The sequence below is a fragment of the Sinohyriopsis cumingii genome, chromosome 14 (assembly GCF_028554795.1).
Source record: "Sinohyriopsis cumingii isolate HCF-2022 chromosome 14, ASM2855479v2, whole genome shotgun sequence".
In the NCBI taxonomy this organism is placed as follows: Eukaryota; Metazoa; Mollusca; class Bivalvia; order Unionida; family Unionidae; genus Sinohyriopsis; species Sinohyriopsis cumingii.
Window position 1 is genome coordinate 31,260,915 of NC_142974.1, and position 143,758 is coordinate 31,404,672.

Sequence of the window (143,758 nt, forward strand, 5' to 3'; positions counted from 1 at the left end):
ATTCTTGGTCTCATCATCCATAAATAAGTTACACTTGTATTTAATCAAAGTCAATACAATCTGACATTCCACTTTTTTCGGATCAATGTGCCTTGTAAGATTGAGAATTGAGCCGAAAGCAGTACTTTAAATGTGTAAATGTTCATCCAGTTAATCCATATAATGTCATTTTTGTACTGCCAGAAGGTGAGGCAATCGAAAATAATATTAACTCCGTAACTGTATATCATGTCAGTATCTTTTCACAGCTGGTAATATCATCCGTTTGATGAAGCTGTTTATGATATTAATAGTGCCATGATAAAAAATATATTTAAATGAAACTCGTCCCATTTTTGATTAGACGGTTTATAACTCGAATTTCCAGTGAACAAATGCTTACATTATTTTCACTGATAATTCATATAATTATTGCCTGAAGACAATGCCAACTGACACAGAGAGCTTTATTAGCTTGATTTATTGTGCAATATTAAGCAATGTAGATATGCAAAGGAGTATTAATTGGCCAACATATTGTACCTACGGCATGTCTTATGAAGGTAATGATCTCTGTACAAATCACGTGGAAAATAAAACTTATACGAAAATTACAAAAGCTATATATACAAAAATCTAACTTGAAGATCTTCAGCCTCAATAAAATAGATTACAATGCTAAAATCCCAGCTGTCCCTCCAATATATTAACCATGTAAGTTCCTTAAACTACAAACTGTCAGCGAACACCTTTTAAGACCCTTAGTTCGCTAAACCTCTTTTATTTTAAAAACTATTTACCTTCTCTGCCAAATTTCCGAGAATACAGTTCTCTTCTATCTGAGAGACCACATGTGTCATACACCATTGTTCTTATTCTTCATTTCAATGTACATTTACTGTCTCAACAGCAATTTGGGTATCTCGAACACTAAATATCCACAATAAATTAGTTTTAATAATCAAATTGGTTTGTTTATAACCAAATCATCATCGCTATTGCGGTTTAATAAGTGATTTATAGCGCTGACATTTCAAGTATATATTTCCTTATTTTCCTAATTTAAATAATTTACATTACCTTAAATTTTCTGCAAGTTATGAAACTGATTCGTTCATTAGTTTTAATAAGACTTTCACAGACTCAGTTGTTGCTATTTTGTCTCCAATTTTTGCTTTGTTTTATGCATGATTATACTGTCATGGAATAAGGCAAGAAAGTAATTTGGTATGCCTTAAGAACATGTCTCATCGTAGGAAGTGTGCACGAGTATTTTACCCCTGGTCCTGTGCAGTTTCTTCTCTATTTAGAAGAGGCTTATTGTTCTATGCGACACAGTGATCGCTTGGATCTTGTCAGGGAGTATCAACATTCTTAGTTCCAAGTAGAGCCAAAGGGGTAAGTGATAAATTTTATATTGGCATCTGTCCATCTACGGGAGATGATGGTGTAGCTCCAGAGTAAGCTTTTGTTTATCTTTTTTTCTAGCTCTTTTCAGCTTGTTTTATTTTTCTGTCTTCCTCTGCATTTTGAACTCCCTGCCTGACAGCTAGACGTCAGCTGGAACGGTTGTATGCACAGTACTCCCAGTCGTTGACATTGATGTTTGCCGTCTTCATATCCTTCTTGCAAACATCTTTGTAGCGCAGATGTGGTCGTCCAGTCGGTCATGCACCTTCTGCTAACTCCCCATGTAACAGGTCTTTGGGAATGCGGCCTGGGTCCATTCTCTTGACATGGCCGTGCCAGCGAAGACGCCTCTTGCTAAGAATGGAGAACATGCTGTTCATGTTGGTGCATTCTAGAATCTCTGTGTTGGGTACTTTGTCCTGCCACTGGATGTGCAGAATGCACCGCAGACATCTCAGGTGGAAGCTGTTGAGTTTCCTCTCGTGTCTTGCATGGGTGGTCCATGTTTCGCTGCTGTAGAGGAGTTAGCTGAGCACATAGGCTTGGTAGACACGCAGCTTGGTCTTCTAGGTGAGGTTGGGGTTGCTCCAGACCCTCTGGTTAAGTCTTTGCCGTCATTGCTGCTGCCTTGGCAATCGTGCCGTTCACCTCAGAATCAATGGAGAGTGCGCTGGAGATGTTGTACCTGAGGTATGTGAAGTTCTCGACAATTCCAAGTTGTACCCATCGATGGTGACAGAGGGAGGTGAGTCTGCGTCCTGCGCCTTGACGTTCGTTTTCTTCAAACTGATGGTCAGTCCAAATTCCTTACAATCGTGGGAGAGACGGCATACCAGCTGCTGCAGTACATCTTCCGTGTGTGATGTCAAGGCTGACGAAGAGCAATTCACGGATGAGTACCTCTGTGACTGTAGTCTTAGCACGGAGAAGGGCGATGTTGAACAGTTTGCCGTCAGCCCTGGTATGGATGTACACTCCCTCGCTGCAGTCCTTGAAGGAGTACTGGAAAAGCATGGAGAAGAAGATGGTAAAGAGCGTCGACGCAAGGACACAGCCTTGTTTGACTCCGCTGATGACAGGGAAGGCTTCCGATGTTGCGCCATTGAAGCACACTGTGCTGTGCATGTTCTCGTGGAACGACATGAGGACAGCAAGCAGACGTGGGGGGCAGCCGATCTTCTGCAGGAGTCTGAAGAGTCCACTCTGACTAACCAGGTCAAATACCTTCGTCAGGTCTATGAAGGCAATGTAGAGGGGCATCTGCTGATTGCAACACTTCTCCTGCAGCTGACTTAGTGAGAAGATCATGTCTACAGTTGACCTGCCGGCTCGAAATCCACACTGGGACTCTGGGTAGACGCGAGAGGCTAGGATCTGCAAGCGCGCCAAGGCAACACGGGCGAAAGCCTTTCCGACGATCCTGATGAGTGAGATGCCCCGGTAGTTGTTGCAGTCGCTACGGTCTCCTTTGTTTTTGTACAAAGTGAGGATGTTGACTTCACGCATGTCCTGTTGGATGTATCCCTGTTCCCAGCAGAGGCAGAGGAGTATGTGTAGGGGCTGGAGCAGTGCTGGTTTTCCGCTCTTGAGGACTTCAGACGGAATGCCATCGCTTCCAGGAGCCTTCCCACAGTCAAGGTAATCGATGGCTTTTCCGAGCTCTTCCAGGGTGGGCTGTGTGTCTAGCTCCTCCATGACAGGTAGGTCTGGAATTGCGTCCAGGGCAGTGTCAGTGACGTTGTTTTGGGTTGCATATGGCTTGAGATAGTGCTCAACCCATTGCTGCAGTTGTTTCCCCTGGTCTGTGATGACTTCGCCCGTCTTGGACTTGAGGGGGGCGGTCTCGTAGCTGGGGGGGGGGGCTGTCGCCTTCTTGATGCCCTCATACATTCCTCTTGCATCCCTGGTGTCGGCAGCTGTTTGTATACTTTTGCAAAGGTTCAGCCAGTAGGTGTTGACACAGCGGCGGGCGGTCTTCTGGGCGTTGTTTCTTGCAATCCTGAGGACTTGCAGTGTTCTGGGGCTAGGTGCACCCCTGCATGCCAGGAGGGCTTTCTCTTTGCCTCAGTCACGGGCTCCATCTCCTCCCAGTTTGCCTCATACCAGTCGACATTCTTTCGCTTAAGCTGTGATGGCTGAATTGTACACAGAGTCACGGAAATGGGACCACTTGGAGTCAATGGTGTCATCAAGTGTCACTTTGGTGAGGGTTTCCTGCAGTTTGCTGATGAACTGCTGTGTTTCTCTGGGTTGCTTGCACAGCAGGTGTTGATGCGTGGGTGACCCTTCTTCTTGGCGTGGTGAAGCTTCTTGGGTAATATTCGCACCTTGCTGGCCACGAGGGAATGGTCCGTGTCGCAGTCGGCACTGTGGTAGCTGCGGGTGAGGAGGACACTGGCCAGTTCCGCACGCCTGGTGATGACGAGGTCTAGCTGGTGCCAGTGGCGTGAACGTGGGTGTCTCCATGACACCTGGTGGATCTCCTTGCATTTGAAGAAAGTGTTGGTCACACACAGGCTGTGCGATCAGCACATTTCCAGCAGTCGCTGACTATTCTCGTTGATCTTGCCCCTTCCGTAAAAGCCGAGACAGGTGCACCAGGCCTCACGATCAGCTCCCACTTTAGCACTGAAGTCTTCTAGTACGTAAAGGCCTTCATTATTGGGGATACTGGGTATTGCCTGATCCAGAGCCCCATAAAACTTGTCTTTCTCCTCGTGGGTGGAGCTCAGGGTTGGGGTGTACACGCTGAAGATGTTGACCGGGCCTAAGGATGATGACAGCCGGAGGGCAATGATTCTCTCAGTACCTGATGACAGAGGTTCAATGAAGGCGATTAGCGTGTTCTTTACGGCAAAGCCTACACCGTGCTGCCTAGGTTCATCCGAGGGCTTCCCCTGCCAAAAGAAGTTGTAATTGGTTTCCCTGATCGATGGTGCCACTGTCAGTCAGTCGGGTCTCCTGGAGGCAGGCAATGTCGATGTTCAGTCGGGAGAGTTCTCTGTAAATGACGGCAGTCTTCCATGCATAGTCGATCTGCTATAGTTAGCGGTCAATCCAGGATACATGGTCATGATGTTCCAGGTTGCAAAACGAAGAGTTGGAGTCTTCTTATATATTCTTTTAGTCTTTCCTGGTGCGGAGTTTTGTGGCCCACTTGTCGAGATGGTTCTCTAAGCTCCACGCACACAGTGAAGCAGGGAGGTCATGGCGGGAAGCACCTTACTGACTGGTGGCTGCCCAGCTTGAGGCGGGCGGTAGCTGTCCAGTGAGACCTGGTGATAACTCCCACCGTCAGAAGTAACCCATGGCGCCATACTCTACGCCAATCGAGCTTTGACTTAGTACCGGTAAACTGCTACTTCTCGTGTTGTGCCAACGCCGTACGACGACGCTGGAGTGTCCTCTCCAGTGGAGCTACGAAGCCTGGGCAGGGTGGTATGGAGAATCAGCTGTTGTCCATGCAGCAGATCCCCTTTCTCCACGCAGCTGGTGGGCCCAGTGGAACGACGAATGCCGATAAAGCTTGGCCCCAACGGCGTCGCATGTGTTGCCAGAATGATGTTGAAGTCAATGTCAGACCGCCTTAGGGACTCCGTCTCCAGATTTTCTGTCGGGGTTTATTCCCTTAGCCTTTCCCATGAGTGGGTATATGCGCAAGGCAGCACAGATTTGAAATCGGAGTTTTTCTTCTAGATGAGCTACCATCCAAGGTTTACGAGTCCCATCTACCCGAAGCAACTGGTTTTAAGGCGTCAGTGGCCCTCCTTCACCCATTCTCCTGTTAGTGGATAACGTAGTCTGCCGGACTTCAAATCTAAGCCACTCGCGAAGGCCAGGAGCTGGATTTTAGTTGACAGAGGCAATCAGAGACGCAAGCCGTATGGGTCATTTCTGGAGGATTGTGGCGCTTGTCTCCCACTCCCAACCCGGGCAATGTCAACCTTAGACCACATTTTATACAAATCCAATTTGTATGCGTATATTTATAGTTTGAACGTCTTCCTTCAATTTACCGTCTTTATTTTCACTATTCGGGTATAACAAACTAGAAAAGCAATCTGTCTGATAAAATTTATCGCTAAGGGCTTTATATGACATAAAACAATTTAGTAACATGTATATATGGATTTCTCCTCTGTTTTTTGTTTACTCCTTCTTATGACCAGTTAGATTTATTTATAGCTGTACGAATTGATGGATAGGTCGGCTAGAAGCACCAGGATGGTGAGGCTATGCTCTGTAGTGTGGCAGTGAAGCCATTTTATCCGACAGTTTCATGATTTTCATGATGGAAATCGTTGAATAGGGACGTATGATTCCGGAGAAGGGCAAGGAATTATGATGGAAGTTCTCAACTCCTGAATAAGGACCATTACGTTGTGTAATGTATGCAAGAACACATGGTTGTGAACCATATTTAATTTTCATTGTATAGCATCGTTGTGTGAACCATACTTAATTTTACGTTGTGGCATATGTTTGTGTAAGCCATACGTTAGTTTTCACTGTTTCTTGAGATTATTTGAAAGAGAGAAGGTAAGATATTTTCAGTTTTGTTCTAAATCCTCTCATTTGTATTTTTGTGTTTTGAAATGTCTGGACACAACCTACTAGATTCGCAAAATGTTTTCCATGATCAAGGGAAGTAATTCATAAAAATGACAATCAATACACAAATAGATTTATCTGCCTTGATCTTCTGCGCACGGCCACACTCAAAGTAGTACAGTAATAATTATTTTACTATGGTCGAGTAGTTCCTGAATGAATACTACTGGAAGATTTTTATGAAGAATATTGCGTTAGAGATACTTTGGTAAGATATTATTATTAGTATTATTATTATTATTATTATTTAATGAAATGACTCTGTCCCCTTATTACTGGTCATCATCAATTATATCCAACATGCAAAGATTATTTCTAATGATGACGAAGTTTATTGAGTTTGATATCAATACGTATTTTATGCACATTTTCATAACTCATTCAACTTCACGTGTGATTTATGTGTCTGTACCTTAGTGTATTCTCATGCTAGCGTGTCCAGCAGTAGGTATCATTTCAACAACAGCTATATCGACGTACAGGGTAAGACCATTCATCCAATACTTGCTGACAATGAGTGGTATATTTACATGTAATCTGCCCTATTGTTCGGGGACTATGTATCAGTTCATTTGCGATTCAGAACCTAGCAATAATGGAATACATAACGTTCCACAGGTAAATAAACTTCGTATGTATCATTTACTTTTCTAAACGTATTTTCTACGTAATATCTGTGTATGATATGATTTGTGTAAGGAGTAGACGATGTTTATTTACCGGAAGCATGCAGGGGTTCCTGTAACTAGTCAGTTCGGTATCAATATGAATTTTCCATACCTCCAAGATCAACATGGCGGATTATATGTACAGAGACCGCTCTTTAAAGAATGTGTCGAAGCAACAATTTGCTCTTTACGGTGATACAAATGGTGTTTAAATGATTCTTGAGAGAAACGAATTCAGTACGTGTAGTTACATTTGCAATGCTTGCGTGAAAATTTATTGATCTATAGACAAGGATATCATTTGAGCATCTGAGCTGAACAATCTATTGGTTCTCATTATAAGAAAAATAAATAGGATGAAATCCATTATAGTTTGACTTCATTTACCAAGACTCCTTCTAGAAACCAAACACAAAACTATTGCATCAAATAATAAGCCTCTTTCCTCTCAACTACAACACGACTTGTATAGGTTTTTATTTAATTTTTTGAATTATGCCACAGAATATTATTTTACTTTCTTTCCTCAACAATATAAAGCATGCCCGAAATTTAGACACAGTTTGAATCCGACACCACAACATGCACGAAAATCTAGGCTATAAATTATAAACCTTATTTAGATTGGGCATGAAATATATTTTTCCACACTATATTTATGTCGAAATTGAAAATATTGTCGTCATTTCTAAAGGCAAAATACTAAATACATTAAATTACAATTTCAGCAAAACATAATGGACAGTTTAGGCTGATTAGTTGTGAAGTCTGAAGAGAACTTTGTAAGCAAAAGCCACCAGATAGCTTAGACGCATTAGCTGTGCCTGCAACGCGTATTGCTAAGTTCGTTTTTCCTCTTCTTGTTTGATAGCTTTTACAAATTTAGTCTGATTATATCGTATGGGTGTTATTGCCCATGCTGTATCTCATATGATTCATATCTTAAAAGATAAACAAGATTTGCTAGTAAGCAGGAGCTCACAATATAATCTCCATTTCTGCGAGACGAGTGAGTATATGCAAAGGTGACCATCTAGCCATAGAATGTAAATCACAGCAACCCAGTTTTGTTTTGTGACATACGTGATTTTCCATGTTCATCTGACATGCACATTTGGTGGTATTAGATCAAAAAGTGTTGTATTCTGAATACACACATCACACTTTTTAGAAAACAATTTTCGTGCGGTGTTCAAAATCCCTAAAAAGAAGTTATAGTGACCTAATTTAATGTGAAATGTTTTAATTCTAAGACGAATTTTAGTGACATCATTAGGCGAAAAGGTGTCTCAGTTTAAACACGGACAACATGTTTAAGGAGTGTTCAGAATCCTGAAAACAGTGTGAAATATTTTAATCTAATATGGGGGCCACGAGTGGCCGAGTGGTCTAAAGCGCTCTCCATTACGGATCAATGCCATCTCGCCTCTGTCTGCGTGGGTTCGAGTCTTGGATTCGACCAATGTGGGTATGTGAGAAAGCTTGCCAGTAGCTTATCGTGGGTCGGTGGTTTTTTCCGGGGTTTTCCCCGAGTTCTTCCTCCACCATTAATTCTGGCCGCCATGCATAGCCTATCGTGTGCTGAAACATGGCGCTAAACTCCACAACAACAACAACAACAAATTAATTTAATATGTATTATTAGTGTAATGGTTTTATACTAAATAGTAGGTCATAATAACCCGGCACTGCTGTGCTAGTATACGTATCCAGTCTTAAGGTACACAAAAGGGTGCGTTTATTGACAGTAATTGTAGTAGTCTTAAAGATAAAGCTATGACAGGGAGGATGAGCACATTTTTATAACAAGTCATGCAAATAAAATTATGGTAACCCAATTTTGGTCTGAAACATGTCCACCCTATGTTGCATTCTCAGTAGAATTGTGGTTGCCATAGGTCATGTGTTACCATTATATCATGGAATCAAACTTTGCGAAACTGTTAATAAATTCTGCAAAGTTGGGGACAGTGACCCAAGTTTGTGTGCAACATATGTTCTACCCTATATGTATACATAATTCAAGTTTTACCTAAATATTTATTAATACGGTATATAGGAATTACCACTCAGATAGAAGGAATGGACACAATTTTTAAACAGTTTTATTAACTTGGAAATGAGGTCTCAGCAATCTATCTCTGATAAGCGCAACACATTCGTTCTAAGATCCACTTTTGGTCCTGATTTTATGGCAACAGGGACAAAAATGTAATGGACCGAAGGCCCAGACACAATTTACAACTAATTTTGATCTTAATCAATCATGGAAAGTAGGTCAGAGTGACATAATTGTGTTGCACAAAGCAAGATCATTCCATGTTTTCCCACAACGCATATTTGATGCTAGCATGGGGAGCAGTAGACGAGTCATATCATGGATAAGGAAGACAGACAGATTTGCACAAAAAGGTGAACAAAGTAAATCCCATATACCATCTGTATATTAACAGTATAATAAAGAAATATTTTGAAACTGGCTATTATTCAAGGGTTGCCTTCTTCGAAAAGAAGTAAGTGAATTGATCAGGAGTTATGAAACTTACTTTTCATTTACAGACAATGACCCAAATCGGCATTATATGTCTAATTAGACTCACATTCAATTGGAAGTTAAGTATAATATAAATATGCAAGTTTGACTATATTAGAAATACATTTTTATTCTTCCTGCATTTATATTATCACACATTTTCAAAGGCCTTCGATGATACGACAATTGTAGAAAATGTAAACAAGATATTTCTTTCTTAATTGACACAAAATTAAGTTAAATTGTCATAGTTGTTTTTAAAATGTCCAAATATATGTCCCACCTGATTCACATTAGAAGAAAAAAAAGGAATTTTGGCTATGGAGTCTATGCGACAAAACACTGATTCGACCATGACACAACAACTATTTTCCTGAAAGATGAAAACATTAAATGAAGTGGTTTTGGAGACGTAAAAAATTGTTTCCCACCTGGCTTCCATCGAGATCAAGAGACACGTACTGGATACATCATCTCGTGGTAAATATTTCTTCCAATTCTTGAAAGTTTGGTGAGTGTATTTTTGATTGGGAGATGTGAAAAATATATTTTCTACTTAGCTGCTATGGATTTGAATGGTTGCTACAGAAGCCATCAAAAACAAATCTAGTCAAATATATTCATGGAACGTTTGACAAAATATGACTGCTTTTTTAGATTAAAAATATATATTTGATATAAGATTCTTTCGTTTTCCAAGATAATGCAGGACATACTGTCAATGAATAAAGTAAAGTTATCGCATGTGTCATGTCTTACTTTGCTATAAAAGTTTCAAGCAGCCGAAATATTCTTCATAGTCGATGCATATTCCCCCACCCATTTTCATGTGAAGAGTTCTTTGGTAACAACGTTAGTCATATTGAACTTGATGGTTGTTAGTGATTTTATAAGAGAGGCACATATACTCAAATTTAGCAAAGTTTTGATAACGGTATCACATAGGTTGAAGTCCATAATCGTGTATAGGAGTCAATAAGTAAACGCCTGTATAATACTTTTTTTATAAGTCTTTGGTATGACTTGGCCGGGGATCGAACCCGCGACCTCCAACATTTGATGCTGACGCTCTTACCACTAGGCCACCGCTCCGGTCAACTTTGATCTTAAAGGTGGCACCAAAACAGTTCAAAACTTGCCAGCTGGACGATAAGGCGAGGAACTGGTTAACATTTAAACATAATATCTGATAGGATTAAAAGTGACATCCAGTCTGGATAGGGAATTATTCCTTTTTGTTTTGTTTCGCTGTGCTTTGTTTGTTACCTTCACACTGAGGACGGGATGTGACTGATTAAGATATACAGTCTAAAGTATGTATGTATGTATGTATGTATGTATGTATGTCTGTATGTATGTATGTATGTATGTTTCATTGGTTCACATGTTATATATGTGGATGGAGGTCTTAAATATATGTTCCCCTGCATTTAGGGTTAAGACTAGGTATAAATAGTTAGCTGTCAAATAATGAGTAAACGTATGATCCCAGATCAGGCATGCCCCCTCACCAGGGGCGCTAGCAATAGTATTTGTGTGAGTGGGTGGGTGGTCAATAAGTTTTACGGATGTAGGCCAAAACATGTTTAAAGGTAAGGGGAATCATGTTCCACACGCACCACACCCATTTTTTTTTTTTTGTATAAGCAGGTGTCAATTTCCCCCTCCCCCCACCCCCATGTGACCATGCCCAGTAACATAACGGTGATGATCGCGATAGCATTTTCCAACAAGAACGAACTATAAAAATCAGTTTAGCAAATTTCTACAATTATTCTATTAGAGAAAAGAAAATTACAAAGTGGAAATTGTAGATACTGCTAGCTTAAAATTACATCTCAGTTAAAAATAAAATTGCTCTGTCTTTCGCCGCAAACACCGTGTGTACGGATGTTGTTTTGACCCAGTGCGCAGCACAAGTATTAGACATACAAAAATCGAACGTTACCGAAGAAGATTGCATGACGAGAAAGTAATAATGTGCTCGAAACCAGAAAAGAAAAAGCCAATAGCTGAAATCTCACGCAACGACATGCAAGAAGGTAATAATTGGAGATATTAATGCATTGATTAGGTATCGCGATGACAGAAATTATTCAGTAAAGGTATGCATTGATCAAGTTACTAAGCAAGCGAACTGCAACGGGGATGGTATGGACTAAAATATGTAATCGTACCCGTACCAGAATTTCCCGTTCCCAAAGCAGATTATCATCGATAAATCCGGTAATTAAAATCATAAAACAATATTAACAATATTAAACTTTTAGAATTACCAATAAATATATATATATATATATTGTAATAATTAACTCAGCACACCTAAATGTTATTAAAAACTACATTCCTTCTTCCTTTCCTGAACGCATGCCACCCACCCACCATTGTTTAAACCGCCATCTGCATCTCTTGTAAATGTGTACTCTGTGTTTTTATACTAAATGTGAGTATAAAACCTTTATGTGGTCCTCGTAATGTCACGCTGTTGTCATGAGTATTAATGAATTCGTCAAGAAATTCATTTAAAGACATCAACAGTTCTACAAGCCATGGGATATCATCATTAAGTGGAAAGAAGTTCGCATAATAGTAGTCATTGTGCCATATTCATTTTCATGTTGGACCATGTGTGTGGCGTGCTGGAATTTCACATAAATGGTTTAGGAAATGAATTATCTTACCTTCCATGATTTGTGGAATATCAAAGCTAGAAATATAATGCTAGTCCATAAATTAGAGACTTCAATCATCCGGGGGAGTGTAATTGCCGAAACAGCGGAGATGCAGGATAGTGATGGAATCAATGTGCACAGCCAAAGAATCACATTTGTCTGACTTTTGTTGAACAATAAGTTAGAACTAATGTTACTGTTCATTATTGTAAGTTCTTGGTTATGAAGAATTTGTTATTTTACTTTAATGTGCGAAATAGTATGCATTTGATAGGGACTATTTCTAACCATATTACGACTCATTTCATCAGCAGTACGTTGTACTCTCGCTCGATTCGCATCGAAATTCACTTGTCCGTTTCGTTCAATTCTACTTAATCATAGGTATGAATATATAAATAAGATTAAAAGTAAAAACGCACACCACGGACATTGAGAGGACAACTTACTTATGTCTAAATTTTGTGTGCATAGGGATTTGTCCATGCAGTTTGAACAGTTGGCTCGGTTACCGCCATGGCTAAACCCTCAGAAGGACAAACATGGATTGGCTAACTAAGGTCATGTGAGGTAAATAGGAGTATATAAATACGAGAGCTGACAGTGCACTGGCAGATAGCTGTCAGAGTGGCAAAGTATGAACATCTAAGTAGAAAAGAATTTCGGCAAACCATCACTTATATATATATATATATATATATATATATATATATATATATACTTTTACACAACCGATCTTAACGTTGGCACCTTGAAATCCCGGAACTGAATCAAATTGTTATGAGAAGTTTTAATTAGATTTATTGCATGATTGATATTGAATTTAAATGCTTTAGAATTATTTTATAATTCTTTATAAAGCCGCTGCTATCTCCCACCACACTGCTCAAGTACACTAGTACCTAAATTATAGTTTTTATTGAGATCACTCTACCATGTCAGAATGTATCACAGTCAATCCAATATGTATCTGTTAATATACACAGGAATTTAATAATATAATTAATTTTAACATAATATGGTGTATTATTTTCTTTTGGCATTTGGACAATTAAGTCTGATTTATATTATGAAAAACCAAAAGTGTTGTGACGAACACTGTGTTTATGTAAAGTCACTATGCCATATTGAGAAGCATGTTCTTTATCACCTTTATTATTTACCAAAAAGCATTTTTAGTCTTGAACTCTGGTTTTTTCGATATATAACACACGGGGTGGTACAACGTTTTGGTAGCGAGCGGTGGGATGGTAAAAATATAGTTGCCATCCAGGATTCGAACCTAAAGAGACCAGCATAAATTTGGACCGCAAGTGTGGTGGACAGTGATACTTGTAAATAGCTGTATATACGTGTAAAATTTGAAAAATGGCTGATTATCCTGACCCTGAAGTTGTATTTAGGGCTGACATGGGTGAATCTGAGGCTGGTCAGGGCGATGTTATATATGATGAGGGTCCTGGCGACGGAAGGGAAGATTCTCGTGAAGATATATCTATAGAAAGAGAAGGGCACGAGCATGCCATAAACAATATAAAACAAGACATTAATGATGTTGAAAGATTTTATTCTCATTCACGTCAGTCAATGCAGCCGACACCTTATAGCGCTAGCGACGACTGGGATGAGTACATTTCCCACTTTGAAAACTGCGCAGAGCTCGGACGATGGAGTGACCGTGACAAAATTATGGCCCCTAGTGCACGCCTTAGGGGTGCTGCACTAACCTTCTACATCAGTCTCTATATTGAGGAGAAACAGTCATATTCAGCTCTGGTTGGGAAACTTGGGCAAAGATTCCGAAACACCCATCAGCAAAACCGATGGCTTTCAAGATTCGAAGCATGAAAACGTCAACCTGGTGAGTCCATAGTCGTACTTGGGGATAGTCTTCGTCAGATGGCACAAACGGCTTATTCCAATTTGGGCGAAGTTGCACAATAAGCCATTGCAATGAACCAATTATACAATGCAATTTCATTAGAGATGAAATGTAGCTGCATGGATAGGGAATGCAAAACTTGCAGAAGCGGTTGATGTGATTGAAAGATATGAAGCCGTAATTGGAGATAGTAATGCAAGGAAGTCAAGTTTCAGAGGTGTAGCTGGGCTAAATGACCAGTCGGAAGAAACAAGTTCGTACAAGAATGGATGAGCAGACCCTTCTTTAGAAAATACCCTGAAATAAGTTATGGAAAAGCTAGATAAAATTTAAAAGAACATTACATCTAGATGGGAGACTAAGCCTCAAACTCAGCCATTTAAAAACAGATCTATATTTATCTGCAATTCTCCGGATCACTTGTTCCGTAAGTGCCCAATTTACCAAAAGTGTCAAAGTCAGATGGAAGCTATAAATTATACATACAAAGGAGCGATCACTCAGCAGACCCAATATAAACAGCAGGGAAACAGCAAACCATCAGCTCATTAGGCCAGGGGTTCATGGGAGGACAATGGCCTAAAGAAAATGATTTGACCAGAGAGACGAAGGATAAAACTGTAGATAACAAACATTTAGGTCAGGTTGGAGAAGTTATAGGAAAATCGGACAATGGGCTTTATACAGCTGGAAGTATTCTAGGTGTCGAGGCAAAGTTTCTTGTTGACAGTGGCTCCACTTCTACTCTTTTGTCGCACTCTATGTTTCAAAAGATACCTTATGAAAACCGACCTGCTCTTGTGGCTAATCCACAAGAAGTGCGGGGAGTAAATGGTCAACATCAACAAGTTTACGGACAAGTTCTACTGAATATTGTGTTTGGTGCTATTCCATACGCACAGACTGTGATTGTATGTGATATTATGCCCGAAGGTATCCTTGGAGAAGATTTTATGCTTAAGTTTGCAAGTAAAATTGACTATTAAGAACTTGAGAATTCAGACAAATGATGCTGATATACAATGTTGGATTGGGGGAGAAGTTTCAATGTCATGTAGAGTTGTTGTAAAATGTACCATTACTATACCTGCTAAATCTTATATATGGCTACCAGTCATGATGCAAGGAATTAAACACCTTTCGGACATTGGACTTGTTGAATGAAACAGAGAGCTCTTTGAAAAAGAACATTTATATATTGTTCAGGGCATTATTGACACAAGAAAGGAATACAAGGTGTTGCAGGTCGTCAACGAAAATGACTCAGATGTTAGCGTATACCCAAATATGAAGCTGGGCTCTTGTGAATCAGTATACACAGAAGAAACGATAGAACAGAGATGCAATACAGTTCTTACGCACAATGCTGATGATGCTCCAGGAAAGATGCCTGGGCATCTAGAAGAATTGTTGCAAAGAAAATCCAAAAATTTGAGTAATGATGAAAAACAAGCCTTCTTGGAACTACTCATTAAGTATCAGGATGTTTTCTCCAAATCAAAAGATGATCTAGGGCGCACTGACAGAGTGTTACACCGCAATAATACCCTTCACGCCGCCCCTATACACCAGCCGCCAAAAAGACAACCAGTTGGGAAAAGGCAAGTGAAAGAGCAAGAGCTACAGAAAATGCTGGAACAGAAAATTATTGAGCCATCAAATAGCCTCTGGGCTTCCCCTGTAGTTTTGGTTACCAAGAAAGATGGATCAACATGCTTCTGCGTAGACTATAGAAAACTGAATGATGTAACTGTCAAGGATGCTTATCCATTACCAAAAGGTGATGAATGCCTAGACGCCTTAAGTGGATCAAAATGGTTTCATTGTATGGATCTCAACTCAGGATTCAGGCAGATCTGCTTAGACCCAAATGATAAAGAGAAAACAGCTTTTGCAACCGGTCTTGGCCTATACCAATTTACTGTAATGCCATTTGGACTTGCGGAAAATCCTTCAACATTTGAAAGATTTATGGAAGATATATGAAGGGGATTGCAGTGGAAAGAATGCTTGATATACATGGACGACATTCTCGCACAAGCGATTTCCTTTCCTCAGAGTTTGGAACGCTTGGAACACATTTTCAAGAGACTGTTGGAGTCAAATCTGAAGCTGAAACCATCTAAATGTATCTTCTTCCAACGCAGTGCAAAATGTTTAGGCCATATCGTTTCGGAAGATGGCGTGCATACTGACCCAGATAAAATTTCAGCTGTTTAAGACTGACCGCAACCAAAGAATCCTAAGCAAGCTCGCACCTTCTTAGGTTTATGCACTTATTACAGACGGTTTTTGAAGTTCTTTGCTGATACTGCTAGACTTTTTCATAAGTTATGTGAAAAAAGTGTCAAGTTTGCTTGGACGGAGGATAGCCAGGCATCATTTGATGCTTTGAAACTAGCCCTAACAACTACTCCAGTCCTTGCTTATCCACAAGCTGGGCTTCGCTTTATTTTAGACACTGATGCTAGTAAATATGCAGTTGGAGCTGTACATCCCAAGAGCAAGATGGACATGAGAGGGTGATTGCTTACATGAGCAAAGCCTTGAAAAAGCATGAAGTTTCATACTGTGTGACAAGAAAGGAGTTGCTTGCTGTAGTCTCTGCACTTCGGAAATTTCATCATTATCTTTATGGGCAAGAGGTCCTCATACGCACTGATAATTCTGCAGTCAGTTAGATACAAAATCTGAAATGTCCAACAGGGCAAGTTGCAAGATGCCTGCAAGAACTGGGCACTTACAACCTTCATGTCACTCATAGAGCTGGTAAGAAGCACTCTAACGAAGATGCATTAGCCCGAAATCCTTGCGCTGTTTGCCGGCGGCAACAAGAATCTGACGAAATCTCTGATGATGATTTTGAACTCTCAGATTACAAAAATGAGTCACAACCACTGTCTCAGATATCCGATGCACCCTCCGACGTTGCACAGTTCTCTCCGAACAAAAACAGTGGGAAAAAAAGTTTAGATGTGAATTCTTTCCCTGTACAAGAGAACGATTTAGACTTCGTGAGGGTCATAACTCGAGCTCAGAAGGCACATAAGGAGGCTGGTCCAAAAACAACTCACTGTTATGGTGGGATGGTCCAGCGACGAAATACTTTAAGAACAGCTGCAGGATCCTAATACTGCCCTATCATGGTTCAAGCTGAAGAAGGTTCTGGCAGACCTGAATGGTCAAATATCTCAGGCAGTCAAGCAGAGCTGAAGACGTTATGACGCAGTTGGGATAGGCTACACCTGAAGGATGGCATGCTATACCGAAATTGGATAAGTGAAGATGGCCAGACCACCCATTACCAGCTGGTTGTCCCGACCAAAATGAGGGCAGATATACTCAAGTACTTTCATGACGTTCCATCAGCTGGCCATCTGGGTGCATATAAGACACTTGAGAAAATCAAATATAGATTTTACTAGCCAAATATGAGAATGGAGATAGAAAGCTACTTCACAACCTGCGATAGCTGCGTGGCAAGGAAAATGCCGAAGATATCTCGCAGATCACAACTAGGCCAATATTTAGCTGGGGAGCCATTGGAGCGAGTAGCAATGGATATTTTGGATCCATTACCTAAGAGTACAAATGGATACCGATATATCCTGGTCATGTGTGACCTGTTTACAAAATGGACAGAAGATTATCCATTGTCAGATCAGGAAGCTCAAACTATTGCAAAGGCCTTTGTTGACTGCTTTGTTAGTAGATTTGGCACCCCAATTCAAGTACACTCTGATCAGGGTACTAACTACCATTCAAAGATATTTCAAGACATGTGTGCTCTTCTTCACATCAAGAAGACGGGGACCACCAGCATGCATCCTCAAGCAAATGGAACTGTTGAAAGATTCAATCGGACCCTTACAGTTATACTTTCAATGTATTGTGAAACGAAACAACACAGCTGAGATGAGTATCTCCAACAAGTAATGATGGCATATACGTCATCCGTTAATGTCAGTACTGGGTTTACACAAAACATGATGACTTTGGGAAGATAAATTACATTACCAATGAAGGCAGTAATAGGCACTCCGACGGAGTTGAACAACCTGGACAAAACTGATATTGGAAGTGCCGATTATGTCAAAAATCTTCAGTCGAGGTTGAAGGAATCACACAACATCGCTCGTATCCATATTAAAGTCAGTTCCCAATACCAGAAGAAATATTATGATCTAAAGGCAAAGAAGAGATTATTTGAACTTGGACAGGCAGTTTGACTGCACAATCCAATAAGAAGACTAGGAATTTATCATAAGTTCGTTCCAAAATGAAAAGGACCTTATCTGATCACAAAGAAACTTGATGATTTAATTTATTTAGTTAAGAAATCGAAGAAACAGTCAGCAAAAGCTTATCACATTGACCGTCTATTGCATTATAAAGGAAAGAATATACCAGTTTGGATCTACCCACAGAAGTAGACCTATCACAAATTGAATAGCAGAAACCATGTGCGTGTTATAAAAAAATCAGTTTTCTTGACGGGTATAAAGAGACGAGGGTGGCAAATTGAAAAGGCAGCTAAAGAAATTCCAAGAGTAGGAGACGATTACATGATAGTGGACGGCTTCGTGCAGGCAGGGAGATATATAAATAGTTTGACTTTGAGGATTCAATGCTGGAAGGTAGCTAACAATGATTGTTCAGTTTGGGCTACGTCTGGCCAACCTGGGCGCCAAATCACTGGATCCCTGTCCTACCTGAGTGTAAATAAGTACAACGAGAGGAACATGCATGGTGAAGTGTCCAATTACGTGAGTTAATGAGGTCCTACAGATGGAATATGCTGGGCTGCAATACAACTGAGCTGATGCAGAAAAAGAAGATCATAACGTTTCGCATGGAAAACGTACATTGTTCAGCGTTCTGCTATTCAAATTAGAAACTGGGGGGGGGGGGGCAGGAGCGTTTTAATAACAATAATGTTTCGCGGCAGATAGACAAAGGTTCTGTTACCAGAGAAAAACAAACATTTCTTTCTTGCTATCTTACATCTATAGCGGTCTTCTTTCTCCAAATGATGATAGAGATCTGAGAATGAATGCAGAGCACTGAACTGTTATTGTTAGCCTGTTGATGGACCTTGTCAGTTGATAAAATTATTTGAAAATTTCAGAATCTTCTCTAAAGCAGTTGCAAAGTGTTGGGTGTGTCCAGTGGAATTCGCCAGGAGACGCGAATTGAAGAATCATCTCGCTGCTGCGTCCCATTCAAGGCTACGCGTTGTCTGCGGCTGGTGCACAGATGAGGAAATGGTGTTTCGCAGGATGGTGGACTTGAAGCAGGATGTCATGCAGTTATATCCTAAAGTTGCAGATGATGTACCTTCGGACTTCTTTGGAAAAGGGAATGGTTTTTGGATGGCTCATCACCCGAGAGACTACAACCAGATTGTTGATGCTTCCCCCAAGGAGAGCAGAGCACCTGTCCAAGCTAGAATAAGGCTATTAATGTGGTTAGAAAAGTGCCCAAATACCTCCCGCTCCAGGACTGAGTGGCAGAGATGATGGAAAGTTCTCTACAGCACTGGAGCTAGGCGACAACTTGGAACCTCTTCCTTAACTATTTGGAAGGAATACAAACGGAATGCATCCACTGTATCAAGACATAGTTCATCTGAACATGCGTTTGTACCAGATCGAGGGCATGATGGCGCATCCCTACTCACCATCGAGGCCCGAAATTAAAAGGGAACTTAGTATCAATCATATCAAGAAAGATGCATCAAATGCAGTGGTGGAGGTCTTTGATAAAATCAAGAAAGTTTGGTATAATGTTGACATCCAATGCCAGGATGAAAGGGATGCATGTAACCTGATGAGGAAGATGATGGCCGTCACTTCGGACATTTGTCATTCATTCCCAGAGGGAGGCGGAGGTCAGGAAATTTCAGAAGAGATAAAGTATGAAATCATCGCTTTCCTTGGGGTCTCCAAGGGAAATGTAAGTACCATATCAAGATTTTTGCCACCAACGTTTGGACTAGGTGGTAAGAGAAGATAATCATCTGAAATATGTGCAAAGTCATCGAAGAAGGCAAAGGCCCCAAAACCAATTGAAGATCCTTCGTCCGTTAATCCACCAGCTGCTGTCTCTCCGTGTTCCATATCACAGTACCAACTAGTCAGGTCCTGTTACCTGCAATTCCAGCAACACCAGCTCACCAGTCACCTGAACCAAGAAGATGTACACCTCTGCCTGACGAAAACATATTGGATCTGTCTATGAAGAGGGATAAACCAGTCAGGACAGTCAAACCATATACAGCATCACCGCCGCGTCTATCAGCATACAGAACAAGGGCAGCCAACCTACTGGAATGGGTCTGTATGCCCTTATTCCCACCAGCCAGACGCGATTGGCAGGAGGATACAGTCATCCAGATACCAACTGGATCAATTATGTTACCTTGGCCACCCAAGGATTGGAAGAGAATGAATCCATATCAGAAGTTACTCCAGTGGGATGACGCCTCTATGATTTTGAAGAATTCCATTTACAAGCCATTACCACCATCTCTATACAGAGGCGTCTTACTGGAAATGTTTAATATGTTGGCTCTTCCTGGTACGGCGGTCCCAATATTGACAGTAGAACAACCGATTTACAGGAAGGCACGTTATTATAATTACATTCCCATTGGGAATTCATCTATAAAGACTCAACAGTAGGGAAAATGTTGGAAATGTATAAAGCAGCAGCTGACAGGAGGGAAACAACTACTGACCTCCTAATCAAATTAACCCTGAATGCCGGAGTCAGCCAAAGACTTGAGAATTAGCCCACAAACATCAACAGTAAATATAATATGTTTCCCGGAGGTTCACCAGTTTAGGTGGGGAGAGTGTAATACTTAACTCAGCACACCAAAATGTTATTAAAAACTACATTCCTTCTTAAGTTCCTGAACGCATGCCACCCACTCACCATTGTTTAGACCGCCATCTGCATCTCTTGTAAATGTGTCCTCTGTGTTTTATACTAAATGTGAGTATAAGACCTTTATATGGTCCTCGTAATGTCACGCTGTTGTCATGAGTATTAATGAATTCGTCAAGAAATTCATTCAAAGACATCAACAGTTCTACAAGCCTTGGTATCTCAACATTAAGTGGAAAGACGTTCGCACAATAGTAGTCATTGTGCCATATTCATTTTCTTGTTGGACCATGTGGGTGTCATGCTGGAATTTCACATAAATGGTTTAGGAATTGAATTATCTTACCTTCCATGATTTTTGGAATATCAAAGCTAGAAATATAATGCTAGTCCATAAATTAGAGACTTCAACCATCCGGAGGAGTTTCATTGCCGAAACAGCGGAGATGCAGGATAGTGATGGATTCAATGTGCACAGCCAAAGAATCACATTTGTCTGACTTTTGTTGAATAATAAGTTAGAAGTAGTGTTGTTGTTCATTATTGTAAGTTCTTGGTTATGAAGAATTTGTTATTTTACTTTAATGTGCGAAATAGTATGCATTTGATAGGGATTATTTCTAACCGTATTACGACTCATTGCATCAGCAGTAAGTTGTACTCTCGCTCGATTCGCATCGAAATTCACTTGTCCGTTTCGTTCAGTTCTACTTAATCTTAGGTATGAATATATGAATAAGATTAAAAGTAAAGACGCACACCATGGATATGTAGAGGACAACTTACTTATGTCTAAATTGTGTGTGCAGAGGGACTTTTCCGTGCAGTTTGAACAGTTGGCTCGGTTACCGCTATGGCTAACCCTCAGAAGGACAAACATTGATTGGCAAACTAAGGTAATGTGAGGTAAATAGGAGTATATGAATACGAGTGCAGACAGTGCACTGGCAGATAGCTGTCAGAGTGGCAAAGTATGAACACCTAAGTAGGAAAGAATTTCGGCAAACCATCACTTATATATATATTTTTACACAACGGATATTAACGTTGGCACTTTGAAATCCCAGAACTGAATCAAATTGTTATGAGAAGTTTTAAATATATTTATTACATGATTGCCATTGAATGTAAATCCTTTAGAATTATTTTATAATTCTTTATAAAGCCGCTGCTATCTCCTACCACACTGCTCATGTACACTAGTACCTAAATTATAGTTTTTATTGAGATCACGGTGCCATGTCAGAATGTATTACAGTCAATCCAATATTTAGCTGTTAATATACACAGGAATTTAATAATATAATTAATTTTACCATAATATAGTGTATTATTTTATTTCGGCATTTAGACAATTAAGTCTGATTTATATTATCAAAAGCCGATAGTGTTCTGACGAACACTGTGTTTATGTAAAGTCACTATGCCATATTGAGAAGCATGTTCTTTATCACCTTTATTATTTACAAAAAAGTATTTTAAGTCTTTAACTCTGGTTTTTTCGATATAAAACACACGGGGTGTTATAATATATATATATATATTACTCTAGCAAGACAAATTTAGAAGAAATGTCCAGGATTATGAAATTACTTAAGTTTGCTTTATAACAATGTGAAAGAATAACAGTCCATGTTTAGTGGTTACTTTAATTGCTATTGTTATGAATCATGGAGCTGAAATTCTGTCTTTTTCTTATATGTCTTAAGTGTAGTCAAATTTATCATATAGGAGACTGATGAAAATTCACACAGATTGCATGTTTTTATTTCATATAAATAATTTTAGTAACAGTCTCAACAAATGAGTCACATTTTTTTACAAATTAATAGTCACCAGAAATAGTGTTATTTTTAACAGTTCTTGCAGGGGCTGCACAACCTTGTGTATATAGTTGTTACATTTGTCACATTAAACCATATTTTAATGCACATTTGGCAGCCCATGCATGCCTTGGCATTCTATTTCAATGGCCAGTGTTGTGTATTTCTTATCCAGGTCAAGCTTTTGGCCTTTTTATGTACTCTCAGACTTTGGGAATGGAGCCATCTGATGTTTTTCAATACACTTGAAAAGGTGAGGTCTCATGGCAATTTCATCAAACTGTAAATTTATATCGCCAGCCTGTTCATTATAACAAAATTTTATCATGCTGGCTGTGACACCATTTTACCACTATTGCATATGCAGAATTTTCATATATGTTATTCCCACTATTAAGTAACTGGTGCTTAACATGCATTGAGCAAGATTGATATTTTGTCAGCAAAGTTTTTGATCAAATAAAATGTCACTTTTTTATTTTATGCTAAGCAGTGAATTACTTGATTTTCTAATTAAAATAATATTAATATTTCACTGTAGTAAAACAATAATATTTTTTCGCTACAGGAAATACTTTTTTGGTTCAGAACATACTTACCCCCCTTTGATTTTCTACCTAATAAAAAACAGTTATACATTGATGAATTACTTGTGGTTGTTTTCTTATTAATAATCCCTGTCTGTTATCCTTGAAATTTGTAGATTGTTATTCTAGAACTATCAGTTAATATTTATCAATCTGATGTGGAACTAATTTTGTGCGCAGGTACACATAGCACAGCAGAACATGTACGGTAAACAGATGACATTACCGTAAGAAATCTGCTAATTCACTGTGTCACAAATTATAGGTAGCCAACATATGGGAGCATAAAATAATTTTAAACAAATATTTGCTTGAAACGAGTGAATAACGGATACATTTCATCTCGTGGCTTCGCCAATCGTGAAAATATTGAGTTTTTCATCCACTCTATGAAATATATCCGTTATTCACTCGTTTCAAGCAAATATCCTCTATATATTTGAAAAACAGTTTACTTTTTTGGAAACTAGTCCAGGATCTTTTATTTGCTTTTGAATTGGGTGAAGGTTAATTCAGAAAACACGCTAAATGAGAATTTTTGGAAGATATGTGGTGTTGATGCAACAGTACATTTCTGCACTGAAACTGGCAATTTCTGGAAGCAGCCATGAGGAGAATTGGGGTGGTTTCTGAACATTTCACTGAGGTGTAGAAATGTAGCTGGACTGCTTAATTGGTGACACGGGTGTTTGTGGTGCATTTGCAGGATAATTTTTTGGAAGTGGGCTTTTAGACTTGATTGTCTTAATCCTTGAACATGGATCCGATGATTTGCATTGTCTCTTGATAATGGATAGAGATGTCTTGACCATGTTGTTTGAAATTAGCTGTGACATTCAGCATATGAGAGAGGCTTATTTTACTGCAGAAACCAGTGCCGGTATTACAAAAATGTCATTTCTATACCATGGTCATGGTTATCTTTTGTGAGCTTTCTTAATGGGACATTTGCTAGTGTTCTTGTGAAGTTGAGTTAAATTTAAGGCCTGCATATCAGTTAGATTGTTGATGCCAATGCCAGGATGTGGTAACTTGTGCAAAGAGATGCACACAAGCAGATTTATTTTTGATATAATTAAATGGCATATTTGTCAGCTCTGGGACCAGCTTTAGGAACATGTTAAATGTTTGGTTGCTTGCTGCTGCAAATGCAAGAGTACGTTGTGTGGAACAGTGTGTGGATTCTGTGTGTATCATGGATGTATTTGTCATAGTCTCAGTGTCACAGTTGCTGTCTTTGTTGTTGTTTGTCCCCATTTAATATTTCCATTTTAATTTGATCCACAATGTCTTTGGGTTTGCACACATTCTGTGGTATGTGTACTTCCTCTCTATCAATGGATGCTGACTAGTGACATAGTTTTAGCATGTAATTTCCAACATCACAAGATCCAAGTAGAAGTTTGTGAACATAGCAGTATTGTAGGTAGTTAAAAGTCAGAACAACACTGTCTAGGGGTACTTCCTTGCAGCTAGTAAAGTGTTTTATCAATGTGTTCATACGTTTACAAATGTTATTTGTAACATAAGAGTATGGAGTAAACTCCAGCATCTTCTAGTACCCTCCTGCATGTATCTTGTACCTAGAATGGCATTGTTTGTAGCCTGTTCGTCGACTGTGACAGTAACAGGATTGTTTTCTTATAGTTGGGAACTGATCTTGCCATAGTTTTCCAGAACTTGTCATGAAGCATGTCACACTTGAGGTCATGAATCAGGAAACCTGCAGGGATTGTTACACTACATTGGAACAATCAAGTATGGAAACATAAAAGTCACCTATGTTAAACATTGTATCATACAACTACTGTACAGGTTTATTGGATTTCATGAATAAAACTTTGTTTAGTTTGGACAGAATATCTGAATGGACTGTAATACAAATCGTATATGGGTAATTTATAGTGATGTCATCCTTTGCCGCTTCGATGTGGTATACCAGTTGCAAATTCTATCGTGTCAAAGCCGTTGGTTTCGAATTATAAAGATTTCATGTTTTTTAAGCTTGTTTGGAATTTCTTGGGCTCATCACCCATTGGTTCACACCTGGTACATCTCTGCTTGCAATCCGCTTGTAAATGTCACTCATATGTTGAAGAGAAGCCTTTTCTATGATCGTTTGTAAAACTGAAGACAGTGTTCTTATGTATCCAGCTGAGTTTTCATTTTTGTCGTTGCCATGTGGTCCTGGAAGATATAATGATTTTATATAATAACCGATGTCTTTGCTCATGTAATCTCTTTGTTGAAACTTGACGGTACCTTTGGAGTGACCCTCAGATTTGTAGCATGGAGCAAATAATGATGGGTTCTATTTTTGAATACTATTGCCACCTTTATTGAACCACATATATCCATTGCAAGCCCACTCTTTCACTTTAAATTTATCATCGTCAGGGTGTATACGGTACAATTCCTTGCCTTTAGGTCTATTTGGCGGAATGGGTGAGCTGTTATTTTGTTGTGCTGTCTTTAGCACCACCACCAACTTGCTTACGGCATTTAGATACAGACTGCTGGAATTCTGGTATTGGGGTTGATGCTGGCCTGATTTGTGTAACTCGGTTATTGTATGATACTCTGACATTTATGGTATGATACTTGGAAATTGACTGATACAGGCTGATTGGAACTGAGAGGCGGAAAGGACATTGCATCAATGTAGGTATGGTCTTTAGGTACTGATCCAAACAAAATATTGATAAAAATGCAAATAGTAAATTCAATTTTATGTGTAAGTCTAATATTTATCAATTAATGCATGCAAATGAGACTAAGTGCTGATTCATTTAAACATTCCTTGTACTCAGAGTAAGCTGGTTTGTTAAAATATATGCCAGGGTACCTTGATTTCACACAGTTCATATGAAGATGTTAGCAAAATTGTAAATTGTTTCTAAGAGTGAGAAACCTACATTACAGTTGTTTTCCATAGGTCCAACACATGTTTTACAATAACCAAACATAGCTCAGAAAGTGATTGGCACCTGTTAATTTAGTCATTGAAAAGAAAATGTAATCCATGGCCAAAAAAGATCCTTGGGACAACATGTATGAATTCTGGAAAATTATGTTTCTTGGATGTCCTAAACATCAATTCCCTGATCTGTTCAGTGGTTCTGCCAATTATTTTAAATGATGATTGCAAACTGTGACTCATTTCTCAAAGAAGAATGTACACTACTCAGAAGAAAATGACCATTTACCAATGTAAACAAATGGTTGATTATACAGATATAAGGTGCTCCAATAAATCATATTAGTTTCAAAAAGACTTTGAAGAAATGGAGTGATAAGAAACAGCTACAAATATTTGTCATCTGATCAGATTCAGTTAGGTATGCAAATACCTTATTCTTGTATATTAATTGGCAAGCTGTGGTTTGTGATTCAAAGTCATTAGATGCTTGGTTTCAATTAAGTATGCATATACTCTATAATAATGTTGTCAATCATCAGATGTTATTTGCCAGTGGTCAATGCCCCCACCCCAAGATTACACCTCTGGAAGTAGATGTTGAAGATCACCTCTAGAAACAATTTCTGGCAACATCTCTTCTCATACTGACATACGGCCTGACATGGAAGAAAACAGTTGGAGTGTGCACCTGTTCCTTGCAGTCTTGAAGTGGTTTAGAAATGTTAGAAAGTAAAGTAAATTATAATCCCACAGTTTAGAAATGTCTCAAAGTAAAGTCAATTATGAACTCACGGTTTAGAAATATCAGAAAGTTAAGTCAATTATAAATCCACAGTTTAGAAATGTCACAAAGTAAAGTCATTTAAGAACCCTTGGTTTGGAAATGTCACAAAGTACATTCAATTATGAATCCACATTTTTGAAATGTCGTAAAGTATTGATTGCAGTCAAATTGGGTATGATGCTTTATGTAAGGAAGAGCCATGACCAGCTTACCTGTCACCATTTTATGCTAAAGGTAAACAAAGCTATGGACTTAGGGCATACAAGCAAAGACTACTGAAAAATGATCAATACCGAATAATCCAGAGCATTTGTTCGTGTGTTTTATTGGATCCAGGTTTCATATAAGATTAGAGAAATTACTCAGGTACCCAGATTAACTTTACAGATGCTTTAAAATGTGCCGTCGGATCAAACTGTTTATTTTAGATTTGTTTTTAATGGCGTCCAGCAAGTGGTGCATATTGAAGACAAAAGGGGAAATAAGCTTCTTGAAAAGTGTTAATAATCAACACGGAAGAATATAAAGTATTATTCAGATTCTTGTGAATAAAAAGCTGGAATGGACACAATACGTTAGTGGACATCACATGCCAATTTGAGTATCGCTTGTGGCCAGAGTTTTGATTGCCGTCGTCATGTGAAATGGTATAAGCTGTCAGTAGTAACATCAAATATAAAACAATTTCCAGATCTCATTGTGTGATTTGTCACTGAAAACTCATAAACAATTCTTCATGTATTTAAGCTAATTTCTTCATTAGTTTATTATAAGTAGTAAAACATTACTATTGACCACTAAGATTTAATTTAATTGTGTGCAAGACAGTTCTCCACGTTATTCAAACCAAATACGTGTTATGTTTTACTTTGAAAACTGACAAATGCTCATGCTATAAAAATAATGCTTGGTTGCTGACTTCAAAATATGCAGTTTTCATTGTTCGCATAATAGACTGCTTGTCAAACATTGTCATTGGTTAGTTGTAAACCAGCTGTCACTGGAAAGATACTCATATCGACCTGATTATAATCTACACAATGTCAGAGTTCATAACATGGATATGAGGTGGTCTGAATTTTTCACGTCAAATAATTCATTCTTAAGCCGTGATTTTTTTATTTAGCCACATTAAAAACAGGATTTACTTTTATACAGAAAAAATGTAGAATTTTGTTGAGGCATGCCTTTTTTCAACAGTTGTAGTTATATGGTTCAAACGTATTACAGTAAACAAGTACGGTGCTTAAAGATGTTCATATTATTTAGTTTTGTTTTTCTATTTAATATAGAGCCCACATGAAGGCTTGATGCAAATGAACTTTATTTATAAATCTTTTATTTTCATTATCTGTTTCACATTGTGTTACTTGTTCAAAAAATGATAATTTGAAATCATTAAATGCAGTACAGTCATGTTTCTTTCCTCTTTGGTTTTTCTCTGCCACAAATGTGAAAGGTGCATACATTATTCAGTCCCATCATTCAGTCCATTACACACTGCTAAGTGGTGTATTTTAGAACAGTCGGCTTCTTGAGTCATGCCACATTGTACGCCATTGCCATCCAACACAATATATAAGCATAATCTATTTGCATACATTTGGCATCTTCACTCTCAGCTTCAGCAATTACTGTTCTGATGCAAACACCAGCAAACGGTTTTGTTCACTCGACTTTGTTTCCAAGCAATGTTTAATATCCTTTTCATTTTAAGCATCTTACAACTGGAAAAGTAAATGATCAACTACTTTTTATTCTTAATTATACATATTTTACATCAACTATTTTTCACATTGCTTTGAAAATGAAGAGTACAGCACAAAACTCATTCAGACTTGGTTTGGTTGTTCTGCTTAGCAAAACACCAATGATGCATCATAAGTACATACTATCACTGATCCTATTACACAGTAAGCAGAAAGCACAAGTAGGATCATCATGTACATCAAAGCAAATGAGGGCTGACTGCCTTAAAGCAAACATATATTATTTAGTTGTATGCTCTAAATGTGCCAGATGTAAACATAATATAGAAATGTATCAAGAGTACTAATCAAATCTTTGCAAGTTCCTCAAACCACAAAACTGTTACAACCAATTGAATGAAATTTGACACACATATTTACCAAATAAGCCAGTTGGTCCTAAAGGAAAGTGCTCTGACATCCAGTATTGCCACCATAATAGCAATCTTGAAAATCTTATTTCTGTTCATCCTGAACTTAGAGGTTGTCTTGGTTGTTTTCATCAGAAGACTTCCTATGATGTCTTTTTGTTCTTGGTAATGGTTCTGATCTGTTCAATATGGCCACCACATGGAAAATCATTACTTCCATTGATTGCCTGCTCATATTGATCTTATAGGTTCACTAAAATACTTTTTACGATGTGTAGTTAAAACTAAATGAAAATGGTGTCGATCTGACATCCAGTATGGCACCCGTCTTAAAACCTTTATCTTTACTCTGCCAAATTGAAAAGTCATTTCCAAATTGAGTGTATGTCAGACGAATGTCTAGTTGGTCTAAATGAAAATGGTGCACAAGTGATATCTAATACATCTACCACAGCGGGTAATTTGAAAATATTGTTATCACTAAAGAATATTGGTTTCAACCATTGGCAGTCAAGAAAAAAAAAGTCGTGAATTCTTGACAATATTTTGCATCCAATCCCTTCATTGGAATAATGTTTATATGAAGTACAAGGAATGCTCACAGACTCAAGACTTTTGAACCGATTGCTTATGGAAAAAGTTTGATGACCACTTCTGTGGCTGGATATATGTTATGTATTTACAATCTGCTGTAATTGAAAATGGCTTGTCTTTTATCTACACTTTGGAACCAAGTTTTAGAAACTTAATCAACTTCTGCTATGTGGGTTGGTTGTTTTGATGTATACCTTGTACAATTGCCACCCATGATACGAGTGGGATTTATGAATGTATGTAAAGTAACATAGAATGTCAAGATCATTTAAGTATTGCAGCCACTGCTTAAACCAACACAGGATGACATGTCTATCTGTTAGCACATGTTATCGCGATTACTTAAATGCTTGCGATGTAATATCGCGAGGTCCAGTTTGTCATGAAAGAACTTAGTGCTGCTTAAGATTGCATTTCATCTGAGATCCGTTAGGACAAATTTGCTGTTGCTACTACCTCTAAATTCCTTGGAGGATTGCCACGAAACTTTACACATAATGAAAATGGTGCAGTTCAAACATCCAATATAACCACAGTGGCCATTTTAACAATCTTGCTACTGCTAATCCGCCTGAAGAAATGGTCATATCAACACGATTTCATAAATCTAGTTTATCCTAGATGATAAAACTTTCAATATTGCCACTGTGGCGGCCATTTAAAACAAAATCTTATTATTACTGCTCCTCCTGGATGGATGATAATGCCGGGGTGGTGTTTACACCAAGACTTCTAATGATGCCTAGTTGATCAAAAAAAACGGTGCCGAGTCATCAAATTTAGTTGTCATGACAGCCATTTTAAAATAACTCGTTTATGGGTACTGCTGAATTTAAGGTTATATGGACATTACGTTTTCAACAGAATACATCTTATGGCAAGTTGGTTCTAACAGAAAATGGTCCTAACTCGTTGTGTGTCTATGTGCAAAGCACTTTACTTGCAATGTACCATCTAACCGTCGTCATGTTCTCTTCCATAATACACAAAAATCGATCCTCAAAATACCCTTTCGTTGCAGAATAGAACGTGCTTCCAGTTATTTCTGACAATACCTTCTCTGTGTTTGTCTGTGTGTGTGTGTGTGTTTTATAGAACGTTCCAATCAAGTAATCAGCATAACTAAGAAAAACACAATCATGCAATATATACCTAATTGAAATGTAGGTCCTCTGTTTGTATTCTGAATTTTATTCCATGCAACATTAGAATCTAATTAAATAGGCAACCCAAAGAAGGCCTTCACATAGCAAGTGTAACAAACGCGTATGTGTTAAATTAGATTATGATATCTGCGATTTCACGAAGTCTAACAAAATCGTATATCTTGCCGTAAGATGATGATATCAGCGATTTTGCGAAATGACTAGAACTTGTTTTGAATTCGCGTGATCCCTGATTCACTAGGACGCTTAATTTAATCACTAAAGATCGTAGAAATTTGAATACTGACAATAACTTCATTTAATTTTAACACGTTCATATCAAGACTTGTAAATTTACTGCTTCACGGAAGCAAAATATAAGACATGTAGCTACGATGTCTTCATGCAATCTCTAGTAGTGAAATTACTGTTCACTCAATACCATAAAATTATTTACTGTAATGCATTGTTCTTGTAATGCTGGCGACCAGTTGGGAAAAGGTACGACTCGTAATCCATTGGTCGTGGAATCGATACCGACCGAGAACTGCTCGGGTAGGCTACATTGGTGTGTCGTTGTAAAAAGAGATTAGCCAATAATGTGAGAAAATGCCATAAAAACCATCAATAACCAATATGGTTTAAATAAAACCAAAAGAAAAAGAAATACACAAATTGGTAGCATTAACACGTTTTCGTTTTTTTAAATTCATGAATAATTGTACTCAATAAATAGGCAGTACACACAGATACACAAGCCACAAGGAAAAGAACAAAATGTTTGAGAACCATACCGACTGTTATTACTTCTAATTGTATCTGACATTTTTATGATTAATTTAACTAAAAGAAATAATAACTAATACGTGTAAATGCTAAAAATACCAAGAATTGCATCACGTTAAATGCAAATGTTCCTTCCAAAAGAAGATACTACAGATAGCAGGTATATATGTGAGTTGCGGCTGGTGTGTAATGTGACATTCTGGGGAATATATCGTTTGTGGCAAAGCTGGGACAAACAGCTCCTTCATTATGTGCATTAGCTTAATCATACACTGTTATATGCATTTTAATCTTACATGAACGAGGATACTGCGTTTGCTGACATTAGAAACTATTTTGCAAGTACAGAACAGATACACAATTCATTAACTTGAGACTGTTCTATGAAGACGTTGTCCATCTAACATATCTTTAATTCAATACGTAAGGACTGTCCTATTATGACATCTGTTGTCCAAGAAAGATTTCAAAATCAATACGCAGTAAATGTTCTATGAAGACAGATTTTGTCCACAAAACAGGTGAAGTTATTTTGCCAATATGGGACGCTTCTATTACGATAACATTTGTCCAGAAAGGTTTCCCAAATCAATAAGCACCAACTCTTCCATGAAGACGGATGTTATCCACGTAACAGGTGAAGTTAATTTGTGAGAATGAGACTGTTCTATGAAGACATTTGTTGTCCATAAAACAGATCTACAAATCATTATCTCAGGAATGTTCTATTATGACAACTTATGTTAATAAAAACTGATACTTAGCTAATACAGTGACGAAGTTTGTCAATAGAACAGATGCACAATTCACAAAGCCGGTACTGTTCTATGAAGATAAATTTTTGTCTATAAAGCAGATCGACAATTCATGGAGCCAGATTGTTCTATGAAAACAGCTATTCTTCTGGTCACTTGAACAGATGCAGCACTGGAACTTGGTAGAGCATTATTTGTCAGATATGTGACCCCTTCATGTGGAATATTTCAAGCTTGTTTCCTCTCGTTATACCCTTCCTTGGTTAGTACCCTTAACTAGTGTATTTATAAGTTACCAGATTTCAGGTGTTACCTATTATTGACAGGCCCAAGTTTAATTACTTCACACCTGTTAATAAAACCCATTGATGTTCAAAATAAAGGAATGGAGACATTTTGCCAAAGAACAAAATTTGTCAACTTCAGGTTTTAAATTTTAATGAAAATTTAATTTAAAATAAAGTTGCCATATAAAAATATGTATCTTTTTTAAAATATAATTTTCTGGTAATGTTTAACAAACCAATTTAATTTCTAGCAATTGCCATATTTGTGTTATTACTAATGGTAGTGGATTTTTTAAATTCAAACGAAACAAGTAAGTAAAATAAGATTGTTATCTTGCTATTAAAATTGTTTGCAGTCCATAGCTCGCCCGTTGGTGCTGTCTTATTTATATTCGCCATTTGGTGGGTAACATAGATTTATGGGACATAATTTAATATTTCATGCTAAAAGAAGCAATTAAATCCTGAACATCTTTAAAGGTTGCATTAAGACAGAGGTATTAAATATTGCAACATCCATATTAAGTTAGTACTAAAACAACCCTAAGAGGCTGACCACATAAACCTAGGATTTGACTTATCTATTGGGGTCGGTATAAAAATTTGTATATAACAATGTTTTCTAATAATGAGATACAATTTCGAAATTGTTACGGTATTTTGAAAGAGTAAATTGTTAATGGATAGCCAAATCTTTGTGTTTTATACAAAAAAGGAATAAGTTTTGAAAAGTGGGAAGTTTTATGTACCCTGTACATGTCTCAGTCAACGTTTGTAAGGTGTGGCGGCGGGTGTTTGTATGCGCAACAAAGAAACATGTCCGATGAATAGGTGATTGCTTTTATCATTATTTGTTTTTTCTTCTATTAACAAATCTTCTTAGATTGTGATGCATGCAGAGTCCAACAGGACACTTAAATCATCTGCACACTAAATGAGTCTCTATTTCTAATTACTCTACAAATGCCGACATAAGCAATCAATGTTTTCTATCAAACAGAAAGTGGTCAAACTGAAGGTGCAATATGTTTTAGATATATGTTATTGTGACATCAATGATTGTTAGATTGATGCAGGGTAAAGTCCTGTAATATTCTACAACGTGATCGTCAACAAAGGTCGAATGCTGAAGTATATTATTTTCGTCTATGATCTGGCAGTTACACCAAATTGTTGATAGAAAGAATTAAAACAACAAAATTGCGTACGTCATTATGTGACTTTGGCATCCCAGGAGTCTCCTGTGGCAGAGTGGTCTAACCCGCTCGCCTTTACCGATCACCGCCATCTCATCTCTGTCCGCGTGGGCTCGAATCTCAGGCTCTACTGTTGTGGGCATGCAAGAAATCTACATGTAGCTTCCCATGGGTTGGTTATTCTTGCCTGTGTTTTCCATTTTTCTAACTCAACCATTTATAACGGCCGCCAATTACAGCCTATATTGCGCTGAGAAATGGTCTTAAATCTAAAACATCAGGGACGTCCAAGACCGTCTTATCAAATAAAGCATCTGATATCGAAATAAATAAAAATTAAGATGTCTATATAAATACTTTCACTGTTTCAAGGATATGAATTTATCACATGGCTATAGTCATTTAGAATTATATTGGGTTGGTTGATATTTTTTGCGGTACGTGAATGCATGTAGGTTATTTATGCCGTTTCAGCTGGAGTAAAATAAATGCCCGATAACATACTATGGTGGCACAACTGGGGTCTGATTCCTTTGCAGGACTGGTTTTCGCATAACTTTGGTCGCGAATCTGAGATTCTAGCGATTGCGCCACGGCGGATCCTATTTCGATTTATATACCCATATAATATTTTCCAATATTACACACCTTTAATAACACACAACGACATAAATATAGGTGAATAACGTAATCACCCAAACATTCGAATATTATTTAAAGTACATTATTGTGCTACCTTGGAGGATCTTATCGAGTAACAATGGTATTTTCATCATGCGATACATATACCATAATCTTATATTGGAAATTATTCAAAATTAAATTATGAAATAATTTGAGTAGTTGCAACAAAGATCTTGCTTACATATCGGTGCTATCATCATATGAAAAATGTTATTAGTCAGTAATCGAAATTGTTTTCAATCCTATACAGACCGTAAACGAGTTTTGGTCTACAGCCAAAATGCTTCCGAGATAAAGGTAGTCAAATATGACCAATTCTGGGTAACTGAGGACACAAATAATGCTTAAAATTGTTAATTGGCTATAGTTTTAATGATATAATACTTGGTCAGCATTTACGAGTCTTGACTTGGGCATGGCGGAAGATAAGTGAGTTATAAAGGGAAGGGATCTCAATTTAAACCAGATATGACTGCAATACTTCTTTGACTAGATCTATGAATAAATGTATGACTGGGTTTGGACAGTACTTGCTTTGTAGCAAAACAATCAGTGATACAATTCGAAGTTGTTATTGCGTCATACATGATATGAATTGCATCATGTTATTCCCAGAAGTCATGGATGATGCATTCATAAGTAAGCTTACATCACTATACTGAACAAATTGCCTTATATCAACTCAAGAAAACATGCAGTGTCGTGCTCTCTTATTTGTCAGTCTTTTGATTTTGCAAAAGGACTAATTTCGGTTTAGTGAAAGTGATGCCCCGTAATTGTTTGAACAATTGAGATAATACGGCATGGAAAGTCTTCCAGTTAGTGTCAACAAAGTTGCCTGGAAACACCAAGGCAGACAACTACAGGGAGTTGGTCGAAAAACCCCTCAAATCATACAAATGCCTTTGTTGCAACGTGTCAATAAAGGTACATTTTTGCACTCTCATCTAGATCTGTTTCCACCGAACCGCGGAGCACTGAGCGACGAGCACGGCGAGCGATTTTACCAGGACATTGCAACAAGAGCTACACGCTATCAAGGCAAATGTAGCCCATCTATGCTTGTAGACTATTGCTGGACAGTGACAAGAGCTCCATGTAATGAATACAAGCGACAAACCAAGAAGCACCGACTAGACGCTGAATAAGGACTAAACTATGTACTTATATATATATATATATATATATATATATATATATATATATATATATATATATATATATATATATATATATATATATATATATATATAATAGTCATTTACCGTTTGCTTAATAATACATTTATTTATATAACCCTTTTGCTCTTTTATAAAAAAACGTGTAACATCAATGACAGCTGAAATTATGTCATGTAAAGCTTCCATACACGCACGAATAGACCTAGGATTACAATTTATGATTAAAACTCTACATGAACAATATACATAGACGTAAAATGTAAAAACTCAAATATCTTGGAAAAAGTAACCAATCAGTTGCTTTAATTGTCATATTTGAATTCAACTCATCAGAATCCATAATACATATTACATTTTATCTCTGAAGCAGACCATTTATAAAAGCTTGTAGACCAGTGCAATTTGTCAATTAGAGGTAATTTCTGCTTTTTGTTAACACATTGTTGCTGTTAAGATAATTGATCCTATCTTTTGAGTTTATTTTCACACTCAAAATAAAATGTATTTCTGATTAAACCACAGCCTACGTATAAGTGGAATATTAAAATGCATGTCCTTAAAGATCGATTATTGTGCGTAATTACAGTAATTGATCCTAAATATAAATTATATTCTCATGCACATTTCTGAAAAAAAACACAGCTCTATTTAGAGATTGGTTCAAAGAATTAATTATTATCTGTGAAGAAATATGTGCTTATTGCATGTATATACTTTGTAAACATTTTTAATTTAATCCCAAGCTAAGTTATTGTCTCCTTCACACACACACACACACACACACACACACACATATATATATATATATATATATATATATATATATATATATATATATATATATATATATATATATATATATATATATATACGGACCCTTTAAATAGTGAAAAAGAATATATTAATTTGTTAGTCAAACTTTCAAAGGTTTATGCATCTGTTCTCTGGGCAGATTTGCATAGTTATACTGCTGAATTGTTTGTTCATTCGTTTATTTGCAATTAAGTGGGTATGGCGAGTTAACGAGGAAAACAGGATAGATATTAATTTTTTTAATGTTGTATTGTTTTGATGCTAATATCGAGAAATATATAAGTCATTGTTACACTACCCTCATCTTCCAGTTCAACTATATATTTGGCAATTTAGAGTACTCCGTCATGGTGTTTTGCATCGCTGATTAATAGAGTACTGGGTACGCAGAATATTCCGACAATGAAAAACATTGTCGTAATAACAATCACGCAACGCCACCAACAGAGTGTCACTGTTGTATCGTCCATAGAATACTCGTCGTCAGTATACACGTGAGCATACCTGACACTGACGAGTCTCTCACGCTCATCCTCAACGGCATCGTATACGTGAACTGATCGAACTTGAACCGGCACTAAAGCCAACCGCAGGATACAAATCGATCATTTATAAATCGTCCACCAATTGTCTGCATTACACGATAACAGTCCAAGGCGCACAAAGATTGACACCATCACATCAAAAACATGATGATCGCATCGAGTAACCAAACTTCGTTTACTTGGCCGTCTCACGCGTCGAATGTATGTTGCAACTGTCCAGAGTTGTTTTCTCTCGGATCACCATTCCCCTGACAACAGCAAAGTCACTAGTGAAAGTCTCAAGCACATTGATTGTGAAAAACAAATTTAGCATCGTACCAATGCAGCGACCGGGAACGTTAGTGACGTGGCCTTAGAGATCTGGGTGATGCTGCATTGGCTTTTAAGTTCGTGTTAATACTCAAACGTGTGTCAAGTAAGTGCCTCGAGAATTACCTGCAATCCTCACAGAGAAATCCACCCTGGGTTGCTGGCCCCTTCTGTTCCGTTTCAAGATAATACATCGTTGGTGCGTTGCTGAGACTCATCACATGCAAAATCCTGTGCGTGGTCAAAATCCTGTGCGTGGTCAAACTTCAAACGGGATCAGTAGCTCTCTTTGTCCAACCTTCTAATTTTCCACGCGCGCACAAGTATGGCACGATTATGCGCCCCAGTATATGTTTAGGTAGACCAATCACTCGTCTGACAGTGTCGTGGGACGTACAAGTAACGCGCGCACAGGATAGAGGTCACACTTGAGTAACTCATGGGCGGAAAAAGAACAAATAGAGATAAAGACAGCTTGCGTCAAGAATTACCTCAGAGTCAGCATCAACAAAGGAGGGAGATTTTAAAAAGGTATCCAGGGGTAGTTATTAACGGAACAGGTGAGCCTGGGTTGATAGGGTTTCACAGGAAAATCGTTCCAAATTTCACCGCTATAGGAAGTCCTTTGACAAACTCATCTTGAAAGGAGCAACTCAATAAAGGTTTCTGAGCTTTGCTTGAGAAAAGAGTTATTAACGATCTTAAGGAAACATTGATCAGTGTACTAATCCTAAAGTTGATAGAACTGAATCGATTGAAGTAGTTTGCTGCATGAACAAAAGGGCGAACATTTACCCATTGCTGTAGAAAAATGCTGTCTCGGGAGCTAAACTAATCCACGATAGAACACGACTGCTTGGTAATGGTGTGAGGAATAGGGAATTGTATCCCTTTATCTGAAGGGAATTTGTACTTAAACCTGACCACCAGCCTTTCTTATTGTTTAACAAAGCGAAAATCGACAACGCAAGATTTACATATAGTTCCCGAATTGCGAGGGTTCGAGGTTCGGAAAAATGTACGGGAGATTACCTGAAACAAGGGTGTGATTTGCAGAGCTTTCGCCTTATAATTTTAGTATTGTAAACAATAAGTTTCGGTATTAATTGCTTTTGTTCATATTCCATAATTTTCTAAACGTGTTTTCACTTAATTTAGGGGAGAAGGCATTGTCACAGAATAGTGTGTACTTAAAGTAAATGCTTTGTATCACAACGAAAATGTACTCGGGTGTAGTTACTGTGCATAGCGCTACCTGAAGGTACGGTATTTTCGTTTTTAGCAATTTCAAAATACTAAGTTTGATTTACCTATTGCTGTACGAGCAAATTGTCCGCGATGGTAACATTGGCTATGATGACGGTATTCGATTTTCGCAGTGATGGACCAAAGCATCAGGATCAAAGAGTCTGCCGGGGATTGCCAGGCTCTTGAGGAATCACTCGGCAGACTGGGCGAGGCTGGCCATGCTTGGTGACTTTTTGATCATTCAAAGAGGGCTACATAATCGGAAATACATCATAATACTCAACTGGACGCCGGGATGTACACATGCTTAATTTTTAATCAATATTCAATAACACTATTAGTAAAATCAATAATTCAGTACCACTATATAAGCAAACCTCAATAATACATGGACGCTATTTCTTGATTAACAGTTATTTAGATTTTCATACAGATTCTATGTTTTTATACCCTTGATAATTTATGAAATATTGTTTGTATTTGTATTTAAATTCTTAACATTGATCATCCATGGTGATAGATCCATATGTCAATCAGATTTGTTTGTAAGTTACACACGGTGATTCTTGTTTTAGTACTCGTTGAACTTACATGGTCTTATTGGTTCCAGTTATGAATGATATCATACCCTTGTGTTAGTTGTTGAACACAAAGCACAACATTCTTCTGCATCCACTTTTGGACATTGTGCGAAAGACTATGGTGTCACATTCATTCGTCATTCCAATGTATGATAAATAATTCATTCAGGAAATCGCTTTCAGTGTCTTCTTTAAATTCAATCCGAACCCGGATTTATCTTGTAAAAATGGCACTGGAGTCACAGTGAACATTGCAAAACAAATACGAATACAGAAAACTAAAGCTTAAAATAATTGCTAAACCTTTTGATGCTGGTTTCATTGTGTTTTATCTATATAAGTGACTGATCTATGACGGCTTCAATAAGTTGAAAAATTGTTCAAAATGACGAGATTCATATTTACATGAAATGCATTAAATTTGATGGGATTAGTGATTACAATATTTATTGGACTCAAAATTAATCAACAGTACCCACAGTTTTAAAAGATGAACTAAACGACATTTAGGTCAGCAAATTTTGTAGGGTATGTTCCGTGAATTTATGAAGGGATCTTCGAATAAAAATGTTTGTAAAGGATTAAAACAATGCGTGATCAAAGCGAATCTTTATTGTTTTCGTTATGCAAGGATTGCTTATTCATTCAAAGAGAATCTCACTTGAGTTGGTATACATGGATTGCTTATTTATTCAGGAAATAAAATTATCATGAGATCCATTTGCTGATGTCTCATCATCACTTTAATACAATGTGACCTTGAGCCAGGGAGCTATGTCAGCTCAAAGCCATTACATCTGCTTGGCTACCACATAAATATGCCGCCTAAATGCTATTTAAATAAGCAAAATCCAATTGAATATAAATTAAAATACAAATAATCACTAAGTCAGGAAATAAACAGATCTTTTGTCAATAATTGTGTTGGAATAGATGTATTCGGCCTAAAATATAAATTAAGTCACAAAGATATAAAATGTCGCTAAATTTTAACATCTTGTAAGAGTCTGCGAAATCCAGAAAATAAGGAAAGAGTGAAAACTACTGATGTGACAATAAAGCACTCTAATTAGATTACTCAAAAAAGTTAAAAATACAAATTAGGTTGTTTTTAGTTAAAAATAACAATTAGGTTGTTTTTAATAAATTTAACTGATACAACTATAGGTGTTACATACATCCAATAATTATATATTGCTAAAATATTTCAACAATAAGACAAAAACATGTACACAGTTCTATACATATTTCGGTCACTTTATTCTGCAAGGAAAAAAGATAAGAAAAAGGGAGAAAAATAACTAAAGTGAAATCCCTCTTTTTTGTCTCTCTTTCTCTCTATATATATTAAAGATACCATATAGACATATTAATATTTCTATAAAACAAACAAGAGATTATGCGTATATCGGCATATTCATTCGCAAAACATGTACGTACATACATACATACATATATACACATCCCGCCATATATATATATATATATATATATATATATATATATATATATATATATATATATATATATATATATATATAGATTTACACATACGTTTGCAAATACACATATGTTTCCAATAACATAGCTTATGACTGTTAACTTTTTGTACAATATCCATCTTTTGTCGAACTTTTCCCATACACAGTTTCTATCTGAGCTTAATTTTAAAGTTAAAAACAACAAATGTATTGAAAAGGCGACAAACTTGGAATATCTGTACTGAATCTGTATTTATAAATATATTGTTTTGCAATTAGAATTATTAGATTAATTATATCACGAGATTGAGTTTTGTAATTTATTCATACTATTATATTTTTGTAAATTCAAATGTATTAGCATGACTTCCTGTACATTTTATCCACTGTAAAATATCATTTATAAACTTCTTGGTTATGTGACAATCCCAAAATATATGGAAACTTATATATGCATGTAAGATATAAAAAGAGCAGAGCTCGTTTCGGATCATTCTACTTCTTTTGGGAAATGAATTCGGAGGCTAACGGTTATGTCATATCTTCAGCTTTATCCATTAAGTACCTGTACGATGCCATATTTTAAATTGCCCGGTTGAAACGTTTACTTTCTGAACGTAGATACTCCATTGTTTCAAATCAGTTTTTAATATATACCTTTTCCGGTAATGGAATGCATATCAAAGGTGGGGCAGATATGAATCGTAAGTGATACTAAAATTACATTTATATGACTAAATATGTTTTGAAAATTAATGGCATTAATACAAATAGCAAGTCTGTTTTAAAGGTAAGAAAACTCTTGGGACCATTCGCACTAATAAAATTATTCACAAATTTTGATACAAACTTTTCCATCTTTTGCAATATAAGGATTAAACCATGTTTGCTTTTCGAAAACAAATACAGCTGTCATTATTTAATTGATCTAGTTAGTTATATAGATGCTTAAATACGTTTAGCAAATAGGAATAAAGATGCGTTTTCGTCGATTTGATAAAAGTAAGAACATAATATCGTCTATAATTGCTTATAAGACTCATCTTATAAGACTCATCTAATCGCAAACTACAGACTCAGATCTGCTGCGGTAGATCTGGATCTCTGATCTTTTCAGTTTGACTCGACTAATAAGTAAACATATATGTTATCAATATTTGATACTGAAAAGCAGACTTTTCTATTTTAATTCATCAGACAATGTTTCTAAGCCATGGAGTTGTCAGCACATCAATAAACTTATCTATTTAACCCACCAATCTCCAGGATAATTCTACACGGTAATATTATTTTGTTTTGATTTTGTCCATTGGCCTATGCAAAGCGTGTACTTAGTTGGCTAACAGCTTGTTTGAATAGATTTGGTAATGATCACGGAAGATGGTTAACTCTATAGATAGCTAAACTTTTTATCACAGTTATCCTGCCAAATATAGTTAAAAACCTCTTATTCTACTGAATCAGCAGGATCTGAGTTTTACGAATTTTAGGTGGATAATTAAGAGTTGTAATAGTCTCCAAGTAAATTGAAAAATTTATACCTAAGACAGCGTACTCAGTACAACCCTAATAAAGTTTATATTCTGGACAATATTGATGTTGCTGTCTGTTCAACTTTCTATCCAAACTAACTGGTTTTTGTTTATATTTATAAGAAGACCAGATAAAATCAAATATTGTATATAATATATAAAGTAGACATTATAGATTTTTCTGAATCATTCAGAGTAATCATTGTATCGTAAGGGTACATATAATAAAGGTAGATTTTTTACCTATTTAAATTTCACTAATATTGTCATTTTGCATGTTATTATGTAGTGTCAGGTCTCCGCTCCCTTTGATAAATTATATGTGGATGGAGTGGCTCTCACTGCGTATAGCCTCTTTCGATACAACCTTCGGACTTAAACGTTAAGAATTGCAAAAGTTTTGATGTCGTGATAAGAAACTTTTACCTGAAGAAACTTTGATACATTTAGAAGTAAGATGGGTCACCAGTTTGAAATATTCTGCATATGTTTATCAATTTGCTGTATGCATATAATACCCTTTCTTTTTGAGTGGAATATAGTTCACATCCAATGTTACTGGCTCACACGAGAAACTGCCCGATATCTTTCCAGAAACATTTATAAAGCTATATCGTGAATCCACGACACTCATAACGTTTTCATTTGACCTTTCTGTCGAGCATTTGCAGCTTCGGTAAATCGCATGGGATCATTTGCAGCTCGTCTCTGTAAACATTCCAGTATATGGATGCTAAGGCAAATAAGTAGCAAGATCGAAATCTTATGTTTTATATGTAGTTTCTCTGATAGAATATTTTAGTTCTTTCTTCATAAGCGAAATGAATGACTTAACGGATTATAGAAATGCATATTAATTTGCTTTTTAATATTTGAAAATAATTAAATCATTCAGTCACAACATTGTCCAACAGGTAAAATGAGTATTTAAAACAATAGTTAAGACAAAAGAGAAAACAAAGAGACGGCATACAAGCTTGTTTCGCTTCCTGAAGAAATGCAGAGACCAAAAACAGACTACTGTTAAATATAAAGAACATTTGTTTCTATTTATATATGGATCTTTCTATCAAAAATTCACATATATGTTGGTCACTTGGTTCATTCAATTTGAAAGTGCAGGTTGTGTCAAATTTGATGTAAGACATCTGGTGTACTGGAGATTTTGTTTGAAAATATTGGTGTCAAATACGTTTGTAAGGATATAAATAACCCTGAAAAGGCGGTGTTTCTAATGTTTTTGTGAAAGTTTTTAAAATTTCAATAATACCTAAAGTGGTCTGAACACCAATATTATAAACGTGTCCTTCTACTTTGCAACGTATCAGTGGCACATGGAAAATTGTCCAAACATTTTCAAGACGAGTTGCAATAGCTAACCTGGCAAGCACTAATGTTAATTTGTATTTGTTTCCCTGTGTGAAATGTATCAACGATGTCATTTAACTTCGATAAATTTCGTAGTTCCTGATGAGAGCAAGTATACCGATATCAAATGGGAATATTTTGGTGTGCTTGTATGAAAGTATCGCTTCAGACAGCCCAACGCCATTTTTATGATTGATATTAAACGCACTCCTATTATCGCAGTGCTCGTTTAACTGAACGTTTTAACGTAAAAAACTTCACAACATGCATGCAACAAGACCACATGAAAGAAACGCCGGAGCGAAGATTGGAACTATGTCTTACATCTGCATTTGGCCTGAAATAAATAATGTATTGATAAATTTAGGAATAATTATCATAAAAAGTAGAGAGTTAAACACTGAAGATGAGGACACATGAATCAAAAGTACATTCTAAGTTAAGGTATCAAAATATATGCATTGACCTGACGAATCGTCAGAGAGGCAAAGAAAAAGGCGATATAAAAAATATGTGATATAATTGTTTACAGCTGTGATCCAGCACATACAAGTCGTGCTCTGTAATTCTGTTTGAGAATATTATAACAAATATAATCACACTGCATTAACAATTAAACAATTTTTTCCTAAACGGACAAATACATTCGATGTAATTATAGCGACGTACTCGCACAATTTAATATAGGCGATTATTGTATCACTGGTGTTTCGACTCGAAAAGGTTGATGTACAAGTTTTGTATTAATTCAAGCAAAACGTTTTACGTCATAATTAAATAAATCACATCAGGTAGGAAGACGTATTTTATTATCAATTATTTTCCTTTTGCATATAAACCTCGGCATACATGGACAAACACTTACCCGAGCTTGCAACTTTGGCACTGCAGTCTGAAATAAAGCAAACTTTATGTTATGAACTATGTGGAGAACCTTTAACTTCATGTGGAAAACTATTTGTAATAATTATACTTCAAACAGGTTTCTGTACTTTACAAAACGTATTTAACTGTATTTATCACGTGAATAGTATAGTGGGCACAGGTTAATTTCCCAATAGCACCACTTGAAGAAATAAAAACGCTCTGTTCGCACTCTTTAGTGCAGTAGTTTCTCTGGGTCGCTGGTACTTTAAGGGGTTCTCCCGGGTTATTCCTCATCCACTAATACTGGCGCCATGTATAGCCTATCGTGTGCTGACAAATGGTGTTAAACTATACAACAACAACAACATCAAGTTCTATTTAATGTTAGACCTTGGTATCCAACAACAATTTGTACTTCAGTATACCGCAGTATTTCTGAACATAGCGCGATAAGTACCACAGTATATCCAATATTATGAGGGGCCAAACATCTAATTATCTAGGGCAGAGAACTAACAATTGTATTTACCATTTCCGTCTCTCATAATGTCAACAATTCTCTTCCTCCGATTTATAAAAACCTGCTACTAATTCAAAAAGTAAAATAAAAAAATATTATTTTCAGAAAAAAATAAAAAATATCTCGGCTCAAATAAAAACCGACGTCCATATATCGAATAATTATATGGTTTGTAATTTAAAGGGATGAAATTACTTTGCTTATCTTCAGGACGGCTTGCCTTATCTTGATCCAAAAATGGTCAATAATTTGTGAAGATATATCAGATTCAACGGATTAATTATGTGTAGGCAGCAATAAACAAATGTTACCATTTATCCCAGCTATGACTTTTGATAATTAGCATTTCAAGGAGCCTTTAAAACATACGACAGAGATAAGGTTACATTAAGAATGTGATAATAAGATTGGAGTCTTGTAAAAGAAATAAAAATAATCAATGTACATGTACTTACCATTCCTTTGTTCGGTTTCAAGGTATTTGGAATAGCTGACACAGACGGCCTGCATTGAATTATTGACCGGTGCCCAATAGCTCTCCGGGAGAATGGGGGTTCTACTCCACACCCAGGAATTCTGGTATGTACACTGTCCCTGATTATTTTTCTTCTCACAGCCGTATATGAAGGCATAGTTATCATAGTCTGTACTCACCACCCAATAGTCTATAACATCTGAGTCTGGAAAATAGTAATAATAATAAGTAGAAGAAGAATAATTGCTGCAACAGTTTAAAGAGCTTACAGGTGATGAGTGAGAGTTATTTTAAAATCGATAGATATTTTGAACATTGGGTATATACTACATTAACGCAAGCCAGGAGTATGTTTGAAATTAAGATGTCATGTATTTTAGAATTTTTCATTCCAGATAAATAACAATAACCAAATCACGGTGTAAAAAATGATTATTAGCAATAATCGTTAGTTCCTTCATTATGAAATTAATAAAATTTGTCAGAGAAGACTGTACGCACAAATCAGTCATTCACAACTTCTTTGCTGTTAAATATTATTAACATTGTTTATATAGAAAAATAACTCTAGCATCAGTTTCCGTCAAGAACCAAACTGAAACAAAACCAAAAAACGATTCTAAAATTGATTCCAGTGGTTGCATATTTGTCTGTGTGGAGGGTTAGCATTACAACCATTCATTGAATAGAAACTTACATGATTGATGCCAATATATTCTGTATCTTAACTTTCCAGGAACTGTCGTTTGTTCCAGCAGAGCCACATTATGACAACACATATTGATGTTTTCCGGGAATCTGCAAGTTTGTAAAGGGAAGAAAATGGCTAAAACACAAGAAATCTTAATTTGCAACATACATGCATCGCACATTTATTGCGTATCAGTCCACAGCTGTATAATTACGAAAGTGATGAATAAGTGTCGTTGGATTTGTGAAAGACAGTGATATTATTGACTAAAACACTTTACTTGTGTCTTTAGAATGAATACCATTAAGTACTTAACCAAGGGATAATTATGAACAAGAATAATGTCTAACACATTCAGGGCTCAATCATGTTTTCTTATTTTGTAAAGTTATAACACCATTGTGGTATTTCCGTTACCTGGAAGTTGGAAGAGTGTGATTTATTGAAATCAGATGTAATGAAGCAGCGCAATTAAACAAGAAACATGAGAACAGTTGTGTTTTCTTTAATAAATACTTCTTTGTTCAATTCTCCAAAAGAATATTAATTCATTTGTGTTTCAATTGAAAGTTAATTAGGAATTTTCTTTCTTACTTCTGACCTTTTCGTTCCTAAAAGCTGATGATGGATGAAATTTATAAATAATGTATCTATTGTGTAACTACTCATACAAGAATAATGATCATGCACACTGCCAACATGTACCTGATTACTGAGGAAAGAATTTACACATTGCGTCTGAAACTATTTTATTGTGCCCAGTCAAACGTTTGCGAAAGACTACAGTTCGTGGTATATATGGAAGCAGGAGTAAAAAGACATATACATGTATCGATAAATGACAAATTTAAAGAATAGTTGATACCTTCCGCTGGTAAATACAGTGATCGAGCTGTTTGGGTTGAGAACATAGTAGTGAGTATAATATTGAACCAATTCGTCTGGAGGTATATAACTCTCCGCAAACCACTTCTGTTCATACCACTTCCCAACGAACTGCAATTAAAAAAGAATACAATAAATAAGACTAATAACAATTTACCTTCACACAATATTCAAATCAGAACATGCTGGGACTCTCTCATCACTTCGAGAGAGAAACCAATGACTTAACTTCCGTCATTGAGACTATACTGGGAACTACGTTTCCATATATTTGACATTATGGAGGCGGAAGGACACAAAGTCACAATAAAAACACTGATATGCAAAATACAGATTTTAAAATAAACAAATATTGTTTTTCAGACAGTCGTAGAATTTTATTGCTTATCCTGTAACGAAAGCAGTAAGAAATCTCTACGCTTCTGAGGTCCATGGATCAATTTGTATTGTTAGCATTGACAGTGTTAGCGGTAGAATATAGTTATTTTCGTAGTCTCTTACCATGTGGCAGGAAATAACATTCCTTCGCCCGCCAGGACCGCGTTTTGCACCGTCATAAATGCCGTCAAACGTACGTAAGTAAAGCAGTTTTACCTCTTTCATAATAATAATAATAATAAGGATGGGATCATATTTATATCTAACGTTTCTCTTCAACACATATACCCACCTTATTGACGTTGAAATTTGGCTGGACTTGGAATGACTGAACAAAGCAATCTGGAAAGGATTTATATGTATTGCATTACGTGATCAGTTGAAAAGAAGAAAGAACGTGTCAAAGAAACATGGAAATTGTATATCAAACTTGAAACTGATAGATTATAATCTCCGATTCCTTCTCCACTATAATTGGCATTCAAATCCACAAAGTTTCACTATCAGTGTAAAGGCCAAACAGAAGGTTGAATATGAATATAGGAGAAAAACACAGAGCAAACTAAAATCAAATCAATATGACTTATTTAAAGATCTGTTTGTCAGCATCTCTTTAATAATGCTACGATGTTAGGTTACCTATAATGTGACTAAAACAATATTGACTTTGTATGAATCTCATGCGATTGGACAGTCACAAAACATGAAAGCGGTAGGAGGATATATGATTACTCGGAGAATAATGGTAATAAAATGTACAATGCCTCCTCATTTCAAGAATCTAACGATTCAGAATTATAAGAATGGAAAGGTCATGAAGACTACTTACCCACTGTACACTCTGAAAGGAATATATAAAGTGATTGAGATGAGTGTGCAAATAAAATCACATTTAATGTGGTTCGGAAGACTGAAAACAGTAATGTGTCCCATAATTGAATTATTCATTATATCTCAAATTTTCAGTAATGTAGCGTCCTTCTCTTTCCAGGTATATAATATGATGTTGGTACAACCAGAGGTACTATTATTTCTCCTCCTGGTACCGCAATGTCTTAACGTCATATTTGCACTACCAATAATTGTGCCTTTCCTGCACCAACTCTAATCCACGCGAAATGTAAGTTCAAGTATGTCCATTCTATTGTACACATACAAAGCAAACTTTAACAAAATGTCTAAAACAGCGCACGGAACATGAATAAGATAATCTTATTAACCAATGGGCAGAGGAACTATTCAATCAAAACTATTATTCTTCAGAACGCATTGCCCTATAGTGATCCAGATAGAGTCAATGTTTCGTGAAGATATATCAGATGGTACGGATTAATTATGTATAAGCAGCAATAAATAAATGTTACCATTTATCCCAGCTATGATTCTTGATAATTAGCATTTCAAGGAACCTTTAAAGCATACGACAGAGATAACGTCACATTAAAAATGTGATAACAAGATTGGAGTCTTGTAAAAGAAATAAAAATAATCAATGTACATGTACTTACCATTCCTTTGTTCGGTTTCAAGGTATCTGGAATAGCTGACACAGACGGCCTGCATTGAATTATTGACCAGTGCCCAATAGCTCTCAGGGAGTGTAGGGGTTCTACTCCACACCCAGGAATTCTGGTATGTACACTGTCCCTGATTATTTGTCTTCTCACAGCCGTATATGAAGGCATAGTTATCATAGTCTGTACTCACCACCCAATAGTCTATAACATCTGAGTCTGGCAATTAGTAACAATAATAAGTAGAAGAAGAAAAATTACTGCAAACAGTTTAAATAGCTTGCAGGTGATGAGTGAAAGCTATTTTAAATCGATAGAAATTTTAACTATTGGGTATATGCTACATTAACGCAAGCCAGGAGTATATTTGAATTTAAGATGTCATATGGATTAGAATCTTTCATTGCAGGTAATAAGAATAAGCAAAACACTGTGTAAAAAATGATTATTAGCGATAATCGCGATTTCCTTCATTATGAACGTACCAATCGTCAGTGAAGACTGTAGGTACGAATGAGTCATTCGCCACTCCTTTGTTCTAAACTATTATTAATATTGTTTATATAGAACAATAACTTTAGAATCAGTTTCCTTCAAGAACCAAACTGGAACGAAACCATACACGCTCCTAAAGTTGATTTCACTGCCTGCATTTTTGCTGTGTGGAGGGTTAGCATTACAACCATTCATTGAATAGGAACTTACATGATTGGTTCCAATATCTTGTGTATCTTAACTTTCCAGGAACTGTCGTTTGTTCCAGCAGAGCCACATAATGAAAACACATATTGATGTTTTCCGGGGATCTGCAAGATTGTAAAGGGACGAAAATAGATAATTCACAAGAAATCTTAATTTCCAACATACACGCATCTCACATTCATTGCGTATGAGTCAAGAGCTGTAAGATTACGAACGTGATGAATACGTGTCATTGTATTTGTGAAAGACAGTGATATTATTGACTAAAACACTTTACTTGTGTCTTTAGAATGAATACCATTAAGTACTAAACCAAGGGATAATTATGATCAAGAATAATGTCTAACACATTCAGGGCTCAATCATGTTTTCTTATTTTGTAAAGTTATAACACCATTGTGGTATTTCCGTTACCTGGAAGTTGGAAGAGTGTGATTTATTGAAATCAGATGTAATCAAGCAGCGCAATTAAACAAGAAACATGAGAACAGTTGTGTTTTCTTTAATAAATACTTCTTTGTTCAATTCTCCAAAAGAATATTAATTCAATTGTGTTTCAATTGAAAGTTAATAAGGAATTTCCTTCTTTCGTCTGACTTTTTCGTTTGTAAAAGCTGATGATGGATGAAATTTATAAATAATGTATCCATTTTGTAACTACTCATACAAGAATAATGATGATGCACGCTGCCAACATGTGCTTGATTTTTCAGGACAGATTTTACACATTGCATCTGAAACTATTTTATTGTGCCTAGTCAAAGGTTTGCGAAAGAATACCGTTCCTGGTATATATGGAAGCAAGAGTAAAAAGACATATACATGTATCGATAAACGACAAATTTAAAGGATAGTTGATACCTTCCGCTGGCAAATACAGTGATCGAGCTGTTTGGGTTGAGAACATAGTAGTGAGTATAATCCTGAAACAATTCGTCTGGAGGTATATAACTCTCCGCTAGCCACTTTTGTTCATACCACTTCCCAACGAACTGCAATTAGAAAAGAATACAATAAATAAGACTAATAACAATTTACCTTCACACAAGTTTCCAGTGAGAACATGCTTGGTCTCTCTCATCACTTAGAGAGAGAAACTATGGACTTAATTCCCGCCATTGGGAATATATTGGGAACTACGTTTCTATATATTTGACATTATGGAGGCGGAAGGACACAAAGTCACAATAAAAACACTGATATGCAAAATACAGATTTTAAAATAAACGAATATTGTTTTTCAGACAGTCATAGAATTGTATTGCTTATCTTGTAAAGAACGCAGTAAATAATCGCTTTATGCTTCTGAGGTCCATGGATCAATTTGTATTGTTAGCATTGACAGTATTAGCGGTAGAACATAGTCTTTTTCGTAGTCTCTTACCATGTGGCAGGAAAGAGCATTCCTTCCCCCGTCAGGACCGCCTTTTGCACCGTCATTAATACCATCAAAAGTACGTAAGCAAAGCAGTTTTACATCTTTCATAATAAAAAAATAAAAATAATATCAATAATAATAAAAAAAATAATAATGATAATAATAATAATAATAATAAGGATGGGATCATATTTATATCTAACGTTTCTCTTCAACACATATACCCACCTTATTGACGTTGAAATTTGGCTGGACTTGGAATGACTGAACAAAGCAATCTGGAAAGGATTTATATGTATTGCATTACGTGATCAGTTGAAAAGAAGAAAGAACGTGTCAAAGAAACATGGAAATTGTATATCAAGCTTGAAACTGATAGATTAAAATCGTCGATTCCTTCTCCACTATAATTAGTATTCAAATCCACAAAGTTTCACTATCAGTGTAAAGGCAAAACAGAAGGTTGAATATGAATATAGGAGAAAAACACAGAGCAAACTAAAATCAAATCAGTATGACTTATTTAAAGATCTGTTTGTTAGCATCTCTTTAATACTGCTACGATGTTAGGTTACCTATAATGTGAATAAAACAATATTGACTTTGTATGAATCTCATGCGATTGGACAGTCACAAAACATGAAAGCGGTAGGAGGATATATGATTACTCGGAGAGTAATGGTAATAAAATGTACAATGCCTCCTCATTTCAAGAATCTAACGATTCACAATTATAAGAATGGAAAGGTCATGAAGACTACTTACCCACTGTACACTCTGAAAGGAATATATAAAGTGATTGAGATGAGTGTGCAAATAAAATCACATTTAATGTGGTTCGGAAGACTGAAAACAGTAATGTGTCCCATAATTGAATTTTTCATTATATCTCAAATTTTCAGTAATGTAACTTCCTTTTGTTTCCAAGTAGATAATATGATTTTGATTCAACCAGAGGTACTATTATTTCTCCTGCTAGTACTGATATGTCTTAACATCACATTTCCAATACCAATAAGTGTGTCTATTCCTGCCCCAACCCTAATCCATGCGAAATTTAAGTTCAAGTATGTCCATTATATTGTATACATACAAAGCAAGCTTTTAGAAAATGTCTAAAACAGCTCACGGAACATGAATAAGACAATCTTATTAACTAATGGGCAGAGGAACTATTCACTCAAAGCCCATTTTTCTTCAGAACGCATTGCCCTATAGTGATCCAGATAGAGTCAAATGGTACGGATGAATTATGTATAGGCAGCAATAAACAAATGTTACCATTTATCCCAGCTATGACTTTTGATAATTAGCATTTCAAGGAGCCTTTAAAACATACGACAGACATAAGGTTACATTAAGAATATGATAATAAGATTGGAATCTTGTAAAAGAAATACAAATAATCAATGTACATGTACTTACCATTACTTTGATGGGTTTTAAGGTATCTGGAATAGCTAACACAGACGGCCTGCATTGAATTATTGACCAGTGCCGAATAGCTCTCAGAGAGGGTAGGGGTTCTACTCCACACCCAGGAATTCTGGTATGTACACTGTCCCTGATTATTTGTCTTCTCACAGCCGTATATGAAGGCATAGTTATCATAGTCTGTACTCACCACCCAATAGTCAATAACATCTGAGTCTGGAAAATAGTAACAATAATAATTGGAAGAAGAATAATTACTGCAAACAGTTTAAATAGCTTACAGGTGATGAATGAAAGCTATTTTAAATCGATAGAAATTTTAACCATTGGCAAAATACTACATTAACGCAAGCCAGGAGTATATTTGAATTTAAGGTTTCATATAGTTTAGAATCTTTCATTCCAGGTAATAAGAATAAGCAAAACACTGTGTTAAAAAAATGACTATTAGCGATAATCGTGATTTCCTACATTATGAATGTACCAAACGTCAGTGAAAACTGTACGCACGAATGAGTCATTCGAAACGTCTTTGTTCTTAAATATTATTAATATTGTTTTTATAGAAAAATAACTTTAGCATCAGTTTCCATCAAGAACCTAACTGGAACGAAACCAAACACGTTGCTAAAGTTGATTCCACTGCCTGTATGTTTGTCTGTGTGGAGGGTTAGCATTACAACCATTCATTGAATAGGAACTTACATGTTTGATTCCAATATCTTGTGCCTCTGAACTTTCCAGAAACTGTCGTTTGTTCCAGCAGAGCCACATAATGAAAACACATACTGATGTTTTCAGGGGATCTGTAAGTTTGTAAAGGGAAGAAAATGGCTAATTCACAAGAAATCTTAATTTGCAACATACATGCATCTCACATTCATTGCGTATGAGTCCAGAGCTGTAAGATTACGAAAGTGATGAATACGTGTCATTGTATTTGTGAAAGACACTGATATTATTGACTAAAACAGTTTACTTGTGTCTTTAGAACAAATACCATTAAGTAGTTAAACAAGGGATAATTATGATAAAAAAAATGTGGTATTTCCGGTACCTCGAAGTTTGAAGAGTGTGATTAATTGAAATCAGATATAACCAAGCAACGCACGTACACAAGGAACACGAGTACATGTTTGTTTTCTTTAATAAATACCTCTTTGTTCAATTCTCAAAAAGAAATTTAATTAGGAATTTTCTTCTTTCCTTTGACTTTTTCGTTTGTAAAAGCTGATGATGGATGAAATTTATAAATAATGCATCCATTTAATAACTGCTCATACAAGAATAATGATGATGCACGCTGCCAACATGTACCTGATTACTGAGGAAAGATTTTACAGATTGCGTCTGAAACTATTTTATTGTGCCCAGTCAAAAGTTTGCGAAAGACTACCGTTCGTGGCATAAATGGAAGCAAGAGTAATAAAACAAATACATGTATCGATAAATGACAAATTTAAAGGATAGTTGATACCTTCCGCTGGCAAATACAGTGATCGAGCTGTTTGGGTTGAGAACATAGTAGTGAGTATAATCCTGAACCAGTTGGTCTGGAGGTATATAACTCTGCGCAAACCACTTTTGTTCATACCACTTCCCAACGAACTGCAATTAGGAAAGAATACAATAAATGAGACTAATAACAATTTACCTTCACACAAGTTTCCAATGAGAACATGCAATGTCTCTTTCATCACTTCGAGATAGAAACCATGGACTTAATTCCCGCCATTGAGACTATATTGGGAACTACGTTTCTATATATTTGACATTATGGAGGCGGAAGGACACAAAGTCACAATAAAAACACTGATATGCAAAATACAGATTTTAAAATAAACGAATATTGTTTCTCAGACAGTCGTAGAATTGTATTGCTTATCTTGTAAAGAACGCAGTAAGTAATCGCTTTATGCTTCTGAGGTCCATGGATCAATTTGTATTGTTAGCATTGACAGTGTTAGCGGTAGAATATAGTCTTTTTCGTAGTCTCTTACCATGTGGCAGGAAAGAGCATTCCCTCCCTCGTCAGGACCGCTTTTTTCACCGTCATAAATACCGTCAAAAGTACGTAAGTAAAGCAGTTTAACCTCTTTCATAATAATAATAATAATAATAAGGATGGGATCATATTTATATCTAACGTTTCTCTTCAACACATATACCCACCTTATTGACGTTGAAATTTGGCTGGACCTGGAATGACTGAACAAAGCAATCTGGAAAGGATTTATATGTATTGCATTTCGTGATAAATTGAAAAGAACAAAGACAGGGTCAAAGCAACATGGAAATTGTATTTCAAACTTGAAACTGATAGCTTAAAATCTTCGATTCCTACTTCACTATAATTGGTATTCAAATCCAAAAAGTTACACAATCAGCATAAAGGCAAAAGAGAACGTTGAATATGAATATAGGAGAAAAACACAGAGTAAACTAAAATCAAATCAATATGACTTATTTAAAGATCTGTTTGTCAGCATCTCTTTAATACTGCTACGATGTTAGGTTACCTATAATGTGAATAAAACAATATTGACTTTGTATCAATCTCATGCGATTGGACAGCCACAAAACATGAAAGAGGTAGGAGGATATATGATTACTCGGAGAGGAATGGTAATAAAACGTACAATGCCTCCTCATTTCAAGAATTTAATGATTCACAATTATAAGAATGGAAAGGTCATGAAGACTACTTACCCACTGTACACTCTGAAACGAGTATATAAAGTGATTGAGAGGAGTTTGCAAATAAAATCACATTTAATGTGGTTAGGAAGACTGAATACAGCAATGTGTCCCATAATTGAATTTTTCATTATATCCCAAATTTTCAGTAATGTAACGTCCTTCTCTTTCCAGGTAGATAATATGATGTTGCTACAACAAGAGGTACTATTATTTCTCCTGCTAGTACTGATATGTCTTAACATCATATTTCCAATACCAATAAGTGTGTCTATTCCTGCCGCAACCCCAGTCCACGCGAAATTTAAGTCCAGGCATGGCCATTCTATTGTATACATACAAAGCAAGCTTTTAGAAAATGTCTTAAACAGCTCACGGAACATGAATAAGACAAACGTATTAACCAATGGGCAGAGGAACTATTCAATCAAAACCCATTGTTCTTCAGAACGCATTGCCCTATAGTGATCCAGATAGAGTCAATGTTTCGTGAAGATATATCAGATGGTACGGATTAATTATGTATAAGCAGCAATAAATAAATGTTACCATTTATCCCAGCTCTGACTTTTGATAATTAGCATTTCAAGGAACCTTTAAAGCATACGACAGAGATAAGGTTACATTAAGAATGTGATAATAAGATTGGAGTCTTGTAAAAGAAATACAAATAATCAATGTACATGTACTTACCATTACTTTGTTGGGTTTCAAGGTATCTGGAATAGCTGACACAGACGGCCTGCATTGAATTATTGACCAGTGCCCAATAGCTCTCAGGGAGTGTAGGGGTTCTACTAAACACCCAGGAATTCTGGTATGTACACTGTCCCTGATTATTTGTCTTCTCACAGCCGTATATGAAGGCATAGTTATCATAGTCGGTACTCACCACCCAATAGTCTATAACATCTGAGTCTGGAAAATAGTAACAGTAATAAGTAGAAGAAGAAAAATTACTGCAAACAGTTTAAATAGCTTACAGTTGATGAGTGAGAACTATTTTAAATCGATAGAAATTTTCACTATTGGGTATATGCTACATTAACGCAAGCCAGAAGTATATTTGAATTTAAGATTTCATATGGATTAGAATCTTTCATTGCAGGTAATAAGAATAAGCAAAACACTGTGTAAAAAATGATTATTAGCGATAATCGCGATTTCCTTCATTATGAACGTACCAATCGTCAGTGAAGACTGTAGGTACGAATGAGTCATTCGCCACTCCTTTCTTCTAAACTATTATTAATATTGTTTATATAGAGCAATAACTTTAGAATCAGTTTCCCTCAAGAACCAAACTGGAACGAAACCATACACGCTCCTAAAGTTGATTTCACTGCCTTCATATTTGTCTGTGTGGAGGGTTAGCATTACAACCATTCATTGAATAGGAACTTACATGATTGGTTCCAATATCTTGTGTATCTTAACTTTCCAGGAATTGTCGTTTGTTCCAGCAGAGCCACATAATGAAAACACATATTGATGTTTTCCGGGGATCTGCAAGATTGTAAAGGGACGAAAATAGATAATTCACAAAAAATCTTAATTTGCAACATACATGCATCTCACATTCATTGCGTATGAGTCAAGAGCTGTAAGATTACGAAAGTGATGAATACGTGTCATTGTATTTGTGAAAGACAGTGATATTATTGACTAAAACACTTTACTTGTGTCTTTAGAATGAATACCATTAAGTACTAAACCAAGGGATAATTATGATCAAGAATAATGTCTAACACATTCAGGGCTCAATCATGTTTTCTTATTTTGTAAAGTTATAACACCATTGTGGTATTTCCGTTACCTGGAAGTTGGAAGAGTGTGATTTATTGAAATCAGATGTAATCAAGCAGCGCAATTAAACAAGAAACATGAGAACAGTTGTGTTTTCTTTAATAAATACTTCTTTGTTCAATTCTCCAAAAGAATATTAATTCAATTGTGTTTCAATTGAAAGTTAATAAGGAATTTCCTTCTTTCGTCTGACTTTTTCGTTTGTAAAAGCTGATGATGGATGAAATTTATAAATAATGTATCCATTTTGTAACTACTCATACAAGAATAATGATGATGCACGCTGCCAACATGTGCTTGATTTTTCAGGACAGATTTTACACATTGCATCTGAAACTATTGTATTGTGCCTAGTCAAAGGTTTGCGAAAGAATACCGTTCCTGGTATATATGGAAGCAAGAGTAAAAAGACATATACATGTATCGATAAACGACAAATTTAAAGGATAGTTGATACCTTCCGCTGGCAAATACAGTGATCGAGCTGTTTGGGTTGAGAACATAGTAGTGAGTATAATCCTGAAACAATTCGTCTGGAGGTATATAACTCTCCGCTAGCCACTTTTGTTCATACCACTTCCCAACGAACTGCAATTAGAAAAGAATACAATAAATAAGACTAATAACAATTTACCTTCACACAAGTTTCCAGTGAGAACATGCTTGGTCTCTCTCATCACTTAGAGAGAGAAACTATGGACTTAATTCCCGCCATTGGGAATATATTGGGAACTACGTTTCTATATATTTCACATTATGGAGGCGGAAGGACACAAAGTCACAATAAAAACACTGATATGCAAAATACAGATTTTAAAATAAACGAATATTGTTTTTCAGACAGTCATAGAATTGTATTGCTTATCTTGTAAAGAACGCAGTAAATAATCGCTTTATGCTTCTGAGGTCCATGGATCAATTTGTATTGTTAGCATTGACAGTATTAGCGGTAGAACATAGTCTTTTTCGTAGTCTCTTACCATGTGGCAGGAAAGAGCATTCCTTCCCCCGTCAGGACCGCCTTTTGCACCGTCATTAATACCATCAAAAGTACGTAAGCAAAGCAGTTTTACATCTTTCATAATAAAAAAATAAAAATAATATCAATAATAATAAAAAAAATAATAATGATAATAATAATAATAATAATAATAAGGATGGGATCATATTTATATCTAACGTTTCTCTTCAACACATATACCCACCTTATTGACGTTGAAATTTGGCTGGACTTGGAATGACTGAACAAAGCAATCTGGAAAGGATTTATATGTATTGCATTACGTGATCAGTTGAAAAGAAGAAAGAACGTGTCAAAGAAACATGGAAATTGTATATCAAGCTTGAAACTGATAGATTAAAATCGTCGATTCCTTCTCCACTATAATTAGTATTCAAATCCACAAAGTTTCACTATCAGTGTAAAGGCAAAACAGAAGGTTGAATATGAATATAGGAGAAAAACACAGAGCAAACTAAAATCAAATCAGTATGACTTATTTAAAGATCTGTTTGTTAGCATCTCTTTAATACTGCTACGATGTTAGGTTACCTATAATGTGACTAAAACAATATTGACTTTGTATGAATCTCATGCGATTGGACAGTCACAAAACATGAAAGCGGTAGGAGGATATATGATTACTCGGAGAGTAATGGTAATAAAATGTACAATGCCTCCTCATTTCAAGAATCTAACGATTCACAATTATAAGAATGGAAAGGTCATGAAGACTACTTACCCACTGTACACTCTGAAAGGAATATATAAAGTGATTGAGATGAGTGTGCAAATAAAATCACATTTAATGTGGTTCGGAAGACTCAGTACAGGAATGTGTCCCATAATTGAATTTTTCATTATATCTCAAATTTTCAGTAATGTAACCTCCTTTTGTTCGCAAGTAGATAATATGATTTTGATTCAACCAGAGGTACTATTATTTCTCCTGCTAGTACTGATATGTCTTAACATCATATTTCCAATACCAATAAGTGTGTCTATTCCTGCCCCAACCCTAATCCATGCGAAATTTAAGTTCAAGTATGTCCATTATATTGTATACTATACATACAAAGCAAGCTTTTAGAAAATGTCTAAAACAGCTCACGGAACATGAATAAGACAATCTTATTAACTAATGGGCAGAGAAACTATTCAATCAAAGCCCATTGTTCTTCAGAACGCATTGCCCTATAGTGATCCAGATAGAGTCAAATGGTACGGATGAATTATGTATAGGCAGCAATAAACAAATGTTACCATTTATCCCAGCTATGACTTTTGATAATTAGCATTACATGGAGCCTTTAAAACATACGACAGACATAAGGTTACATTAAGAATATGATAATAAGATTGGATTCTTGTAAAAGAAATACAAATAATCAATGTACATGTACTTACCATTACTTTGTTGGGTTTTAAGGTATCTGGAATAGCTAACACAGACGGCCTGCATTGAATTATTGACCAGTGCCGAATAGCTCTCAGAGAGGGTAGGGGTTCTACTCCACACCCAGGAATTCTGGTATGTACACTGTCCCTGATTATTTGTCTTCTCACAGCCGTATATGAAGGCATAGTTATCATAGTCTGTACTCACCACCCAATAGTCAATAACATCTGAGTCTGGAAAATAGTAACAATAATAATTGGAAGAAGAATAATTACTGCAAACAGTTTAAATAGCTTACAGGTGATGAATGAAAGCTATTTTAAATCGATAGAAATTTTAACCATTGGCAAAATACTACATTAACGCAAGCCAGGAGTATATTTGAATTTAAGGTTTCATATAGTTTAGAATCTTTCATTCCAGGTAATAAGAATAAGCAAAACACTGTGTTAAAAAAATGACTATTAGCGATAATCGTGATTTCCTACATTATGAATGTACCAAACGTCAGTGAAAACTGTACGCACGAATGAGTCATTCGAAACGTCTTTGTTCTTAAATATTATTAATATTGTTTTTATAGAAAAATAACTTTAGCATCAGTTTCCATCAAGAACCTAACTGGAACGAAACCAAACACGTTGCTAAAGTTGATTCCACTGCCTGTATGTTTGTCTGTGTGGAGGGTTAGCATTACAACCATTCATTGAATAGGAACTTACATGTTTGATTCCAATATCTTGTGCCTCTGAACTTTCCAGAAACTGTCGTTTGTTCCAGCAGAGCCACATAATGAAAACACATACTGATGTTTTCAGGGGATCTGTAAGTTTGTAAAGGGAAGAAAATGGCTAATTCACAAGAAATCTTAATTTGCAACATACATGCATCTCACATTCATTGCGTATGAGTCAAGAGCTGTAAGATTACGAAAGTGATGAATACGTGTCATTGTATTTGTGAAAGACACTGATATTATTGACTAAAACAGTTTACTTGTGTCTTTAGAACAAATACCATTAAGTAGTTAAACAAGGGATAATTATGATAAAAAAAATGTGGTATTTCCGGTACCTCGAAGTTTGAAGAGTGTGATTAATTGAAATCAGATATAACCAAGCAACGCACGTACACAAGGAACACGAGTACATGTTTGTTTTCTTTAATAAATACCTCTTTGTTCAATTCTCAAAAAGAAATTTAATTAGGAATTTTCTTCTTTCCTTTGACTTTTTCGTTTGTAAAAGCTGATGATGGATGAAATTTATAAATAATGCATCCATTTAATAACTGCTCATACAAGAATAATGATGATGCACGCTGCCAACATGTACCTGATTACTGAGGAAAGATTTTACAGATTGCGTCTGAAACTATTTTATTGTGCCCAGTCAAAAGTTTGCGAAAGACTACCGTTCGTGGCATAAATGGAAGCAAGAGTAATAAAACAAATACATGTATCGATAAATGACAAATTTAAAGGATAGTTGATACCTTCCGCTGGCAAATACAGTGATCGAGCTGTTTGGGTTGAGAACATAGTAGTGAGTATAATCCTGAACCAGTTGGTCTGGAGGTATATAACTCTGCGCAAACCACTTTTGTTCATACCACTTCCCAACGAACTGCAATTAGGAAAGAATACAATAAATGAGACTAATAACAATTTACCTTCACACAAGTTTCCAATGAGAACATGCAATGTCTCTTTCATCACTTCGAGATAGAAACCATGGACTTAATTCCCGCCATTGAGACTATATTGGGAACTACGTTTCTATATATTTGACATTATGGAGGCGGAAGGACACAAAGTCACAATAAAAACACTGATATGCAAAATACAGATTTTAAAATAAACGAATATTGTTTCTCAGACAGTCGTAGAATTGTATTGCTTATCTTGTAAAGAACGCAGTAAGTAATCGCTTTATGCTTCTGAGGTCCATGGATCAATTTGTATTGTTAGCATTGACAGTGTTAGCGGTAGAATATAGTCTTTTTCGTAGTCTCTTACCATGTGGCAGGAAAGAGCATTCCCTCCCCCGTCAGGACCGCTTTTTTCACCGTCATAAATACCGTCAAAAGTACGTAAGTAAAGCAGTTTAACCTCTTTCATAATAATAATAATAATAATAAGGATGGGATCATATTTATATCTAACGTTTCTCTTCAACACATATACCCACCTTATTGACGTTGAAATTTGGCTGGACCTGGAATGACTGAACAAAGCAATCTGGAAAGGATTTATATGTATTGCATTTCGTGATAAATTGAAAAGAACAAAGACAGGGTCAAAGCAACATGGAAATTGTATTTCAAACTTGAAACTGATAGCTTAAAATCTTCGATTCCTACTTCACTATAATTGGTATTCAAATCCAAAAAGTTACACAATCAGCATAAAGGCAAAAGAGAACGTTGAATATGAATATAGGAGAAAAACACAGAGTAAACTAAAATCAAATCAATATGACTTATTTAAAGATCTGTTTGTCAGCATCTCTTTAATACTGCTACGATGTTAGGTTACCTATAATGTGAATAAAACAATATTGACTTTGTATCAATCTCATGCGATTGGACAGCCACAAAACATGAAAGAGGTAGGAGGATATATGATTACTCGGAGAGGAATGGTAATAAAACGTACAATGCCTCCTCATTTCAAGAATTTAATGATTCACAATTATAAGAATGGAAAGGTCATGAAGACTACTTACCCACTGTACACTCTGAAACGAGTATATAAAGTGATTGAGAGGAGTTTGCAAATAAAATCACATTTAATGTGGTTAGGAAGACTGAATACAGCAATGTGTCCCATAATTGAATTTTTCATTATATCCCAAATTTTCAGTAATGTAACGTCCTTCTCTTTCCAGGTAGATAATATGATGTTGCTACAACAGGAGGTACTATTATTTCTTCTGCTAGTACTGATATGTCTTAACATCATATTTCCAATACCAATAAGTGTGTCTATTCCTGCCGCAACCCCAGTCCACGCGAAATTTAAGTCCAGGCATGGCCATTCTATTGTATACATACAAAGCAAGCTTTTAGAAAATGTCTTAAACAGCTCACGGAACATGAATAAGACAAACGTATTAACCAATGGGCAGAGGAACTATTCAATCAAAACCCATTGTTCTTCAGAACGCATTGCCCTATAGTGATCCAGATAGAGTCAATGTTTCGTGAAGATATATCAGATGGTACGGATTAATTATGTATAAGCAGCAATAAATAAATGTTACCATTTATCCCAGCTCTGACTTTTGATAATTAGCATTTCAAGGAACCTTTAAAGCATACGACAGAGATAAGGTTACATTAAGAATGTGATAATAAGATTGGAGTCTTGTAAAAGAAATACAAATAATCAATGTACATGTACTTACCATTACTTTGTTGGGTTTCAAGGTATCTGGAATAGCTGACACAGACGGCCTGCATTGAATTATTGACCAGTGCCCAATAGCTCTCAGGGAGTGTAGGGGTTCTACTAAACACCCAGGAATTCTGGTATGTACACTGTCCCTGATTATTTGTCTTCTCACAGCCGTATATGAAGGCATAGTTATCATAGTCGGTACTCACCACCCAATAGTCTATAACATCTGAGTCTGGAAAATAGTAACAGTAATAAGTAGAAGAAGAAAAATTACTGCAAACAGTTTAAATAGCTTACAGTTGATGAGTGAGAACTATTTTAAATCGATAGAAATTTTCACTATTGGGTATATGCTACATTAACGCAAGCCAGAAGTATATTTGAATTTAAGATTTCATATGGATTAGAATCTTTCATTGCAGGTAATAAGAATAAGCAAAACACTGTGTAAAAAATGATTATTAGCGATAATCGCGATTTCCTTCATTATGAACGTACCAATCGTCAGTGAAGACTGTAGGTACGAATGAGTCATTCGCCACTCCTTTCTTCTAAACTATTATTAATATTGTTTATATAGAGCAATAACTTTAGAATCAGTTTCCCTCAAGAACCAAACTGGAACGAAACCATACACGCTCCTAAAGTTGATTTCACTGCCTTCATATTTGTCTGTGTGGAGGGTTAGCATTACAACCATTCATTGAATAGGAACTTACATGATTGGTTCCAATATCTTGTGTATCTTAACTTTCCAGGAATTGTCGTTTGTTCCAGCAGAGCCACATAATGAAAACACATATTGATGTTTTCCGGGGATCTGCAAGATTGTAAAGGGACGAAAATAGATAATTCACAAAAAATCTTAATTTGCAACATACATGCATCTCACATTCATTGCGTATGAGTCAAGAGCTGTAAGATTACGAAAGTGATGAATACGTGTCATTGTATTTGTGAAAGACAGTGATATTATTGACTAAAACACTTTACTTGTGTCTTTAGAATGAATACCATTAAGTACTAAACCAAGGGATAATTATGATCAAGAATAATGTCTAACACATTCAGGGCTCAATCATGTTTTCTTATTTTGTAAAGTTATAACACCATTGTGGTATTTCCGTTACCTGGAAGTTGGAAGAGTGTGATTTATTGAAATCAGATGTAATCAAGCAGCGCAATTAAACAAGAAACATGAGAACAGTTGTGTTTTCTTTAATAAATACTTCTTTGTTCAATTCTCCAAAAGAATATTAATTCAATTGTGTTTCAATTGAAAGTTAATAAGGAATTTCCTTCTTTCGTCTGACTTTTTCGTTTGTAAAAGCTGATGATGGATGAAATTTATAAATAATGTATCCATTTTGTAACTACTCATACAAGAATAATGATGATGCACGCTGCCAACATGTGCTTGATTTTTCAGGACAGATTTTACACATTGCATCTGAAACTATTGTATTGTGCCTAGTCAAAGGTTTGCGAAAGAATACCGTTCCTGGTATATATGGAAGCAAGAGTAAAAAGACATATACATGTATCGATAAACGACAAATTTAAAGGATAGTTGATACCTTCCGCTGGCAAATACAGTGATCGAGCTGTTTGGGTTGAGAACATAGTAGTGAGTATAATCCTGAAACAATTCGTCTGGAGGTATATAACTCTCCGCTAGCCACTTTTGTTCATACCACTTCCCAACGAACTGCAATTAGAAAAGAATACAATAAATAAGACTAATAACAATTTACCTTCACACAAGTTTCCAGTGAGAACATGCTTGGTCTCTCTCATCACTTAGAGAGAGAAACTATGGACTTAATTCCCGCCATTGGGAATATATTGGGAACTACGTTTCTATATATTTCACATTATGGAGGCGGAAGGACACAAAGTCACAATAAAAACACTGATATGCAAAATACAGATTTTAAAATAAACGAATATTGTTTTTCAGACAGTCATAGAATTGTATTGCTTATCTTGTAAAGAACGCAGTAAATAATCGCTTTATGCTTCTGAGGTCCATGGATCAATTTGTATTGTTAGCATTGACAGTATTAGCGGTAGAACATAGTCTTTTTCGTAGTCTCTTACCATGTGGCAGGAAAGAGCATTCCTTCCCCCGTCAGGACCGCCTTTTGCACCGTCATTAATACCATCAAAAGTACGTAAGCAAAGCAGTTTTACATCTTTCATAATAAAAAAATAAAAATAATATCAATAATAATAAAAAAAATAATAATGATAATAATAATAATAATAATAATAAGGATGGGATCATATTTATATCTAACGTTTCTCTTCAACACATATACCCACCTTATTGACGTTGAAATTTGGCTGGACTTGGAATGACTGAACAAAGCAATCTGGAAAGGATTTATATGTATTGCATTACGTGATCAGTTGAAAAGAAGAAAGAACGTGTCAAAGAAACATGGAAATTGTATATCAAGCTTGAAACTGATAGATTAAAATCGTCGATTCCTTCTCCACTATAATTAGTATTCAAATCCACAAAGTTTCACTATCAGTGTAAAGGCAAAACAGAAGGTTGAATATGAATATAGGAGAAAAACACAGAGCAAACTAAAATCAAATCAGTATGACTTATTTAAAGATCTGTTTGTTAGCATCTCTTTAATACTGCTACGATGTTAGGTTACCTATAATGTGACTAAAACAATATTGACTTTGTATGAATCTCATGCGATTGGACAGTCACAAAACATGAAAGCGGTAGGAGGATATATGATTACTCGGAGAGTAATGGTAATAAAATGTACAATGCCTCCTCATTTCAAGAATCTAACGATTCACAATTATAAGAATGGAAAGGTCATGAAGACTACTTACCCACTGTACACTCTGAAAGGAATATATAAAGTGATTGAGATGAGTGTGCAAATAAAATCACATTTAATGTGGTTCGGAAGACTCAGTACAGGAATGTGTCCCATAATTGAATTTTTCATTATATCTCAAATTTTCAGTAATGTAACCTCCTTTTGTTCGCAAGTAGATAATATGATTTTGATTCAACCAGAGGTACTATTATTTCTCCTGCTAGTACTGATATGTCTTAACATCATATTTCCAATACCAATAAGTGTGTCTATTCCTGCCCCAACCCTAATCCATGCGAAATTTAAGTTCAAGTATGTCCATTATATTGTATACTATACATACAAAGCAAGCTTTTAGAAAATGTCTAAAACAGCTCACGGAACATGAATAAGACAATCTTATTAACTAATGGGCAGAGAAACTATTCAATCAAAGCCCATTGTTCTTCAGAACGCATTGCCCTATAGTGATCCAGATAGAGTCAAATGGTACGGATGAATTATGTATAGGCAGCAATAAACAAATGTTACCATTTATCCCAGCTATGACTTTTGATAATTAGCATTACATGGAGCCTTTAAAACATACGACAGACATAAGGTTACATTAAGAATATGATAATAAGATTGGATTCTTGTAAAAGAAATACAAATAATCAATGTACATGTACTTACCATTACTTTGTTGGGTTTTAAGGTATCTGGAATAGCTAACACAGACGGCCTGCATTGAATTATTGACCAGTGCCGAATAGCTCTCAGAGAGGGTAGGGGTTCTACTCCACACCCAGGAATTCTGGTATGTACACTGTCCCTGATTATTTGTCTTCTCACAGCCGTATATGAAGGCATAGTTATCATAGTCTGTACTCACCACCCAATAGTCAATAACATCTGAGTCTGGAAAATAGTAACAATAATAATTGGAAGAAGAATAATTACTGCAAACAGTTTAAATAGCTTACAGGTGATGAATGAAAGCTATTTTAAATCGATAGAAATTTTAACCATTGGCAAAATACTACATTAACGCAAGCCAGGAGTATATTTGAATTTAAGGTTTCATATAGTTTAGAATCTTTCATTCCAGGTAATAAGAATAAGCAAAACACTGTGTTAAAAAAATGACTATTAGCGATAATCGTGATTTCCTACATTATGAATGTACCAAACGTCAGTGAAAACTGTACGCACGAATGAGTCATTCGAAACGTCTTTGTTCTTAAATATTATTAATATTGTTTTTATAGAAAAATAACTTTAGCATCAGTTTCCATCAAGAACCTAACTGGAACGAAACCAAACACGTTGCTAAAGTTGATTCCACTGCCTGTATGTTTGTCTGTGTGGAGGGTTAGCATTACAACCATTCATTGAATAGGAACTTACATGTTTGATTCCAATATCTTGTGCCTCTGAACTTTCCAGAAACTGTCGTTTGTTCCAGCAGAGCCACATAATGAAAACACATACTGATGTTTTCAGGGGATCTGTAAGTTTGTAAAGGGAAGAAAATGGCTAATTCACAAGAAATCTTAATTTGCAACATACATGCATCTCACATTCATTGCGTATGAGTCAAGAGCTGTAAGATTACGAAAGTGATGAATACGTGTCATTGTATTTGTGAAAGACACTGATATTATTGACTAAAACAGTTTACTTGTGTCTTTAGAACAAATACCATTAAGTAGTTAAACAAGGGATAATTATGATAAAAAAAATGTGGTATTTCCGGTACCTCGAAGTTTGAAGAGTGTGATTAATTGAAATCAGATATAACCAAGCAACGCACGTACACAAGGAACACGAGTACATGTTTGTTTTCTTTAATAAATACCTCTTTGTTCAATTCTCAAAAAGAAATTTAATTAGGAATTTTCTTCTTTCCTTTGACTTTTTCGTTTGTAAAAGCTGATGATGGATGAAATTTATAAATAATGCATCCATTTAATAACTGCTCATACAAGAATAATGATGATGCACGCTGCCAACATGTACCTGATTACTGAGGAAAGATTTTACAGATTGCGTCTGAAACTATTTTATTGTGCCCAGTCAAAAGTTTGCGAAAGACTACCGTTCGTGGCATAAATGGAAGCAAGAGTAATAAAACAAATACATGTATCGATAAATGACAAATTTAAAGGATAGTTGATACCTTCCGCTGGCAAATACAGTGATCGAGCTGTTTGGGTTGAGAACATAGTAGTGAGTATAATCCTGAACCAGTTGGTCTGGAGGTATATAACTCTGCGCAAACCACTTTTGTTCATACCACTTCCCAACGAACTGCAATTAGGAAAGAATACAATAAATGAGACTAATAACAATTTACCTTCACACAAGTTTCCAATGAGAACATGCAATGTCTCTTTCATCACTTCGAGATAGAAACCATGGACTTAATTCCCGCCATTGAGACTATATTGGGAACTACGTTTCTATATATTTGACATTATGGAGGCGGAAGGACACAAAGTCACAATAAAAACACTGATATGCAAAATACAGATTTTAAAATAAACGAATATTGTTTCTCAGACAGTCGTAGAATTGTATTGCTTATCTTGTAAAGAACGCAGTAAGTAATCGCTTTATGCTTCTGAGGTCCATGGATCAATTTGTATTGTTAGCATTGACAGTGTTAGCGGTAGAATATAGTCTTTTTCGTAGTCTCTTACCATGTGGCAGGAAAGAGCATTCCCTCCCCCGTCAGGACCGCTTTTTTCACCGTCATAAATACCGTCAAAAGTACGTAAGTAAAGCAGTTTAACCTCTTTCATAATAATAATAATAATAATAAGGATGGGATCATATTTATATCTAACGTTTCTCTTCAACACATATACCCACCTTATTGACGTTGAAATTTGGCTGGACCTGGAATGACTGAACAAAGCAATCTGGAAAGGATTTATATGTATTGCATTTCGTGATAAATTGAAAAGAACAAAGACAGGGTCAAAGCAACATGGAAATTGTATTTCAAACTTGAAACTGATAGCTTAAAATCTTCGATTCCTACTTCACTATAATTGGTATTCAAATCCAAAAAGTTACACAATCAGCATAAAGGCAAAAGAGAACGTTGAATATGAATATAGGAGAAAAACACAGAGTAAACTAAAATCAAATCAATATGACTTATTTAAAGATCTGTTTGTCAGCATCTCTTTAATACTGCTACGATGTTAGGTTACCTATAATGTGAATAAAACAATATTGACTTTGTATCAATCTCATGCGATTGGACAGCCACAAAACATGAAAGAGGTAGGAGGATATATGATTACTCGGAGAGGAATGGTAATAAAACGTACAATGCCTCCTCATTTCAAGAATTTAATGATTCACAATTATAAGAATGGAAAGGTCATGAAGACTACTTACCCACTGTACACTCTGAAACGAGTATATAAAGTGATTGAGAGGAGTTTGCAAATAAAATCACATTTAATGTGGTTAGGAAGACTGAATACAGCAATGTGTCCCATAATTGAATTTTTCATTATATCCCAAATTTTCAGTAATGTAACGTCCTTCTCTTTCCAGGTAGATAATATGATGTTGCTACAACAGGAGGTACTATTATTTCTTCTGCTAGTACTGATATGTCTTAACATCATATTTCCAATACCAATAAGTGTGTCTATTCCTGCCGCAACCCCAGTCCACGCGAAATTTAAGTCCAGGCATGGCCATTCTATTGTATACATACAAAGCAAGCTTTTAGAAAATGTCTTAAACAGCTCACGGAACATGAATAAGACAAACGTATTAACCAATGGGCAGAGGAACTATTCAATCAAAACCCATTGTTCTTCAGAACGCATTGCCCTATAGTGATCCAGATAGAGTCAATGTTTCGTGAAGATATATCAGATGGTACGGATTAATTATGTATAAGCAGCAATAAATAAATGTTACCATTTATCCCAGCTCTGACTTTTGATAATTAGCATTTCAAGGAACCTTTAAAGCATACGACAGAGATAAGGTTACATTAAGAATGTGATAATAAGATTGGAGTCTTGTAAAAGAAATACAAATAATCAATGTACATGTACTTACCATTACTTTGTTGGGTTTCAAGGTATCTGGAATAGCTGACACAGACGGCCTGCATTGAATTATTGACCAGTGCCCAATAGCTCTCAGGGAGTGTAGGGGTTCTACTAAACACCCAGGAATTCTGGTATGTACACTGTCCCTGATTATTTCTCTTCTCACAGCCGTATATGAAGGCATAGTTATCATAGTCGGTACTCACCACCCAATAGTCTATAACATCTGAGTCTGGAAAATAGTAACAGTAATAAGTAGAAGAAGAAAAATTACTGCAAACAGTTTAAATAGCTTACAGTTGATGAGTGAGAACTATTTTAAATCGATAGAAATTTTCACTATTGGGTATATGCTACATTAACGCAAGCCAGAAGTATATTTGAATTTAAGATTTCATATGGATTAGAATCTTTCATTGCAGGTAATAAGAATAAGCAAAACACTGTGTAAAAAATGATTATTAGCGATAATCGCGATTTCCTTCATTATGAACGTACCAATCGTCAGTGAAGACTGTAGGTACGAATGAGTCATTCGCCACTCCTTTCTTCTAAACTATTATTAATATTGTTTATATAGAGCAATAACTTTAGAATCAGTTTCCCTCAAGAACCAAACTGGAACGAAACCATACACGCTCCTAAAGTTGATTTCACTGCCTTCATATTTGTCTGTGTGGAGGGTTAGCATTACAACCATTCATTGAATAGGAACTTACATGATTGGTTCCAATATCTTGTGTATCTTAACTTTCCAGGAATTGTCGTTTGTTCCAGCAGAGCCACATAATGAAAACACATATTGATGTTTTCCGGGGATCTGCAAGATTGTAAAGGGACGAAAATAGATAATTCACAAAAAATCTTAATTTGCAACATACATGCATCTCACATTCATTGCGTATGAGTCAAGAGCTGTAAGATTACGAAAGTGATGAATACGTGTCATTGTATTTGTGAAAGACAGTGATATTATTGACTAAAACACTTTACTTGTGTCTTTAGAATGAATACCATTAAGTACTAAACCAAGGGATAATTATGATCAAGAATAATGTCTAACACATTCAGGGCTCAATCATGTTTTCTTATTTTGTAAAGTTATAACACCATTGTGGTATTTCCGTTACCTGGAAGTTGGAAGAGTGTGATTTATTGAAATCAGATGTAATCAAGCAGCGCAATTAAACAAGAAACATGAGAACAGTTGTGTTTTCTTTAATAAATACTTCTTTGTTCAATTCTCCAAAAGAATATTAATTCAATTGTGTTTCAATTGAAAGTTAATAAGGAATTTCCTTCTTTCGTCTGACTTTTTCGTTTGTAAAAGCTGATGATGGATGAAATTTATAAATAATGTATCCATTTTGTAACTACTCATACAAGAATAATGATGATGCACGCTGCCAACATGTGCTTGATTTTTCAGGACAGATTTTACACATTGCATCTGAAACTATTGTATTGTGCCTAGTCAAAGGTTTGCGAAAGAATACCGTTCCTGGTATATATGGAAGCAAGAGTAAAAAGACATATACATGTATCGATAAACGACAAATTTAAAGGATAGTTGATACCTTCCGCTGGCAAATACAGTGATCGAGCTGTTTGGGTTGAGAACATAGTAGTGAGTATAATCCTGAAACAATTCGTCTGGAGGTATATAACTCTCCGCTAGCCACTTTTGTTCATACCACTTCCCAACGAACTGCAATTAGAAAAGAATACAATAAATAAGACTAATAACAATTTACCTTCACACAAGTTTCCAGTGAGAACATGCTTGGTCTCTCTCATCACTTAGAGAGAGAAACTATGGACTTAATTCCCGCCATTGGGAATATATTGGGAACTACGTTTCTATATATTTCACATTATGGAGGCGGAAGGACACAAAGTCACAATAAAAACACTGATATGCAAAATACAGATTTTAAAATAAACGAATATTGTTTTTCAGACAGTCATAGAATTGTATTGCTTATCTTGTAAAGAACGCAGTAAATAATCGCTTTATGCTTCTGAGGTCCATGGATCAATTTGTATTGTTAGCATTGACAGTATTAGCGGTAGAACATAGTCTTTTTCGTAGTCTCTTACCATGTGGCAGGAAAGAGCATTCCTTCCCCCGTCAGGACCGCCTTTTGCACCGTCATTAATACCATCAAAAGTACGTAAGCAAAGCAGTTTTACATCTTTCATAATAAAAAAATAAAAATAATATCAATAATAATAAAAAAAATAATAATGATAATAATAATAATAATAATAATAAGGATGGGATCATATTTATATCTAACGTTTCTCTTCAACACATATACCCACCTTATTGACGTTGAAATTTGGCTGGACTTGGAATGACTGAACAAAGCAATCTGGAAAGGATTTATATGTATTGCATTACGTGATCAGTTGAAAAGAAGAAAGAACGTGTCAAAGAAACATGGAAATTGTATATCAAGCTTGAAACTGATAGATTAAAATCGTCGATTCCTTCTCCACTATAATTAGTATTCAAATCCACAAAGTTTCACTATCAGTGTAAAGGCAAAACAGAAGGTTGAATATGAATATAGGAGAAAAACACAGAGCAAACTAAAATCAAATCAGTATGACTTATTTAAAGATCTGTTTGTTAGCATCTCTTTAATACTGCTACGATGTTAGGTTACCTATAATGTGACTAAAACAATATTGACTTTGTATGAATCTCATGCGATTGGACAGTCACAAAACATGAAAGCGGTAGGAGGATATATGATTACTCGGAGAGTAATGGTAATAAAATGTACAATGCCTCCTCATTTCAAGAATCTAACGATTCACAATTATAAGAATGGAAAGGTCATGAAGACTACTTACCCACTGTACACTCTGAAAGGAATATATAAAGTGATTGAGATGAGTGTGCAAATAAAATCACATTTAATGTGGTTCGGAAGACTCAGTACAGGAATGTGTCCCATAATTGAATTTTTCATTATATCTCAAATTTTCAGTAATGTAACCTCCTTTTGTTCGCAAGTAGATAATATGATTTTGATTCAACCAGAGGTACTATTATTTCTCCTGCTAGTACTGATATGTCTTAACATCATATTTCCAATACCAATAAGTGTGTCTATTCCTGCCCCAACCCTAATCCATGCGAAATTTAAGTTCAAGTATGTCCATTATATTGTATACTATACATACAAAGCAAGCTTTTAGAAAATGTCTAAAACAGCTCACGGAACATGAATAAGACAATCTTATTAACTAATGGGCAGAGAAACTATTCAATCAAAGCCCATTGTTCTTCAGAACGCATTGCCCTATAGTGATCCAGATAGAGTCAAATGGTACGGATGAATTATGTATAGGCAGCAATAAACAAATGTTACCATTTATCCCAGCTATGACTTTTGATAATTAGCATTACATGGAGCCTTTAAAACATACGACAGACATAAGGTTACATTAAGAATATGATAATAAGATTGGATTCTTGTAAAAGAAATACAAATAATCAATGTACATGTACTTACCATTACTTTGTTGGGTTTTAAGGTATCTGGAATAGCTAACACAGACGGCCTGCATTGAATTATTGACCAGTGCCGAATAGCTCTCAGAGAGGGTAGGGGTTCTACTCCACACCCAGGAATTCTGGTATGTACACTGTCCCTGATTATTTGTCTTCTCACAGCCGTATATGAAGGCATAGTTATCATAGTCTGTACTCACCACCCAATAGTCAATAACATCTGAGTCTGGAAAATAGTAACAATAATAATTGGAAGAAGAATAATTACTGCAAACAGTTTAAATAGCTTACAGGTGATGAATGAAAGCTATTTTAAATCGATAGAAATTTTAACCATTGGCAAAATACTACATTAACGCAAGCCAGGAGTATATTTGAATTTAAGGTTTCATATAGTTTAGAATCTTTCATTCCAGGTAATAAGAATAAGCAAAACACTGTGTTAAAAAAATGACTATTAGCGATAATCGTGATTTCCTACATTATGAATGTACCAAACGTCAGTGAAAACTGTACGCACGAATGAGTCATTCGAAACGTCTTTGTTCTTAAATATTATTAATATTGTTTTTATAGAAAAATAACTTTAGCATCAGTTTCCATCAAGAACCTAACTGGAACGAAACCAAACACGTTGCTAAAGTTGATTCCACTGCCTGTATGTTTGTCTGTGTGGAGGGTTAGCATTACAACCATTCATTGAATAGGAACTTACATGTTTGATTCCAATATCTTGTGCCTCTGAACTTTCCAGAAACTGTCGTTTGTTCCAGCAGAGCCACATAATGAAAACACATACTGATGTTTTCAGGGGATCTGTAAGTTTGTAAAGGGAAGAAAATGGCTAATTCACAAGAAATCTTAATTTGCAACATACATGCATCTCACATTCATTGCGTATGAGTCAAGAGCTGTAAGATTACGAAAGTGATGAATACGTGTCATTGTATTTGTGAAAGACACTGATATTATTGACTAAAACAGTTTACTTGTGTCTTTAGAACAAATACCATTAAGTAGTTAAACAAGGGATAATTATGATAAAAAAAATGTGGTATTTCCGGTACCTCGAAGTTTGAAGAGTGTGATTAATTGAAATCAGATATAACCAAGCAACGCACGTACACAAGGAACACGAGTACATGTTTGTTTTCTTTAATAAATACCTCTTTGTTCAATTCTCAAAAAGAAATTTAATTAGGAATTTTCTTCTTTCCTTTGACTTTTTCGTTTGTAAAAGCTGATGATGGATGAAATTTATAAATAATGCATCCATTTAATAACTGCTCATACAAGAATAATGATGATGCACGCTGCCAACATGTACCTGATTACTGAGGAAAGATTTTACAGATTGCGTCTGAAACTATTTTATTGTGCCCAGTCAAAAGTTTGCGAAAGACTACCGTTCGTGGCATAAATGGAAGCAAGAGTAATAAAACAAATACATGTATCGATAAATGACAAATTTAAAGGATAGTTGATACCTTCCGCTGGCAAATACAGTGATCGAGCTGTTTGGGTTGAGAACATAGTAGTGAGTATAATCCTGAACCAGTTGGTCTGGAGGTATATAACTCTGCGCAAACCACTTTTGTTCATACCACTTCCCAACGAACTGCAATTAGGAAAGAATACAATAAATGAGACTAATAACAATTTACCTTCACACAAGTTTCCAATGAGAACATGCAATGTCTCTTTCATCACTTCGAGATAGAAACCATGGACTTAATTCCCGCCATTGAGACTATATTGGGAACTACGTTTCTATATATTTGACATTATGGAGGCGGAAGGACACAAAGTCACAATAAAAACACTGATATGCAAAATACAGATTTTAAAATAAACGAATATTGTTTCTCAGACAGTCGTAGAATTGTATTGCTTATCTTGTAAAGAACGCAGTAAGTAATCGCTTTATGCTTCTGAGGTCCATGGATCAATTTGTATTGTTAGCATTGACAGTGTTAGCGGTAGAATATAGTCTTTTTCGTAGTCTCTTACCATGTGGCAGGAAAGAGCATTCCTTCCCCCGTCAGGACCGCCTTTTGCACCGTCATAAATACCGTCAAAAGTACGTAAGTAAAGCAGTTTAACCTCTTTCATAATAATAATAATAAGGATGGGATCATATTTATATCTAACGTTTCTCTTCAACACATATACCCACCTTATTGACGTTGAAATTTGGCTGGACCTGGAATGACTGAACAAAGCAATCTGGAAAGGATTTATATGTATTGCATTTCGTGATAAATTGAAAAGAACAAAGACAGGGTCAAAGCAACATGGAAATTGTATTTCAAACTTGAAACTGATAGCTTAAAATCTTCGATTCCTACTTCACTATAATTGGTATTCAAATCCAAAAAGTTACACTATCAGCATAAAGGCAAAAGAGAACGTTGAATATGAATATAGGAGAAAAACACAGAGTAAACTAAAATCAAATCAATATGACTTATTTAAAGATCTGTTTGTCAGCATCTCTTTAATACTGCTACGATGTTAGGTTACCTATAATGTGAATAAAACAATACTGACTTTGTATCAATCTCATGCGATTGGACAGCCACAAAACATGAAAGCGGTAGGAGGATATATGATTACTCGGAGAGGAATGGTAATAAAACGTACAATGCCTCCTCATTTCAAGAATTTAATGATTCACAATTATAAGAATGGAAAGGTCATGAAGACTACTTACCCACTGTACACTCTGAAACGAGTATATAAAGTGATTGAGAGGAGTTTGCAAATAAAATCACATTTAATGTGGTTAGGAAGACTGAATACAGCAATGTGTCCCATAATTGAATTTTTCATTATATCCCAAATTTTCAGTAATGTAACGTCCTTCTCTTTCCAGGTAGATAATATGATGTTGCTACAACCAGAGGTACTATTATTTCTCCTGCTAGTACTGATATGTCTTAACATCATATTTCCAATACCAATAAGTGTGTCTATTCCTGCCGCAACCCCAGTCCACGCGAAATTTAAGTCCAGGCATGGCCATTCTATTGTATACATACAAAGCAAGCTTTTAGAAAATGTCTTAAACAGCTCACGGAACATGAATAAGACAAACGTATTAACCAATGGGCAGAGGAACTATTCAATCAAAACCCATTGTTCTTCAGAACGCATTGCCCTATAGTGATCCAGATAGAGTCAATGTTTCGTGAAGATATATCAGATGGTACGGATTAATTATGTATAAGCAGCAATAAATAAATGTTACCATTTATCCCAGCTCTGACTTTTGATAATTAGCATTTCAAGGAACCTTTAAAGCATACGACAGAGATAAGGTTACATTAAGAATGTGATAATAAGATTGGAGTCTTGTAAAAGAAATACAAATAATCAATGTACATGTACTTACCATTACTTTGTTGGGTTTCAAGGTATCTGGAATAGCTGACACAGACGGCCTGCATTGAATTATTGACCAGTGCCCAATAGCTCTCAGGGAGTGTAGGGGTTCTACTAAACACCCAGGAATTCTGGTATGTACACTGTCCCTGATTATTTCTCTTCTCACAGCCGTATATGAAGGCATAGTTATCATAGTCGGTACTCACCACCCAATAGTCTATAACATCTGAGTCTGGAAAATAGTAACAGTAATAAGTAGAAGAAGAAAAATTACTGCAAACAGTTTAAATAGCTTACAGTTGATGAGTGAGAACTATTTTAAATCGATAGAAATTTTCACTATTGGGTATATGCTACATTAACGCAAGCCAGGAGTATATTTGAATTTAAGATTTCATATGGATTAGAATCTTTCATTGCAGGTAATAAGAATAAGCAAAACACTGTGTAAAAAATGATTATTAGCGATAATCGCGATTTCCTTCATTATGAACGTACCAATCGTCAGTGAAGACTGTAGGTACGAATGAGTCATTCGCCACTCCTTTGTTCTAAACTATTATTAATATTGTTTATATAGAACAATAACTTTAGAATCAGTTTCCTTCAAGAACCAAACTGGAACGAAACCATACACGCTCCTAAAGTTGATTTCACTGCCTTCATATTTGTCTGTGTGGAGGGTTAGCATTACAACCATTCATTGAATAGGAACTTACATGATTGGTTCCAATATCTTGTGTATCTTAACTTTCCAGGAATTGTCGTTTGTTCCAGCAGAGCCACATAATGAAAACACATACTGATGTTTTCCGGGGATCTGCAAGATTGTAAAGGGACGAAAATAGATAATTCACAAGAAATCTTAATTTGCAACATACATGCATCTCACATTCATTGCGTATGAGTCAAGAGCTGTAAGATTACGAAAGTGATGAATACGTGTCATTGTATTTGTGAAAGACAGTGATATTATTGACTAAAACACTTTACTTGTGTCTTTAGAACAAATACCATTAAGTAGTTAACAAAGGGATAATTATGATCAAGAATAATGTCTAACACATTCAGGGCTCAGTTGTGTTTTCTTATTTTGTAAAGTTAAAATATGATTGTTGTTTTTCCGGTACCTGGAAGTTTGAAGAGTTTGATTTATTGAAAAGAGATGTAATCAAGCTGCGCAATTACACAAGGAACATAAGAATAATTTTGTTTTCTTTAATAAATACTTCTTTGTTCAATTCTCCAAAAGAATATTAATTCAATTGTGTTTCAATTGAAAGTTAATAAGGAATTTCCTTCTTTCGTCTGACTTTTTCGTTTGTAAAAGCTGATGATGGATGAAATTTATAAATAATGTATCCATTTTGTAACTACTCATACAAGAGTAATGATGATGCACGCTGCCAACATGTGCTTGATTTTTCAGGACAGATTTTACACATTGCGTCTGAAACTATTTTATTGTGCCTAGTCAAAGGTTTGCGAAAGAATACCGTTCCTGGTATATATGGAAGCAAGAGTAAAAAGACATATACATGTATCGATAAACGACAAGTTTAAAGGATAGTTGATACCTTCCGCTGGCAAATACAGTGATCGAGCTGTTTGGGTTGAGAACATAGTAGTGAGTATAATCCTGAAACAATTCGTCTGGAGGTATATAACTCTCCGCTAGCCACTTTTGTTCATACCACTTCCCAACGAACTGCAATTAAAAAAGAATACAATAAATAAGACTAATAACAATTTACCTTCACACAAGTTTCCAGTGAGAACATGCTTGGTCTCTCTCATCACTTAGAGAGAGAAACAATGGACTTAATTCCCGCCATTGAGGCTATATTGGGAACTACGTTTCTATATATTTGACATTATGGAGGCGGAAGGACACAAAGTCACAATAAAAACACTGATATGCAAAATACAGATTTTAAAATAAACGAATATTGTTTTTCAGACAGTCGTAGAATTGTATTTCTTATCTTATAAAGAACGCAGTAAATAATCGCTTTATGCTTCTGAGGTCCATGGATCAATTTGTATTGTTAGCATTGACAGTATTAGCGGTAGAATATAGTCTTTTTCGTAGTCCCTTACCATGTGGCAGGAAAGAGCATTCCTTCCCCCGTCAGGACCGCCTTTTGCACCGTCATTAATACCATCAAAAATACGTAAGTAAAGCAGTTTTACATCTTTCATAATAAAACAATAAAAATAATATAAATAATAATAATAATAATAATAATAATAAGGATGGGATCATATTTATATCTAACGTTTCTCTTCAACACATTTACCCACCTTATTGACGTTGAAATTTGGCTGGACTTGGAATGACTGAACAAAGCAATCTGGAAAGGATTTATATGTATTGCATTACGTGATCAGTTGAAAAGAAGAAAGAACGTGTCAAAGAAACATGGAAATTGTATATCAAACTTGAAACTGATAGATTAAAATCGTCGATTCCTTCTCCACTATAATTAGTATTCAAATCCACAAAGTTTCACTATCAGTGTAAAGGCAAAACAGAAGGTTGAATATGAATATAGGAGAAAAACACAGAGCAAACTAAAATCAAATCAGTATGACTTATTTAAAGATCTGTTTGTTAGCATCTCTTTAATACTGCTACGATGTTAGGTTACCTATAATGTGACTAAAACAATATTGACTTTGTATGAATCTCATGCGATTGGACAGTCACAAAACATGAAAGCGGTAGGAGGATATATGATTACTCGGAGAGTAATGGTAATAAAATGTACAATGCCTCCTCATTTCAAGAATCTAACGATTCACAATTATAAGAATGGAAAGGTCATGAAGACTACTTACCCACTGTACACTCTGAAAGGAATATATAAAGTGATTGAGATGAGTGTGCAAATAAAATCACATTTAATGTGGTTCGGAAGACTCAGTACAGGAATGTGTCCCATAATTGAATTTTTCATTATATCTCAAATTTTCAGTAATGTAACCTCCTTTTGTTCGCAAGTAGATAATATGATTTTGATTCAACCAGAGGTACTATTATTTCTCCTGCTAGTACTGATATGTCTTAACATCATATTTCCAATACCAATAAGTGTGTCTATTCCTGCCCCAACCCTAATCCATGCGAAATTTAAGTTCAAGTATGTCCATTATATTGTATACTATACATACAAAGCAAGCTTTTAGAAAATGTCTAAAACAGCTCACGGAACATGAATAAGACAATCTTATTAACTAATGGGCAGAGAAACTATTCAATCAAAGCCCATTGTTCTTCAGAACGCATTGCCCTATAGTGATCCAGATAGAGTCAAATGGTACGGATGAATTATGTATAGGCAGCAATAAACAAATGTTACCATTTATCCCAGCTATGACTTTTGATAATTAGCATTACATGGAGCCTTTAAAACATACGACAGACATAAGGTTACATTAAGAATATGATAATAAGATTGGATTCTTGTAAAAGAAATACAAATAATCAATGTACATGTACTTACCATTACTTTGTTGGGTTTTAAGGTATCTGGAATAGCTAACACAGACGGCCTGCATTGAATTATTGACCAGTGCCGAATAGCTCTCAGAGAGGGTAGGGGTTCTACTCCACACCCAGGAATTCTGGTATGTACACTGTCCCTGATTATTTGTCTTCTCACAGCCGTATATGAAGGCATAGTTATCATAGTCTGTACTCACCACCCAATAGTCTATAACATCTGAGTCTGGAAAATAGTAACAATAATAAGTAGAAGAAGAATAATTACTGCAAACAGTTTAAATAGCTTACAGGTGATGAATGAAAGCTATTTTAATATCGATAGAAATTTTAACTATTGGGTATATACTACATTAACGCAAGCCAGGAGTATATTTGAATTTGAAAGATTTCCTATAGTTTAGAATCTTTCATTCCAGGTAATAAGAATAAGCAGAACACTGTGTAAATAAAATGATTATTACCGATAATCGTGATTTCCTACATTAAGAACGTACCAAACATCATTGAAAACTGTACGCACGAATGAGTCATTCGAAACGTCTTTGTTCTTAAATATTATTAATATTGTTTATATAGAAAAATAACTTTAGCATCAGTTTCCATCAAGAACCTAACTGGAACGAAACCAAACACGTTGCTAAAGTTGATTCCACTGCCTGTATGTTTGTCTGTGTGGAGGTTTAGCATTACAACCATTCATTGAATAGGAACTTACATGTTTGATTCCAATATCTTGTGACTCTGAACTTTCCAGAAACTGTCGTTTGTTCCAGCAGAGCCACATAATGAAAACACATATTGATGTTTTCAGGGGATCTGTAAGTTTGTAAAGGGAAGAAAATGGCTAATTCACAAGAAATCTTAATTTGCAACATACATGCATCTCACATTCATTGCGTATGAGTCCAGAGCTGTAAGATTACGAAAGTGATGAATACGTGTCATTGTATTTGTGAAAGACACTGATATTATTGACTAAAACACTTTATTTGTGTCTTTAGAACAAATACCATTAAGTAGTTAACAAAGGGATAATTATGATCAAGAATAATGTGGTATTTCCGGTACCTCGAAGTTTGAAGAGTGTGATTTATTGAAATCAGCTGTAACCAAGCAACGCACGTACAAAAGGAACACGAGTACAAGTTTGTTTTCTTTAATAAATACCTCTTTGTTCAATTCTCAAAAAGAATTTCCATTCATTTGTGTTTCAAATGAAATTTAATTAGGAATTTTCTTCTTTCCTCCGACTTTTTCGTTTGTAAAAGCTGATGATGGATGAAATTTATAAATAATGTATCCATTTAATAACTACTCATACAAGAATAATGATGATGCACGCTGCCAACATGTACCTGATTACTGAGGAAAGATTTTACAGATTGCGTCTGAAACTATTTTATTGTGCCCAGTCAAAAGTTTGCGAAAGACTACCTTTCGTGGCATAAATGGAAGCAAGAGTAATAAAACAAATACATGTATCGATAAATGACAAATTTAAAGGATAGTTGATACCTTCCGCTGGCAAATACAGTGATCGAGCTGTTTGGGTTGAGAACATAGTAGTGAGTATAATCCTGAACCAGTTGGTCTGGAGGTATATAACTCTGCGCAAACCACTTCTGTTCATACCACTTCCCAACGAACTGCAATTAGGAAAGAATACAATAAATGAGACTAATAACCATTTACCTTCACACAAGTTTCCAATGAGAACATGCAATGTCTCTTTCATCACTTCGAGATAGAAACCATGGACTTAATTCCCGCCATTGAGACTATATTGGGAACTACGTTTCTATATATTTGACATTATGGAGGCGGAAGGACACAAAGTCACAATAAAAACACTGATATGCAAAATACAGATTTTAAAATAAACGAATATTGTTTCTCAGACAGTCGTAGAATTGTATTGCTTATCTTGTAAAGAACGCAGTAAGTAATCGCTTTATGCTTCTGAGGTCCATGGATCAATTTGTATTGTTAGCATTGACAGTGTTAGCGGTAGAATATAGTCTTTTTCGTAGTCTCTTACCATGTGGCAGGAAAGAGCATTCCTTCCCCCGTCAGGACCGCCTTTTGCACCGTCATAAATACCGTCAAAAGTACGTAAGTAAAGCAGTTTAACCTCTTTCATAATAATAATAATAAGGATGGGATCATATTTATATCTAACGTTTCTCTTCAACACATATACCCACCTTATTGACGTTGAAATTTGGCTGGATCTGGAATGACTGAACAAAGCAATCTGGAAAGGATTTATATGTATTGCATTTCGTGATAAATTGAAAAGAACAAAGACAGGGTCAAAGCAACATGGAAATTGTATTTCAAACTTGAAACTGATAGCTTAAAATCTTCGATTCCTACTTCACTATAATTGGTATTCAAATCCAAAAAGTTACACTATCAGCATAAAGGCAAAAGAGAACGTTGAATATGAATATAGGAGAAAAACACAGAGTAAACTAAAATCAAATCAATATGACTTATTTAAAGATCTGTTTGTCAGCATCTCTTTAATACTGCTACGATGTTAGGTTACCTATAATGTGAATAAAACAATACTGACTTTGTATCAATCTCATGCGATTGGACAGCCACAAAACATGAAAGCGGTAGGAGGATATATGATTACTCGGAGAGGAATGGTAATAAAACGTACAATGCCTCCTCATTTCAAGAATTTAATGATTCACAATTATAAGAATGGAAAGGTCATGAAGACTACTTACCCACTGTACACTCTGAAACGAGTATATAAAGTGATTGAGAGGAGTTTGCATATAAAATCACATTTAATGTGGTTAGGAAGACTGAATACAGCAATGTGTCCCATAATTGAATTTTTCATTATATCCCAAATTTTCAGTAATGTAACGTCCTTCTCTTTCCAGGTAGATAATATGATGTTGCTACAACCAGAGGTACTATTATTTCTCCTGCTAGTACTGATATGTCTTAACATCATATTTCCAATACCAATAAGTGTGTCTATTCCTGCCGCAACCCCAGTCCACGCGAAATTTAAGTCCAGGCATGGCCATTCTATTGTATACATACAAAGCAAGCTTTTAGAAAATGTCTTAAACAGCTCACGGAACATGAATAAGACAAACGTATTAACCAATGGGCAGAGGAACTATTCAATCAAAACCCATTGTTCTTCAGAACGCATTGCCCTATAGTGATCCAGATAGAGTCAATGTTTCGTGAAGATATATCAGATGGTACGGATTAATTATGTATAAGCAGCAATAAATAAATGTTACCATTTATCCCAGCTCTGACTTTTGATAATTAGCATTTCAAGGAACCTTTAAAGCATACGACAGAGATAAGGTTACATTAAGAATGTGATAATAAGATTGGAGTCTTGTAAAAGAAATACAAATAATCAATGTACATGTACTTACCATTACTTTGTTGGGTTTCAAGGTATCTGGAATAGCTGACACAGACGGCCTGCATTGAATTATTGACCAGTGCCCAATAGCTCTCAGGGAGTGTAGGGGTTCTACTAAACACCCAGGAATTCTGGTATGTACACTGTCCCTGATTATTTCTCTTCTTACAGCCGTATATGAAGGCATAGTTATCATAGTCGGTACTCACCACCCAATAGTCTATAACATCTGAGTCTGGAAAATAGTAACAGTAATAAGTAGAAGAAGAAAAATTACTGCAAACAGTTTAAATAGCTTACAGTTGATGAGTGAGAACTATTTTAAATCGATAGAAATTTTCACTATTGGGTATATGCTACATTAACGCAAGCCAGGAGTATATTTGAATTTAAGATTTCATATGGATTAGAATCTTTCATTGCAGGTAATAAGAATAAGCAAAACACTGTGTAAAAAATGATTATTAGCGATAATCGCGATTTCCTTCATTATGAACGTACCAATCGTCAGTGAAGACTGTAGGTACGAATGAGTCATTCGCCACTCCTTTGTTCTAAACTATTATTAATATTGTTTATATAGAACAATAACTTTAGAATCAGTTTCCATCAAGAACCAAACTGGAACGAAACCATACACGCTCCTAAAGTTGATTCCACTGCCTTCATATTTGTCTGTGTGGAGGGTTAGCATTACAACCATTCATTGAATAGGAACTTACATGATTGGTTCCAATATCTTGTGTATCTTAACTTTCCAGGAATTGTCGTTTGTTCCAGCAGAGCCACATAATGAAAACACATATTGATGTTTTCCGGGGATCTGCAAGATTGTAAAGGGACGAAAATAGATAATTCACAAGAAATCTTAATTTGCAACATACATGCATCTCACATTCATTGCGTATGAGTCAAGAGCTGTAAGATTACGAAAGTGATGAATACGTGTCATTGTATTTGTGAAAGACAGTGATATTATTGACTAAAACACTTTACTTGTGTCTTTAGAACAAATACCATTAAGTAGTTAACAAAGGGATAATTATGATCAAGAATAATGTCTAACACATTCAGGGCTCAGTTGTGTTTTCTTATTTTGTAAAGTTAAAATATGATTGTTGTTTTTCCGGTACCTGGAAGTTTGAAGAGTTTGATTTATTGAAAAGAGATGTAATCAAGCTGCGCAATTACACAAGGAACATAAGAATAATTTTGTTTTCTTTAATAAATACTTCTTTGTTCAATTCTCCAAAAGAATATTAATTCAATTGTGTTTCAATTGAAAGTTAATAAGGAATTTCCTTCTTTCGTCTGACTTTTTCGTTTGTAAAAGCTGATGATGGATGAAATTTATAAATAATGTATCCATTTTGTAACTACTCATACAAGAGTAATGATGATGCACGCTGCCAACATGTGCTTGATTTTTCAGGACAGATTTTACACATTGCGTCTGAAACTATTTTATTGTGCCTAGTCAAAGGTTTGCGAAAGAATACCGTTCCTGGTATATATGGAAGCAAGAGTAAAAAGACATATACATGTATCGATAAACGACAAGTTTAAAGGATAGTTGATACCTTCCGCTGGCAAATACAGTGATCGAGCTGTTTGGGTTGAGAACATAGTAGTGAGTATAATCCTGAAACAATTCGTCTGGAGGTATATAACTCTCCGCTAGCCACTTTTGTTCATACCACTTCCCAACGAACTGCAATTAAAAAAGAATACAATAAATAAGACTAATAACAATTTACCTTCACACAAGTTTCCAGTGAGAACATGCTTGGTCTCTCTCATCACTTAGAGAGAGAAACAATGGACTTAATTCCCGCCATTGAGGCTATATTGGGAACTACGTTTCTATATATTTGACATTATGGAGGCGGAAGGACACAAAGTCACAATAAAAACACTGATATGCAAAATACAGATTTTAAAATAAACGAATATTGTTTTTCAGACAGTCGTAGAATTGTATTTCTTATCTTATAAAGAACGCAGTAAATAATCGCTTTATGCTTCTGAGGTCCATGGATCAATTTGTATTGTTAGCATTGACAGTATTAGCGGTAGAATATAGTCTTTTTCGTAGTCCCTTACCATGTGGCAGGAAAGAGCATTCCTTCCCCCGTCAGGACCGCCTTTTGCACCGTCATTAATACCATCAAAAATACGTAAGTAAAGCAGTTTTACATCTTTCATAATAAAACAATAAAAATAATAAAAATAATAATAATAATAATAATAATAATAATAATAAGGATGGGATCATATTTATATCTAACGTTTCTCTTCAACACATTTACCCACCTTATTGACGTTGAAATTTGGCTGGACTTGGAATGACTGAACAAAGCAATCTGGAAAGGATTTATATGTATTGCATTACGTGATCAGTTGAAAAGAAGAAAGAACGTGTCAAAGAAACATGGAAATTGTATATCAAACTTGAAACTGATAGATTAAAATCGTCGATTCCTTCTCCACTATAATTAGTATTCAAATCCACAAAGTTTCACTATCAGTGTAAAGGCAAAACAGAAGGTTGAATATGAATATAGGAGAAAAACACAGAGCAAACTAAAATCAAATCAGTATGACTTATTTAAAGATCTGTTTGTTAGCATCTCTTTAATACTGCTACGATGTTAGGTTACCTATAATGTGACTAAAACAATATTGACTTTGTATGAATCTCATGCGATTGGACAGTCACAAAACATGAAAGCGGTAGGAGGATATATGATTACTCGGAGAGTAATGGTAATAAAATGTACAATGCCTCCTCATTTCAAGAATCTAACGATTCACAATTATAAGAATGGAAAGGTCATGAAGACTACTTACCCACTGTACACTCTGAAAGGAATATATAAAGTGATTGAGATGAGTGTGCAAATAAAATCACATTTAATGTGGTTCGGAAGACTCAGTACAGGAATGTGTCCCATAATTGAATTTTTCATTATATCTCAAATTTTCAGTAATGTAACCTCCTTTTGTTCGCAAGTAGATAATATGATTTTGATTCAACCAGAGGTACTATTATTTCTCCTGCTAGTACTGATATGTCTTAACATCATATTTCCAATACCAATAAGTGTGTCTATTCCTGCCCCAACCCTAATCCATGCGAAATTTAAGTTCAAGTATGTCCATTATATTGTATACTATACATACAAAGCAAGCTTTTAGAAAATGTCTAAAACAGCTCACGGAACATGAATAAGACAATCTTATTAACTAATGGGCAGAGAAACTATTCAATCAAAGCCCATTGTTCTTCAGAACGCATTGCCCTATAGTGATCCAGATAGAGTCAAATGGTACGGATGAATTATGGATAGGCAGCAATAAACAAATGTTACCATTTATCCCAGCTATGACTTTTGATAATTAGCATTACATGGAGCCTTTAAAACATACGACAGACATAAGGTTACATTAAGAATATGATAATAAGATTGGATTCTTGTAAAAGAAATACAAATAATCAATGTACATGTACTTACCATTACTTTGTTGGGTTTTAAGGTATCTGGAATAGCTAACACAGACGGCCTGCATTGAATTATTGACCAGTGCCGAATAGCTCTCAGAGAGGGTAGGGGTTCTACTCCACACCCAGGAATTCTGGTATGTACACTGTCCCTGATTATTTGTCTTCTCACAGCCGTATATGAAGGCATAGTTATCATAGTCTGTACTCACCACCCAATAGTCTATAACATCTGAGTCTGGAAAATAGTAACAATAATAAGTAGAAGAAGAATAATTACTGCAAACAGTTTAAATAGCTTACAGGTGATGAATGAAAGCTATTTTAATATCGATAGAAATTTTAACTATTGGGTATATACTACATTAACGCAAGCCAGGAGTATATTTGAATTTGAAAGATTTCCTATAGTTTAGAATCTTTCATTCCAGGTAATAAGAATAAGCAGAACACTGTGTAAATAAAATGATTATTACCGATAATCGTGATTTCCTACATTAAGAACGTACCAAACATCATTGAAAACTGTACGCACGAATGAGTCATTCGAAACGTCTTTGTTCTTAAATATTATTAATATTGTTTATATAGAAAAATAACTTTAGCATCAGTTTCCATCAAGAACCTAACTGGAACGAAACCAAACACGTTGCTAAAGTTGATTCCACTGCCTGTATGTTTGTCTGTGTGGAGGTTTAGCATTACAACCATTCATTGAATAGGAACTTACATGTTTGATTCCAATATCTTGTGACTCTGAACTTTCCAGAAACTGTCGTTTGTTCCAGCAGAGCCACATAATGAAAACACATATTGATGTTTTCAGGGGATCTGTAAGTTTGTAAAGGGAAGAAAATGGCTAATTCACAAGAAATCTTAATTTGCAACATACATGCATCTCACATTCATTGCGTATGAGTCCAGAGCTGTAAGATTACGAAAGTGATGAATACGTGTCATTGTATTTGTGAAAGACACTGATATTATTGACTAAAACACTTTATTTGTGTCTTTAGAACAAATACCATTAAGTAGTTAACAAAGGGATAATTATGATCAAGAATAATGTGGTATTTCCGGTACCTCGAAGTTTGAAGAGTGTGATTTATTGAAATCAGCTGTAACCAAGCAACGCACGTACAAAAGGAACACGAGTACAAGTTTGTTTTCTTTAATAAATACCTCTTTGTTCAATTCTCAAAAAGAATTTCCATTCATTTGTGTTTCAAATGAAATTTAATTAGGAATTTTCTTCTTTCCTCCGACTTTTTCGTTTGTAAAAGCTGATGATGGATGAAATTTATAAATAATGTATCCATTTAATAACTACTCATACAAGAATAATGATGATGCACGCTGCCAACATGTACCTGATTACTGAGGAAAGATTTTACAGATTGCGTCTGAAACTATTTTATTGTGCCCAGTCAAAAGTTTGCGAAAGACTACCTTTCGTGGCATAAATGGAAGCAAGAGTAATAAAACAAATACATGTATCGATAAATGACAAATTTAAAGGATAGTTGATACCTTCCGCTGGCAAATACAGTGATCGAGCTGTTTGGGTTGAGAACATAGTAGTGAGTATAATCCTGAACCAGTTGGTCTGGAGGTATATAACTCTGCGCAAACCACTTCTGTTCATACCACTTCCCAACGAACTGCAATTAGGAAAGAATACAATAAATGAGACTAATAACCATTTACCTTCACACAAGTTTCCAATGAGAACATGCAATGTCTCTTTCATCACTTCGAGATAGAAACCATGGACTTAATTCCCGCCATTGAGACTATATTGGGAACTACGTTTCTATATATTTGACATTATGGAGGCGGAAGGACACAAAGTCACAATAAAAACACTGATATGCAAAATACAGATTTTAAAATAAACGAATATTGTTTCTCAGACAGTCGTAGAATTGTATTGCTTATCTTGTAAAGAACGCAGTAAGTAATCGCTTTATGCTTCTGAGGTCCATGGATCAATTTGTATTGTTAGCATTGACAGTGTTAGCGGTAGAATATAGTCTTTTTCGTAGTCTCTTACCATGTGGCAGGAAAGAGCATTCCTTCCCCCGTCAGGACCGCCTTTTGCACCGTCATAAATACCGTCAAAAGTACGTAAGTAAAGCAGTTTAACCTCTTTCATAATAATAATAATAATAATAAGGTTGGGATCATATTTATATCTAACGTTTCTCTTCAACACATATACCCACCTTATTGACGTTGAAATTTGGCTGGATCTGGAATGACTGAACAAAGCAATCTGGAAAGGATTTATATGTATTGCATTTCGTGATAAATTGAAAAGAACAAAGACAGGGTCAAAGCAACATGGAAATTGTATTTCAAACTTGAAACTGATAGCTTAAAATCTTCGATTCCTACTTCACTATAATTGGTATTCAAATCCAAAAAGTTACACTATCAGCATAAAGGCAAAAGAGAACGTTGAATATGAATATAGGAGAAAAACACAGAGTAAACTAAAATCAAATCAATATGACTTATTTAAAGATCTGTTTGTCAGCATCTCTTTAATACTGCTACGATGTTAGGTTACCTATAATGTGACTAAAACAATATTGACTTTGTATCAATCTCATGCGATTGGACAGTCACAAAACATGAAAGCGGTAGGAGAATATATGGTTACTCGGAGAGTAATGGTAATAAAATGTACAATGCCTCCTCATTTCAAGAATCTAACGATTCACAATTATAAGAATGGAAAGGTCATGAAGACTACTTACCCACTGTACACTCTGAAACGAATATATAAAGTGATTGAGATGAGTGTGCAAATAGAATAACATTTAATGTGGTTCGGAAGACTGAATACAGTAATGTGTCCCATAATTGAATTTTTCATTATATCCCAAATTTTCAGTAATGTAACGTCCTTTTCTTTCCAGGTAGATAATATGATGTTGCTACAACCAGAGGTACTATTATTTCTCCTGCTAGTACTGCAATGTCTTAACATCATATTTCCACTACAAATAAGTGTGTCTATTCCTGCCGCAACCCCAGTCCACGCGAAATTTAAGTTCAGGTATGGCCATTCTATTGTACACAAACAAAGCAAGTTTTAAGAAAATGTCTAAAACAACTCACGGAACACGAATAAAACAATCTTATTAACCAATGGGCAGAGGAACTATTCAATCAAAGCCCATTGTTCTTCAGAACGCGTTGTCCTATTGTGATCCAGATAGAGTCAATGTTTCGTGACGATATATCAGATTGAACTGATTAATTATGTGTAGGCAGCAATAAACAAATGTTACCATTTATCCCAGCTATGACTTTTGATAATTAGCATTTCCGGGATCCTTTAAAACATACAACAGAGATAAGGTTACATTAAGAATGTGATAATAAGATTGGAGTCTTGTAAAAGAAATACAAATAATCAATGTACATGTACTTACCATTACTTTGTTGGGTTTCAAGGTATCTGGAATAGCTGACACAGACGGCCTGCATTGAATTATTGACCAGTGCCCAATAGCTCTCAGGGAGAGTTGGGGTTCTACTCCATACCCAGGAATGCTGGTATTTACACTGTCCCTGATTATTTCTCTTCTCACAGCCGTATATGAAGGCATAATTATCATAGTCTGTACTCACCACCCAATAGTCTATAACATCTGAGTCTGGAAAATAGTAACAATAATAAGTAAAAATAGAATAATTACTGCAAACAGTTGAAAGAGCTTACAGGTGATGAGTGAAAGCTATTTTAATATCGATAGAAATTTTAACTATTGGGTATATACTACATTATCGCAAGCCAGGAGTATATTTGAATTTGAAAGATTTCCTATAGTTTAGAATCTTTCATTCCAGGTAATAAGAATAAGCAGAACACTGTGTAAATAAAATGATTATTACCGATAATCGTGATTTCCTACATTAAGAACGTACCAAACATCATTGAAAACTGTACGCACGAATGAGTCATTCGAAACGTCTTTGTTCTTAAATATTATTAATATTGTTTATATAGAAAAATAACTTTAGCATCAGTTTCCATCAAGAACCTAACTGGAACGAAACCAAACACGTTGCTAAAGTTGATTCCACTGCCTGTATGTTTGTCTGTGTGGAGGTTTAGCATTACAACCATTCATTGAATAGGAACTTACATGTTTGATTCCAATATCTTGTGACTCTGAACTTTCCAGAAACTGTCGTTTGTTCCAGCAGAGCCACATAATGAAAACACATATTGATGTTTTCAGGGGATCTGTAAGTTTGTAAAGCGAAGAAAATGGCTAATTCACAAGAAATCTTAATTTGCAACATACATGCATCTTACATTCATTGCGTATGAGTCCAGAGCTGTAAGATTACGAAAGTGATGAATACGTGTCATTGTATTTGTGAAAGACAGTGATATTATTGACTAAAACACTTTACTTGTGTCTTTAGAACAAATACCATTAAGTAGTTAACCAAGGGATACTTATGATAAAACATAATGTCTAACACATTCATGGCTCAATCGTGTTTTCTTATTTTGAAAAGTTATAATATGATTGTGGTATTTCCGGTACCTGGAAGTTTGAAGATTGTGATTTATTGAAATCAGATGTAATCAAGCAATGCACTTACGCAAGGAACACGAGTACAATTTTGTTCTCTTTAATGAATACTTCTTTGTTCAATTCTCAAAAAGAATATTAATTCATTTGTGTTTCAATTGACATTTAATTAGGAATTTCCTTCTTTCCTCCGACTTTTTCGTTTGCAAAAGCTGATGATGGATGAAATTTATAAATAATGTATCCATTTTGTAACAACTGATACAAGAATAATGATCATGCACGCTGCCATGTTTGCAATCTTTCCTCAGTAATCACGTACATGTTGTACCTGATTATTGAGGAAATATTTTATACATTGCGTCTGAAACTATTTTGTTGTGCCCAATCAAACGTTTGCGAAAGACTATCGTTCGTGGTATAGATGGAAGCAAGAGTAAAAAGACATATACATGTATCGATAAATGACAAATCTAAAGGATAGTTGATACCTTCCGCTGGCAAATACAGTGATCGAGCTGTTTGGGTTGAGAACATAGTAGTGAGTATAATCCTGAACCAATTCGCCTGGAGGTACATAACTCTCCGCAAGCCATTTCTGTTCATACCACTTCCCAAGAAACTGGAATTAAAAAGTATTCAGAATAATGATAATTTACCTTCACACGGTTCCCTATTCAGGACAACCTCTCTCTTTCCTATCAAGTCGATAGGGACAACACGGATTTATTATTCGCCAGTGAGACTATAGTGGGTGCTGGAATGGTTTTAGCAAACCCGGGGCGTCAGTTTGATTTTCTCTCCGCACCCACCCACCCCTCGGGGAGCATGTCATGTGAAATGAATTTTAAAACAGGTTTTACATGGTTTGAGCTTTTGATCTTCTTCCATCGCTTTAAACTTAATTTATATAGATATATATCTAAAAATTACTAATTGATTTACTTTGAAATGACCTTTTTTTGTCTTTATAGTGATGTTAAGATTTTGTGTTGTCACTGATTCTCAATTGTTTCTTTTTCTAACGTTTCTCTGTTATTTTCTCAATTTATATTTTTTCCTTTTCTTCCTTATTAACATTATTCGAATCAATTTTCTTTATCATGTTTTCTATTTAAATTATTTTTTCTTAGCTGATTAACTATTTTTTGAATGTCTTCCAATTGTTTGACATACATTTGCGCTTTTGCACAATTTTAGGATACGTTTGCTTGTTAACTTTAGGAAGAAAGAAAAAGAAATACAATATAAAATATCAATTTCTTAAAATAACATTTTATTGTTAAGTTTTATATTGTCACCTTACCTTATGTGCACGATTTCTTGCTCTGATATTCAACAATCATTGTTTTCGTCAGTAACAATGGAAATAAATTGACTAGAATTCAGTCTTTAACTTTTTAAATCAGGATTTGGTGAATCGACTGAACAATGTCTATTGTCGTGAGTCTGTTTTTATAATTAACAAGACGTACAACTCCTTTCTTCTCTATTGCATTTCCTCGTAATTTCCATATCCGAAAATGGTTTACATTATTGGGCTAGGGTGGAGTTTCTTGTACCCATTTCCTTTTATTTGTTTCATTTCATGCTTATGTGGTTTCAGAATGGCCTTTCCTCACCAACTGTTGATTCAGGAAGTTTCTGTACATGTTGGGTAGTGTCATATATAATTTATAACACTCTACTGCAGTCTTTATTCCTGAGACTTGGTTAACTGAATGCCGAATGGTTCGGTTTCATTGACCGATAAACTAGCTGAATTTCCAACCCGTGACAGTTTAGTATAGAACTTTCAATAAATGCATAGCGTCTTTCAGAATCAATGATTCCAAGTCATGACCAATTATCAACACAATGTTGCTGAACATTTATTTGTTTCTTAGCTTTGTCATAGCTGATGTATTTCCAGCTACAGAATCCGTATTATATTTGTCTGGACAAATAGTCATCTCTAATTGAGTGGCAGCCGTACTATTTAGGCCTCCACTTTCACGAGAAAGTTTCTTCACTGCATCTTCCCTATTACGTTGTTTTGAATATTATTTATTTATTTCATGCAAATATTAAAGATCACTTCATATGAAAACTACTTCTGATGAAGTGATCACAACATATTTTAAATGTCGTTGACGAATGTATAAAGGAAACCGACAATTATCTCGGGAATGTGCATTTTACTAGTTACATTGCATTTAATGGCTGGATTGAAATGAAAGGATATCAGATAATATCTGGTCGGCGGTGATACAAAAAGCAAACATAATTCAGTTTTTTCAGCAGGGGTCTCACCTATGATCGCTACACGGGCCCAAGATCTTTCCCTAGCAGTGAATATCACTAACTTTACTCCAGTTGCCTTGGCACTCGATAACTTACTTGTGCTGTTGTACGGTGAGTGTGCTTTCAGTTGTGTCAATTCATAAATAAGTAACACAGGTACGAAAACAAGTTCGAGGAATTTAAAAAAGATCCATTTTACAGGCGCTTATAACAAGCAGTTAAAATTTGGACCACTAAACATTATTTGACTTAAACAGAGACTTGTTTTTCCGTTATGCAGACCATTGATATCATATATGATAATGAAACTGGACAAGTATGGTTGTATTAATTCAGATAAATTTATTTTTCTTTTAATCTTAAAACATAAGTAAAAGTGATAGTAGTTATGGGTTTGTTTAAATAAAATGTGCTCTTTTCACTCATATGCAGAAATCAGAAATTATTCATATCCTACATTTTCTTGTTGAAAATTCAAAAGTCCATTTTTCAAACTGACGAGAACCTAATCATTGATGCAGTGTATGTCCCGCTTTAATACTGTTGACCAATTTGTAATGTTCCAGAGAAAAATACTATTGATGTTTATGTGACATATATATATGTGTTATTAATGGGAACGTTTAATACAAGAACACATACAACAGAAAACTACGTAGAAATATATGTTTTCATCTTCCTATAATTGACTTTGTAATATACCACCTGTCCTAGAACAATACTGTCTGGCTAGAAAGAGAATTTCACAAAACAATTTACTGAGTAATGAGGGTAACAATTACTTGGCTTTTTAAAAACGGACGATATGCTTACTTTTTGAACGGAAGCTGTGGAGATGATAAAACTTTACTTTCCGTTTTGGTTCAGTCATTGACCATTTCCAAGTACCAGTCAAAGATCGGAAGTGCATTGATTGATAATTTAATGTGGAAAGACTCTAACTCAATTCTCGCCATTCGCTTGATACAACTACGCTAATATCTGTTCAAACAAATAAAAGGGTGACACTTTCAGATGAAAACAAAAAAGACCAGAAGAAAAAAAAATCTGGTTGAGATGCATTGTCAAAATGCACGGAAAAATACCACTTTTAAAGAAAAATGTGCAATAGCAAGCCTTCACAAAAAAAGCGTAATGAATAAAGTGGAATTAAACTTATAAGTTAATCGTGAAGTTCAATGCAAATACGTAGACACGCAAAACTAAGACAATTAACATATGAACATCCAGGATATTTCTTCAAAATGATTAGCAATATTGAAAAAATAACGATTATCCAAGCATTAGACTAGGTATACATTATAACTATTTATGAGATTACAATGAGAACGTTGATAAAGACACATCCAGTAATCTTAGTCCTCTAGATATTTACTTGGACGACGATGATAACGTACTGAAATCGCCGAGAATAAATTCGGAAATCTTTGAATGTATTAAAGCTCTAAGAAATAACACAAGCTAATGATGTTCTCGGTAATAAACATTCATAATAAAAAGTCATATTTGCTCATCATATCTTGAAGGCAACATCCGACTCTTTCATAAGCATCGAGGAGATCTCTTAATATCCGAACATTACCGACCGATTAATATTCTTGGTTGTTTTAGCATGGATCAAACGTTTTCTCAACCTTCACATCATATTCACATAACTGAAACCGAAAGTCGTGCTGAATGGTCTACCATATATCAGATATTTTCTTTAGAATTGTTATCAGAAACCTAAAAATAAGAAAGGATCATACTTTTTTGTTTCTTTATTGGTCGAGTTAAATAATGACAAGTCTTTTACAAATATTCTCAATTTATACCAAAATATAAAATTCTGTATGATGTTTGCTTTAGTTCGTTTCAATTTCTTTTTGGTGTTAGGCAAGGTGCTCGTTCTTCGCCTTAACTGTTTGCACAGTTTCGGAACGACCTGGAGTAATTTCTGAGAGAGAATGATTGGATAGGAACTGCTTTAGAAATAGAAATTTCTGACACCTAAATGTACTTGAAACTTGACTTTACAATAATACTGTAATATTTGGAAGTCACATTCCAAAAAAAATAACTGTTTCTTTGTAATTTGACTTGTTTCAAATGTACACTGTGTGGAAATATTTTTTCTATTTCTAATACTTTTTAAACAAAAAGGAACTATTTTTCTACAAAGATAGGAACAATAGGAATAAATAAGAAATATTTTTTCTAAAAATCTACGATCGTTAAAAGATGTGAAACGCAAAGTTGAAGAAGTAAAATAGAATAACATAAAATAACAAACTGTACAACAAAACCGTTCGATGAGGCACTTTTATTTAATTTCCTATATGGATCTGAAGCTTGGTGGTTTGAAAGTATTATTGAAAATGTTAATATTGAATCATATTGAATTCCTATGATATATAACAAAAAAGTTACTTTTATGTATTGAGAAATTGGTCGAAGATCAACTGTCTTTTATACTAAATGTGTCCTGATTGGGTTGTGGATCTAAATCATGAATTCATATTATTCCAAAATGTCTAAAACATTATTCAATATCATGTCTAGTGATATACATTCCGCTTTATTTATAAATGGCTGAACATGGTAGAAACACTTTGATTTCAGTGTAAGAACTGACCTACTCTATCAATCTGCAATACGTGACCCTAAGGCACATAGTCCTTAAATAATTTATTTTAAAGATTAGAAACTACATCTAAACCTAGCAGGTTTCAGAGTATACGTTTACGTTTGAAAGGGAGAGTAATCTTGTTAGATTGTAATAACTGTTAGCACCATTCAGTTTCTAGACAGATGTTTTATTTTCTGCATTCCAACATAGACGGGTTCGGCGAGGTAAATAGTCCCATCTTCTCAACTGAGTGCAGTAAAACTTGAAATAAAATTCCAGTCCCTCACTTAAAAAAAAATATTACAAAAGTGTGATGAATTATTTGAAACAAGCATGCCTTTTCGTCCATCAGTCGCGCTATTCTCGGTAGTAGAATCAATTTTTCAGTCAACACTGCATTCACAGAAGTACATTAACTTTAACGTATGCATCAATTCCGTATAACATCAAAGGATGAGAGTAATATACGCTTGTGTGCTTCTGCAGCTTTCTATCTGTTAAGATATTTTAAATCCATTCTCAGATGTCTGCAGTACCATTAAATGTCAAATGATATGCCTTATACATACCGCACTAAAATTGTATCACTATTTATGAATGTTAAAAGTTCTAATCTATTGATTCATGTTATTTTTTCAACGACACATTTTGATGTTTACTGTTCATTTTTAGAGTCGGGATTTTTATTAATATATGTGAACTCGACTTTTTCTACCTTACCTTATTCATGTGTAATTAACTAGGTATTATGGTAAGAACGTAATATTCGTCAGATATTTTCCTTCTTTGGCCATACTAATTTATCTGTGTAAGTCAAATATACACAGAAGGAGCCATGCGAACTATTAATTTTTCATAGTATCCAGTTCACTTTTGAACAATTATTTGTATTTTAAAAGATTTTTTTAATGATTCGAACGGAAGCAGGACATTATGATGGTCTGTTCGTTTGTCCATCACTACCCACGAAGATAACGGCTATTTAAACTACTGTATAATTAAATGAAACATGTAACTGAAACGTAATGCCTTTAAGTTACAGTTAAAAGATCACTGCCGGTCGAAGAAACTGACATAGATATAAGCCACCGTAGATGACACGAAAGGCAGGTTTATCATAGTTTTAACATTAATAACCTCTTTTCAAGCAATAGTCATTCGAGGCTTGAAATAATGCAAGTTAGTATCATCATTGTGAATCACAGTTGAAGAAATACTCTTTGGAAGTGCTGGCTTTCCATTTTATTTTATTTTTAAATCTTTAATGTTTCATGTAGCTCTTTTGACAACTTTTATATATATTGGCATAGGACTGTGTCTGGCTTATTATGATTTGATCGTTGTAGCAGCTGAAAATTCAAAGTACAAGATGTCTCACGATTGTTATAAAAGGAAGTTTATTGGAAGAACCAGGAATATGAAATGAAGAACCAGTCCGAATACAATGACCTAAATATAAATAACATATGCGTCGTTTTGCATTTTAGATTTACATCAGCTAACTTGAAACGGTTTTAAAGCAGACATTTTTTTTCATCTTCAAATATATTTTTTAAAAAAGTCATTTGTTCAAAGAAGATACTGAAAATTGTGACTTCTCTTGATAATGTTTGATTGTCTTAATTATTGCGAATGACAAAGTTTGGTCACATCAACCTTTTGTAAAACACATATTATCAAATATTATTCTACATAAATTACAAATGTGTATATTGAAATATATCTCACATTTTGTAGACAGAAACACCAAAGTTCACAAATGACCAAATTCTGCGTAGAATTCAAAATATCTGAAGTATATTTCATGGAAGCCTTTATCTTATCATCATAGCTTTTGACCGATAATTTTATAGGGTTCAGTTTTGCACTTGAATATTTTGCTTATGCGGTCCAAAAGTATTTCACAGTTTTTGCCATCGTGCTTCGTGATTGGTCATGCGCTATATATCCTTATATTACAATAATATAAATCGTATATGTGTGCATTCTGTATGTGTTGCATGGTCTTGACAAACCTGTTTTCCTTATGCATTTCAACTCTTTATGCATGTAAAAACGGCATTTTATTATTGGTCAACCATTACGTATTTATATTTATCACTGCACGTAATTTTAGACAGAAACAAGCAATGTAAACTGATTTATCTGAATTAATGTTTTTTACAAATTATTAATAGGTAGGGGGGCACTATGCTTAGCTAAGAAAGAATTTTATAACTAGTTACATAAATAATTGAAGTTTCTTAAATTATACAAAATGTACGATTTAATATGATTGTTTAAGTTTATTGTTATGGTATTGTTCATAGTCGCTAAACAAGTCCGGACATATAATGTTTAGTATAATGTTAAATGAAACTCTGACTTTAATTACAATGACTGTTTCTCTAATTATGTTACTTAAGATACCAATCAAACTCTTCTGCATTCATTTTCTTTTTAGATTATATCTCATACAATAAGACATACGTTGAACATAGGCTGATGTTGGAAATTATAAATGCAACATTATGTATTTTTATAATCCAAAATAGAGATGAGCACAGTCTTGTTTCACGAAGAGATTTTTGCAGAAAGATAGTATCTTAAGATGCCAATCAAACTCTTCTGCATTCATTTTGTGTTTAGATTATATTTCATACAGTAAAACGAATTTTTAGCATGGGCTGATGTTGGAAATTGTAAATGCAGCATTCAGTATCTTCACAATCCAAATTAGATATGAGCGCAATCTTGTTTCACGGTGAGATTTCGGCAGACTGTATTTCTCATGAGGAAAAATGTCTTCAAAATAGCATCGTGGATCATGTTTGTGTTGAAATATAGAAATGTAAATTTCACGCATTTTAATGTTTCCGTCCCGTCAGCATTTTGTTGCTTTTTTTGACATTTGAATTGTATATCAGTTGCTGAAATTTCAATGTTGTATGTCGATACTTCCAACTTCACGTGTTGAATGAAATTACTTGTGCTGAAAGTTTCATTTCGCATGTCGAGATTTTGTAAAGGTTGGAGATATAATATTTTGAGTCATAAAGTGGTAAATGGAAGTTCCATTTCGTTATTGAGAATTCCAGTTTTTATGTTGAATCAAACTGTAGCTTTTCGTACCGTACGTCAGTTTAAGAATACTTTATTATTTTCGTCCATATGTGTAAAGATAAGACAGGAACTGTACGTGGTTTAGAAATTGTGATATTACAAATATCTCTTATAATCAGAACACAGGTAAATATTGCAAAATTTAAGCACAAATAACTACTGCCATCTTCCTCAAGTACCTACGCAAATTAAATTTTCATCACCAAAATATCAATAACCAATAGTTTTCTTTTGAGTTTTTTTAATTACTTAATACGTTCTTATGTACTCCATTAAAATATTAAAAAGTTCAATGGCAGTGATTTGATTGTAGCATAATTTAGAAAGGGATTGAGGTAAATTTCTGGCATATTTCTAGCAAATAAATGAGTATGTGCCTCAAACGTATTAAAAATTGGCAAATTAGCTATTCACCCATTAGCTATTCACCCATTAGCTATTCACCGTTGGTGAAAATATAGTAAGGAGTTTTGAAAATATTTGCGAATGAAAAACCATCCAAAACTTTAACGAAGGTTTTCTGTGATCTTAAACCCACGAAAAAGGGGCTGGTAAAAATAGTATTGAATGAATTATGACAAGAAAGACAAGACTGTAGAAAACAGTTTGAGAAACATACCTAGATTAAAAGCTGTACCAAAATAAAACTTAGTTGTTGAGAATGCAGAAAATCAGAAAATGACTGCTATGTCTCACGGGCTAGAAAATGTTAACTGAAAGAAGAACTGGAAGGTTGAAATAAGATTACTGTAACCTAATTTTTTGTGATATTTGTGGTACTTCCCAGGATGCATCTATATGCAAAGTTCTATTCCTTTGGGATTGACAACGTGAGAAGAAATAAACAAAACAAAATTAAAATCCACAAAAGTCTGAAAACCGCGTCTTTTTTATAAAGATTCCCGGTACCAGATAAATCTTTGGAGACCTTGATTAGGCAGATAATCATGACAGCTTTACGAATTTAAAAAATTTGAAATTTAATCGACATCACATAATAAAAAGGTGCTATGATAAGTACAGGAGCACATATAAAACAATATAAGAAAAGGAAATTCGAGCACAAACAATACAACTGAAATTGTGTAATTGGCATTCCCGACATACAACATTCACATCTGAACAATCATTGTGTTAATAATAAATTAAAATCTAAAAGCAAATAATATCAACAGCTTTTACTGTGTAGTTCAACAAACACAATTTCATGTGAATGAAACTTTCAACGCAAACAACTTGACTCAAGGTTTTACATTAGTTTTCTCGACATACAATACTAAAATTTTAAACAGCGTTGTGTAATTCAACAGATACAATTTTTTTAAAAACACTCGTACTTCAACAAGGCGGGATATTGGAGAAATGTAAATATAAAATGAGCTGCGTTTATTACGTGTATTTTATTTTTTATCGCTCATGAACATTGCCTATTTATCAGATAATGGATGATATAACTACAATGAACATAAGTAGATAATTGTTGATTACAAACAACGTATTAAAAAGGGACAACATTTTTAAACTCTTTTATATTGTGGAACAACCAATCATGCGGGAAAATCGTGTTGTCGAAGACACCAAGGATTAATTGCAACAATAAAGAAAATGCAGACAGCGGTGTTAACACAACGGACTAGACTCACTAACATGTATAAAAGCCAACATAGCTTGAAATATACTGGGGATTCGCACATTCACATTTGGTCTTGCATTAGTATCTTGATCTAACTACCTTTATCTTTGAACTGAATTTTACATATACAATGTATTACCTATTCTTTACATAAGAAGAAATCGAGCTAAGACAAGATTTTGTTCACTATTTAGAATATGTTTCACTGCATGTTGTTGTTGTTGTTGTTGGGTTTAACGCCATTTTGCAGCAAACGATAGGCTATACTTGGCGGCCAGTATTAATGGTGGAGGAAGAACCCGAGAAAACCCCGGAAAGAACCACCGACCCACGAGAAGCTAATTGCAAGCATCCTCACATATCCATCACTGCAAGTAAATGAATGTAGCTGGAAAGTACAGTAACCTTGCTATCCCAGTAATTGAGTGCTTGTTGTAGAGGGATAAAAACTTTAAACACTTATGGTGAAAATAACATTGCTACTTGTTGTATATCGTAGTTGTGTGCATTATAATAAATACGGTTAATACTGTAAACAGTTTTGTTATTTTTTACATTTTATAGTTGTGTAGATTTTATACAGGGATATGTCACGGAATTATTTAAATCCCTTTATTTATTAAATACATGTACTCGGGTTTCGTGTTTTGTGTACACCGATACCCGAAGGTGATTTGTGTATCTTGTAAAATATTTAGAAACAGTGAGTTCAGTTCATCCTATGCCGTACGTGCGAAATACTTCCGATGAGAAAAACAGATCATTTCCTGTGCACATATGATGTATGACTGCATCGTCTGTGTATAAATGGTTCACCGTAAAACTAAATCTTCACATTACGGAACGTCTTGTCAGTGAGCGGTCTAAACTCTTTGTTTAGAGTATTATGTGTTATGAGTAAGGTATCACATTTTATGTTTCCATTATTTACCTTATGTATTTGGGATTTATCTTCTGATAAGTACTATTTACATATTTTCACATTTCATAGTCATTTTGCTATTGCTAGTTTTGACATTGTTGCAACAGTATGGCAAATTCAAATAAGGGGAACGATGAGCAGGGGGTAAGATTAAATCTTACTTACCCACATCCCTAGCTGAAACAAATCAAGGGAGAATCCTGTACGCGTACATTATTAGGGGCTATCAAGTTTTAGACTTAACATCATTTGCAGAAAATGAAAGACCTGGACCAGCTGAGGTATTATAGTAACTAACAGCGAGAGGGACAAATACATGTGGCATACTAAGTCTACAAGATGGGGGTTGAGGATCGTACTTCCTTTTCGCAAAGGGGGCTGTTTCTCTATACCCCAATATTACGGAAACAGGACTAAGAGGGAAAGAAATAAAGGTATATGCACCAGCTCCATTTACGAAACCTCTAGGGGTGAAGATGACAGAAATTCATTTCTCTGGGCAATCTCTGGAGGTCTTGACGAATGAAATAGAGATCAAAATCGAAGAAACATATGGAGTGAAAGTGCTTAAACACCATATGGCTACTTACTGGGGATTCCCATCCGTATATACGAATGTGCGAATCCTCAGCGTCACTGAGGAAGACGCATAAAAGATCCTACCCTTTTGTTAAGTATCATGGTTCATGATTAAGACATGTTACTAGGGATGCCAACATTTCCGGCAACGAAACCGCTATGGGGCAACGGGACACTTTCCCCGAGACTGCCTTAACTAAACCGAACAAAAAACGTATGCGACGGCGGTTCAGAAATGAATAAAGCAACAATACAAGTTTTAAATGTCGTCCCAGACCCAAACCCAGCCCCAGTAGAGGGCAAGGAATGGCACAAAATGAGCGATAGATATACAAGTAGACATAGCAGAAAAACAAATAGCAAAAGATACAGAGATAGAAAACACTGAGTATAATTCCAATGACGAATCAGTTAGCTGGCGATCTGCAGATAAGACTAGTTCTGCTGAAAAGGGATAGCTAGGAAAAAGCTTAAACGATTACAACAGCAACAAAAAAGAAGGAAAAGGAAATAAAACTAATGGAGAGGCACCTACACAAAAAAGCAGACGAAATTCTGGTTTCTGAGAGCGCTCCTGCAAGCCATAAGTAAACAAAAAGGGAAACAAACGCTGGAAGAAAACAGTATTATTGTTAGAATACCTCATAAAACCCTATCTAAAGTAAAGACTGAGGAACTGAAAAGTGGACCCAACACTAAAACATACAACATTAATGTCTCGACAGCAAAAACACAAAAGAGGAACAAAAGCTTCCACTCCGAGATGAGGTAGAAGTCATTGGCTTAATCTTGAAGCACGGGTCTCCGGATAAAAAACAAAAGTGGCAGAAATAATTGAAACAAGAGCTCAAGGAATAAACGAAATAGCAGAAACAAAGACACGATTTTTCCCTAACAAGGGATGACAAGAAACTAATCACAAGCATAGAGGAATACAGAACAAAGAAACTTAATACCAACTAAAATGAATTATTATTCTATAAAATTGATTATTACAATTTTTAATATATGTGTAACTTCAGACCCAACCATAAACAATAAATTACCATTGACATAACCTACGTGGAATGATTAAACGTAACTATCTTGACTATGGACAACAATGGTTTAAATAACAAAATTACCGAACAGTCCAAAAAGTACGATATCATATTTATTACAAGTGACACATGGTATGCCAGCGCAAATAGTAAAACGACTAGAGGATTTAGACGCCTTAGTATTCATCAGTAACCACCCAACATAAAGTAAATCTGGGGTGGCTACAATTGGTTATGTATGTATATATATGTATATATGTGTCTGTATATATGCATGTATGCATATATATATATATATATATATATATATATATATATATATATGCGATGTATATATATAGTTGAATATATACATTTATTTATGTAGATATGTATTTATATATATATATATATATATATATATATATATATATATATATATATATATATATATGTGTGTGTGTGTGTGTGTGTGTGTGTGTGTGTGTGTGTTATTTTTAACGTAGCTTTAAAACAAATCAGTCATATTGCTAAGATGTCTGCAATGTGACAGTTTATAGTGATGTCTAGCACTGAGGGATCATGCTGCAGACATGTAGCATGATGTCCCACCTGGTCACGTTATCCTGACACCTGACCGACCAGTCCTAACACTAACCTCTTAATGCTGAGCGTCTGGTGAGGCAGCTGTTAGTAGTGAGGCAGCTGTTAGTAACATTTTTGTAAGTCTTTGGTATGACTCGGCCGGGGTTCGAACCCACGGCCTCTCGCTTCCGAGGCGGGTGCTCTAACCACTAGGCCAACGGAGCTGTTATATGTATATGTTTACATATGTATATGTATATGTGTATGCATGTGTGTATCTATGTGTGTAAGTGTGTGTGTATGTGTGTATCTGTGTGTAGATTTTTGTTCCGGTTTAACGATTTTATTTTAAGAAATATACTGACAAAATTACTGGACCAACCTGGATATGGTAAAAGAACAAGATATTTAATATATACAGACAGAGACAATAATGAAATGTGGATTGGAGATAAAAACATATATAACATAATAAAGAATCAAATGTCCAAAGATAAATATGCGGTAGAGCTACGGCAGCCAAATTATAACTGGAATAATATATGTAATAAATGGGTAGGTATAGGCCGACCTCCATACAAAGTAGGATGTTCTGATACCTGCATATAAAATGGGTGACTGGAGAGGTGGCCTTCAACTATACCACCCTGCAGACTATGTAGCAACCATACAGATTCAAAAAGCGTAATATTTTAAGATGTATCCAAACTTCTACAGAAAGGTATAGAATCACGAATGAGATTAGAGGTAAATACGGGGAAGTGGAATCTAAACAATTGCTATATACAAATGACATCATAGATAAGAAAATATACTCTGAACTAACACTTTATTAATGAACGTATGAAAACCTTTTGAAATGGTACGTACACCTTAAAATTAAGTTAACTTTTTTAAACAAAATATGAAATATAATCAGAAACAAACACGAGGTGATAGGTATAGACTCCTATAAAATGTATCCTAAAGGAGCTTCTCTGAATAGTTTTTGTAACTGTAACTTTGGAACCATATTTTTATATCCAGGTTATATACTTTTAAAACATATTCAGAGTAAAGGAACACAAAAAGTCATTTAATATGATATCCAAACAGAAACAGACAGGATGCGAGAGGTTTATCCTAAACGAGCTTCTCTGCCTCATTTTTGCAACTGTAATTTGGATATTCTGTCAACGTACGTGTTGAATTTAATACTAATAAAATAACATACTAATAAAAACACTGAATACCTCATTGAAACTAATATAAGCAATAGCATCGATAGGTACAAAAAGAACAAAAACTGTTGGACAGGGATTATCCTTACTGATTAAGGAGCATATAATGGTACGATGCCTAAGCTACGTGGCTCATGCGAGGTAGCACGGATCGTATCGCGTCTCCCAAAAGGTAAGGTCAAATTATAGAACATTACGAAAACACTAAAACGGGGGTACATATAGAATATATTAACACTACGAGGTATAAAATGCACAGCATACACGCACTCAGCAATAAAAATATTTTCTTTTATCTTTCTTCTCTTGATTATTTTATTCTCTAACTTCTGCTTTCCTCTTCTCTTCTACACACACCACTTACACATTAGATAAGTCGTCAAAGCATCTGAATGATGGTCTTGGTCTCTGTCACGGAAGCGTGTGAGCAAAACAATTGAGTCGCATGCTACCGCCACACGCTACCTCCCTAGCTGGAATTTTTTTTTTTTTTTCTTACATAGAAATCCTCATAACTGAAGACAACTCTAATCATAAATGGGATTATAGAGACAGTCCATACAAAAACAACAAAAAAAGAACGGGTAGCATACAGTACATATAGAATACGCATGGACAACATCGATCCCAGGCAATGATCAATAAGGTAATTAAAGCTCTGAAAGCGCATTAAGGAGCTTTATAAACACTATAGAAGGACGGTGTACAAAACCTTAATCCAAATTAATAAATTTGTCGAAATTCTATTTGACCGCTCCGGTGGCCTGGTGGATGCGGAAAGTCGTGGATACGATCCCCGCATGAGTCATACCAAAGACTTACACAAATGGTACTAATGGGTGCCCCGCTTGACGCTCAGCATCACGAGGTTAGTGTTAGGACTGATCGGCCTGGTGCCAGGATAATGTAACTGGGTGGGACATCATGCTACATGTCTGCGGCATGATGCCCCAGTTGTTGTTGTTGTAGGGTTTAACGCCATTTTCAGCACATGATAGGCTATGCATGGCGGCCAGTATTAGTGGTGGAGGAAGAACCAGCGAAAACCCAGGAAAAAACCACCGCTAAAGCAGGCTTTCTCACATACCCACATTGGACGAATCCTAGACTCGAACCCACACTGACAGAGGTGAGATGGCAAAGATCCATAACGGAGAGCGCTTTACGCCACTCGGCCGCTCGGGGCCCCATGGTGCCCAGTGTTAAATCACTATAAATTGTCACACTGTAGACATAGTAGCGATATTACTAAAAAAAATGTTAAAGGTACGTTAAAAAAATTCCAAATCACACACAAAATTGAATATACACGCACTATATATATATATATATATATATATATATATATATATATATATATATATATATATATATATATATATATATATATATACTATGGGGGCAAAAAAACACATAACGTCATTCAAATTTCGGTTCGGAACTACGTGGTCCTTTCTATGATGGAGACTGAGAGGGACCATACCAAGAAATCTTTTAGCAGTGGGCTAAAAAATTGGGGGGGGGGGTGTGGGGCGTGTAGTACCCAGTGTTTTGGGGATTGTAAAAATATTTGGCATGATATCTGTCCCTTTGTTTTCATCATTTTACTATTTGAGCAAAATACCTCAAATTTCACTGTTTGAGTAAATAAATTTGCAATATTTGAGTACAACACATCATTCTTTTCGTCGTGTGAAATGACTACGAATCATTCATCTTTGTGTGTGTACCGGTCACTTTTGTTGCATCATTAGGTTCGTGCTAATTATGTTAATTTGTCCAATATCTGGATCTTGCTCACGCACGTATTAATCATAATTCTTTTCTCATTCAAGCTATTCATCATTACACACTATATCTGTATCACCATCAAAAGTGTTCTGTTGTAAATCCGAAATCAAATCGGGTTTTCTTGTTACATGATAAATGAGGCTAGCATCGTGAATAGCTGTTATTTGTTACATTTCGTAGTCGTATGCATTATATACAGGGACACATACGGCTAACATCGCTATGTTACTTGATACATTCTGTAGTCGTATGCATTATATGCAGGGATAAATTAGGATATCAGTCTTTGAATGCGTAATAAGTAGTACTTCCCGTCTCTCCTGACAGGCAGTTTATATCCCCTACCGTATTTAAAAACGAATAACATCAAAGATACCATCAAAATCCAAAAAGCTTAGCCATGTCATTTATCTATTGAAAGCTTTTAACTTGATTATCATTAAGGAGTTTCGTAACAATCTCAGCTTCTGTTCGTTTCAACCCAAACGAAAATTATTTACTAACACTGATGCTGTATTTGTATTTCGAATCTAAGAAGTGATTTATGTACATCAAATTTGAATAAGAAATCAGAAAGTTCCGGATGTTTATAAGGATAATCATACCGTTGTACTATTGGGACAGTTTATGCTTTAAGGTCGAAACATTAAACACAGTTGAAGATGAAAATAATGTATGTAATGAGTTGTATGAATAAAATTTAACAAATATGCAGTAATTTCGTACGATGATTTCCATTGTCATAGGCCATACCAGTGCTTGGTATTAAAAGGGAAAATTAAGACTTATTGATAGCGCTTCATGATGGGTTTGTCTTTCCTTTGTACATCTCTGAAGAGATCATTTTCAGTTTACAGTTTTATCCTTCCTCTTGAAGACAAATAAAATATATGTGTTTTGTATAAAGTCTTTCATTACAAAGATTTACCTTTGCACCATCACCCATACATACATTTACTGAACAGTGTCAAAATGTCATTTAAACTATTTTTTGCGTTAAGTCAGACTGACGTTCGTTTGGGGTATGTAGGTTATCAATTTGTTCGAGTAGATACAGAGAAATATATGATTTATACAGGTCGCTAAATCAATCGCGGCAAAGTAAAACACATTTTATGTGTTCATATTTTTTCAGAAATATGCTAATAAAATATAATGTCTATAAGTCAAGACAAAAGAGACACTAACAGTCGATGAAACTGGATAAATAAATGAGTGAATCTGTGTAGAACAGTAATACAAATAAAGATTCATTATCGTTGGTGTTTTTGATGACTTGTGTGTAGTACAGTAATACAAGTAAAGATTCATTATCGTTGGCGTTTTTGATGACTTTTGTGTGTAGTACAGTAATACAAGTAAACTTTCATTATCGTTGGTGTTTTTGATGACTTTTTTGTGTAGGATCATGCTTATAGCTTTACCATCTTACCAAATTTCAGTCCATCCAGGGTTCCTAGAAAATGCTACAACCTGCTGAGATATACTCGTTACCTGCATGTTTCTTAAATAGATGACTTTCTGAATATGTTTGCCCAATGATTAGTATTGTTGGGACCTTTTCTCAAGACGCATTAGCTTTCACATTATTCTTGGTGAATCACAATTTTTTGAATCTGACTAGTCATGTCGACACAAATAAAAATCACCACAAATGCATACAAATTTACCAAATTATGTATAGAATCAAAAGTATCTAAAGCAATTTCAATTGTTCATTGAAGCCTATCACTGGACTTCCTATCTTTTTCACCACTTAACCACTCCGGTGGCCTAGTGGTTAGAGCGTCCGTCTCGGATACAGAAGGTCGTGGGTTAGATCCCCGCATGAGTCATACCAAAGACTTACAAAAATGGTACTAACAGATGCCTCGCTTGGAGCTCAGCATTAAAAAGTTCGTGCTAGGACTGGTCGGCCTGTGTCAGGATAATGTGACTGGGTGGGACATCATGCTACATGTCTGCGGCATGATACCCCAGTGCTAGAAATCACTATAAACTACCACACTGCAGACAGCGTAGCGATATGACTGAGAAAATTGCTAAAGCTACGTTAAAAGTCCAAATCACACACACACACTTTTCACCACTTCTGGTATTGGGTTTAGTGCTTGCACTTGAATATTTAGCATCTGCCATCCAAACGTGTTTAACTTTTTTTTTCCATTTATGTTTTTAGTATTGACTTTTGAACGGCACAATAAACCATGATGTGCTGATCTGAGGCTAAATCCCACACACGCTTATATGTACAATATCATTTACCGTGTATTATACTTTGCTCATGTATAAATGAAAATGATAAAAACCAAACTGTTTAAGTAGCTTCTCATAACTTACCTTTGTAAATTCAAAATTTTCCTGAACTTGAAAAGAGTCAACCTGGCATTCAGCATTTACCTGGTACTTCAACAAAAGAAACTGATGAAGGAGAAGAGAGACGATACGACATACCACCGGGTCCATCTGAGCAGCACAATGTCGATAACCTGTTGTTGTTACTATTCTTATTTACCAAGATAATCTGAAAGAAGATGCCACTGCCTATAATTATGATAGCCTTTGTAGTACACCTGTAGTGGGATCACGTGAACAGACGCAATGAAGTAAATCACTTTCCCTTTGACGTAGTTAATATCGCTCTCTTACCTGGTCTTAATTATGCATATACTGCGACTGGACTCTACTAACCGATAGAGCCTATACAACTTATTGATGCTGCTTGTTACCGATGTGATCTCGCGCACAAAAGATCAACACGGAGATGTGGATCTAATGTCAGATGAAAGACTAGTAAGATGGATCATTATTGTAGGCACAAAAGCAAAGATTGCACCTGTAGGCGGACAAAGTCCACTCATTTGAGGTCAAACCACAATTGAATAAACATGGGTGCGAGACTGGTCATTATATATTATATTTATTGCGGGTATTGGAAGGTGATGTTGTCCTTGGCAAGTAACCAATGGCGAAAAACGATAACACGAGGTCGCTCGGGCATGGATCATTATTGTGGGCACAAAAGCAAAGATTGCGCCTGTAGGCGGACAAAGTCCACTCATTTGAGGTCAAACCACAACTGAATAAACATCGATGCGAGACTGGTCATTATATATAATATTTATTGCGGGTATTGGAAGGTGATGTTGTCCTTGGCAAGTAACCAATTACGGAAAAGGGTATGTAACCAATGGAGAAAAAAGGTAACACGAGGTCATGGTTGGCTAAACAAGGACTGTATATACAACTGAGGGTCTCGTAGTGGGAGCACATTGTTGAGCTTACCATCTCGTTGCTTTCAATGAACTTGATCCATATACCACGTATATTAAAATAACATGGCTTTTAAAGTGTCGGCATCTAGCACTATTATTATATCAAACTGTGATCCACCCATGGCTGGATAATAACCTTAAAACTGAAATTGCACCAAATAGCTTTCTCTAGTGGGAGTATTATCACTCTGTATCGTTATGTTCATGCATCAGTGGAGCAAGTTCATCGAAAGCAACAAGATGAAAAGTTCAACGATATCCTTCCACTACGAGACCTTCATTTTTATATGCAGTCCTTGTTTAACCAGCCATGCTCGATTGACCTCGTGTTACCTTTTGCCACCAATAGTAACTGCCAAAGGCTAATTCACCTTCCAATAACCGCAGTAGCTATTCATTAAAAGCAACAAGATGGTAAGCTCAACAATATACTCCCATTGCGAGGCCCTCAGTTGTTTATGAAGTCCTTCTTTAGTTAAATATGCTCGAGCGAACTCGTGTTACCGTTTTCTGCCGAAATTGGTAACTTCCCATCGGCTACTTCACCTTCCAATAACCGTCAAATTTCGGTGCTTGATTACACCTGATGGCAATAAATCACACTCTTCAATCATAATAGTACCGCAAAAATCACATTCATATTAGAACATAAAACATAAAAGTTACGATTGATCTGTTATGATATGCGTTGTATCATAACCTTCTTCTCATCTCTTGCTATGAGAAGGGATTACTCATAAGTTAATAAATGTCTTGCCCATGTTCAGAGAGAGAGAGAGAGAGAATAGGAATTCAGACTCTCCAACAAGGGTGTCACCAATAACCGTGAAGATACGCCTACATCTTCGGGAATGAGGTACGGAATCGCTGTAAGGAAAAGACAGAGCTGTTATGACTCGAGCAACGAATTTTTATTGATATATATGTAATGCTAAATACCAAAGATACATTTATAAAGCCTTAATATTTAAAATACAATAAATACATATAAACTTACACCTTCCCATCGTGCTTACCAACTTCATTGTATTGATTAATTGGTAACTTTATAATGCAATATAGATAGTTAAATCTCGATTAACTTCATGATATCATGATATCCAACAAGTATAGAATTCAATGCTAATAATGCAACGATCATTTTGAAGAAATGTATCGTGCTAAAAAAGGGTACTAATTTGGAATAGGCTACTAAACATTACTCAATATTACTTAAGGAATCTTTTATTTGCAAATTAAACCTAAACGTGAAGTTGGTAGTGAATTCATCTTTTCCAATGATACATACCACAAATACAATTAAATATTCCAGTATAGTATAATATAAAATATAAGAACTCACAAAAATGTTGGAAAATATTAACTTTACCGTTAAAGTCTCAAATATTAAAAGTACATATTCTTTAAAGAAGTTTGCGAACGCAGACGATTCTTGCCTGTAATGAAAATACAGAGATGCTCTGACTCGAGCAAAGAATTAATTATTCGTAAGCCTGATTCGCTATTTATACCGTTTTTTCGTTCGCTCAGACTTAGTGAGAATATATCCCTTTGAACTCTTCCATGGCGATCGTCTGAACCATCTGCCTAACGCATCCATATTTGAAATAATAATTTGTATGTTCAGCAGCTTCCCCCCAAATCTAAATTAATGACATTTATATACGAGCGAATTGTATTTTATGCTGACAATTGTTGACATTTAGTTGCGAGCGAAAGGTATTGTTTTATCTCAATATTTCGTGGAAAATTATTTTCACTATACATTAATGAAGAATTATGGTTAATACAATTTAGAATAAATCGTAATACTTTTACTTAAAAGTTCTGTCCTAATAGATCCATGAATGTCTTAGTCATTATAATTTTAATTATTCCGTTAATTGTTAATTAACGGCATTCTTTCTAAAGACTCAATAAATACGTTTAATCAATAAACCACTGTCTTTAACAGATCGAATAAAATTATTAAACACTTACATAATCTTAGAGCCCTGGACTCGTACGCAATGAATATGCGATGAATGTATGTTACAACTTAAAATCTCTTGAGAATTAGTTGTTTCCTTCCGTTTACACACTTGCAGATTCTCAGAAAAGATCAGCATATGTTTTCATTATGTGACTCTGCTGGAACAAACGACAGTTCCTGGAAAATTCAAATGCACAAGATACTGGAATCAATCATGTAAGTTCCTATTCAATGAATGAATTTAATACTAAACCTCCACACAAACAAATATGCAGGCACTGGAATAAACTTAGGTGTGTTTTTGGTTTCGTTTGAGCTTGGTACTTGAAGGGAAATGATGCTAAAGTTAATTGTTCTATCAAAACAATATTAATAATATTTAAGAACAAAAACGTGGCGACGGACTCATTCGTGCCTACAGTCCTCACAGACGTATGGTACGTTTATAATGTAGAAAATCACGACTATCACTAATAACCATTTTTTTACATAGTCTTTTGCTTATTCTTATTACCTGGGATAAAAGATTATAAACCATATGAAATCTTCTTAAATTCAAATATACTCCTGGCTTGCGGTAATGTAGTATTTACCCAATATTTAAAATTTCTATCGATTTTAAAATAGCTTTCACTCACCGCCTGTGTGCTCTTTAAACTGTTTGCAGTCAATATTCTTCTTCGACTTATTAGTATTAAAAATAGCTTTCATTCATCACCTGTAAGATATTTAAACTGTTTGCAGTAATTATTCTTCTTCTACTTATTGTTGTTACTATTTTCCAGACTCAGATGTTATAGACTATTGGGTGGTGAGTACAGACTATGATAACTATGCCTTCATATACGGCTGTGAGAAGAGAAATAATCAGGGACAGTGTACATATCAGGATTCCTGGGTGTGGAGTAGAACCCCCACTCTCCCTGATAGTTATTCGGCACTGGTCAATAATTCAATGCAGGCCGTCTGTGTCAATTATTCCAGATACCTCGAAACCCAACAAAAGACCGGTAAGTACATGAACATAAATTATTTTTATTTGTTTTCCAAGACTCCAATCTTATTATAACATTCTTAATGTAATCTAATCTCTGGTGTATGTTTTAAAGGCTCCTGTAAATGCCAAATATCAAAAGGTATAGCTGAGATAAATTTTAACATTTGTTTAGTGTTGTCTATACATAATTAATCAGTACCATCTGATATATCTTCATGAACCCATTGACTCTATTTGGATCATGATAAGGCAATGCGTTCTGTAGAACAATTTGCTTTGATTGAATAGTTCCTGTACCCATTAGTTAATAAGAGTGCCTTATTCATGTCCCATGAGCTGTTTGAGAAATTTTCTTAAAGCTTGCTTTGTATGTGTACAATATAATTTTAATAATTGAACTCAAATTTCGTGTGGAGTGTGGCTGGGGGGGCAGGAACAGACACACGTATTGGTAGTGGAACTAGGGATCCTAACACATTGCAGTACAATCAGCAGTAATAATATAACATCTTGTAGATGTAACATCATATTATCCACCTGGAAAGAAAAGGACTTTTCATTATTGAAAATATTTGATATAATGAAAAATTATATTATGGGATACATTGCTGTATTCAGTCTTCCGCATCACATTAGCAGCAGAGAGGGTGAATCCACATCAATGGATCCGAGCAAAGAAGTATATACGGCTTACCTGAGAGGAGGTAGGTTCCATTTTGAAAATTAAATCTTTCAAGAAGGAAGTCTCCATTTCGGAAGCGGCCACCTCAATGCTGGACAATAAGAAGTCTAAAGGGCCTACCTTAACGGAGGGGATATCGCACCCCTCTGCTGCTTTCATCCAGAAGTTTTATCAAGGCCAATACGATATCGTGATAGGGGATCATGTAAATTTATTGTTATAAATCCATGTGCGGTTGGGTTGACTGTGTTCTCGAAATTATGTTTTTAAATTTAATTATATCCATATGACCTCTACACCATGCCTGGTGAATATTTCGCAACGTATGCGTATCAACTCCATTAAATGCAACTAAAATATTACAGTTGCCTCTGATCACTTTTAGTACTTGTATATAACATTGTGTGACATAAATCACATCAGTATTTTTATGTCTTCCGCGCGAGATTATCCGAGCTGGATTTGATTGCTTGTCCAGCATTACGTCGTCATATACTACTAAAGTATTAATAAGTAAAGAACATCTACAGAAGGCGCTTCATTAATATCAGTAATAAATTCAGTAATATCACTGTCATCTTCATTTAACAGTCTTGCAATTTCATTAAAATCCTTAAGTGAATAGTACTATCGCTGATCATCAACTGACGGATCTACTAAATAAAACCTATTCCATTTGATCTATCTTATTATTAATTAAGTAGAAATTGTGTTCAACAGACCCAGATGGACTTACGATACTTGCTCTGATAGTATTTGGTAGCGCTGAAACATGTTAGACTGGCTCTCGTTTTTTGTAGCTGAGAAAACAGTTACATCCATATACTTATAATATGGAGCAATATTGTGTTTGATGTAGAACACACACCCCTACAGATGGAGTAGCAACTATAACAACAACAAATAACAGACGTGCGCTTACAAGCAAATGCGTACAATGTGGTACAATGTGGTACAAAAAATATTTTAAAAAATCCAAGAAGACAGGTGGCGATATCGCTACTTCGCTAACAAAGTTACCAGGAACACCGTGGGCTAAGTACCCAGGAGAAAAACATCTTCCAGGATATAAATAATGCAGTCCTGGAACCAGACATGGTATCTGGCTTGATAATCAAGATCAGCCAAGGCAAGTTGAGTATCCAATAAACGCTATTCATGGTGTAGCTTACCAAGTAAATGGTCTTCAGCAGAGACATATTACAGATGTGAGATTAATTCATGCGTTAAACTCCTTAACAAATAAATCTTTCAAAGAATCAGCTAATTGGTTGGTAAGATCCGCGATGAAAGGTAAGCTAGTATTTGGAACCGGTAATTAGTCATCCGATTATTGAAATAATGGAATCGATTTATTTTTGCAGAAAGGATAATGTATGGGTAGAGCAGCGATTAGTAAACTCGCCGACGCAGCAAACCTTACACTTGTTACTCCCGGAAAATGGTTAGCACGACAAGCAATATGGCAAATGTATATACCACCACCTAAACAAATTCACTTTGCATATTTTGCTGTTAGTGTTCCAAATGAAGTTCATCGGACGGATATATTATTTTACCACACGATACGATAAAAATTGGTAGACGTCGATTAACGTACAAATACACCTTGACTGTCGTTGATGTTGCAAGTAGATACAAGAAACAGAGCGGTTATCAACTAAACCAGCAGCTGAAATAGTTTCTGCGTTTGAACGAATTTATCAACGTGGTGGTCTACGATGTCCACTGCTGCTACAAGCTGAACCTGGTAAAGAATTTCAGGGTGTATCATCGCTAATGACGCAACATAACGTCAAAACACGACGAGGATATACTTCAATACATCGTGATCAAGCAATTTTTGAGCGATTTAATCGAACACTTGCTGAGCGGTTATTTGGATATTAATACGCAAAGGAAACTTTTCAGAACGATATAAGATTTCGCTAATAGGTTGCAAGACTACCAAATGTGATAGCTGCATTAAATAACGAAACTATTCGTGCAACTGCATTGAAACTTATTATCGCGATCACAACAAAACATATACCAACACAACGACATGATTTTTCAAAACAACCAGTATTAGTTAATGCTACTGTCAGATATTTATATGAACCCGTTAAACTTGAAGGCGTTAAAAACATGAGCGACTGATCCTATTTGGAGTATTACAACGCATACAATATCTAAGATCTACTGGTAGACCCGATATCTACGGATTAGATTCAACATCTCCTCAACATGGATTTACAGGTGAAAAATTACAAGTAATTCTTGAAGACACACAGTTACTACGGCGATCACTTTTGTAAGCTTGCACCCCTACGTCGATTACACTCAAGACAGGTCAGCATCACATGTTTGCGTGTATGCGCAAGACTACTATCTTTTCTATCCACGATAAATTGTATGAATACCGCCACAACATTACAATGATTATTTTGCTGCTGATTTAATGTCATGATAAATTCAACATCGAGATTAAAATGGCGTTTGTGTGTGTGTGGGGGGGGGTCACACTTTGTTTATAACCAATTAATTGTTTTGTTACTATATCATAGCTAACAACATCGTTATTGGTGCTAGCAGTTTATGTAGCGCCTATGACAATTCTCCGCAGCTGGGATATTCTTCTGACTCGAGTCACTGCGAGATAAACTAAGTTTGACCACTCAATACGATCATCGACTATCCAAACAACTGTATCAGAGATATTTAACCCCTGTGATGAATGAATTGTCATTGCGTATCCTAGCGCCCATGGAGTTTTGTCCCTGACGGAGCCATGGGTTAACGCGCTCGCAACAAGACTGACATCAACTGCGACAACATCATTTAATACAAGATTCTGTTTTTCTAGTGATCCTGGTATATCACTGTCGATATTATGCCGTCGAGTATCATCTGGTATTTAGCACAATGGTACGGGTAGATTTGAAAACCTGTCTTTATGCAACTGAAATAACCGTTGTTGAAGTGTATCACGAAATATCTTTATACTTGCCACTATTAATTCATTTGGTCTCCACACGTGCAGAAAATCGTTCATAGAAGTTTCTGAAATTATTTCACGCATTATTTCACATTGGATTTTATTCGATTGTAATCTGATTAGTTTCTTAAATTATCTTAATTATGGATCAAGTGCGCTATGATCATCAGTTACGTATTCATAATAAGGATCGACTGGAGGAATGCCTTGGGTGGGGTGGGGTATACTCCATGTAGACGTCACTGAAGGGGACGATAAACATCTGCATTTTTTACTAACACCATATGCAATAATAATATCATCCATTGATGGGTACATTATCATACGTATCACATCAGTAATGGCTGGAAGTAGTTGACTGTGTAAAACTTTTCTGGTCCTGGTGTTGGTGCATCTCCATTTTGTATACCAAATGACTGCTAGCTGCTGACTCTTTTCAAAATCTCCAGATGGTTGAAATTCATTCAGAGTTTGGTAAGCTATATCGTTTTTATCCAGTTTGTGTATGTTATCACTCATTTTCTTGTTAACTGCGGCGGCCAAAGCTTTAATTTGGCTTTAATTGTGCACGCATGGGATACTTTTCTGATGACGGCAAAGTCCTGAAAAGAATGTGCGTAACTAATATGCAGCAACTGTATACTATGTCTCTGTGGATGCAACATGTATGGCTCCCAGTTGGTAACAATATTCGTACACGTGTGGTACCTTTGTTCAATTGACTGGTTTCGTTGCTACACAACAATATAGAGATGACATTGAAGAGGTAGTCTCCATCAACGTTTGTCATCAGGAGGTTTTCAGTTATGTTATTGATGTGACTGTCCATTGTGTCAGCAGCAACTGGATGAACATCTGGCAAAAAAGACATTGGCTTTTGTGGAATTTGTAATATCACTTTCAATACTAGCTCTAGCAGAACATGCTCATTTAGTTTGTCCACCTTCTTTGATCAAACCACCAAGGAAGAAAAGAAAACTGCATAAAAATTGTCCATAAATACTTGAATTATCGCAGATTTTCCTTTTGTTGAGGTAACGGTAACATGCAAATTAAGTCATGAAAAACGCATAAGGATGGCACAGATAATTAAAACTGACAAAAGTGTCTTCAAGTAGCAGAATACCTGATCGCCACCTTAATGCAGTTAACATAGCAACGCTATAAAGACAGTTTCAAGTGATTGCCAACTTTAAATATGTCAAGTTGTCTCATGCTGTTTGGTTGGCAAAATCATCGTATGAGAAAACATATTAAAAAGACTCCTTCCAATGCTATGATGTCAATTCCAATACTTTTGGGATGGCACAGCAGACATTTCTGGACTGATTTGTATATGCATTGCATATGTATTGTATTTAGAATAGAAAGAAAAGAAAATTTATTAAACTTAATTTATTATATGTTTTTATCTCATCGAACTTTTTCATGTTATTTCTATGTGTAAATGTTAAAAGTTATAATCAGTTGAAAATATTAAAAAGCACCAAATTGTTTAATGATTTGTCTATACATCTTATATGTATTGTATTTAGATTAAAAGCAAACAAGTAATTAAAGATATTTGATATGGGTTTCTTTTTCTTCTTTTATTTCTATGTGTAACTATTCAAAGAGTTTTTATATTCTGCCTCACTTTATATTACCGCTCACGTGGCTTAATGGTTAGAACGTCCGCCTCAGATGCGCGATGTCGTGGGTTCGATCCCCGGCCGAGTCATGCCAAAGACTTACAACAATGGTATTAACAGCTGCCTCGCTCGGCGTTCAGCATTAAGAGGTTAGGAGAGGTCGGCCTGGTGTCAGGATAATGTGACTGGGTGGGACATCATGCTACATGTCTGCGGCATGATGCCCCAGTGCTAGACATAACTATAAACTGCCACATTGCATACATCGTAGCGTTATGACTGAAAAAGTGTTAAAGCTACGTTAAAAATCAAGCTCACATCACATCAGATCACGCCTCATTTTTATGTCATCTTTATATACATACACTTCTGAAATTGTGGATTCGTGTATTAATAGCTAAATAATATGCATCGGGAAATCAAAAGTAATTTCATGAATGTAAAACTGATAGGTATTAAATTCAAAATGATGGGCCTTAAAAAGCTGTGTCCACATATCAAGTCCCCTGTAGACAAATGTGTATCAAATGCTTACCAAGCTATACTAAAGCATTCTTCTACCCCAACCATCACCCTAAAATATAGATATATGCAGTTAATTATGCAAATTATGTATAGGGGCAGGGGCCAGTCTTTATGTACAAATGTAATGCCGCAATCAGCGACTAGTCAAAAAAAAAAATCATTAAAAATCAAATACACAAGTGAGGTCAAAAAAGTCCATATTTTTAGATACCTATATTAAAACAAAGCATAAGAATATTATTCACTTGACCAGAAAAGTCAATGGCAGTTCATAGCAGAAGAAGTGTATGCACCCCAACCCCTATTTTATACATGCAATTTTCACATCCAAAGGCCATTTTTGACAGCATGTTGTGCTCACGCAAGCCCTTTCCCTGGATGAAAATTTTGAAAATCATTGTCTACTAAATAGCTTGATGCAATTTTGAATAGTTGTCATCCAAGCCGTTTTTCAGATAATCTACTTGCTTGAACCCATGTGTCTACTGCTATGGGAGGCTAGCTCTTCTTCCTAGCCGACTATTGGAATTTCAGTATCAACATACTGCAGAGCAGCTATGGAAGGTGTACATGCCTGATATCAATTTGAAGAACAACACAAGCACGAAGCAACTAGTTCAGAAATATATACATATCTATAAATAGTAAACATTAGTAGCCGAAAAAATTACACTATAGCCTTAAGTTAAGAAATTTGACAGGGCCAGTATATGAAACTGGACCCAGCCACCATAGCAGAGTGCAACGCAGGGAACATAGGATGCAGGGAACCCGACTACAGCAATATACCCGTATCAACACGAGAGATAACTGGACGTGACACGAATACAGCATAATAGATGCAGATAAGTGGAAGCGTCAAATGCAGGTTAGCAGTCCAGTTAAACGCTTTCAGTTTTGACCTATTAATGTTAGGACAAAAATGTATGTGTGTGTTTAAATGGCTATTGCAATCAGTGATTCGTCCTTTAAAGACGGACAGATATGTCCAATTTGTCTGGACGGGTTTACCTCTCCTCGTCAGCTGCCGTGCTTACATTCCTTTTGTGAACACTGCCTTCAGGACTATATAACAAAAAAGGCTGGTAGTACCGATAAAAAATTTGAGGAATTTATATGTCCTGTATGTACAGCAGTAACCAGACTAGCAGATGAAGAAAAACCGGTTGAAGAATGGGCAGCTTTTTCCCGAATAGTCCATTTCCGCAAATGGGAAAATCGAGAGTAGAACGGACTTGCGAAGTATTTTGAATAAATCAGATATTTCTAGAAATGTTGCTTAGAAATTATGTGCTGTATGTGAAGAGTTCATGTGCGATTATTGTACTCTCTGTCATCAAAACATGAATATCAGTAAAAACCATCAAATTATTGTCATAGATGAATTGGAAAATAATCCAGAAAACCGCTTTCGGTTTAGAGATGGATTTGTGTTATGAACATGACAATGAAGATATCAAGTTTGACTGCAGGAGCCACGAGAGTGCCTGATGCAGTACATGTTTCTTTTTCTTCAACATAAAGCATGTCAGGATGTCCAACTGAAGCAGAGTCTTCCAAATCTATTGAAGGGGGTGAATACACAGAAAATAATAGAGCAAATGCACAGGTTAGAAGATCATCTCAAGGATTTTATGGAGATGAATGAAGAAAACACACGTACTCTGGAGTCGCATGTTAGCAGAATTTCTGCAAAGATTGCAGATATCAGAAGGAAACCGAATGTTGTGCTAGGTGATATTGAGAAGCTGGAGGAAAATAGAATTTACAAGGAGTGGTTGATCAGAAAACAGGAACAAAATCACCAATATCAGTCCCTGATGAGTGTCGTGGTAAATTCGCAAGCGCTTTTAGAGACTGTGGACCAGTATGGGTCGGATATACAAAAGTTTATAGTGACAAGCAAAACGACGAAGCAGCTACATTGATCAGATTAGATAGACGTTTGAAAAGATGGATACCATCAAACTACGGCTTGAACTCGATAGCAACATGAAGGCGGTACATTCTAAAGATGCAGTAAGTTTGGTAAATATAGTATGTCAAGAGGAGACCAAGAATTTGCAATGCACAAAAGGTATGATACCTCTTCAGAAACAAATCGTGCAGTAATAGACTTCCACTGTCCGTGTGAAAATAACTTCGATATTGTTCATTTACGCAATGGATAAATTGTTCTTGTCGATTACAATGACAATACATGTTACCTATTTGATTCATCACATAACGTTATCGCAAGCCATATCTGGCCTGGAAATCCTTGCGGCATATGTCTTATAGTAGACGATGAAGTTGCAATAACAATGCCTGATACGAACAACGTCCAGTTCCTGTCCATTACGGAGCAGTCTATTAGAGAAACAGGGACTTTAACAACCAAGTACAAATGCTTCGGTGTTGATGCAGTCACCTGGGAGGAGATCGTTATAACTGGCCCATGTGGTGATACATATAGTAAGAAATGTTACTGGAGTCTTATCACTAGGAATGGAAATGTCAAGCTTCACCATGAGTTTGATTGTCAGTGTACATATGTTTTTGCTGCTCTAGATTCGTCCAAGTCACGTGCCTTCATATCTGTTGGTGGAGGTCATGTTGCTTATTGTTTTGATCTGATCGATGGAAAACAGTACTTTGTTTACTTATCCAATGACCTGAAGTCTCCCAGGAGCGTAGCTCTATACAGAGATGACAATATCTATGTTTTGGGACAAGAGTCTAACAACATTCATAAACTATCACCCGATGGCATTACACTTCAGGTCATTACCTCTGGTGTTCCTTAAAGCCCAAGAGGAATTTCTTTCAATTATGGTAAGGACAATTTTGTCGCCACTAATCAGAGTGAAATGTGTTGGAAGCTTCACTACTTTGTACACAAATAATATATCTCCTGAACTGCATAGAAGACGGTGTCAAATATTTTATGCACATGAGTTTACAAAACAATGCATCAAATTAATTTTACTATAAAATTTCATTGTTTTATTTGAACATTTATTTCCTGACTATATATTTTGACTATTGATTGATATTCTTATCAAATAATAATGTGTGCTAAATTTAATAGTTTACGTTTATCCTGAAATGACCAGCCCAGCATAAGTGTAAATGAATCATTTCGTTATGATTAATGAGAAGTAAACAAATTTATACATAAATGATAAATATCATTCAAGACAAACAAGAAAGTGGCAAGTCTGATTTTATCATTTAGTACGTATAGTTTTCCTATAGTATGTGCAGTTTCATATTTTAGATATTAACACATGTTAAAATATCACTTTTATGTGATTCTGATTGGTCCAAATAAGCCCATGAAATCATCGTGCAGTATCCTCTTAAATGATTGGCAGAGATTGTGGGAAAACATTTTTAACCCCGCCTTCTGGAATGTTTTCTTTTGAATGAACATTTTTGGCGGCCACTTTTGAACTCGACTCGCGAAAGGAAACTGAGGACACATTATTTCGGCTGTCTGAATATGGATATGTTACCCCCACTATGGTTTGTTATGTCATGTATAACAATATGATAATGAGAAAAATGGTGTAAAACTACAAAACAAAAAAAAAACAATAAGAAGTAAAACTAAGGGTATTGCTTATTTCATGGCGGGGTGGGGAGGGTCGGAATATCTGTATCATAGATATAGAATCCACCGATATACAAGCGTGGTTTAAATGATAACTTACAGAAGTAAATAAACTCACTTATGTTCTCTTAACCGACAAAACTTTATCCAACCACAGCTAGGGTCCCCGAGTGGCCGAGTGGTCTTAAGCGCTCTCCGTTACGGATCACTGCCATCTCACCACTGTCTGCGTGGGTTCGAGTCTATGATTCGGCCAATGTGGATATGTGAGTAAGCTTGCCAGTAGCTTCTCGTGGGTCCGACTCAAAAGCAAATTTGTTTACGTCTTCTGTGCAGTCTATTGTTCCAGTCAAATACTGCAAATATCCGGTCACAAATGCATTGCAGTAAATGTGGGAATATCTGCATCCAGTAATCCTATTTCACATGAAAATCGCAACCATGTAATGTTTTGTTCTGAAAGGGACATTCTAGGGTAAACATGTAATATAGGCCTTCCTTTGTACAGTATCTAACAATGTGGCATCACATTGCATTGATAATTCTGTTTTGAAAAACGATTTCGCCGTTCTCAAATGTTCCGTTTAGTCAGATGGAAGCTTTTTCTTTGATTTATAGGTGTTTTTAAAAAAAAGTGCAATCTGCTTTTACTAGTTCAGCTTTGTTTGGGACTATATGTTATGCACAACAAATGAAAGGTGCACCGTATGTCAGAATGAACGAAACTATTCCTTCTTCTTTCTATCTAAATAATTTCCACTGAAATAAAAACTATGTGATGAAAGGAATCTCAAATGGGTAATGATATAATATTGAATTTATGAAACTCGTTGAAAGAACTCCAGCTTTTGCATGCCAAGGCTCGCAAAAACTGGACATTATTCAATGACTTTCATAAATTCAATATTATATCATTATCCATTTGAGATCCTCTAGAACCCTAACAAAATCAGGGGGCCCCGAGTGGCCGAGTGGCCTAAAGCCCTCTCCGTTACGGATCACTGCCATCTCACCTCTGTCTGCATTGGTTCGAGTCTCGGATTCGGCTAATGTGGGTATGTGAGAAAGCTTGCCAGTAGCTTTTCGTGGGTCGTTGGTTCTTTCCGGGTCTTTCTGGGTTCTTCCTCCACCATTAATACTGGCCGCCATGTATAGCCTATCATGCACTGAAAATTGCGTTAAACACTACAACAACCATAACCACAACCTAAAAGACCTATGAAATAAATCTTAAAATTTGGAAAGTACTCTGTTCATTATTAAAATCAACAGAATCGGACACAACATTCTCACAGTAACGTTTCATAAAAGATTGCATAATGTTGAAAGTTTTAAAATTGAAAGACAACTTATTTTAAAGACATGATTGTAAAATATTAATATTTGTTTATTTGTTTATTTTTAAATAAAAAGAAAATGAGACGTTTTGTTCACGAAGTTTAAAGGTCACTTTAATCAGTGGTATCTAAATATTTAACTTTCCGTCAATCATCGTTTCGTATATCTATCTATCTTTCTTTCTATTTATCGTAATATGTTTATTCAGTTTATCATAATTATCATAATATGTTGGGCCAAGAAAGCATTACATGTATTTGATTAACACCGACTTGAAATAAAGTTCTTTAATCATTTGCTTTCTCTTAATCTCGCATTGAACTATGTGTAACTCTTTACCTACAAACTCTTCCATTTACTTATTTTAACTTCAATTTATTTTTCCGTCCTTTTAATCACTCTTTAAACTATCCTACTCTTATACCTATCTATCGAACTATCTTTAAATATATCGAACTTGATTCTCTCATGAAGCACGTATGTGTGTGTGTGTGTGCGTGCGTGCATGGATATATGTATGGCGTTCTTTATTTCCTCTTAAAAAAAATGAATAAATTAAGTTATTTTCATTATTACATGATAGTAACAGGAAAACTGAAGAGACATTAAAGAATAAACAACACACTTAACATGTAAATATATTTACATAAATAAAACGGATGTCATTAGATATCTGCATTATGATTATATTTTCTGCATGAATTTCATTAATATTATATCCAGTATGGGAAGCACGAGAAATGCAAATATATGTCTTATCTTCAATTCAAGACTTTTCTGTTTCAGTAAAACAAATATTATTGACATAAGCATGCGTCACACAGAACTGATATAAGTATGCGTCACACCATTTTGATATAAGCATGCGTCACACTATATTGATATAAGTATGCGTCACACTATATTCATATAAGTATGCGTCACACCATGTTGATATAAGCATGCGTCACACCATATTGATATAAGTATGCGTCACACAAAATTGATATAAGTATGCGTCACACCATATTGATGTAAGTATGCCATACACCATATTGATATAAGCATGCGTCACACCATATTGATACAACTATGCGTCACACATAATTGATATAAGTATGCGTCACACCATATTGATATAAGTATGCTATACACTGCATTGATATAAGTATGCGCCAAACCATATTGATATAAGTATGCGTCACACCATATCGATATAAGTATGCGTCACAACATATTGATATAAGTATGCGTAACACCATATTGCTATAAGTATGCGTCACACAAAATTGACATAACTATGCATCACACCATATTGATGTAAGTATGCGTCACACCATATTGATATAAGTATGCGTCAAACAAAATTGACATAAGTATGCGTCACACCAAATTGATATATGTATGCGTCACACTATATCGATATAAGTATGCGTCACACCATATTTATATAAATATGCGTCCTACAAAATTGACATAAATATGCATCACACTTTTATGATATAAGAATGCGTCGCAACATATTGATATAAGTGTGCGTCACACAAAATTGACATAAGTATGAGTCACGCCATATTGATATAAGTATGCGTCACACCAACTTGATATAAGTATACGCCACACCATATTGATATAAGTACGCGTCACATGATATTGATATAAGTATGCGTCACAACATATTGATATAAGTATGCGTAACACCATATTGCTATAAGTATGCGTCACACAAAATTGACATAACTATGCATCACACCATATTGATGTAAGTATGCGTCACACCATATTGATATAAGTATGCGTCAAACAAAATTGACATAAGTATGCGTCACACCAAATTGATATATGTATGCGTCACACTATATCGATATAAGTATGCGTCACACCATATTTATATAAATATGCGTCCTACAAAATTGACATAAATATGCATCACACTTTTATGATATAAGAATGCGTCGCAACATATTGATATAAGTGTGCGTCACACAAAATTGACATAAGTATGAGTCACGCCATATTGATATAAGTATGCGTCACACCAACTTGATATAAGTACACGCCACACCATATTGATATAAGTACGCGTCACATGATATTGATATAAGTATGCGTCACACAAAATTGACATAAGTATGCGTCGCACCATATTGATATAAGTATGAGTCACTCCAACTTGATATAAGTATGCTCCACACCATGTTGATATAAGTATGCGTCGCAACATATTGATATAAGTATGCGTCACACAAAATTGACATAAGTTTGTGTCACACTAAATTGACATAAGTATGCGTTACACCAAATTGACATAAGTCAATTGATATAGTATGCGTCACACCATATTGATATAAGTATGCGTCACACCATATAATTAGCACACCCATTTATCTGATTTGAAATATAGTTCTTATAACCCGATAACGCATGTGAAACGTGAAGCGATTATTTACATGAAATGGTCATAAAACAAGGACAGGAACACGTGTAGGCGTTTAAAGTATATATGCATGCATCTAGGCATGTTTATCAATTGTAGCTCAGATTTACTAAACAAAGTCGATTCCTCGGTAATTTTAATAGACAAAGTGTAATTCCCTCACTTACACATAAGAATATATTATCGCAGACCCTATTTTTGAAACTCGGAAGCTGAAAAAGGCTTTTGCTAAGTTGATTAATTTAGATGATTTATACTGTGGAATGTTTCTTTGGGAGTAAATCATGGGGTAATTTTTTTCTTCATACGTGAGGCATTTCTAACCATGCCTTGAATATTGACATGACTCCGTGAGTCTTTCTATCTTTGACTGCATTTTGAAGAAAAAAATTAGTACAATATTTCAGCGACAAACTAGTTGCTCTCTCTCTCTCTCTCTCTCTCTCTCTCTCATGTTTTGTGTCACACCAGGCTCATCTGCGAATTCATAGGCAAACATAGTGTTCAAAGTATTGTTATCCACCTCAACGAACTCTAAGTTCTCGGTCGTTATACCGGGAAATGGACATAAACGTATCCCCAGCGACAAAAGCGGTCATGTTCACCAACTATGCATTTGTTAAAAATAACAAATTTGCGTTGGTATTTTTATATAATTAAAAAATTAAAGCAATAAACCATTCCAGATATTTTATACGTAGACTGTTATTTGTTATTTCAAGTTGTTAAAGCAGTTCCAGGCAGGGTGTGCGTAACTGAAATTTTACTTGTGTGATACAGAATGTGCGTGACGAAATCACAGATTGAACATCTGTATCAATGTCAGATCAGCCATGTTAGATTAAACTTGTAGGTAATAAAAAGTGTATCGAATATCTGCAATGGCCTGTATATGTAGATTTAATCATTCTAATTGTTCAGTGATTTCACATTTGTACATTTCAGCTGATCTGCAGAATCTTTTCTGCAGTTGAATGTAACTGGAGAGCGCGAAAAATTCCATTCCTGGAATTTGTCCAAAATTATCAGAAGTGGTCTTATAGCTAAGAGATCAGAGAGAGATGATGATCAACTTGAAGGGTGACACTACTGACTAAATCTAGTTTGAAGAGAGCACACGAATGTAATCAATGACTTGTTTTGGTTGTCAGATGGGCAAAATGTAGATTGTGCCATTCTGGCGTGGGGTTTATAGTTGCAGAAACTATATGACTTGTTTCAATAAAGGAATGCAACCATTACTTTTGGGACTGCATTCTTTCAGCCCTGAATTGAGTATTCCACTGTTTTAATACTTCCTTATAACCATCTAATAGAAAGGGAATCACACACAGAACAAGAATAATTTCCACGCTCATACTAATTTCAACTGAAATACTTGTCGTCTCCTACGTTCAATACATAAATCGCAATTCCTCCAAAGCCGGACATATGTGATACATTTGAGGTGTATTTCTACAACTACCACAGATACATTTTAACTCATTTGATGGAAATAACCGAGCGATGTTCTGATCATAAAATATTTGTGCAAGCTTAAGTTTCAATCAAACTTTCTTCAGAAATGCAAAGCAACTTTGTCTATTATCTTATTAATTTATTAAATAATTTATTTGACGCATAACATTTGTGATGATGATGATGATGATGATGACGATGACGATGACGATGATGATGATGATGACGGTGGTTGTGACGAGTGAATCTCGATAGAAAGCTTACCTAGAAATTGACGTTAAAACGTATATGTATATCATTAAAGAGACGGTTTTATATTGTATTAAAGGTTATATAATATTTATGATTTGCTACTGGATTTTCAAAGAGAAATAATCTTGATATTTCACTGGAGTGAAAAAGTATCATAACTGTTCGCTTGCCATCAACAGACATTTATAACATTATAACTATGAGATTCGAAGTTTTTAGCTTAGACGATCTTGTAGCCGAGAGGTAAATATTGCCACCTTATGTTAAAAACGGCTCGAGTTCAAATCTAAGAAGTCGCGAATTATATTTATTACCAATGTTCTTTTTTGCTTTTAAGTGGGAGAGGGAACTATGTAACTGTTTATATTTATGTGCGAATAATCACAAAACACAACGGAACTTTAACGGTAAACCATTGACAAAGCACGGAAATAAGTAAGAAATCTGCTACTTAAAACTGTTATACAATACATCCTGTTAACCTTTTAATTTGAGCTTATAATGCAAAGAAAATTGGTTTCCAGTGAGTGATAAGGGATATATTTCATATCGTGATATTGAGATTTTCACCCACTCGATGACGTATATCCGTTATTCACTCGTTCCAAGCAAGTTATTCTCAATTTCAGTAAGAACTGCTCCATATCTGTTCAAGCAATGTACCCTCTAACTGAAAGACTACGAAAACCTAAACTTAAGAAATATTAACGTAAATGACGACTGACATATTTCTCTAATTATCTTTCATCCAAATACTACATAAACGCATTTGGATATTGGATTGACAATTATTACATATTCAACATGCACACAGCATAATTTATCTCGTATAAATTTATTGTTTACTTTATTTGCAACCCGCCTGTATCATGTGCTTTAATTGGACAGAATATAATTGTCCTGCTTTCATTTCTGTTCTGCAGCAACTAACCAGATCAATTTCCCCTATTCCCCTTGTGCCGCTTCTTCCAGCCATTTGTTTAAATCAATAAAAGAGCACACCACATTGTGGCACATTGTGGCCCATGTCAATATGATGTCGAATTAAAACAATTATATTAGTTGCTGTCTAATATGAGGAGGATATTGTTCTCAAATTAGCATTATGTATACATCTGTGACAGTTTCTTATTTTATTGATCATGTAATAATCCATGGCCCACGCACACCATCATATTCACATGCCACGTTGATTTACCGTACGCTATTATTCCTGTGCATTTTGAAAAATTCAACAAAATTGTATTGCTTACTCATATAGTAATAATGTGCATGATGCATGATAATTATTATTCACAGGCTCTCTATCCAAGAGTCCGTACAAAATAAGTAAATGTTTAATGCATTAATGACATTTTAATAATTTAAGCATCATTGCTGACAAATTTCAAAATATTCATTAAAATCTGTATATCCCGTGTAGTGAATGGGGGTGAGGGTGGGGTGGGATTATATGAAGCACCTGACCATCTAAATGGGCGTGGTACATTCTGTAATGGACTCAGATCACAATTCATTTTCCTATATAGTCACTACATTTGTCTATCAGTATATAACGTTTCGTTGTGTCCCAATCAATACAAATCATTTGTTAATGAAATATACCTTCAAAGATGGCTTCATAGTAAAGTTCTTGTCATAGGTTCACCATTATTTATTTGAGAGGCTGGACTGTAAACAAAGCAACATGCAATGGAATACATATTTCACTTCCCGATCATCACCAAGGCTTTATTACTCACAATGCCTTGTCGCCGAAACACAATTTATATGCTGCTGAATTTTGCTTTTGCAACACGTTTCCCTACATATATTTGACTAACCATCACCTTTGCTACAACTTCCCACAATTACTTAATAGAAATTGTAACCGTGGAATACGGCATGGTTTATCGCCATGATCACAGTTCGTAAAAGACGTTTTGACCGTGCAATAGAGGACAATTGACCGTGGAAAACAGCATGGTTCATCCTCATGGCTACAGCTACGTACAGTTGCACCGTCAGACTTTTGTGTTGCAGTAAAACAAGCTTTCGAGATTTCGCATTTTTTCTGATATATTTTTAATAAACTCTGCTACTTTCTTCTTTGGACTGTGCTAATTAGTTTCGGGCATGGCCAGGTTAAGGCTAGCTGTGGGGGCTGGGAAACTGGGCGCTTAGATAGGATGGCCCATCTAGATACAGATACACTCCGAAAGCAGACCTTAGCTGTCCTCTCTCTCTCTCTCTCTCTCTCTCTCTCTATATATATATATATATATATATATATATATATATATATATATATATATATACCACCGCATCTTCATGTGGAGGCAAGCATTTTCAAGGTAAGGGCAAATGCGAGTATGAATGTGTGTAAGAAGTTTGATATTACATACACTTGTGTTCTGTATCCCGTAACAAGTATATAATCATACATTTAGTGGTTGTGTTCCAAGATATTTAGTTATAAGAGTTTAGAAGATATAACTTTTGATGAAATGTGATAGTTATTACTTTTATTGCAATTTCTTTTACACATTGCATTTACGGTCTTGTATGTTTAATACATGTATTTCTTCACGGCTTTACATTCACGTTGTGTGAACTTGTTATTAATGATGAACAATTTACACCTTCAACAAGCATACAATGCTTACATGTACAAATAAACAGGATATTAAAAGCAAATAAGATTTAATGGTTAGAAATGCAATAATACAACAATTTAGTTAGGTCATGTAAATGTATATAATCCCACCATCGTGTATAAAAAATTTAAAAAATCTTAATGTTAAACTTAAATTTGTATTTGCTTCAAAAAAGTGACCAATAATTGTCTAATAATTATGGAGATTTGCGTACGTTCATTTTCTTCTTAATTTCCTCTCCACTTCTTGCCTGTAAAATTTACTATTGCATCATTTTTGGCAGTAAAACAAATACACTTTATGCTGCTACATAATTAATATTCAAATATGAAAGTTATGAATTATACTGATATGATCAATATTACACAATGGTATATACAATATAATTTAAGTGCGTTTAAGAGAAAGATTTTGCTGATATGGAAGGATGGTCAAATCTATTCTTCGATAACCACCTCACTTCCAGTCAAAAATCTAAATTATTGGTAAATGTTATTTTGTGGGCTTGACGCCATTTTTCAGCAGATGACAGGCTATGCATAGCGGCCAGTATATCTGGTGTACAAAGAACTTCGAAAATCCCCGGGAAGAACCTACGACCCACGTAAGCCACAGGACACACGGTATTAATTATATGGAAAAATGGGAACCAGCCTGGAAATGGGTGGGGAAAAAAACTAAAATAGATATATGGATTTGGCTGACCAGGATTGGTTAATAATGTTAAGTTATATTTTAGGAAAAATAATGTTTTGAGAGCTTATCCTAGTTGTAACTGAAAAAAAATAGAGACATTGTTTTATTGATGGAATTTCAGTCCTTTAACAATCTCGAGTTGGAACACACATTACTAAAATTAGCACATGACTCTTTGGTGCGGAATTAAAACCACATGATTTAAACACATGCAGGTTCAGAAAATGCGGCTCATATCCTTTCCTCTACACACAAGCTGACATCCAGGTTTCATCTATACCGATAAATGTAGGCTTAATCATGAGCACTCGGAAATTGTAAGTTATTCAATTTGTAATGTAATAGAGATTGCATAGGTTTACTACTTTCCGCAATAAATCACCCTTTACTTTCTAAAGTTGAGAACCTACTTGTTGGCACTTCAAGATGCAGCCACTCCCACAAACAAATAAAACAAAATACCTTTTCAAGAAATTGTTTGAGCGGTCATTGATTAAAATATTCGTACAGAACTTGTTTTACATCCTAAGCAACACTAATGACAAGAAGGTGATCCCAGGAATACAGATGCGCATGATGCAGATTGATTACTCTCAAACGCCTGTATCAAGACACTTACAATGTAAGCTAAAGGATTCAATAACTCAACAACGGCTGAGTACAGTCCAATTCAGTCTGGTTTCTACTAGTTATATTTATCAGGTCTCGTGTAATTTGCATGCTACTACTAGAGACAATATCCCTCACATCTTTTATCGGACACCTATGTCACTGTCTTCACTCTACAAGATACATAGTCCTTCATTTGATCCTTTCATTCAGGCTGTGCTCATTCTCACTTTTCTTTGTTTCTGTGTTTCATTATTTGTATCTTGTAGCAGTAATATGCATGTAAAATAATAATAGCAAACAAGCAACTCATCGCGTCCGCGGGTGAGCAAGATCACTTAAGGGAAACAACTCGAATTGAAATAATTACACTACAAATTATCAAATGACAGTTATTTCCCTTATATCGATGTTCATCATCTTAAGATCTTGTCCTTGTTCCTGTTGTCTCTCTCTTGAATTCTGTCAAATCGTCTAATCAGATACTCTTTGATTTGTTCTAGATTTACTCTGCCTAACCAAAGTAGAAAGCTATTAATTGCGACTGATATGTTCAAAGTGATCAGTGAATGACTAATTAACTGGTAAATGACCAAGTTACTGGTAAATAGTCCATTTGTTGGTAAATCATTCACTTACTCTTAAATAGCCCATACTTGTTGTAACTTTATAATCCAGTGTGAATAAATTTGTTGAATCGTTCCGTTGTTTTTTGAGTAAATCTGAGCTCTGTCCTTCGTATTATAAGGCAACAAAAGGTTTCTCATCATCCCCCTCCTACTACTATATCGAATACTCATACCTCTACTGCCACGACCACAGGGAAGAAGATGAAGACGACAACAAAAACGATGATCATGATGGCGATTATGATGTAACCCCAATACCTAGTTGTAGCTATAAGATGTACACGCTGAACCAAAGACGTTTAAGTAAGTAGTATGTGCTGCGACAAGAAATTAATTAAGTAGGGAAAACAAGGTATGTCTGACTTTCTATTCTATTAATATTTATTGTGCTTTTTATCTCGCGTAAAGGGATACGAAAATATAAAACAATAAACTATCAAAGTAAACACACGCTGGGGCTGAATATTCAAAGCATTTGTGTCACATCTGATATTCACAATACAAAATGACTGGATGAATCGTGCTTTTAACTCTCACAATTACAAATCAAGTTAACACTGTAACAGAACATGGTAATTAGAAAGGTAAGATGAGCAACTGGTTCCATGCGACCACTAATTTGAACTCTTAACACAAATGATACAACTGTCATTTTGATTGAATAGAATGGACACACAAGCCTCATCCTGTTTGGGTGTTACTATGCACCCAGTGGCGTAAATCACAGTAAAATAATACAAGGTCCATGACTAATGCTCTTATCTTAGGATTATAAAAATGAGAAAAATCTTCATGGTTCGGTTATTGCCCGGATAGACCTTTTTATATATACCTAGAACGAAATTACTGCCTTAGATCAATTCATTCATTCAATGCAACAGTAGATTGGATTATTTAGTCTTGGTAGAGAAGAGCAAGCCATCAAATTGACATTACTTCAGATTACAGGGCATATGACGCTGAGATGCATCATAAATAAATGGCGAGATGCGCTATTGATACTAATACAATATAAACTGAAGTTGACAAAGAAAAGTTTACAAGTTACAAGAAGCACATCGTCAAGGCATGTGACTGTCCAAAGGATAACATATTTCGATTTGTTACAAATCAATAGGACAAGTTCTTGAACTTTTCAAAGATGAGTTGAACGAAATTTCCATTAAAGAGTTTAGTGGGATACGGTAAACAATTTGTTTTATTCATGTAGGTTTGTTAAAAGAAAAAGAAAGTGTGTAAGGAAGCAGAAAATGTGAGGTCAAAAAGTATATAACGTTCGAAATGTGTAATATTGAACCATGAAACTACCAGGAAATGACTTTAAACAAATCGCACAATCAGGAAATATGTAAAATGCAAATAAACATGTGCCTATGGTGTAAGTATTTGATTTCCATATTAACACCTTTTCTGTGTTTTTTCTCTCTACCTTTTAAACAATATATGTTATGTGGACGATTTTCTGTCTATTGATGCAGTCGTAAAAAAATGCAATTCCATTTCTGTATTTGTCATTGACAGTTTTTTCTAAATGTTGTGTTGAATCTGAAACCTTGTTGGAAAATGTGAAACCCTGTAAGAAAATTTGACACCCTTTTTGGAAAATGTGAAACCCTGTTGGAAAACACAAAGATACGGTGGATAATTATTTGTCAATATCTGGAAACCCAGTGGTATTCTACATTTATTTCCGTGCACATCAAATTGGACATCTTCAGTAGAGTATTGTGTGTCTTGCCAATCCCATATCGTAATTTATAATGCCTTCCTCAGCCCTATTTTATTCTAACCTTAAAAATGAGCCACAAATCGTTGCATTCAATGAAAATGTTGTAGTCATTCATCAGTAGGATATGTTTATATCTTATACCAGAATTCCAACTACATTGTTTTCCGATGTGTTGCAGCCTTCCCCCTTTGTCTTTACATCAAACGAGACAAAGAAACTAATTTGTATTGGTTTTGCTTTGCTATTGTTATCAGTAAACTTTGTTCGGGTTTAAGGCTGATTGAGGTGTACGTGATATAATGATATGTTGGACTGGTATATCTAGCTGCTTATATATCCTTCTATTGTACGACTGTATGTACTGTTTATTTGGTATAGAAACCTATTCGAAACTTAGAGGCTAGCATCCCTTATGAATGGCATTAATATTTAGCCGTTAGTTTACTTGATCATTACAAGATTTGTAGAAATATTAAGTTTAGGTTGTCGAGGCTTTTCAAGTTTTTCAAGGTCATTTAAATAATGTATACAACCACTAGCAGTAAATACAAAGAGAGAAAAACCAAAAGCAAGCATTCGTGTTGTTTGAAATTCGAGGCATCAAACTTTCGTTGCTCAATGTTTCATTCAAGTCATCCAACATTTTTGCCACGTTTTCTTTGTACTCGGCAGTTTTCGTCTGTAATTCATCCATGGAATTTTTAGAGTCTAATTCTATCTTGATTCGTTCCATTGTGATAAACTAATTTGGTTGGATAATTGATTCCTCTGTTTCCCCTGCCCCCATCGGAACTGGGGATGTTCCGAATGATAGCAACCCTATGCAGCCATTCTATTATTTATCTAGTACAATATGACTAGGCTATTTAAGAAAAACACATTCTGATACTGCTGACAGCATTTGTCATATTATGATACTGCCGATTGCCGTTATGTCACATTTTGGTACTGCCGACATCCTTTATGTCACATTCTGTTACTGCTGACAGCATTTCTTACATTTTCATACAGCCATTATGTCACAATCTGATACTGATGACAACCTTTATGTCACATGCTTTTTGGGGGGTTTTTTTAACTGCTGGCAGCGGTTATGTCACATTCTGATACTGCCGACAGCCTTTTTTTTTTATCAAATTCTGATACTGATGACAACTTTATGTCACATTTTTATACTGCTGGCAGCCTTAATATCACATTCTGGTACACCTGACGTCCTCTGTGTCACATCATTTTATTGCTGACAGCATTTGTCAATTTCTGATAATGCTGCTAGCCGTGATCTCACATTGTGGTACTACCAACAGCCTGTATGTCACATTCTGAAGGGTTAACGATTTTGTTGTCCAACCCAAATCATTAAAATAATGTCATCTACTAGACAGCATGCACGTACGTCTTTTATTAGGTTATTATCATATTATTCTGAATGTATAATGAGTGGCATAACTGTACGTTGTTTACATCTGATCAAATGACAAAACCGTTACAAAAAATTTCAAATAATACTTGCTCAACATCAAAGGTGAAACATTTTTGTTTTGTTTATGTCTGATTTTATGGTTCGAATCGTACATTACTGAAAATTTCGTATCGTGACCAGCTTATGTTCAGTAGATCATGATTGTTCATTTGAATTGTACATTACTGTAAATTTCGTATTGTGACCAGCTTATGTTTAGTAGATTTGAATTGTACATTACGGTAAATTTCGTATCGTGACCACCTTATGTTTAGTAGATCATGATTATTCATTTGAACCGTACATTAATGTAAATTTCGTATTGTGACCAGCTTATATTTAGTAGATCGTGATTGATCATGGATAATGTTATGTATATTTGATTTAATTATATCTGATTTAATATATATTTATTTCAATTTAATTGTTTGTCTTTTTTTATATAAAAAAAAATATTATATTGTAATGTAAACTTATTCAATAGAGATTAGACTTTTTTCAGAAAATAGTTTCACCCTGACTATACGTTTTGGAAAAAAACAAGTATTTATCTAGATCCTGACCTTGATTCAAAATTTGTAACAACCACGCAAACAAGTTCTCTTTTTATTTTAAAATGATTGGTTGTTGTCGAGGTCATGATGGAACTGTGTGTTTGAGATGTAAACAAATTTTTTATTTTATTTCTTAGAGTAAAACGAGTGACTTTCAACAAGTACCTAATTTCTAACATGATCACGTGACCATTTGTTTACTTTTTTAAGAGACGATATAACATCTGTTTTGGAGAGTTATTCTTAGTAGAAGCTGGGCTGTTACACTGGAAGTTGTTTGTTGTGCTGTTTGGAGTTATTTCAAATTACTTGGATTGGAGTTATTTCAAATTACTGGGATTAAAAAAGGATTAATTCTTTTTTTTTCTAGAAAATACATGTGCTCATGTGAGATTCTTAATCAAAGACAGTTCTTTTGTAAAAATGTATTCAACTTTCTAAAACCGGAGTGATAATTTTTGTTTCTACAATGAACTGTAGACTTCAAAACTACAGGTTAGATTATACGTCATCGTCTTCCATCTTGGATTCTTCGGCAGAATTCGAACTTGAAATCAGTAGAAAAGTTTGTTATTAGGACTACTAAAATTTTATTCTTGAATTATTCTTGAATTATTTTTGGATTTGATTCTATAAAACCGTAAGTTCATATTTTTTTCATTTTTACAGAATGTTTACTGGGAAATAAATTCTTGTACTTTTTCAAAGCTTGTTCTTTTCACTCTGTATTGTGTTACTGTTTATTCGAACCTAATCACGTGACATAAGAATAAATCCTCAATGTTAATTTATATTTGGAATGTAGTTACAGATTAGGACATGTACAACAACCATAAAGGTTAGTGTAACTAATACCACTCGCGCAGGTGTTAATACCTTTCGAACAACTGTCAGTCCTTTTATTTCTCCAGCTCGTAATTTAATAGCATTTACATGTATACACGAATCTTTACAATGAGAATATAACGTGCCATACGCTTTAGCTTTCTCTGTCTGTTCCTTCCTCTTGTAATCAGTTTATTGCATTAATTCACTGATTCAAACCCAAATAAACGACTAGTTATGTATGGTTGGTTCAGTTTTGAATATCTCCATGTTTGCATTTTTTCGAATTTAACTGTATTATAAATATTGTCATTTAATCCAATCGCGTTTTAATCCGCTTCATTTTTGCATGCTTCTCTCATGTTTTAGGCTCTTGTTTTAAATCAGGCAAAATCTTGTTGTAGAATTCATCTTCTTGTCCGAATCGTTAATAATACCTTTTTCCATTTTTTTTTTTTTTTTTTTTTTTTTTTTTTTTTTTTTTTTTTTTTTTGTAAAGCAACGTATAAGGGACGCCAGTAAAATTATTTTCGTGGCGGCGGGATATGTTACTGTCAGCTATTAATTTTCGCGGATGTATGCTAAAACATGCTTAGAGATAAAATGGGGGGCGGGGGCATGCATCGAACCAAAAGTTTTGATATCAATCTTTGAATATTCTAGTCGTTCGCTCCAGACTCTCGACCTGTACAAAGAGGACATAATATGATAACCTGGCATGAAAGATGTACAACACAGTTTGTTAAAAATCCAGTAGACCTAGTATGCAATCATTCGGATTGTCTTTATTTATAGTTCAGCTTCACACTTTTGATTTTTTTTTTTTTTAAATTTTCTCTGATGTCACTTCTTTCCATGCTAGGATATTACCAGCATTGTTCTCTCTTTGCAAGGTTTCCACGTGTACAATTTTGTTATTCACTTATGAAATTATTGGATATACTCCTTTTTTTCCATCTAGTATTTCACATATCCGACATGCGTTAACACATTAACACCTGGATATTTTTGTCGTTTTCGTCTGAAATTCGAGTAGGAAACACATTTTGAAAGCTATTTCTGCATACATCCGAAAACACTAACTTCGGTGATCTTCCAATAAAATAGTGCCTGGTTAGAAACATCGTTTTTCATTGGCTATTTTGCTCGCGCATGAGCAGAAGGGTAAAAGTTGGATTTTTTTTTTTAATTTTTTTTTTTTTTTAATTTTGCTTAACGGACCCATCATTTTCATATGAAGACCACTCTTTATTAAAAATGCCCATCTTATCCTACTTTTTGCAAAGGTTCATCTCTCTCTTTGCAGTTCATACCGGTTTGCCTTAGATTTGAGACCAAAAAGTCTAAAATCCGGACACAAAATCGGATTCCGACCACGGGCGAATTTTGGGTAGAAAAAAATCGAGTCCAAAACATGGGGTTTTTTCCTTCTGTATTTTGTAGTGCAACTAGAAATTCCAGATTATTTGGTATCATTGTAGAGCTACATCTGTCCGCCTTTCTATAATACCATCTACTTTAGTGTATCATACATGACCTTGACGCTACAGAGCTCGGCGGTAGGCTACTACTTCATGCCACTTGAACTTCAAAGTCGTGTAAATCCTTTTGACTACATAGATGCCTTTTTAGAAACTCATTATCACACGTGCCACTTTAAGCTTCATGAAGTGTTAGCCTAGTTTCGAGTTCAGTGACGGCACCATGATTCACGATACATCAAAGCTACTGATATTGTAGAAAAGGATAAAGATGTAATTGCAGGCCACGAGCTGGCCAAGACACAGAAAACATGGGTTCAGTTAACATAGGCCTGAACGTGATAGACAATCAAAAACATCATCTTCTATTTACTTAAGCATCAGACGTGATTTTGATGCATCACATTTTGCACACTTACGCATCAACAATTTTGATGCATCATCTTTGTACACCTCAGCATCAACAATTTTGATGCATCATCTTTGTACACCTCAGCATCAAACAATTATGATGCATCATCTTTGTACACCTCAGCATCAAACAATTATGATGCATCATCTTTGTACACCTCAGCATCAAACAATTTTGATGCATCATCTTTGTACACCTCAGCATCAAACAATTATGATGCATCATCTTTGTACACCTCAGCATCAACAATTTTGATGCATCATCTTTGTACACCTCAGCATCAACAATTTTGATGCATCATCTTTGTACACCTCAGCATCAAACAATTATGATGCATCATCTTTGTACACCTCAGCATCAAACAATTATGATGCATCATCTTTGTACACCTAAGCATCAAACAATTTTGATGCATCATCTTTGTACACATAAGCATCAAACAATTTTGATGCATCATCTTTGTACACCTCAGCATCAAACAATTTTGATGCATTATCTTTGTACACCTCAGCATCAAACAATTTTGATGCATCATCTTTGTACACCTCAGCATCAAACAATTTTGATGCATCATCTTTGTACACCTCAGCATCAAACAATTATGATGCATCATCTTTGTACACCTCAGCATCAAACAATTATGATGCATCATCTTTGTACACCTCAGCATCAAACAATTATGATGCATCATCTTTGTACACCTCAGCATCAAACAATTTTGATGCATCATCTTTGTATACCTCAGCATCAAACAATTATGATGCATTATCTTTGTACACCTCAGCATCAAACAATTTTGATGCATCATCTTTGTACACCTCAGCATCAAACAATTTTGATGCATCATCTTTGTACACCTCAGCATCAAACAATTTTGATGCATCATCTTTGTACACCTCAGCATCAAACAATTATGATGCATCATCTTTGTACACCTCAGCATCAAACAAGTTTAATGCATCATCTTTTGTACACTTAAGCATCCGGTAAAGCGAAATTATCCCCTAAACATGTGCATTTGGATGCATTGTCTTTTGAGCACGTTTAGCATAATGCAAATGTGTGCATTTACCCATATCAAAACATGTACTTTTTCATTCTTCATATTGCACTATTTTAATTATCTTGCTATCCTATATAACTATGTTTATTTCACTGTCGTTCTATGTATGATTTAAATGGAGACAAATCAGTCAAGTGTGGTTTGATTTAGCAATAGATTTAAAGTGTGTAAGATGATGGTTCTTGCTAAGTTGGATATTTTACGGGGGAAAAGAACGAAACGAAAATGTTTACTATGAGATAAGCATTAAACGATTGGGCTGTTTAAGTAGAAAGAACTAGTTTAATGTGCATAGATTTCAAATATATTATGTCTTAATACACACACACACACACACACACACACACACACGAGTGTGTGTGTGCAATAATTAATTCCCATCTAAATACATAGTGATCCCTGATTTCTCTGACTTAAATCGACGTATATAGAAGTTAATACTGATGGTTAGAAATATACACCAAACAGATCAGAGTTTATTTTCCTGGAGGAGAATACGTGATAATATGAACTGAAATTATATTTCAGGTTAGGGAATTTTGTATAGTTCTTTTCTGAGAATCGAACCCAGATCAGCTGGTTACTGCACCAATCACCATGCCTGCGAGCACAAATTCACCAAACCTTATCAACTAGGATTGTATCCCCAAAACAAAACTAGAGCATATTTTTGGATATAGGAATTTATTCGTAGAAGACACACTGGCATGACGACACAGTAATTAGTTGTTACCTCCACCACATTGGCTCCAATTCCTCTGATAAAAATCGAGGCATATTAAAGTTAATATAGACGGTTACCAGTATGCACTAGACATGGCAGAAGGTAAGGGGTGGGGCGAGTGGCCGAGTGGTCTAAGGAGCTCTCCGTTACGGATCACTGCCATCTCATCTCTGTCTGCGCCGATTCGAGTCTCGGATTCAGCCAATGTGGGTATGTGAGGAAGCTTGCCAGTAGCTTCTCGTCGGTCGGTGGTTCTTTATGGGGTTTTCCCGGGTTCTTCCTTCACCATTAATACTGGCCGCCATGTATAGCCTATCGTGTGCTGAAAAATGGCGTTAAACCCCACAACAACAACAACAGCAAAAAGTGTTATTCCTGGATACTATAGGGGTTTGCTTCACACACACACACACACACACACACACACACACAACTTGGTACCAGAAGAGAACTTGTCGAGTTAGGCGAGCCCTGTGTCTGAAGAAACAGAAGGGATGATTTCAAGAACAATACAGACTCTTAGCAAACAACCCAGAAATAATGTTAATAAAAGTATGTACATGACGAGATTTGCAAAAATGCTATTCGACATATCAAATGAGAACAAAAAACGTAGAAAGCCAAATGTTAAATCTAACTACTGTTATCAATATCAAATTGCGAGAGGAAAATATTACACTTACAATAGACTGATACTACATTAGTAGGTACTGAAGCGGAAGTAATAATAAATGTGATTTGAGTGCATACATCCAATGTATACCACCAGTAGCTGCCATTTAGACCACCTTAGATATTTACGAAACAAGGATTCGCCGAAACTTTATGATTAGTATTACACTATTTTTCATTAGTAATTTATCCGTCAATCCAATCGTTGAAATAGCCGAGGTGGTCCAAAAGGTTTGTTGTTTCTGTTTTTGCGAGAAGACTCAAACGTTGTGATAATAATCTAGTGTAGACGACGGTCTCACTCTTAACATTGTATGTATGTATGTATGTATGCATGTATGTATGTATGTATATATGATCATGGTTGGGTATTTATCGATGTGTAAATGTTACCTAATCACTCACAAAGTTAACATATAATCCTTCGAACCATGATCATTTAATCCTATATATATATATATATATATATATATATATATATATATATATATATATATATATATATATATATGTGTGTGTGTGTGTGTGTGTGTGTGTGTGTGTGTGTGTGTGTATACAGTTCATCAATGAAAACCGTTTCCTCATTTCCGCTTGAGCGCTAGCTGAGTCAAGGTGAACGTCGAACATGTAATATACAACTATATATGTGATCTTCATTGTTTGCCTCGTGATTTCTATGACAGGATGCATTATCAAGCAATGAGTTAATTAATAATATCCTCCAACTAAATGTTGTGAAGCAGGCCACAATTCGAGCATTGACCTGTATTCGCTTATTTCAGGATATTGTGCTATAAATTTAGACGTTTTTGATCGTGACTTTTGAAAACAAGACGTCTGAATATGTTATTAGTTAGTGCAGGATACGAAGTTAACAAGACGTCTGAATAGGTTATTAATTAGTGCAGGATACGAAGTTAACAAAGACGTCTGAATAGGTTATTAATTAGTGCAGGATACGAAGTTAACAAAGACGTCTGAATATGTTATTAGTTAGTGCAGGACACGAAATTAACAAGACGTCTGAATAGGTTATTAGTTAGTGCAGGATACGAAGTTAACAAGACGTCTGAATAGGTTATTAATTAGTGCAGGATACGAAGTTAACAAGACGTCTGAATAGGTTATTAATTAGTGCAGGATACGAAGTTAACAAGACGTCAGAATAGGTTATTAATTAGTGCAGGATACGAAGATAACATGTCATGACCATTACTATGTAATTGAAAAACCTGTAGCATAGCACCCGAACTTCTATTATTCACATTTTCCAACTCAGCTTTTTGAATATTACTAATATATGCAGGATCAATTAACTAAACATCGAATTGATATATTCTGCTCATTGGACATTTGAACAATCAGCGTGTACCTCAGCATGTACATACAATCTGAGCCCCGTTCCTCCTTCAACAAAGTATTGACACGATTCCGCACAGTAGATGGTAAGTAAATTACAAATGTTTCCAACACCTAAAATTGACCTATCGCCACCTGTTAATCGCGCTGTTTGATTAATCAATCAGAGTGCGTAAATTATACACTTATCCCATATATCATTTACGTCCGCCATTGTCATCCGACAAACTATCGTCGCGATAATTAATGTATTACTGTTGTTGTAAGTATTTAAACAAAATGGCAATGGTTTGTCTATTTTTCGAACGATAATGGCGAGTAGAAGACAATATAGGCTTACAGTTCTAACAACCAATGTCCATATCGTAATCAGCGTTGGACGATTAGCTTGTCGTCTGGCATATATACACGGCCTCAGATGTTACTTAAGGTTAATGTTAACTTAACGTTACTATGAACAAAACGAATACATACGGTACTCATATTATATATACATATATATATATATATATATATATATATATATATATATATATATATATATATATATATATATATAAGAAAATACGGAAAGACTTCTTAACTTTGTAATGCTTGAAAAGATTTCTTCCGTCAAATGAAATGGCTGGACAAAAAGACTTAGCAAATGGTCATTGCATGAAATTTCATAACAATGGTCGACAATACATAGGTGTTTTGGTTGT

The 143,758-nt window shown here is 35.3% G+C and overlaps 1 protein-coding gene across 1 annotated transcript; it reads right to left on the minus strand.

Annotated features, from left to right (window-relative positions):
* Nucleotides 1-25,055: 25,055 nt before the first annotated feature.
* Nucleotides 25,056-114,080, minus strand: LOC149783515 (uncharacterized). Its single transcript, XM_089932859.1, has 18 exons — nt 114,024-114,080; nt 91,835-91,965; nt 90,945-91,045; nt 90,228-90,452; nt 86,798-87,022; nt 83,293-83,517; nt 79,869-80,093; nt 76,370-76,594; nt 72,977-73,201; nt 69,457-69,681; nt 66,058-66,282; nt 62,538-62,762; nt 59,139-59,363; nt 55,619-55,843; nt 52,220-52,444; nt 48,709-48,933; nt 45,227-45,451; nt 25,056-25,243 (listed from the first exon to the last, which is right to left on the minus strand). Exons 1-18 carry the CDS (start codon nt 114,078-114,080, stop codon nt 25,056-25,058), a joined length of 3,627 nt encoding a protein of 1,208 aa, XP_089788985.1.
* Between the last annotated feature and the right edge of the window lie 29,678 nt (nt 114,081-143,758).

Excerpts from the sequence above, each read along its gene's own strand:
- LOC149783515 (XM_089932859.1), bottom strand. The coding sequence starts at position 114,080 with ATGGAGACTTCCTTCTTGAAAGATTTAATTTTCAAAATGGAACCTACC. Across the intron at positions 80,094-83,292 it reads TGAAACCCAACAAAGTAATG|ACTCAGATGTTATAGACTAT; the intron begins GTAAGTACATGT and ends ACTATTTTCCAG. Across the intron at positions 73,202-76,369 it reads TGAAACCCAACAAAGTAATG|ACTCAGATGTTATTGACTAT; the intron begins GTAAGTACATGT and ends ACTATTTTCCAG.